General features: G+C 42.0%; 1 protein-coding gene across 1 annotated transcript; it reads right to left on the bottom strand.

The window, feature by feature from the left end:
• Positions 1 to 26,896: 26,896 nt before the first annotated feature.
• On the bottom strand, positions 26,897 to 92,774 carry CDYL2 (chromodomain Y like 2). The gene is made up of 7 exons (XM_072980421.2): positions 92,282 to 92,774; positions 54,536 to 55,130; positions 39,370 to 39,587; positions 36,894 to 37,066; positions 34,807 to 35,017; positions 33,922 to 34,065; positions 26,897 to 32,485 (listed from the first exon to the last, which is right to left on the bottom strand). The coding sequence occupies exons 1-7, from the start codon at positions 92,303 to 92,305 to the stop codon at positions 32,327 to 32,329; spliced, it is 1,524 nt and encodes a 507-aa protein (XP_072836522.2). The 5' UTR covers positions 92,306 to 92,774; the 3' UTR covers positions 26,897 to 32,326.
• Positions 92,775 to 113,774: the final 21,000 nt, after the last annotated feature.

The following is a 113,774-nucleotide window of genomic DNA, read 5'->3' as shown; positions in this document are numbered from 1 at the left end:
CATGAATTTGACAAAACTTCCGGAGGCAGTGGAAGACTGTAATTAACTATATTTCTCAATGCTTTCTTAATGTCTATTCTGCTTCAAAGATGATCCTTTTTTCTTCTGGCACATTGTTTACTCTCTCTCTCTCTCTCTCTCTCTCTCTCTCTCACACACACACACACACACACACACACACACACACACACACACACACACGTATAGAGAACATCATCATTGTTAAATTTAGACTGAAGGTAGAAAGTATTGCCCTCTGAGTTTTTTAAAAGATGTCATCCGGTAACTGAATGTTATAGAATATGTGGTGTCGTCTCTTGTTCTTGTGCAGGCTGGATAGCTCAATGGTTTAGGCATCTGCTTGGGAGTTCGATTCCCCTATGGTGCCTCCTGGGAGAAGAGCCAGCCTGGGTGGCCTTGGGCAAGCTGCAGAGTCCCAAGGCTCCCCCCAGAAGAAGGGGATGGGAAACCCCTTCTGAGTATTCACTACTTAGAAAACTCTGCAATGGGAGTTGCTATAACTTGGTATCGACTTGATGGCAAAGAAGAAGAAGAAGAAGAAAGATAAAGGAAGAAGCCTGTAATTTTACTTTATAATATAATTTGAACCAAGGCAACAAAGACGGGCTGGAAATCAATCCCAAATAGTCAGTGGACAGCCCTGGAAAAAGTAAACAAGACTGGGTAGTAGCTGCAATTCTTAACTCACTGCCCTTTTAAACTTTTATTTTATTTATTACTTTTATACCCTGAAGTTCTGTTGGAAAGGAGCACTCAAGGTGATATACCGTCTTCGTAAAAGCAAAAGCAAACAAGTAGAACCAAATCTATCTATAAAATCGTAGAATCAATTAAAAGCAACCTCATGGCAGGAACCGTTAAAATCAACGCAATGCATTAAAACCATTAAAATCAATCTAGTGCATCGATAGAAACCGCACCGTAAAGACAACACAGAAGGGGCAGATTGAAGCCTGCCTCCCAATCTAAAAAGATGTGTTTTTACATTCACTTAAAAAGTGGAGTGGGAACTGATAACAGCTTTGAAGGGAGCGCATTCCATAGTCCAGGACAAAACCTACTCCCACAGGCGTGTTTGGTGGGAGTTTGAATCGGCTGCTCTTCTGAAGTGGCCTTTCCTGAAGATCTTAATGTCCAGACAGGCTTATAAGAAAACCGGCAGCCTCTGCTTTTGCCCCCTAAGTGTAATGCATGACAATGCAGCACTTCCATAATAGCAGAATTATATTTTCACGGCGATTCTTTTCCTCATGTTGTGCTCTAATCGTCAAGCAAAAGTCGCTCTTTTAAGACAACAACGGGGTGAGAGAGACATGCCTGCCTACGCCGTAAAAGCTGTAGGTGGATCTTCCTTGCTCCCCTATGATCTAAGAATGTGTTACTCTGCAGGGCAGAAGGCTGAATTAGAGCAGTGTGCACCACTGGCACATCACAGCTGTGTTTTAAAATAGAAATGACTGTGGAGTGATTGCCTTATTGCACTTGCCAGAGAGGGAGAAGATCCTGGGATTATCCCACAGCTGAAGAGTAACCGTGGGAGTTGTCGTGCGGCAGAAGGAGAAGCAGATGAAATAGTGGGAGTAGGAGGTCCCTGTCTGATGGACCGTCTTTGGTAGCCGACCTGGAGCAATTCCCTGACAGATGGAAAGGTTGTTTTTCAAGGAGATTGCTCTCCTCAAAGAGGCTCTTTCTGGTGCGATCGGACATACGCTTTTCCTGCCAGTTGCACCTCTTGTTGAATAAGGCAGCTGTGAGCTACAGCAGCCACAGAACGTTGTAGCTCTGATGCCTAAACAGCCCCAAACCATCCATGTATATATTTTTTAAAAAATGGCCTCGGGAAAGAGGAAGGAAGTCTCGTTCCCAGAAACTCAGTCCAACGGACGAAGGACTTTTCAAGGAAATTAACAGAGTCTATTTTATTGTGTTGTGTTTTCTGCCCACTGGTTATCTGTACCTGGCAGAACTGAGTCAGCTTCTTGAATGTCTTTCAAATGAATACTGCCTGCTATTCATATGTTGCCAAATAAATAAGAGGTTTGTCTTGGATCGAATGTCTTCTCCTGGCTCCTTCTGCGTTGATTTTGGGATATAAAACCCATTCCAGGTTCAGCAGAAGACTCTTATGAAAGGAGGCTAGCTAAATAATCTGAAATGACCTTCCAACTAAAAGTGACTCAGTGTAATTTTTTTTAACAAAATCCAGAGGTCTTCTTCACCTCCACCATGCAGATATTAATGGGGGGAGGGGAGTTGTACAGCAAATTAGAAATTATTTATTCACCATTTATGATATTTTTGTCACCATCCCATAAAAGCGAACTGTCTTTGTTTTATATTTTTGAAATGTCATTTCTTTTTTCTCTCTTGCTTTCTTAGTACATCATGGTGAAATTTTTGGACAAGTGCAATAACCTGGATTGACAGATGTGCCAAAATAAAAAAAAGCGGTAATTCGTTATGTACCATCAATCAGAACCGACTTATATTGACCCTCATAGGGCTCTCAAGCTAAGTGAGACATTTAAGGAGTCATTTTACCAGTTCCACTCCACCAATGAGTTTCCATGACTGAGCATGGAATTCGAATCCTGGTCTCTAGACTCCTAGACTGCCACGCTGTCCACTGTACCCAGTATTTTGATTTTATTTTGGCTTCACATAAAATTAGATCCCAAAAAAGAGGCAAACCACTCATAATCAAGGGGAAAGGACTGAAAATTTCACAAATGCTAAGTATTTACCCCTCTAGATCATGGACAGTCTTCCTCAACGAAGCTCCTTTTGGATGCCCTGGACTACAACCCCCAGCATCCACTGAACAGTTCTGCTGGCCGGGGATGATGGGAGCCATCATCCCAGTTAGCAGAGCTGTTCAGTGGATGATGGGAGTTGTAATCCAACATCTCTGGAGGGATCCAGCTAGGTGAAGGGGTGGCGCGGGATTCTTCTGGAAATTTGCCCAAATGCTCCCCTTCTGATTCCGAGGCTGTGCAGAGGCTGAGAGCCAGGATGAAGACAGATGTGGTACAAAGAAATAGAAAGAGGTCACCTTCAGTTGATGTGGGTATAATCCTTTAGTTATGGTTCAGGGATCACCCTGTGGAGAGATGTCTGCTGACACTTATGGAGACCGGCTGCTGGTCTTAAAATTAGAATTTGCACTGTCTTCTGACAGCTGCGTAGCTAGGGACCCAATCCGGACTACTTGTGTGTTTCTGAGGTGACTGCTGGGCAGAGCAAAGAGCCTCAAAGCAATAGCTGGAGGAGGAGGAGTGACCCCATGAAAGATCCCTCACGCCCTCCAACATATATGAACCTGGAAACGCTGTTCCATTTAGTCTGACGGTTTCAAGTATAATTGGAAAGGCTGCCATGAAAAGCTCAGTTTGCATATTCACGTCTCTCCCTTGAAGAGAATGGGCTCGAGGAGCACAGTTTTGGTTAGACATTGATTATTTTCAATAAACAAACAAATACTGTGCTGCTTTTCTTTCCAGGAAATGGTCTGAAAAAGCTGAGTCTCAGACTTACCCTGCTGCTGTTGGTGAGGTGGCACCTGGTCCAAATGCGGCTAGCCACCTCTCTTGGAATAGTGGCTCTACGTGGCAGCCCGGAAGACTGCCGGGGCACTTTGTGTAGGCATCCTTCGGTCTCGAGAGATGATGGTGACATGCTCTGAATAGAGGTCTTGGAACAATGTCTAGTGTGGCTGAGAAGGACAATTCGAGAGTGACCATCCCTTCCACGCTGGGGCATGGTGTACAATTAATACAGTAAACTCATCTGTTCTCTCTCTCTCTCTCTCTCTCTCTCTCTCTCTCTCTCTCTGTGTGTGTGTGTGTGTGTGTGTAAGAGAGAGAGAGAGAGAGAGAGAGAGAGAGAGAGAGAGAGAGAGAGAGAGAGAATCAACTGTTTTTGCTTTGTAGTTACATTTTGGGGGGCATAAGAACTACAGGGGGGAGGGTCTGGCACCTCTAACTCCAGTGATGTTAAAGGGATACGTGTACATTAGATCCTTTTCCCCCCTCAGTTAGAAATCCTGGAGAGCTCACGTTTGGTCGAGACATGGAGCCAGTATTTTGATTTTATTTTGGCTTCACATAAAATAATAGACTCGGCAGCCCATTTAAAAGTTGAGAAACATCGAGATAGAAGCCTGGCTTACATATTTTGTTTGACCGTGGCTACGAAGGAACAAAACGGTCTAAGAAAGTCAACAAACACAGCTTGGACTTCCTTAGCTCAATCAAAGCATCCCAATTCCAAAGCAAAGCAGTATCCGTCAAACCACCTAAGATGGCCATTGAAGCAGCGAACATCTGGAAATAACATCTGGGGGTGAGAAATGTTAGCAGAGAGTTCTCCCCTTATCGCCTCTCACCAAGCACAACAAGATTCTAAATCCTGGGTTGGCGCGGGGTGTGAGTCAGTTAAGAGATGCCTCGTGGCTCAGTTTAAACAGCACCAGAGGATTGACACCAAAGCATAACACCAAAGCAAATATACAAAGTTCTAATCAAGAAGAAAAACAGAGAGGCAAATCAGGCTCAAGTAATTCAGGCTGCCAAAGCAAATAACCCTACAGTTTTCTGGTACGTTGTATCAGACAGGCTCCAAATGGAATCCACAAGAATAACATGCCGCCTTCCAGTTGACTCCTAAGAGTAATTATTTCCAATTACTGTATTATATGCAACAGATTTGAGCAGGAGACCCTCAAATCTGTTAACCTAGGAAAAAAAATACTCTGTCTTGGACACCTGTTACAATATAGGAAGTTAGAAAGCTGAAATCCCATCTTAATCTACAGTAGACTCCAGGGTCAGACATGATCCCACCAGAGTTAATTAAAACGGACATTGACTGGTGGGCTTCTATGTTAGCAGTGCTTTTCACACAGATTGACCAAACAGCTCAGATACCTGAGGATTGGGACATGATGATCATCATCCCAATGGGCAAAAAAGGAACTATGACTCAAATTAGCATCTAATTACTGTAGGACACCCCCCCCCCCATCTGCTGGATCAGGATCCGCGGATTCATTTATCCACTGCCTAGATTAAAATCTCAGAAATAAGACTTTATGTATATTTCCAGTGTGTGTGTGTTTACCAGAAATGGCCACTGCAATGCATAGCGTTTGATACTTCCATGCTTTTCGGCATCCGTGGATGGGGAGCATAGAACCAGTCTGCCACAGATACCACGGTTCTACTAAACAGCCTGCTAAAAGTAGCAAGCAAATTGTATGTCTGATATCTAAGCTGGAAGCTCTCAGTTTGGTTAGATGAGGAAAATATCTTAATGAAGGATCAAGCAGATTTGAGGACTAATTCTTCCATCATTGGTCAGTGCTCGATCTAACAACATCTGGCAGAGAAATATAGATCTAATCACCAGGGAACATCTATGCTGCTTTTGTTGACTTCAGATCATCATCTGATAGTATCCTTTGGGCCAGACTCTTAAGTCTCCTCCTCCCTAGATTGCATATTCCTGATTATTACCCATGCACTATATCGTCATAATTACAGTACTTGAAAATGAGGTTCAACCTCATTTGATCAATTATCCCACAGGATACCAATCAGAAAGGGTGTGAGACAAGGATGCATCTGGGCCACCCTGTTATTTAACTTTTGTGTCCGTTCTATGATCAAAAATTTATCCAATCCTGAGTCCTATGTGCTCATAAGCAAGGCAATTCCCTGCTCTGTTGTAGGCTGATGATGCAGTCATTTTTTCCACCTCACTCAGTATACCCCTGCGGGCTTTTTCGATACATGCTTAGAGAAGCAACTTAGAATCAATTGGCTGAAATCCTTTTGATTGATGTAGTAAGTCATACTCGAGTAGGTCCATTGAATCACTGGGGATTTGGTGAGTCTACCCTTCTGAGAGTTTCAAATGGGCCTAACTCTATGATTTACTGTACAGAAACACATTGCAACTAGAGTAGGCCAATTTGAATGGATGGAATTTAAGTTGACTCACCATATCCCTATTGGTAGGCCTATTCCAGTATCAAAGCAACAAATTTTTAGCCATTATAAAAAAACTAAAACATCTTAAAATTCTTGGGTTTGCCGATGGTGCATCAAGCCCAGGTGGCAGATCGAAGGTCATGTTATCAAACAAGGTAAAATCTATAAATATCTAAAATTTTCCACACATCTGGTTGGTGGAGAACTCAGATCAACCACTGGAAAATGCCCAAGGAACAGTTCCTGCCATTTTGAGATTTTACTCCTCACAAGGGGGTCTGTGTACCCCATCCACACAAAAAGTATTCCAGGGTGAGGAAATGATGTAATTTATGGATGGGACATAATTACATATCATATCTTTCCATGTATAAAACTATGCTTTAGTCTGAAATCTTTAGACTAAAATTGAGGGTCATATTATACACGGAAATAAGCTGAGGAGAGAACAAAAACAAGTGGAGGGGAAAGCAGGGATCAAAGCAATCCTGCAGGGCTTTGATCCCTTTCCCCCCACCCTTGCTAAGCCCCAGTTAGATTTCTTAATTTTGGGTTAGAAAAGTGGGGGGGGGCGTCTTATATACGGAAAAATACGGTACTCACCAATATTTAAATCACCATGAATCAGTACAATCTAAATGTTTTTGACATGGTCAGTTGCCCTTAGAGTAGGCCTATTTGAATGAATGGAATGTATGGAGAAGTTGACTCACTGCATCCTCATTGATTCAACTGGCCTACTCTAGTGCAATTTGCTACATTAAGATTTCAGCCAATGTTTCTTAAGATGTAATGTTTCATTTTTAGAGGATCGCAAGTTAGGAATAACACACTCTCTCATGGCCTGTTTATTTTTCCTAATTGTATGCCCTCTGCTTCGTCTCTGTATATTTATATATTAAGAGATTACAAAGCATTACAGGAGTCTCTACTGTTCTTTCTTTCTAAGGAAACAAACTCTTCCATTTGACTGGTTACTGGTTGCTCTGTGTTTCTCACTCTTTCGCCTAAATATAATGGTTTGTCTCTGCAAGGGTTGATCTTCTGAATCAATGACATTTAACAGAAGTCTTGACTCGAGAAGTTCCCATTGATTCAGCCCACCCAGCATAGCTGAGAATCACAATCAGATTTTAATCCTTCATGTCACCGGTCACTGCTTTTCACATTCCTTTCGGATTTTAAGCCTAAGTAATTTCTTTAGCACCTTTCCATTTCTAGCTTCTAATTCTAGCATCCCTGCTAGTAAAACCTCCATCATAAAGGTGTTTTATACATGAGCTGTGTGCTAAGTTACAGTGTTTGTAATATCACACTCCTTGGATAATTGCATTACGTCAAGGGGCTGACATTTATGGCACATTATGCTGTCATCAGGTGAGGTTACAATATGAAGTTACAGCAGCTTGTAACTGGCCTGAAATGGAAATCTACAACAATAAAATAAAACACCTTGTAACAGAGCACTGTAAGAGGCAAATAGTTATAAATGGCACCCAATAATAGATGGTATTACAGTAAATGGCCTTAACGCCCAGGTTTTGCTGAAGTGACCCCTACAAGAGTTATCCTGGGTCCAGTTAAAGATAATTTGCTTCCGGAGGGGGAAATATGAAATAGCCTCCCATCCTCATTCCATGTAAAACTGTTGAACGGACTGTCAATGGGATCTTAGTTTAATAGTGGTGACAGATTCATAGCTGCACCTGCAGGCCAAGGGGCTAATTTAGGTGGCACATGGCAGGGGAGAACACAACTCTGTTCCCCAACAGAGGGCAACATCTTGGGAGTTCGGACAACAGCCCGGAGACCTGCTGCTGCTGTTGTTGTCCCCCAGCGCATGCGGCCTGAAGCTAGGGCCCGTTTCAGTGCTTTAGAATCTGGTCACTCCCAATTTTTTTGGGAAAAAACAGACCATTTTAGTCCACTACCACCCCGCTAGTATGCTTGCGAGGTGCCTCTGGAGATATGTGGGGTTAAATTATCTGTTGGTCAGCTGATTTTATTTATTTATTTGATGGCGAGCTCCAGGAGGGTCAGGGACCTTGTTGGGTGCCATTCCACGAAGCATGCCAGCCACAGGCCACATATTTTCCACCCCAAGGTTGATTGGGAAAGCAACCCTCTTTGAGACCCACACACCTGCAGAAACATCTGATACCACAGAATGTTAGATAAGCAAGGAGGGACGTGGTGGCGCTGCGGGTTCAACTGCAGAGGCCTCTGTGCTGCAGGGTCAGAAGACCAGCCGTCATAAGATTGAATCCATGCGACGGAGTGAGCTCCCGTCACTTGTCCCAGCTCCTGCCAACCTAGCAATTCGAAAGCATGTACTGTAAATGTGAGTAGATAAATAGGTACCACCACGGTGGGAAGGTAACGGCATTCCATGTCTGGTCGCGCTGGCCACGTGACCACGGAAACAGTCTATGGGCAAACACTGGCTCTATGGCTTGGAGACGGGGATGAGTACTTATAGTACTTATAAAGTGTTATGTGATCACATGAGAAATAGCTCGTATTTTGGATGAGATATGGGATGGTCCTATGCAAGTGATTTCTTGGTGATCACATGCTGTATGGGCAACAGTACTCCAAGCTGGACCTTTTTGGTTGAGTGGCAGGGTTATTCCTTTTTTGGAGAGGAGCAGGAGCAATGCCCCAACGGACAGAAGGGTTGCTTTAAAGGAGATCACTCCCAGCTAAGTGACTTTTTCTGGTGCGCTCAGATGTGGTCCATTCTCAACATCCGATGGCACCGTTGGTCTCCAGAAAGAGGTCTGGATACCTACACTAGGATTCTGTACTCTCAAAGGTCTTATTCTGAGCTTTTTTGAGTTCTCAGAACCAAATGAGATGGGAGTAGAGATGGGGATGAACCAGCGCTTTGGCGGTTTCTGCCGATCCGTCCTTTGGACAAACAGGAGTTTGGTGGTTCCCGCCCCTGCCTCCTCTGGTGGGAACCCACTCAAGAGGCAGTGGCTGGAGGAGGCACAGCAGGGAAGCCGGGATGCTGCCTATTAAGTGGGCACCCACCGGAGGAGGTGAAGCTGGGAACCTCCAAACATCTGTTTGTCTTTTTTGAATTCTCTAGATGTGAGGTTAAATGTGTCTTGGCATTGAACTGTGCAGTTCTTTAAAAATTATAAGTAGCACAAACTACAACTGGGACGATAATTTAGGGGATCAAAACAGGTACGTGCGTGGATGGGCAACCGAAACTTTCCTCTCCTGCTGTGACCCCAGTGGATAATCTTTCTGTCTGAAGCTGCAGCATTCATCGGGACTATATCCCCCCACTGGGTTCAATTTCTTTTCTACTCTTGCTCTTGTTAATTATCACCTCCCCGCCCTCTGCTGTTTTTCAAGTTCTCCATATGAAATGCAAAAATGCAATTAATATCATGTCTACTCTGGGACTGAGTGTTGCAGTTTTAATTGCTAACCTTATCTAAAACCTGGAATGGATTCACTGCTCCCACTCTTGGGAGGTAAAGGAGAAGAGGGCACCCTTTTCCTCCTCGCTTCCACCCATGGAAGGAAACTGGACAGGCAGTTGGCTCTTCCTTCTACAATTATGATGGGACAACGGCTTCCACGGCCTCTTCAGGGGCATGCTAGTTTTTAGGGCATAGGGCAGGTAGTGGAGACCATAAAACTCTGTCCTCCATTAAAGGGGAAGTGACTGGGGAGCTCCGGAAAGAAGGGGGCTATTCCTACTATTCCCCACGTCCCTGGCAGCTGTCTGAGATTGCTGTCTCATTTCGGTAGAAAGACAGACCAGCTTGCAGAGTTTGGAGGCCAATCTTGTATACTTGGGACCCACCGGGAGCGTTGCTATGCAGATTCGTCATTAAACGGTGCGCTCGTTATGCGAGGCACCACTGTACAAATGTGTAAGTTCAAAGCCAGCATTCCTGAGACAACTTACTGCTTAAAAGCCTACCTAAAGTGTAAGGCCTTTGCTGATGGGAGGACAAGAGGAAGGGGACCAACCTGGGCAGTGCATTCGAACGCCTGGGAGCAGCCACTGAGAAGGCCCTGTCTTGTGTCATCACTAAACAAGCTTGAGAAGGTGGTGGAACCAAGAGAAGGGCCTCCCCAGAAGATCTTAGAAGCTGAGAAGGCTCATATGGAGTGATACGATCCTCCAAATAGACTGGATCCGACAAATAAGCAATGACTCTTGGCAGATCCTGAAGCTGAGGCTCCAATACTTTGGCCATCTCATGAAGAGAAGAGAAGACTCCCTGGAAAAGACCCTGATGTTGGGAAACAGTGAAGGCAAGAGGAGAAGGGGACAACAGCGGGCAAGAAGGTTGGACAGCGTCATCAAAGCGACCAACATGAATTTGACCCAACTCTGGGAGGCAGTGGAAGACAGGAGGGCCTGGTGTGCTCTGGTCAATGTGCTCACGAAGAGTCGGACATGACTAAACGACTAAACAACAACAACTTGCTTATTTGTGGTGAATGTATTGTCTTGGGTGTTGAAGGAAGCCACCCAACCAAACTGTATCTCCTTCGTATGGCTTTCTCTACAGAGAAAGGAAGGCTAGTGCTTGAAAAAAGTTATTCTTTTGGTCTAGTATCCCTGCGCACCTTGACCAGGAGCCATCCTGGCTACAAAATTTGGGGAGTTGTGTTCCACACATTAACTTTTTTGAATTCTGAGCTCCAACCCAGCAGTCTATGAGCACGAAGCTTGAGCTTTTGAGGGTGTTTGTAAAGAACGGGTCTGGTGAGATTGCACGTTGTGTCTGTTTACAAAGAAATGTTGGGCCTGGATCAGGTCACGCTGCATTGTTGTGAGGGAGCGTAGTGTTGAGTTTGTCATTCCTGGGCCAGCAGCCAGTCACCGGCAGAGTTATGAATTAAAAATAAAATGGGTATTTATAGGTCTGCTATATAATACTCACGCGAGGTCCTTGGGCAGGATTCAGTTTTCCAGCACCTAGTCCTAATCAGCAAAGTTGTGAGACTGAAAATAGCAGAACTTCTCATACGGACAACCTCTCGCCTCCCCATCATTGTCTGCATGTGGTCTTGTGGGAACGTCCCCACACTCACACCAGGCTCTGAATGAAAATTTGGCCAAAAGACTACTGTGAAATACTGCATGTGGAAGTGCAATTGCCCAGGCCTTTTGGGCATTTTGTCAGTTGTTGTGTGCATGTTCGTGCAACTCTGGCATGCCTAAGTGATAGACAGAAGGCAGGACTCTGTACACTATTCACACAATTGCCAATTCAAGCTCTATGACTTCAACGTGATTCCTTCCTTCCTTCCTTCCTTCCTTCCTTCCTTCCTTCCTTCCTTCCTTCCTTCCTTCCTTCCTTCCTTCCTTCCTTCCTTCCTTCCTTCCTTCCTTCCTTCCTTCCTTCCTTCCTTCCTTCCTTCAATCCATCATCAGCTTCCTTCCTTCCTTCCTTCCTTCCTTCCTTCCTTCCTTCCTTCCTTCCTTCCTTCCTTCCTTCCTTCCTTCCTTTTATCCATCATCAGCTTCCTTCCTTCCTTCCTTCCTTCCTTCCTTCCTTCCTTCCTTCCTTCCTTCCTTCCTTCCTTCCTTCCTTCCTTCCTTCCTTCCTTCCTTCCTTCCTTCTATTCATCATCAGCTCCTTCCTTTTCCTTCCTTCCTTCAATCCATCATCAGCTTCCTTCTTTCCTTCCTCTTCAGAACTGCTAGATGGCTCAGCGGCAGAGCCAGAGGCTGTGAGTTCGATTCTCGCGGTGCCTATTCGACAACGCTGAAGTTGATTATCCACAGGGTCCCTTTGAGCTCTTCAGTTCTGAGACGATGATGGTTAATCTCACTTTTCTCCCAGTACCAATACTCACAGTGTCCTGCAAAACAGGGAAGAAAACGCGACAGCTAAAAGCCACAGAATAAGCCGCAGTATCCAGGGATGTTGGCAAGTCTTTGAGTTTGAGTCTCAAGACTGAGCCTTGGGTCCCAAGTCCCAAGTCTGAGTCACTATTAAAAACAAGCTTTTTTAATGCAGAAAAAAGGGGTGGTGGTGGTTCTGAGTCATGAATTCAGTCTGAATCATTGGGGGGAAAAAAACACTTGAGTCAAGTCTGAGTCAATTCGTTCGTGTGACTTCAGTCCAACTTGCCAGCAAGTCCTGTGACTTGAGTCCCCATCTTTGGTACTATCTGGGGGGAAAATAGTGTATGGCATGTTGGGAAGCAAGACTTATATTCTGGCTGTTCAGTGCCTAGTAGAGGGTAAAACTTGCAGAATTAATACCTTTTTAAAAATGGAATTGAATACATTTCTCTTTAAACAGGAATTGGCTCTAATGTTGCTTAATGTTATCCACTATATCTTAGGGTTTTTCTGTAGTTGCTGCTGCTTTTTGTTTCTTAATGTATTTTAATTAGTTATTGGTTGCATGTTTGTAAATCTTTGCAAGCTGATCTCAACAACTGCTTTTATTTCCCCCCTTCCTTTCTGCTTTGGTGTTTCGGTGGAAAACCCAATAGCAAAAAAAAGACCTGGAGCAGGAGCCAATTCTCCATAAACAGGAGAGTGAGAGAGATAAAGGGGAAAAGTCAACACGCTTCCTTGCGGCGGGTTCTTGCGATTGGAGAAACATGTCAAGCAGTGCCCGGGCCTGAAATGGCACAGATAGAATCTCACCATTTGGAATGCCGAGGGAATTTGTAGCTGGTGGCCGAGACTGTGCTGGGAAGGGAAAGATGGTATCATCTTGTTTTTTTCCTGGAAGCAGGGCCTGATTGCCTTTTTGGTGGGCTTCTCCCAGTGCTGCCCTCTATCCCAGCATGCACAAAATTTGTGCTTGGCCTATAATATACAAGGCTTCCAGCTCCAAATTGCGAAGCATTCAGAGACGTCTGCTTTATGCTGTGCTTTCCTCGGCTCAGTAAGCCACTCTCTACCTGGCAGATACTTGTTGGTTAGTTATTAAGTCATATCTGACTCTTCGTGAGCCCATGGACTAGAGCACATCAGGCCCTCCTGTCTTCCACTGCCTCTCGGAGTTGTGTCAAATTCACGTTGGTCGCTTCGATGACACTGTCCATCCATCTCGTCCTCTGTTGTCCCCTTCTCCTCTTGCATTCACACTTTCCCAATATCAGGGTCTTTTCCAGGGAGTCTTCTCTTCTCATGAGATGGCCAAAGTACTGGAGCCTCAGCTTCAGGATCTGTCCTTCCAGTGAGCACTCAGGGTTGATTTCCTTCAGAATGGATAGGTTTGTACTCCTTGCAGTCCAGGGGACTCTTAAGAGTCTCCTCCAACATCACAATTCAAAAGCATCAATTCTTTGCCAGTCAGCCTTCTTTATGGCCCAGCTCTCACTTCCATACATCACTACTGGAAAAATCATAGCTATGACAATGTGGATCTTTGTCAGAAAGGTGATGTCTCTGCTTTTTAAGATGCTGTCGAGGTTTGTCATCGCTTTCCTCCCAAGAAGCAGGCGTCTTTTAATTTTGTGCCTGCTGTCACCATCTGCAGTGATCATGGAGCCCAAGAAAGTAAAATCTGTCACTGCCTCCATATCTTCCCCTTCTATTTGCCAGGAGGCAAAAGCTAGCAGTAACAATTGGTCATACGTATACACACGGACACATTTGTACACACACAAACACACATACCCGTTTATACTCACATACAGGTGAACCCCTCTCCCCAAACAGATTTAATGTAGTGTTTAGGATGTTACACTGGGACTTATGAGACCTGGATTCGAGTCTCCAGTGAACCACAAAACTCCCTGGATGACTTTGGGTCAGTCACATGTTCTCTGCTTGATCAACCTCACAGGCTAGGAGGAGAACCATGTCATGATGTCACTCAAGGAACTGTGGGATGTAAATGTAAATTGCAGTAAGAAGAAAAATATTAATGAAGACGATAAGCTGAAAAGCGTTTCAGAACAAAATTCTTCCTTTAGTGGCCTAAGAATATCTTTTTTAAAAAATAGTGTTATGATTGGCTTTTGTTGATGAAGTTTTAATAGGAACAAGGTGGACCCATGCTATTCAAACATCTGTTATAAAACGGTCATCCTAAATGTACTGTATGTTTCCAGTTCTTCAAATGATCATTGATTAGAACTTCTCCAGCTCTGTTAATACAGATGATATTCACAAACTATGTTGTTTTTTGTCTTATTTCAAATATCACAGCCCTGAAACATACACTGCTTTTGAAACTGGAGAGTCAATATTGCCATTATGAATAATAGTCATGGATAGAGATGGGCAGTTCAGTGGTTCATGCTGGTTTATCCTTTGAATGAACAGGGGTTCCGCAGTTCTCAGCCCCGCCTCTTCCATCAGGCGCCCAATCAGAGGCAGTGTCCTGCCTCCTCTGGGAACTGCCTCTGAGTGGGCGCCTGCTGGAGGAGTCAGGGCTGGGAAGCACCAAACACCTGTTTGTCCAAAGGATGAACGGGCACAAACTGTCAAAGCAACGGTTCATGCCCATCTCTAGATATGCGTAATCCCTAGCTTCTGTGAAATAGATTTACTAACTTTTAAAACTTGATAAGGATGGAGGAAGTGAGAACTTCTTGCATCCCGGATGATTTTGACTAAAATTCCCATCAGCATTCCAGAGCAATGATAAAGGTTTATGGGAACTGTATTCCAAAGTCCAAAGATTTCCAGTTCCTTTCGAAATTCATGTTTTTTTTAAAAAATTTCTATTACCAATGGCTGAAATCCAGTAGTAAATTGCAACTAGAGTAGGCCCATTGATTCAGTGGAATTTACACAGATGTTGATTCACTGCATCCCCATTGATTCAATGGATCGTCTCTCATTATGATTCGCTACTTGATTTCAGCCACTGTTTCTACGATGCCCATTAGCAAAGTTATCTGAATTGCTAATGATCAGTACCAATACAATTTTAAAACAAAACCACCAACCATAAAACAGCATATAATCCAAGCAGCAGAGATGAAAAGCAATTAAAAAAAAAAAAAACCACACAAAACTTTACGAGCTTTTGAGAAAAGCAGAAGTAGCTTTTGAGCTAAGAAAGGAAAATGAAAAATTTCCCATCCAGCTTCTAAAATTAATAGTCAGTTTTAAGATTTCTGAGTCATCACACTTTTTTTCCCACCGTGAGGCAAATGAACAGACTCCATAGGGGGTGAATTTGGCAGATCACCTTGGGATATTTTGCGGGGGTTCATACTCCACTTAATTGTAACCCTCTTGCCCTTGGCCGAAAATAGCAATCAGCAAGGCCATAACCTAATCAAGGAAGTGGTACGGAGGTGTTAGGATCTCTCTTATTAATGCATTTCGCAGCCTAATTATAGTTAAGGTTGGGGCGGAAATCAGACTGTAAAATAAAATGGTTAGAGTAATGACTGAAAGTTCGTCCACTGAAAGAGGATTTACTGTGTGGCCTCTGGAAAAAAAATATCCTAGATAGATAGATAGATAGATAGATAGATAGATAGATAGGTAGGTAGGTAGGTAGGTAGGTAGGTAGGTAGGTAGGTAGGTAGGTAGGTAGGTAGGTAGGTAGGTAGGTAGGTAGGTAGGTAGGTAGATAGATAGATAGATAGATAGATAGATAGATAGATAGATAGATAGATAGATAGATAGATAGATAGATAGATAGATAGATAGATAGATAGATAGATAGATAGATAGATAGATAGATAGATAGATAGATAGATAGATAGATAGATAGATAGATAGATAGATTTCTCTCCTATTGTGTTTACGGCCATGGCAAAAAAGAAGAAGAAGAAAAGTAGGAAAAAAATGAAAATAACACCACAAGAGCAGCAAAGCCTCAAATGCAAAAATTCTAAAAGCCCGTATAGTCTCCTTAACCAAGATACAATCCAGTTTAAAAATGGATTAAAAGTTTTCCCAGGAGAATACACACAGTGATCCCAAATCCCCATGATTACCATGTGACTTTAAACGAGAGATGGGATATTCGTATTCGTAAGTGAATACAAATATCCCAGGCCCAGGGGGCTGGGATCCCCACTCCTGCTTCCCCAGTCCAACTCATCATCCTGATCCCCCGACGGGAGTGGCCAGAAGAGCAGGAAGGTGGAGAAAGTGGCAGCTGGGCTTTGTTGGAGTTTGGCACAACGAGCAGGATGCCGGCTGTGTGTACTGTGCGGTAACCCATAAGTGGACAGGTTGGTTCAGGGAGGTGGGCCAGGAATATTCATATTCATTTAGGCATACAAATATCCCATCCTTAAACCAAAAAGTCCAATCCATCTCTCGATTCATTTTCACACTGTAACTGCGCCCTGTGTTGATGGCAATCCATGGAAGCTTATACCAAATAAAACCCAAAAGTTTTTAGGGTCACTAAAGCAAGGCTTCTCGTTTTTACTATGAAATAAATGTGCACAGCTAATCACCTGGAAAAGCATGCAGGTAAGGGAGGGGAGAAGGAGTTTTATTTGGAAGACGTCAATTAACGTTGTGATCAACGATCTTTCCTTCGTCATTACTTTTTCTACAGCTAATCTCACGTTGCCTCCCTCCCCTTCCCCCAATTTCCTGCAGTTTGCCTCTTATCTTTTCCACAGGATATTATGTTAGTCTGCAAAGCTGAGAATACAATTATTCATATGAAAACTGAAGCAAGGCTGGGAATGAAACCGCCACCTGCCCACGAGCCAAGAGACAAGGATCTCCTTTCGAGTTGAATTAAAGAAAGTAAAACTCAGAGCTAAATCCATCGATAGCATCTGACCCCAAGCCCCGCAGGCACACTTCCAAATCTGTCTTTTATCTCCTGTTTAAATGAATCTGGGGAAAAAATAAATAAATACCTTTGCTAAATGTTTTTCTATTAGAATAAGACCCCAAGATCCCAGTGATTTGTAAAGAGCTGAATAAATAAATCAGAAAGGGAGATGGCGAGAACACAGCAGGAAACTTGAGTTAATACCGCTTCAGTCTCGGCTTACGAAACAACGGTCTGTAACCAAAAAGTGTATGCTCAGGGCTGGTCCAAGACTTTTTGCTGCCTGAGGTAAAAAGAAAAAAACAAGATGGCCTCTCATTCCATGCAGAGTTGCCAACACTATTGGTCGCTGAATTTTACTTGGGTGCTGGTGATGTGATAATCAAGATCAATTTTCTCCCAGGTTTTACTGTACATTCACTGAAAGAATTGTCTTCAAAGTGCGAAATATAATCTAAGCATCAGGCGTGTCTTTCTGGAGTGAGATCTGGGATGTAATCGGTCCACCTCCCTCTTGGAATGGAGGCACAAGAACATTTCAAAATGGAGATTATAATGATCCTAGTTCTCTGGGTGAGGGGCGATCTGAAGCACAGCTGCGTCCAGCATTGTTGCAGATTTTTTCTCCGTTGGCTTGTCTGAATGGTATATGTTGAGGTTAGATAGCTGAGTGGATCCGACACTGAATGGATTGTGCTGAGTGTTTGGGACTGCATCACCTATATACTCTTAATGCACTGCTGAGTTATAGACTCACTAAAGCAAATTCGATCTGGATTGTAGCCTCTCTGCTCCCTGCCACTGTTAAATGAACTGGGTATACAATCATGCACAGACAAGCACATTCAATGGGATGCTGCCCATTTTATAATGGCTCTGCTATTTTCCTCACCATGTTCGTAGCCTCAGAGGTTGTGACAGCTGTTGAAATCTCCCAACTAGAAAGTGAGTGTTTTGGTTTTCCACAATATATGGCTTCTTAAAGCAGAATGGTACATTAGATGGTTTATAAACCAATGTCCCTACGTACAGTCAGTTCAGCCATCAAGATTTCTATGTTCTCCTTGTCAATAAAGCCCATTGAAGGGACGATAATACTCTATCTTACAAAAAATGGCAGTTCCGTATTAGTTGTGGGGCCTCTCAATGACTAGACACATCCCAGGAAGATGTGGTCAATGTTGATCATTTCCTCTTTGAGCGTCTTGGACATGAAGGACATCACATTTCAGTTCATGGCAAAGTGAAGCTAAGTGTTCTTCTTTAGAGGAAGAGATGCCCTCTACATTAAAATGAATTATTATCATTTGGGGTCCTTAAAAATGGCTGTTGGGCCATAGTACTCATCAGTACTTCTGGGAGTGAAGAATTGGATGGCTGCACACCATGACCCAGGCGATGCCCAAGTGTGCAAACAATACTCTTAGTTTCCCACTCTCGGGGAGGCTCCTTCTATGTCCCCCAACCTTTTCTGAGTTTTGGGGCTTAGTGCAGTGGCTCTAGATAAGTTAATTTTCAGCGTGATTAAACCTACCCTTCTTTACCTCACACTTCCTTATTCTGCTTTTCAAATTTCCTGTTGCAAGGTGGTTTCTGCAGCTTCCTGTTTTATGGTACGGCCTGTGGCTAAACTTAATCTCTTTCTTGAAAGCCGACATCTATAATATTTGAATTTTTGGGGAGAGGCGTCTTTGATCGGTTTCCTTAATCAGCCCCTCATGGCCTCCTCTTCTAATATTACGTGCCATAGCTGTGCCTTCGAACACAGAGAGGAAGCCACTGGGATTTCTGTGGCATAGACTGGATATGCTGAGGATTTCAATCCAACAAATACTTATATCATATGATTTAAATAAGGGTGTTTAATTCTGAGTAAGTATAACTGAATAAGCATGTCTGAGATACTCCTGTCCTCTGAAGATGCCGGCCACAGAGACTGGCGAGACGTCAGGAAGAACAACTTTGGGGCTGAACAGCCCCAAAAACCCACAACAACCAACATGTCTGAGATAGTTTTCTGTTCTGTTCTGTTGTTCATTGGGGATGCTGTCGTTTCACCATTTATTGGCTTTACTTGATTTATTTTTTTCAGTATCCTGTCTTTTACTGAAATTGCCCCCGAGTTGGTTTAAAATAGAAGACCCGAAGTTTTTATGCTGCCTGAGGTAGGAGGAGACGTGTCAATGCTGCCTGCCGTCTTGGCGAATAGTCAGGGCTCCCACTACATCTGCCCCCCCTTGACTCATTGGTCTTCAACAGGCCTCATCTTCCTAAAGGTAAAGGTAAAGGTTCCCCTTGACAATTTTTGTCCAGTCGTGTTCGACTCTAGGGGGCGGTGCTCATCCCCGTTTCCAAGCCGTAGAGCCAGCGTTTTTGTCCGAAGACAATCTTCCGTGGTCACATGGCCAGTGCGACTTAGACACGGAACGCTGTTACCTTCCCACCGAGGTGGTCCCTATTGATCTACTTGCATTTGCATGCTTTCGAACCGCTAGGTTGGTGGGAGCTGGGACAAGCGACGGGCGCTCACTCCGTTGCGTGGATTCGATCTTACGACTGCTTGGTCTTCTGACCCTGCAGCACAGGCTTCTGCAGTTTAGCCCGCAGCGCCACCACGTCCCTTGCTTCCTACTTCTCTTTAAAATGTTGCCTGTCCATCTCTGGATCAATAGGAGCCCCATCCACCTTGGCCACTTGACACTTCAAAGGGCAGGCAGGCAGGTGGCATCAAGATGTGGTAGGCATAAGAGGAAGGTGAGGATGCTGAGGGAAAGGTGGAAGTTCAGCTAAGCTGAGCAGCCTTGAGGAGCCTCCACTTCAATTCACCGTGCCTGGCATTCTGTCACCTGAGGCGGCAATTCCACTCTGCCTATTAGTAGAGCTGGCCTTAATAAAAACATAAGAGCCATGTTATAATAGAACTGGGCTTAAAAAAAATCACAAAAAAGGTATCAAAAAAGGCAACCCGTAGAGGGCAACTAAGGCTGCAGCCTTGTTTTTAAGCATGAACAGTGGAGTGGTTTTCGGAAATGGCAGGGGGGCCACTGAGATGGAATGTCTACCCTGCTACCCTCTTGCACTAGAATGTGGGAGCAAGCTTCTAGCAGCAATGTCCTGACGGTGAAGCATCTGACGACACAGTGTGGGGATACAAGAATAAAGAAGAGTGTGAGAGGACTGTGTGTTCTCCCCGCTTGAAAAACGAAGGTATGGATCAGGGATCGGGAACATGTGGCTTTCCAAATCTTGTTGGGCTACCGTTCCCATAATTCTTCAAGAATCAGCTATGGTGTGGGCCAACAAGATGGGGAAGACTGCCCGCTCCGATTTAAAGTCGCATTTATCTTCATTCCTTAAGACCGCCAGATTTATTTTCCATGTGGTTTGCCACCCTCGTGGTCTCATTGAAAGTCCCTTTATTTAGTTTTTGCTGGGAAAAGTTGGAGGCAGCAGGGAAAGAGGAAGACCGAATACAAGATGGATTGACTCTCGTTCATTGGGCCTCCATAACTCAGAGGCAACTTAATGGCACATAGCGTGAAAAAGGGACAGACAATGCACGTGACGTTATGTTCGTTTGCTACTGAGCCTTTTTTTCCCCTCTGCTTGTAAGAAAATGTTTGCCTCTAGAGTGGGGATTTTAATTTAAAGGCTTTAAGCACAGAGTTCACACTCGGTGCCTTCTCCCTTCCACCCACCTGCTCATCTCTCCCAAATGCTGACTGATCTTTTGACTGGCACACAGCCACCCTCTTCCAGCCCAGAGCCCTTCGTCATAAATATTTTAGGGAGGAATGGAACAATGCGCTTCAGTCCTCGTCTTTAAACACGCAAGAAAGAACAAAAAAAAGAAGCCCAGGAAGATTTTAAACCGACAACATTCCAGTTTGATGGGGAAAGGCCTCTAAAGAGGGTCCTCGGAGGTGGTTTCATCAAGCCGTTGTGTTACTGGGGAGGTCTGTTTCTCTAATTATTTTGTGTTAAATGCCCATTTGGTTCTGTCAACCAAAGCATACTGTAAACAGGCACTTTTAGGTGAGTAGTTGTCAAGTTACAAAGAACCTTGCAATGAGGGTGAAAAAGGAGAGTGCAAAAAATGGCCTGAAACTCAACATCAAAAAAACTAAGATAATGGCCACTGGTCCCATCACCTCCTGGCAAATAGAAGGGGAAGATATGGAGGCAGTGACAGATTTTACTTTCTTGGGCTCCATAATCACTGCAGATGGAGACAGCAGCTACGAAATTAAAAGACACCTGCTTCTTGGGAGGAAAGCGATGACAAACCTCGACAGCATCTTAAAAAGCAGAGACATCACCTTGCTGACAAAGATCCGCAAAGTCAAAGCTATGGTTTTTCCTGTAGTCATGTATGGAAGTGAGAGCTGGACCATAAAGAAGGCTGACCACTGAAGAATTGATGCCTTTGAATTGTGGTGCTGGAGGAGACTCTACGTGGAGTCCCCTGGACTGCAAGGAGAACAAACCTATCCATTCTAAAGGAAATCAATCCTGAGTGCTCACTGGAAGGACAGATCCTGAAGCTGAGGCTCCAGTACTTTAGCCATCTGATGAGAAGAGAAGACTCCTTGGAAAAGACTTTGATGTTAGGAAAGTGTGAGGGCAAGAGGAGAAGGGGACGACCGAGGACGAGATGGCTGGACAGTGTCTGCGAAGCAACCGACAGGAAATTGACAGAACTCCGGGAGGCAGTGGAAGATAGGAGGGCCTGGCGTGCTCTGGTCCATGGGGTCACGAAGAGTTGGACACGACTAAACGAAACGAAGTTGTCAAGTTGCCACTAAAGAGCCCAGCAAACGTACAGGTCATCTTGTGCAAGTAGTAGAAACGGGCTTAAGATTTTTACAGTTCTGGGAAGGGTTGATGATGGGCGAATTACCAAAGTGTTACCCTGCTCAGATTGTAAGGTAGCTAAGTACCTGTATTAGGGAGGGAAACCCTGCCTTTCAAGGGTCACCAGAGGACAACAATCCCTTTTAAGGACTGGCCAGTAAAGCCCTCATTGAAAGATAAAAGAATCTGGATGGCAGACTTAGACCGGTCACACCGGTCCCCTCGGGGCCCCTAACACATTTGATGGGGGCCACAGACTTGAAACAAATCTTCACACAGAACCTTATAAACTTTGTCATGCTACTTATACAAATCCTGGTTTGGCCTATATTTCTTTCCTATTGTGTTTATGGCCATGGGGCAGGGGTGGGTGGGTTGAAAATGGCTGGTCTAGCAGAAAGACGAAGAAAATTTCACTTCCCTTGTCCCTCCACAGAGGACAGTGTAGACGTGTCCTGACAGGGGTTGACTCACCAAATCCCCACTGCTTCAGTGACCTACTCTAGCTGTGAGTTACTACTGGATTTTGGCCAATAGTTGAGAAGAAATATAGAAAGTTTCATATAATTCAGTAATAAAGTAATCAGTATTTTTTTTTCTAGAAATGTAATGTTTTATGATTTCAAAGCCTTAAAAGTCCCAAGGAACAAGTGAGGGGAAATAAACCTATACTAGTCATTTCAAGCTTAGAGTGCGATGCAGTTGACTTGAACCAAGTGGGAGATGTGAGCGAGTGAGACGACATGCCATTTTTAGCATGTGATATGGTTTAATAAAACAATGTTTGTTCACCATTCAGGCCTTCAATAATTGTATTTGCAAGGTCTTTCTTTTTATAACAACTTTCTTCTCTCTCTCTGGAGTATAATTGCATTTTGAATCTCCATGGAGAGTGGCAGTTCGAAAGGGGAGAAAATTAATCCCCCTGCCCCAGTAGCTGACTAATAATGATGATGGTGGTGGGGGTGATGATAAGGGCGTTGGAAAAGCCTTTATATACCAATCTATTATTTTATTGTATCTTCTTGTGTCTTCTATTCATGTGTTCAATAAATAGCTGTTACATGAAGGATATTAAATGAACAATCGGCTATGATTATCAGGATTCTATCCTGTCCTCAAAGTGGCTTTCGACCAAATGGGCGGTATAAAATTGAAAGGAATGAATGAATCAACCAATGAATCAATGAATCAATGAATCAATGAATCAATGAATGAATGAATGAATGAATGAATGAATGAATCAATCAATCAATCAATCAATCAATCAATCAATCAATCAATCAATCAATCAATCAATCCTTTCCGTAAGGAGTCTACATCTTGCAGTAGTTGTAAGGATTCACCTTCCTTCCTTCCTTCCTTCCTTCCTTCCTTCCTTCCTTCCTTCCTTCCTTCCTTCCTTCCTTCCTTCCTTCCTTCCTTCCTTCCTTCCTTCCTTCCTTCCTTCCTTCCTTCCTTCCTTCCTTCCTTCCTTCCTTCCTTCCATAGATTGTCAAGAGAGTCAAGGGGAGTGCACAAAATAATTAACAGTACAAAATGAAGGGTCTCTTATTATTTTATAGGTCTGTGATTTCATCATGATTTTACTTGATCATATTTGTATTTTAAACAATTGCGATGGATTTTAGCTAATACAATAAACTTGAACTAAACTTGAACTTGAAATATATTCAGAATCAAGAACATGTCAGATAAACACTGACACACACACATGGAAAAGCCACGGTCTCACAGCAGTAAAATCCAAGAGACGGGTTACATCTTTAACAAAAAAACTAGGTGAAAAGAAGTATTTAATGATGTTCCTTTTTTTTTTTTTAACCTAAAATTAGCATTTGGATTTTTTTCCCCCTTTCATTTTTGGATCACAACTCCCTGAATCTTTCAGTCAGCATGGCCACGATGGAAAGATTGACGAATAAATAACATTGCATCATACCACGAGTACGACTAGACAGCCCAATTTTCTTGGCCTGGATCGGTCTGTTGTCATCATCATTACATGCCCTCAACTCACCTCCGACTTAAGGAGACCCAATGAATGAGTGATCATCCAAATGTCCTGTCCTCAGCAGTTCTTCTCAGCTCTTGTGGTTTGGTCATGACACTAGTCACACATCAGGACAATCAAGACCTGAGGCACAACATTTCTTTCAGGACTGTCTATAGCTTCTCATGATCAATGCAGTCAACAGTTTTGATGTAGCTTATAAAGCACATTCTGATCTTCTAAAATTTTTTGACATGCTCCAGTAGCCAGCAGATATCTGCACATTATGATCTTGAGGGCCTCTTCTGTTTCGGAATCGAGATTGAACATCAGGCATTTCTTGTTCCATACAAAATAAAAGCCTTAACAACACCTAGAGCTTTACTTTGTTTGTGTGGGAAATTTAAGCCATGGTTCCGTAGTTACTACTATATCCTTGTCTATTTGGTTGTCCAGCCTAGCTGTTCACAGCTCAATCACTTAGTGAGTCTTACACCTTGTTAAGTGAGCACAAAATTAAAGTCTAAGATGAGCTGTATGATACATCACAGTGTAGGTGGCCCTCTATGATGTATCACAGTGGAATAAAAGTAGGTAACTTCAGCCTGAGTCAGCAAGCTATAGCTAATATTACAAAGACTGATGTAATTACAGTAGAACTGGTTGGATCTGGTTATTTTTTTGTTTATTCTCCTCCTCCCAAATAATTTTCCAGGACATACTGTATTCATATCATTTCCTCTCCTTCCTTCCTTCCTTCCTTCCTTCCTTCCTTCCTTCCTTCCTTCCTTCCTTCCTTCCTTCCTTCCTTCCTTCCTTCCTTCCTTCCTTCCTTCCTTCCTTCCTTCCTTCCTTCCAGTCGACTGTATCATTCTAAAATGAAGCACTTCCTTATGGTAGAACGTACAGTAAATGTTTTACGGCACTTTTATTTTCAATTTAGCTTCTGCTTTATAATGGCAAATGAAACTCGAAAGAAGCATCAGTATAAAAATATTGTTTTGACACCCCTGTGCAGGCAAATAAGGTTGTTTATCTGCTCAGACACATCTGAACACCTTCCCACAGTCTTTCCATTAGAACAAAACTGTGGCAGCCAGCAAGTAAATAATGCACAGAGGTGAAGTATTGTTATACCAATATGGTGACATAAACACATGATGACTGCAGGAAATATGAGTCAAATCCTAATTTCCTTGCTCCCATACAAACTATTTGCAGTTTTATCAGTCATGGCTAAAGATTTGTAGGAACTGGAAGGATTCGGGGAAAACCTGGCAGGAATCTTTATCCAGCCTGTCATAGCTGGGCTTTTTTCTGCTCCCCCAGTTTCATAAGGAAAAAAAGTTGTTGCTGATTATCCTGTTTTACACCTTGATCTTCTGCAGGGTAATGAGCAGATCTATTGAGTTTCACAGATTGTTATGCCCTGTGCTGTTGCTTCTGACTTACAGGGACCCTAATGGGTTTTATTTATTTTATTTCATAAATTTATATACCACTGACTTAGTATGGGACACTACTTTAAGCGGTTTACAAAGATAAAATAAACAATAATGCCAAACACCCGACAAAGCCAATAAATACTACTTATGTGCTCCACTGGTGGTAGGTATGTATCACAGCTTTGAGAGCCACTGCTAGTCTAGGAGACTCAAATAGTAGTCTTAAAACAATTAATGTGAAGTAAGGCAACATCTCTCAATGCAAGTGACCAGGGCAAACCATGCTGATGAAACAATGCCTCCTCTCTATGATTCAGCCCAAGTTCTGTCTTCTTTTGGTTGGGCTTGTTTCAGACACCATCCACAGCCAGATTTTCCAATATATGTAAGATGTTCAAGAAGTGGTTGACCATTGCACCTCCCCAGTCAGTTTCTAATTCAACTCTGCCACATATACCATATTAGCTCTCACATCAAAGATCTACACTCAAATATATTTTGCTAGGAATGCAGCCTTACTGAGCAATTCCAGAAAGGTCTACCATGTTCCCCCGGAAATAAGACAGGGTCTTATATTAATTTTTGCTCCAAAAAATGCCGTAGGGCTTATTTTCAGGGGATGTTTTTTTTTCATTTACAACCATCTACATTTATTCAAATATAGACATGTCATCTTCTGGTTGCTGCACAAGGGTGGAGGGCGGGGTTTCGCCTAACTAGGGCTTATTTTTTGGGTTGGGCTTGTATTTTGAGCATCTTGAAAAATCATACTAGGGCTTATTTTCAGGTTAGGTCTTATTTTCGGGGAAACAGGGTACCCAGAAGGAAGTCCTAGGAAAACCCACAAAACCTTTGTTAAAACCAACCAAAATGGCACAAGCTATTGTTGATCCACCCAGGCCAAGGAACAGACACATCAGCTTTGTGTCTCTAGCAAGTAACATTGTTTTGGGACCCACCTCCCACCATCTTGTGTTAATAGCCTTCTGCCACACTGTTGAATAGCCTTCTGCCACACTGTTTGGCCATCTCATGAGAAGAGAAGACTCCCTGGAAAAGACCCTGATGTTAGGAAAGTGTGAGGGCAAGAGGAGAAGGGGACAACAGAGGACGAGATGGTTGGACAATGTCATCGAAGTGACCAACATGAATTTGACACAACTCCGGGAGGCAGTGGAAGACAGGAGGGCCTGGTGTGCTCTGGTCCATGGGGTCACGAAGAGTCGGACACGACTAAACAACAACAACAACACTGTTGAAATGTGGCAGAAGGCTATTAACACAAGCATTTTCTTGTTTCAGTAGCTTTTCCTGCTTTTCTGCATGTCTTGCCCAAAGATTCTTTGCATTAGGTTGCAGTGTAGCTCAAAGGGGTGGAGCGATGAAATTGGCTTTCAGACCCATCAAAATTGCCCACATCTTTAATCATAGTATTGCCCGACTGTGGATTTTGTTTTCTTTCTCTCAAATGGGCCAGCATAGCTACCATCATTTTTTTTGTTTTAACTCTGAGAAGCGCAAGACGGTGTTCTGCCCGTAATGCTCCAGGGGAGCGGCCATTTTGATTTCCAGCAGTGTTCTGTAACGCTCAAGGAAGGGGCACGATAGAAAGAAAATGGGGAAACTGGGATCTGTTGAGCCAGGTTGTGGAGGGAGAAAGCCTCAGGGAGGAGCAATCAGGATGCTAGGTGCTGGTGATGGGATTGCCCCTCTCCAGCATCTGTTGTGGAGCCAGGCTGCGAAGAACCTACTATGGCCAGCTTGTAGGATCTCATGGGAATCTTCACCCTCAATTTGGCTTTGACAGGACTGAAAACACATTTCAGCGTGCCTTGAGAGAATTTCACCACGGCTCCTTGTAAAACCCCAAAGTCGCGAAACAAGAGTTTCAGTGTTTTTATTCAAAGCAGCTTCTCACAATGTATAAATACTGCATATTAACACACATGAAAAATACAACTTCTAAGGCACCCAGAAAAATGTGTTCATACACTAGTTTACAGGACCATCGACAAATATATTGTGTACAATTCAATCTAGACAGTCAAATATCCGATATATCAGAAGATACATGTCCGTCAGTACTGAACGACTTTCTGAAATATTATTTACAACACTGTGGTTAACGGGTGCCTCATGCCATCATATACATTATACTGTGCACTCACCATCGTTACAGATATTGGAAATGGTTTCCTTTTTATTCTATGACAACCAGACAACAAAATAATTGATGGGCCTAATTGGAAAAAGTCTACATTTTCATTTCTTTGTGCAAGATATTCGTGAGAAATCAAATAGGTTTTGACGAACAAATTACGTTAAATTTTCGCCCTCATTTTTTTTCCTTTTTGGTTATCTGCTTTATCTCAGAGGTTTGGTAATAAGCCTTACCAATAGACACTCCATCATTCATAAGCTATTTTTCATTTTTCTAAACCTTTGTAGCAGATAGACCATTTCTGGTTATCCTGCTTTTCCCCCTAATCTCCCTGAAATGAATGAAAAATATTACAAAATGAGTGAAAAAGGTTAGAAAATGAAGGTTGAAAGGGAGTATTTTCTTTGCTATACAAATAAAACTGGTTCATTTTTAGAGTAATGCTTATTTAGGAAAACTGTACTCTTTGGTCCTTATTTTATTTTAATGGAAGATACATTATTTATATTTATATATATGTGTGTGTGTTTATATATATAAATATTTATAGATATTATTTCCCAGAAGCCGAAATCCTTTCATGAGTTAGTGAATGATTTACCATGTAGTATTTAAAGAGATTCAGTATGGCTTAAAAACTTACATTTTAATTGGGTAGACAGAGATAACACATCCAGGAAACGGAGTACTTAAATGTACTACGATTAAGATTGTCTATAGGTCTCTTATGTAAACTTCTTTAGTGTCTCCTAAAGAGCTGGCCTCAGCCAGATTTGACTTTTATAGATGCAGACACCCACAGCCTGAGATTGATTAACACAATGGGGTGGACAATATGCACAGTTTATAGGGAACAAAGCCCGCGTCTACAAGCCTAGCTATGTTGTTTGAAAGAAACAACCCGTATTATCCATTTCACAAGGAAACAAAATTAAGGCCTTGCATGTTAAGATTTCCCAGTTATCTGAATGCGGTTGAATTTCTTAGGGTTTAATTAGCAGTGATGGCCATTCCCCAACCTAGTTCTTTGAATATGGATTGTACTGAACAACCTTCCCCATCGGTAGCGTTCAGTCTCTAGAACAACGTCTTGGCTTCTGTCCTAGAGAAGCAACTTTCATGAAGAAGAGCATTCGGCGGGGGGGGGGGGGGAACATGTGCAACAAAATGTTCATTATGAAGTTGCCCCCGCCCCTTGGTTTGTATCTTAAGGATGATTATCCATCCTTGGATAATCCAAGGGTGGGGAATTAAAAGAAGGTGGGAGATAGAAGTCTTCCCCCATCAACCTTCTGTAGCCTGAGACATATCAGGATGTAGCCACACTTTTGACCGTACCAGGTGCCCAACAGAAGTGGTGGATGGAGTCTTTCCATCCCCTCTATCAAGAGTCAGCCCTCCCCAGTGCATCTCCAAAGAACTCAAGGGGGGGGGGGGCGGAGAGTAGTTGTGCTAAATTTGATCCGCCATTGGCAACAGCAGCAATTCTATTTTTTATCTGGGAGAGTGCTGGGTTTCAAAAGTGGGAAGGGCTTTGGGTAGGAGGGGCACCCCTCCCTCTGTGGGCCATATGAGGCCCATAAAAGCAAAGTGTGCTGCTTATATACCGCCCCATAGTGCTTCAAGCACTCTTTGGGTGGTTTACAAGTCAACCATGCAGGCTACACATTGCTCCCCCTCCGCAGTGGGTACTCATTTTACCGACCACGGAAGGATAGAAGGCTGAGTGAACCTTGAGCCGGCTACCTGGGATTGAACCCCGGGTTGTGAGCACAGTTTTGGCTGCAGTACAGCAGTTCAACAACGGCGCCATGAAGCTCTTCTAAGCTGTGATTCCCTGCCCTGATTCTAAACCATGGTTTGGTGCCATCACAACTAGTCGAACCCTCTCCACCTTCCTGACACAATTCACACTGTTTGATCCAAACTAGTGGTAAGGCTTATTCACAAATGCAGTAAATTTACAGATCGGTAGCTTAAAATCATTGATTTCAAGGCTGCAATGAAAACCAACCAGCAAAACCCTGCTGCATATATTTAGAAGAATAAACGATAAAATTATTCAAAGTGAAAAATAATTGGCACCAGCCCTGGAATGCGAGGAATTTAAAGAACGGTCAGCCAGAGTGGGGAAAAGATTGCCTACAACGCTTACCCTAATCTACCACGGAAATATAAAAGTTTATATTTTTGAAAATATATATACTGTATTAAAGTCTGAAAGCTTATTCGTTGAAACAGAAGGATAGCCAACTAAGCTGTTTTATGTACAGCAAAAATATACATGCAAGACAAACACACAGAAATGAAGTTGCTTACTTTTCCATATTTACAAATGCAAAAAACTGCAGATCTTTAAAGATTTGTACAAAACCATTTACATGAAATAATGTAACATACTTAACAACAAATCTGCATTTATTTATTTATTTTATTAAATACTGTGAATATTCAAGATATTTGATCTAGTATATACAGTACACCTACCGAACTGAATACCCAGTGATGACAGAAAGAGAGATCTGGATGAGTTGTTTTTTCTAAAAAAAGAGAGAATGCCCTTTAAAAAAAAGATTTCATGGAAATTGGATTAACCGTGTAGTTATGATTTTAAAAAATGTTTAAAAGCTTAAGAGTCTTTTTTAAAAAAGAGATTGTAGTTCAGTGTGTTTCAACACACTTTTACTAAAGAAATGTGGCAATATGGAAATTTTGAAAAGTCTCTAGAAGAAACTGATCAGCATATGTGAAAAAAATCGGGTGTATTATGAACATCTTTTGTCCAGAGAGCAAAATGTCGAGAACTCTGTCTGTCAGCAAATCTTAGTATGGGAACAATTCCTGCCAGTTCATCAGTCTGTGGGAGATAAATCCTCTTGAGGCTGTACCACTTGTTGAGAGAGGCAAATTTCGAATATTCTCCCTCGAGATCATACACTGCGAGGACATCTTCTGCCAGTGCGTATGTAACATTCTGATTTTAGTTCCATACATTAATCTAAGGAAGCTAAACTGGAGTCCAGTAGTATAATGGTAAAGGGGCGACTAGAAATAATTCCCAGTTCATTTCAGAGAAATCAACCTTTCCCTCTTTCCTTACAATGCAAACCACACTGAATATTTATTTCCAAAAAGATATATAGACAATTTTTAACTGGAAGATGTTCTCTACGTTAACTAGAAGCTCTGCACAATGATCTCCATGTATGCCTTTGAATAGGTTGGACTTCTACCTCATAGAGAGCAAAAGATTAAACCCTCCCTCCTACCCTACTGTCTTTTTTGGAAGCTCTCAAAGAGAAACAGGGAAGGAATTTAAAAAGAAACTGTTTTCTACGCTCATACTGGGCAGAGAGGGAAAAAACAAAGCAAAAACATGGCGATGAGGGGGAAAATAATGTTTCAGAAACTTCCGGAAGTCCTTCTTGTTTGCTACAGGGAACAAATGATACTACAAGCAAATGTTTATATTCAGTGTTCACATTTGCAGTGTGAAAAGTTGCCTTCAACTTTAGCAGTTTGAAAGTGAAAAGTATATACCTATTTTGACTAGCTTGGGCACAGAAACGTCCTGCCTTAACACACGTTGGCTGGCCATTGTCGTTGCTTCATTTGAAGGATGCGCCTCTTCTATTATTTTTCTCTGGGGACTTAAACCCACCCATCGTAAAGGCATTAAACTGATGCAATATGGGAAAAAATTCTTTTCTAGATATATCAGGGATCACACCCGGCAAAAGAAGAGTGATCGTTCTGAGGGAAACTGATGTCTTCACCCAATTTGGAGGTGGAGAAGCCAACCGCCACGTGCCAAAAAAAGAGACAGAAAAAGGGAGTTTTTGTTATCTAATAATTCACAGCGTAGTAGCTTCTCACCAGCATTTCTCTTACACTGAGAAGCTCATGAGACCTAGACCGCCAAGCTCCCCGGGCCAAAGAGGGGCTTAACTGTTTATTGGCACCTCCGTTTACACACCATTCACCCTGTTTTTTCATGTCCAGCCAACAAGAAAAATATAGTAAACATAGTAAACATATACGCATTTTTTAATTAAAAAAAACAACAACACCCCCTACACTATACCTCAAGTTGTCAGGAAGAAGAAGAGGATTCGTGTAACACACACAGCTTCAGGTTTAGGCTGGTTTTTCTTGATCAATATTATGCAATGATATCTACCCTCTGTACCTGTTTCGTACTATTTTCTGCATCTAGGGCCTCTTCTGCGTAACCCTCTTTTTCTTATCCACACGGATCAATCTGTTTAAAGTAAACCAAAGAGCCTTGTCGAACTGTGCAAAACATATCCAAGTTTGGGAAACAAGATAATTATAATGGCGTAAAACAATGCTAAAAATAGCATCTTAACAAGGTCAACAGTCAAGTGTGTGGACATGTGTGTATACGTACACCATCACATATACACACACACCAATGCATATGCGCATGTATATATCTATATAAATACATACCTATAAACATACTAAGGTACACAACCACACAAATAAATTAATTAAATAAATTTAACTGGGGGAGAAAAACACAGGAAGAATTTCTAATAGGTTCTTTGTAGTTGCAAAATAATTATTATTTTATACATCATAGATATAAATTATATCGCCTCCCCCCCCATTCACTCCATTGTTAACCTTCTGAAAAAAAGTAAAGAAAAGAAGTACTGAAATATATCTACGGTTGGGCCGCCAAAGCATGATCCTGGCCTGAAGCTGAGATCGAGTCGCTTGGATCAATGCAAAGACAAGTTGATTGTAAGAAGAAGAATCCATTCGTTTAAAAACAATGACGAAATGAATTGATATTCACATTTCGCTGTCTAGGAGCTAACAAGAGTGCCTTTGGAGCACATGGAATGTGTTGTTCTTTCCAGCTAGAAGATGCAGCTCTCAGCAAAGGCTCTGCATCCTGGGGCCGTCCTCTTTTCTATAAGGAAAAATCTTGCCAGGACAAGCGGCTGAATCGAACTCACAAGAAAACGGACACGACCACAGGTGTGTTACAGACACGGTCCACAATTTCCTCTGAAGGACATCTTGGATCTGGATTTGACCATGATGTTATTACTCTGTGACACTTGAAATCTCGTTTTCCTCCACCTTTGTTTTTCCTCGCTTCACGCTGCTTAGCCATGTCAGACGTCATAAATTTTGTCCTGTAGATAACTGAATAATGAATCCAGTCCTTTGGAAGAACTCCACAGCTGTTTTAACATCTGGCACTCTTTCTCATTTACATCTTCGAGACCAGATTTTAAGAAACTCCGCACAAGGCATTTTGATTCTTCTAACACCTAAAATGTAAAAACAAACAAATATTCCATCATTTGAACATACCTGCCCCAGTGGAGGAAAACAGCACAGCGATATATTTAAGTTGAATGTATATTTGAAAGTGAAGATGCTCACCATGATGCTCCTGAGTGTCGCTCATGCCCAAAGCAGGTTGTTTATAAATTTAATGGCTTTTAATTCTCCATTCAAGACCAAACCACCCTTACAAAATAGCCATTGGAGCAAAACCTTTTATATGTACATGTGACTTTATGTTATTTAGTGTGTGAGTTTCCTCACCTACATATTTTAAACCAGATCTATACAGGTTGTACAATTTACTCAAACGACACAAATTTTGCCCTAAAACGAGGGAATTTGGGCAAAACATCTTCCTGCTTTGGGAAGCCAGTTCTTTGCTTTGTTTTTCTGACAAGAGTGTGAGTTCAAGAACTTGTGAGGACCTGCATCACTACACTGGTTACAACAAGAACCAAAGAAAGAGAAACGTAGAACAAAAACTTAATTTCCCTTGCTTGCTTGCTTAAAACTAGGCTTTTCTAACCTACCGCTTTAGAACCATTCAAATAAAAATATTATAATAGGAGTGTGTGCATTAACAAATCAACTTGTTTCTTCCTTCTTTCTAAATCTGAAAACCCTCCAGGCAAAACTTTAAATAAATTTGACGTACTTTGGAGCTTTAAATCTTGAATTAAGTTGTGGTGGTCCATGACAACAAAAGGTATTTAAAGGGCGTTTGTGGTAAAGAAAAGGTAAAGAATCGATGCTATATGGCATCACTGTAGCATCATTTAGAAAGAAAAAAAAAAGGAGACAATGAAATGAGAACCTAGGAGAGAATGACAGGACATGAAGGCTACAGGATGAGGCCCCGGGCATGGCTAGATGCTTATCAGCAGCACAAGGGAATTACAATGACTTTTTAGTGTGTGTTTCTTTTGTGCGCCTCACCGCCTTGGAAGACAAGATATAATCTTCAATTCATTTAATTAAACTCCTTGGATCCAAAGCCCTTTACAGTGAAAGGGAAACTGCAATATCTCGGTCAGAGAGGTGTAGCAGAGCTTTCGTACAAAAACGGGAAACAGACTCTTGGAGATGTTTCTGCGGCTCTGCCTGAAGGAAATATTATTTTAGAACTGGAGCCCAACTGTCCAGACAATGAGATGACCAGAGTAGGTTCTAGTTGGTTCTCTCTTTTCTTCTTTTTTTAAAAGGAAAACAGTACTCTTTGGTCCTGATTTTTATTTTAATGGGAGATACATGATTTCACCATCATCTTAAAGCTGGAGGGCTGGAAGGGACCACAGTGGGCTGGAAGGAGGCCCAGTGGGGAATCGAACTCCCAACCTTTGGCTCCACGCCCGGAGACCTAAATCATTGAGCTATCCTGAAGATATTTATGATTTCCCAGAAGCCCAAATCTGCTTACCACAGCGCTGCAGGAGGCCATTTCTTTCACCCTCAGCATCACTTCTTGCCCAAACGTTGTGGGCCAGAAGACCTGAGAGACGAGTCCTCGGCTACACGCTTCTTGCGCTGTAAGTTTCCTTCCACAAAACAACATTTCATTGGCCTGCAACAACAAAGCACGACTGCAGAAGGCGAATGCTTGCACGAGAACAATAAAATATATATTTTTAACTTTTGTTTTTTGTTAGTGCTTCTTTTAATGAAAAAAAAGAGAGGTCTATCTGCTATTGGGCAAAGGCAAAAAGAACCCTCACGCAATCAGACAAAATCTGATAATGGTTGATAATTTTTTTCCAGTCAAGTGTCTTTTTTTTGTTGAGGATGAGAACATTTGCAAATATTCACTAAATTTGCAGCACAGATTATGTACAAGGAGGTGTATGCAAAGGGTGTCCTAATACCTCTTATAAATGTGCTGATCTATTTTATGTTCCCAAAGCCCAGTGCAAAGCAAGGCTTGGCTTCTATTGGTATGCCACACATGTATTTGAGGTCCTGCTCTGAGCTCAAAGTCAGGAAGTGTCTGTTTCAGGTGCTTTTCTATATAGAACAGGAAATACCTAGCTATGATGCTGGTTTTGTTCAAGAGAGTTTAATTCAGGAACACACAAAATCCAGTTGAACAAACCTGGGATGGTTCGGCAAGGGCTTCTGGATTTCTGTTGTTGCTAAGAGAGACTACCAGTCCCCTAAGCTCTTGCAGCTCCCAGAGAATTCAGCTGCTCCCAGGTCAAAATTGTTGCGTTTGCAAGAGAAGGAGCTTTCTTCATGCCGAAGGGCCGTCTAGAATCTAAACCATTTGCCTGGGCTGCGAACAAAGAAATTGCAAGGGAAGGAGGCTTACCAGTGCAACTCCCAGTATCTGTGGGAATGTGTAAGAAGAACAGCCAGCTGGAGTAAGCCGAATTGTTGCATAGGGGGTCTGGAACCAGGCCTTTTCACTTGCCCAAACGATGTCACAGAGTGGTAAAATGGAAGCACCCAAGCCTAGTGCAGGACCATTGATTGCCACCACAATAGGCTTCTTAAACTGAATAAAGGCTTTCACAAAATCCCTAGGAAAGAAAACAAGAATGATTCTTTGTTTATTGTTCATGAGAGTCTTATACCACCGCTCCATTAATCTATTACGATCAAAGTGACTTAACAAACATCACAGAAAACAAATAAAATTGTCCAAGCATTTTAAAAAGCCAGATAATAAAATAATTGAAACATCATCATTATGCAGACCGTTAAAATCATTACAAAGGGCAGTAAACATTTTAGTCAATTACTGGGGGCCATATGTAAAGGAATGCTACAGATGTAAAGGTGGGGATGAGGAACTGAAAAAGGTATTATTCTGACTCCACAAGAGAGTGAGGTATTTTGTAGTCTTCCTGCCCATTAGCCTTTGTACGGTGTACCTCTCAAAAACCTACCAGGCCCCGAATCCCTTGCAGCTCCCATGAGGCTTAGCCACTCCCAGCCACTTCCCTTTCTTCCTCACATGCAGGAAATGGCTGGTAGAGCCTTCGTGCTCCATCTGTGTTTAACTGAAAACTCCTGTGAGGACTTTAATTCCATTGGCTAAAGCCCACAGAATTCTGACTGTATCTATGTCTGCTTTGTTTTGTGGTTGGTCGGTGGAAGATAGACATGGACTTAATTTGGAAGTTGGATTGCTGAAGCATTTATCTCTGAGCAAATACTTTTCTGGGAGGGAAGAAAGGGTAAATCCAGGGAATGTAACTTCCTTCTAATGTCTACTGTGACCCAGTGGCATCTAAGAAATATTTATTCTGCTATTTGAAAAAGAAGGGGTTTGTTCCCAGGGAGGTCTAAGATTTCAGCTTAAATCAAAACCGCATGAAGCAGTTTATTAATCCACAGCCTTATGTGAAGTATCTTCATTCCATTTGCAAGTCCACATAATGGTGGCTGGTATATAATGAATTTTAATCCTTTATTTTAAAGCAATCAACAATGTTTAAGGCATTGGGTGGAACTGAGAGTGAAGGATAGGCTATGTAGTCAACCAACCAATTGCACTTACTTTTGCACTGACCTTTCTGCTTAGCCCAAACCAAATAAATAAAGGACAGTACAAATACAGTCGTGCCCCGCTTAACGATTGCCCCACATTATGATGAATCCGCTTTACGATAATCTTTTTGGTATAAATGGGGAAATTTCGCTTAGCGATCGGTTCCCTGCTTCGGGAACTGATTTTTGCTTTACGACGATCAAAAACAGCTGATTGTCAGGTTTTCAAAATGGCCAGTGGGTGCTTAAAATAGCTCCCCGCTATGCTTAGGGACGGATTCCTCGCTATTCAGGCACAGAAAATGGCCACTGTATGGAGGATCTTTGCTGGACGGTGAATTTTTAGCCCATTGGAACGCACTGAATGGTTTTCAATACATTTCAATGGTTTTTTAAATTTCGCTTTGAGAAAGTTTTCGCTTAACAGCAATTTTCCTGGAACGGATTGTCGTCGTTAAGCGAGGCACCACTGTAATAATACCCTAGGGGCTGGATTTTCTGCATTTTTGGAGTACAAGTCCCCAAAGTTTTCATTCTGGGAGTTCTACCTGACAGACAGAAACCTTACAATCACCAGGTATGGCTCGCCTGGGAAAAAGCCCTCAACCGAAAGGCCTAGCTCGGCCTAGTTCCTGTTCAAAAGGAAAGCTCCCTGCAAGGAAAGGGGCAGGAACAGGAAGCTCAGGTGGAGCAAGGCCTAGTTAAGCCTCAAAGCTTTCTAGCTGATGCTTTTTCTCCCAGGCAAGCCACATTTAGGTGTCTGTAAGGTGTCAGGTAGAACTCCCTTAATGGAGGATTTTGGGATTTGCAGCCCCCTTCCCCCCAAACCCCCCCCCCATCCCTTTAATTCTCTTTTGCACACTGTATTTCCTAACTGATGGTCTGCTGGAAGTCCCAAATCACCTTATAGCTTCTGCGATTCTAGTGCTCTCTTTTCTTCTGTCACTTGACAGCCTGCCAATTAAGTAGGAGTAATCAAGGCCACTGCAGAAGACGCTGCCCACTGCGCTCAGAAGCAGGAGTTTACTATCATCGGCCGAGGCATTGCACAGGGCTCTCCGTACCTCCTTCATAATCTGTTGAAAAGCGAAAGAATGCAGTTCTTTGACATTTAGAACTAAGACAATGGTGGGTCTTTAAAGTAATGGCTAGAGAGAGAGAGAGAGAGAGACACTCTGTGTGGCTTGGGTGACATCAGCAGGAGTGACATGATCTCTGAACCGTCATCCAGAAATTCTCAAAATGGCACATTTCCCCACGATGTTTTCTGTCCCCATTTTAATAAGACATTTTCCCCCACATCAAGGGGCAACGGCTCTTGCTACAGAACAAGGAAGAGGTCTGTTGCAAATCTCAGAGCTAATTTGGGCTTTGGGAAGACATGTCCAAACACAGCTTGGAACTAATCCCTAGGGAGAAAAAAGACCTTCGCTCCAGAAAGGTGTCCGTTTACCTGTGCCCATTCTACTCGCAGACTGCGATGGCTGTTCTCTTGAAGGAGGGGAAAGCTGTATAGAGGTGGAAGAAGGGAGGTGAACGAAAGAGGGGGAGTGGGGCATGGCACAGGATGGGACTCGTGAAGGTGGGTGGATTAGAGTAACAAGATGGAACCAGAAGTAAGTGTGTGTGTGTGTGTGTGTGTGTGTGTGAGAGAGAGAGAGAGAGAGAGAGAGAGAGAGAGAGAGAGAGAGAGAGGAGGGGAATCAAGGACAAGGATGGGATGGCTGCTGCACACCTCATACTCCTAGTCACTTGTCCTCATCGTCTTCTCTTTCTTATAGAAAGCCATTGCATGGCTTCTCCCTCGTCTAGATTTGCCAGATGCATTCACAACCTTGCAGGGGGGAAAGTCACACAAGTGGGTGGCGGTTGGGTGCCACCCCCATGAAAAGAAAGAGGAAGAGAAGATAGTAGCTACACACCAAACACCACTTCCCGGAGGCCAGCTCTCCAAGGCAGCTTATTCGTTTTACGGGACAGGTGCGTCCCCTCTCAACCTCACCTGCCTATGGCTGCCGCCTTCACGATGATGTGCCTCTTCCTCCTCCTGAGCAGCCCAGCACTGAGTGAAGAAAACAGCAGTGCCAGAGAGCTGGCTTTGGGCAGGGGATGCAAGGTGTGGAGCATCCACCTTGTCCTCATCCTCTTTCTTCTAGAGATGATTCCCCATGTCATGGTCTCCTGCCTGCTGGCTTCTCCCTCATCACCTCTTTCTTTTGCAACCTTGCCGGGGCTGCATTGACTTCTCTTCCTACCGCTCTCTTGTCTTCGAGGACGGGCAGAGATCCCACCCTCTCTGTCAGAACAAGGCAGCTGTGTGTGCCACCAAGATATGAAGTGCAGCACAATGTGGACGGGGAGTCAGAGAGCCTGGGCCACTGGTGGCTAGCATGGATCAGCCCCGGCTAGCAGACTGTTCTTGGAGGACTTCCTTGTTGCACACGCCTTTTGTTGGTGGTGCTGAAAGGGACAGAATCTGGAGGGTGGCATAGGGCAACGGCCATGCCTTCTGAATTTTAGCATCTGGGGCGAAGCCCTGCCTTGCCTTAGTTAGGGCTCTGTCTAGAATAGCACTCTCCTCTCTTTTTGAAACACTATTTTTATTTGTTTTGATTTAGCCTTCAGTTACCACATAATAGCAATACATTTTGGAGGAGGGTCAGCACAAGAGTGGGGTCTGTGAGAGAGCTTTACCCTGTACTTTCAAAAACTGTACAAACTTGGTGGGACTGCACCCATTTAGTCCGACTGCTCCCAACTTCTACAACTCTTGGATTTTTAACCCGTGGCCCATGCTTTCTAGGATTAATCCATAAGCAGAGCTCTCGTGCTTCTGTACAAGTGAATTTCAAATAGCTGAGTTCAATGTACTTAGGAGAAAGGGCTTCTCTTCCCAGCTTAAATAGATTGATGCAGGGCTGAGGTGTGGTTCTTTCAGATGGAGCGGATGGCGTGCTAATAATTACCCAAACAAACTAACAGCGGTTGAAATGAAGAACTTATTCTCATCTTACAGTCACAATCTTAAGAGTTTCCCAGTTGTGGTCTTTCTGGAAGCTGAGCCACATTTAGGTTGTCTGTCTGTCAGGTAGAACTCCCCAAAATGGAGGATTATGGGAGTTGTAGTCCAAGAAAGTTAAAAAAAACAAACCCCAACAACACCCATCCTTACTGTCAAATTGACTGAAAGACGATTGTCAATAATTAGGTCACTCAATAGATCTGCTCTAGTTTGAAGTAGGATATCAAGAGGGCTCCTTTACTGGGGGATTGTGTAGAAATGACAAACCCAGGTTAAGACTGTGGGTACCTTTCTGGCTACCATCTCTCCCCCACCTCTCAGGGCCTTTCCTCTATGCATGGACGTTCACCCACATACCTCTGGAGTCAGTGCATTGTTATCTGAGGTCTGACTGGACAGGAGGATGTGCGTGAATCCATCTTCTTTGCGTACGACAATGTCCCTGAACCGACAGTTGCTCTCGTTCTGCCGCACGCTGTACCTGAGTCTCTTATCAAAGACGTAATCCTTTTCCCCTTCCAGCTTCCTTTTCACAGTGCTATGAAGATTCAGGCCTCCATTGGCCAGCGAAGAACCTTTCAGAAGTCAAAAGAGAGACATGCATCAATACCAACGTCAATCGGAAAAGAGAAGAGCACGCGGGTGTCTTTGATAAATTAAGAGCTGTCGTTGGAGCAGATAATCAGACTGCTGGACTGGGCACTCTGTCAGGGATCCAGATTCCAGTCTCCACTAAACCACGAAATGAACTAGATGGCTGTATAGCAATGGGTCTCTTCCAGTTAGATCTACCTCACAGGAGCATTGTGAGATGTGAGGAGGAAAAGAGCCATTTCTATTGCCTTGAGTCCATCAGAGGAAGCAACAGATACACGTGTCACTAAATAACCAATAGGTACCACCTCGGTGGGAAGGTCATGACGTTCCGTGTCTAGTCACGCTGGCCACGTGACCACGGAAACTGTCTTTCGACAAACGCTGGCTCTACGGCTTGGAGACGGGGATGAGCATCGCCCCCTAGAGTTGGACACGACTGGACTAAATGTCAAGGGGAACCTTTACCTTTACCTAAATGATCACAGTTTCGTGGGCATAAGAGAGTGTTCCCAGTGGTTGCATGTGACTGCGGGTGCCCTTGTCTTATGAGGCCCCGTTGACTTCCCTCTTTTGCTCTACACTGCTGGATGATCATAAAATAGGATCTGTAGGCCTCTGTTTTGCTTGATCTCCTATCTAATGCTTCTGTTATCTCCCGAGTCTGCTGGGAGATATAGCCCAGACAAACAGGTGGATTCAAACACAGTATGCTTCTTCAGAATTCACGCTTTTCTGTGCAAAAAAAGATTGCACACTCGTCTAGATTTAGGAAGCAATTCTTGGCTCCGACCACATAGTTAAAAGACGCTTTTGGAACAAAATACTTTCAGATGTGCTTCCAGTGGAGATTAAAAACATTTCAGCCTCTCAAAGGCTGTTCCTACCATTTTGGGTAGCAGTTCCTGTCGTCTCTGAATAGGGTTCACGCTGGCTACTATCTCCAAAGACACCATTCTGTGACATTTGTAGAGCACCAGGCTAAAGTAAGTAAATAAACTTCACCTTTATTTTATGCTCCTTGGCTTGGTTGAGGTGTGCTTACTCTTCTCAACGGGATTAAATAGACTGGAGAGGTGCAGTGACAGAAATCTCTCTGTTATTTCCTATTAACGTCAGTGAAAACAATTCCCTTCTATGGGAGAAGATGAATTCTGCCTCTCATTCTGGCTGGCATCTTTTGCTAAAAATACTAATTTTAACTATACCCTAGGGAAAGTAAAGCATTATTACAGTCTTCTGATGTCAGCAAACTGGACATATGTTTATTTAAAAGACTAACTAATGGGACTTGAGGGTGTACTCCCAGATCCACTTACCTGGGAGTAATGGCCACTGCAATCAATAAGATTAACTCCTGAGAGTGTTGTTAAGTCATAGGAGCTGGGTTGTTTCCTTTAGTTCTGTTTTATTCTGTTTTCATTTATTTGGTGATCCAGTAACAATTTTTGTAATCTCCCCCAACCTGGAGCTCTCAAAGCTTTCCCACTGTTTCTAGTGCCCAGATGTTGTTTACACAGGCATAACAGCTGGATGGTTCAGGGGTTTAGGTCTCTGGTTGTTAAGCCAGAGGTTGGGAGTTCAGTTCCCCCACTGGGCCTCCTTGAGACTTGATGATCCATAGGGTCCCTTCCTAGCTTTCCAGTTCTAAGGTTATTACTGTTGTTGTTATTACCGTATTCTTCCATGTATAAGACACCCCCCACTTTTCTAATCCAAAATTAAGAAATCTAAGTGGGACTTAGCAAGTGTAGGGGGAAAGGGATCAAAGCGGTGCAGGATCGCTTTGATCCCTGCTCCCCACACTTGTTTTTGTTCTCTCCTCAGCTTACTTCCATGTATAAGATGACCCTCAATTTTAGTCTAAAGATTTTAGACAAAAGTATAGTCTTATACATGGAAAAATACGGTAATTTCCCACTGTCAAGTTCATTCTGACTTGTATATGCATCAAATTTTAAATGTCCTGTGCATTTCAATATCTGAATGTACACTTGTATACATTTGGCTTCCCGTGGGAAGGCATTCCAGAGTCTAGGAGCAGCAAGAGAGAAGGCCCTCTCTTGTGTCTCCACCAAACGTCCCTGTGAGGGTGATGGGTCTGAGTGAAAGGCCTTCCCGATGATCAATGACGACGACTTGTTCCCATCATAAGAAGTTACTTTCTGCTCAGTTGAGACAAATGACTGATTTCATTGGGTGGTGTTAGTAAATCCAGAATTTATTTGGAATTTTAGAGGGGCTAATCGAGGGGCTGGACCTCTTTGTGGGGTGTGTGTGTTTTCAGCACCTTGGATAGCTCCTGAAAAGTTCAGACTAGCATGGATCCCCCAATGCCCCAGTCACTATCAAACATAGAATCATGGAGTTGGAAGGGGCCTATAAGGCTATTGAGTCCAACCCCCATTCAATGCAGGAATCCAAATCAAAGCAGATCTAACAGAGGGTGACTTATTCTCTCTTGAATGCCTCCCAAGAAAATGTCTTCTTTGAAAAGTTACTGATTTTTCAGCATTTTTGTACAGGAGTGTTTGCAAACCCTTCCTAGTGGTGCTGCAGTTGAACCTGGGACCTTTTGTATCATCTCCAGGCTTCAAAAGATGGTACCTCCAAAGGCCAGATGCAGGGGAGGGGGATCAGGAGACAGGTCTCTGGTTGTCTCGTGTGCTCCCAGAGGCATCTGGTGGGGCCACTGTGAGATCCAGGATGCTGGACTAGAGGGACCCCTGGCCTGATCCAGCAGGGCTCTTCTTATGTTCTTATGCACAACACAGAGGCTCCACCATCAAGCCACCGGCTGTCCTCATCCTCTTTATTAACTGCAGCAAAGCTGTACAGTGAGGATTCTACCTTTAAAAGGGAGGATCTAAATATATTAAGCAAATGAATACATCTATCCTTATCTTTCTGTTGTATTGAGCAAAGTCGCTTATCTCTGGATGGTCCGGTGTAACTTCATTCAGAATCAACAGATCCACAGCTGGGACCTGGATTTGAATTTCGTAAATTGGAGTCCTATTTGCTTATATGAATCACTAGTGGATTGCTATGGGAATTTATGGTAAATTAGTCTCTGTGGGAGTAACCAAAGGCAATGGAAAGTCTTTCAGTTAACATCATAGGTGTCTGGATTATTTGCTTTTGAGGCTCTTGGAAGGAAAAAGTCAATATAATTTAGGATGAGCAAGCTAATCCTGCCACAGGTTAAGGCTTCTGTAAATACTATACAGTAGTTGCCATGGATTTACATTTAGTCATTTTTATAGAAGACCCACTAGCATCAATGGGATAAAAATCCATCTAAATCAACGATGTTTGTGTCAATCCCATTGGCTGTCATCCTGCCTCATCTGTTTGACTTGTGCAACAATCCCTTACACGAACTATTGGGTTTTAATGACTTTGTGCAAGGAGGCATCCATTAAATAAATGCAAGAATAATAAACAAAGAGAAAGCCCCCAATCATTTCAACAACACAACCTCCAGCTTGCCTACTGGCCACTGAGTTTAATAAATTCACCCTGCAAATATCAAGAAATCTAGACCCAACCGATTGACCTTATTTATTACATCTATAACCTTTTCCATGAAGTTGTTTTAAATATCGAATAATGTTGTTGCAGATCACTTTTATTTATTTGGGGTATTTTATGACCTCTTTTTTCCCCTCGGCAAGCAGCCTTTAATTAATTTTTTCTCACAAGTTAAATATGCAAGAAGTTTAATGAAGTCCTACGGGCGATCGTTTGTGAAATAATGATTATGGATGGTCATGATTAATGATAGTGAAAAACTCTAAAATTGCTTCTTCGGTTTATGAGAGTCCATCTGAAGTTCTTAATGAGCTTTCATTATTCTCTCCCTAACCCTGGTCTCCACCAAGTAAGAAAAGTAACCTTTAATTTACTTCGGGCGTGCACTGATGCCTTGTCTTGTTGTTAGTGCAGAGAATTTAAAGTCCAAAGGTTCATAGCAGATGGTTGTACCCCGCTTGCTTCTTAGATCCAAGTTAGAGAGGGCACAGGCTGTATTGGGGCTGTGCTTTTAAAAGTGTAGCTGATGATGCTGTTAATTGGATATCACACACACCCCATTGCTCAAAAAAAGAAGCAGAGGCAAAGCCTTTTTTTTTTTTGAAACTTCAAGTTTCTATTCAGCTGGGGAAAAGGGCAACATACAGAACCTATACATCCTTCAGCTAGGATCTGGGGTGAAAATTTAGTAAACCCACTAGATAGAGCCAATTGGTGCCAAATTAAGTCAAGTGGGTTAAACTGCAGAAGCCTCTGTGCCGCAAGGTCGGAAAGACCACCTGTCGCAAGATCGAATCCACGTGATGGAGTGAGCTCCCATCGCTTATCCCAGATCCTGCCAACCTAGCTGTTCAAAAGCATGTAAAATGCGAGTAGATAAATAGGTACCACCTCGGTGGGAAGGTAACGGCGTTCTGTGTCTAGTCGCAATGGTCACATGACCACGGAAGATTGTCTTCGGACAAACGCTGGCTCTACGGCTTTGAAACGGGGATGAGCACCACGCCCTAGAGTCAGACACGACTGGACGAAATGTCAAGGGGAACCTTTACCTTTACCTAAATTAAGCCTGCACACTCTCTAACTTACATCTAAGAAGCAAGAATGGCACAACCATCAATGATGAACTTTTTGGACTCTGCACTAATGACAAGACATCGGTGGATGTCTGATGAAGTGGGCTTTGATCCATGAAAGCTAGTGGACTGTATGATTTTTTTTTTTAAACAAAACTGGTCCAATAAAGGTATTGCCTATCCAGGATTATATGTAATTTGTTAGTGCACGTGGTAGCATTTTGGTAAGCTGACAAATTTTAATTTAGGTATTGTAAACTGTATCTGTGAGTGTAGAGACACAGCATCTGTTTTGCTCCAGAAGGTCCTTAGCTCCAATCTGCAGCATTTCAAAGTAAAGTTTGAAAGCTCTAGCACTCAGTGTGGACAGTATTAAACTCCTTGGGCTAAACTGTCTATTCTTTTTTAATATTTATTTCAAATATTTATACCTCGCCTTTTCCTCAACGGGACCCAAAGTGGTTTACACAATACTACAAATGAGAATATTAAAAAGAAAAAAAAATACACACCTTGTGTTATCATATTAAAAAGAATTAAATAAATGAAAAGGATTAAACTACAGATTTAATTTCCGAGCAGGAAATCAAAAACTATGGAGTCGGTTTGTAGCTTCACGCGAAGGAATCAAAGCTCAAGGACTGCTCTGCTGACGGAACGTGTGAGATTAGGTTCCTAGCATCTCCAGGTAAGACCAGGGATACAATTCCTGCCTGGAGACTTCCTATGAGATGGAGCACACCATCCTGAGCTCAATAAAGCCATGACTTTATCTTGCAAGCTTTCCTGTCCTCCATGCTGAATATGTATGAGCAGGGGAATCTCCATAGTCTACTGTACATTGTCTGGGGAAAGTCTATTACTATCTCTCTGTAGGCTTTCCGTTCTATTTGAGGTCTTGCCCGCAGTGCACTCTACACCATGTCCTACACACCTAGAGATACCTAAATGGTACAGTTTCATCCCATTGATTCCAGTCCAGAAGGAGTGAGGGATGTTGCATCAGGGATGCTACAAGTCTGTTCCTATTCACCTCCCCCACATGGTTGTGTAGGGCAGAGAGGGGAAACATCTGGCCCTCCAGATGCTGTTGGGTTGCAACTTCCAGCACCCTACTGGGCCAGTTATAGGACAGTTCAGAGCTGCGGTCCCTAGCTGCCCACTCGAGGTAGAGAAAAAGATTTTTGCAAGTGGACTTTCCATACTTGGGAGATCAAGTTATCCTGAATTCCTGGGATCCTCCTGTCTGCACACCTCTTGGGCATGTTGGCTGTGAGATTTGGAGAGGTGTCAGCCTAAAAAGAGCCACCCTGTAGTCCTGCTAGCCTTGATGAGAAAACCTTGCAGAGGAACCAGGCCCCAGTGATGAATCGTCTTGCAACAGCCAAACAATATATGTGTCACAGGTGGGAGAAGCATTGCCCCATCTTCTCTGCCTTGCAGCATTGATGAATAAGAATGGTTCAAAGGGACTAGGTGGGAGAATTCATGAGTGGTTCAACGTGCCTGCCATTATGTCTAAAGTAATACCTGTTTTTCATGAGAGTTCCAGAGTGCATACATGGCATAACCAAATACACACCTTCTCTTCCACATAAGGATCCCTTAATACCAAACAGAACTCTTATACAAGGAGCTCTCTGTGCTTTTAAACAATACCTGTGTGGAAAGGCAATCAGTCACAGTTTCTGAGATGCACACATCCTGACACCAAATTGATGCACGTGGAAGTTATGCCTGAAATTCTGTCCAAAAGTTGAAGACAACTTTTAATGCTCCATTTCCTACAATTTTTCCCCCTGTCCATTTAAAGCCCAATATGAGCCCAGTCGTTTCGGAAAGTTCATTTTTAAAAAAGCTTTGGTCACATCTGATTATTTAAACGACCTCGTGCGTGATCACCACAAGTGTGATGTAGCGACGACAGTGGACCCAGCATCTCTGCGCACCTGAAAACCTCTTGTAGAAGAGGTACAGGACAAGGAAGGGTTCAGGCGGAGGAAAAGGTATACCAAAAAGCCAAGAACACAGACAGTTCCCAGACCAGTGCTTGAAAACAGTAATTTATTACGGTTTGAAGGTTGTTCAAACATGTTTTGACAACATCCTCCTTGGGGTAAAGGGTCTTTATAGACTTTACTCAGCTGCACCAGTCAAAGGAAGCTTCTTTGGGAATATCCTTTACAGGCTCAAAATACAGCGGGCAAATGTTCAAGCTGTAATCACTGTCTCTTATATCAAAAACCAGGTGGTGAGCGCCCATGCGATTATATGCCACGGAGCCAAGAAAAACAACAGAAGCAAGGAGGTGGCAACCAAGATTGGCAGAAATACGAAAACACGGAGGGAAAGAAAACCCACAATTCGTCCTTATTCACGAAAGAACACGGAATGCTTTGTCAAAGACAATCCAGCTGCGACATAAAGGAAGGATCGTGTTTTTTTCCAAACCTGCAACTATTTCTCCCATAAATTTAGCTGATTCGTTAATTGACTAAAGTATGTGCATTTATTTGGCTAAGCTTTCTTCCATCAGGCGGCAGCTGTAATAAGTAACACTTAAGGGTTGCCACGGGCTGTCGCCTCAATCCTACATCTGCCACAAATGGGAAATAAGATCTAAGGAAGTGCAATCCACTCCAAACACAGCAAGTTGGAGGATTTTTAGAAGGAGAGGGGGAAAAAAATCATGTACCAAGGATTGGGTAATGGATGAAGGCAGACTTAGGTTTTTAAAGCTGGCAATATACATGCTATTGAGGAATCAGCAACAGCTGGTGAAGGTAGTGCCAGTAAGGGAAACGGGCAGAGGATTAATCCTTCAGGGAAATCAAATGCAACAGAACCACACTCATCAATCAAGTTATCGTCATTATTTGTTCTTTCCTCATTTGTTCAAAGAGTACACCTAGCGAGGAAGTTGAAGAGGTGACAAAAGGGGGTTGTTCACCTCACAGCATCCTCCGAGGCAAGGTAAAGCAAAACAAAGCAAGCCACGCAAGAGGGTGGGGGATTTAACCAATAGCTGGTCCAGAGGAGGTCTACTGCAGCATTTGTGACTAGCGAAAAGGAGAAAATATAGAGGAGAGGAGGTGCCAGCAGCTAATCGGATATTATGCAGTGGGTGTTTTGCTATTTCATGCATTAAAATCTAATCTGCCTAATCTCGCGATGGCCTGCAATGCGTGGAACATGTCAACCTCATGAAATGACCAACAGCATGGAGATAAAATGTATCAGGTTATTTATAGACAGAATGCCCGCGTTTATGTCTCAAATGCAGGGCAAGTAATTCAGAGCAACCTGAGAACATATTGTAACAGCTGTGCAGAAGATGGAAAACTCAACAGGGGCACAAACATCGCACAAATCTGCCAAAGGCATGCAATTGCTAAAGACACAAAACTGTGACCATGAGGGAGGAATGGGAAAATGGCCAACCAGTGGGACAGCCTTCTCCAAAGTTGGACATTGGCTCTTTCCAGCCACAGCCAGCATGGGCCATGGACCAGAGAGTTCTTGCAGTGAGTGTCCAAAGTATCAGGCGATTGGTGAAGCCTTCAATGCTAAGAGGTGCCTGACCTGCACAGAGGCTGGAGTAGTCTGGGTACAGTAGAGGGCAAATATTAGGCAACATGAAGAGGGCAGTGAGGACAGCTTGTGACAGTGCCCTTCTAACAGCCTATCCAGGAACAGAGTAATATGAAGGTATAGGCACTAGAGATGGGCACGAAATGCTGGTTTGACCGTTCGTGCTGGTTCGTTTTTCGTCCGAACAGTTGTTCAGCGCATAATAAACAAAATTGGTAGGTTGGGGGGTTTCTTTCTCTTTTTTTGCAAGGAAACTCCCTTGACTTCCCTAAAACTATCCTCAAAGACATAAGAAAACCAAATTTTATAAAAGCAAGATGAAATGCAATCATCCATGCTTGTTTCACCCCTTGCGGTCTGCAGCACCCTTACAAATTGCAACAATTTGCGTTCCCTTGCATAATTAACATACATGGCCGGATTTTTATTATTATCAGCATTACCCAAGGCCGCAGGAACAAACAGGGATGTTCCTGGGAGTGATATTAAGGCAGCAATTCAAGATTGTTTCTGAACTACAAAGGTTACATGAATGGAAACGAATATAATGAAATACGATTTTTTTTCCAGCTAATTGTGCGAGCATTAGATCAACGGGGAAAGACAAAGAGAGGACAAGTTAAGGTACTCCCCTCCCTTTTTATTCTGTTGAGGAACTTGACAAAATAATCGCTCTCAATTATGGTATCGACAAAGCAGCAGACAGCAATGTGATAACAGAAAGCAGCTGCAACAGAAACTTCAACAGAAATTTTGCCATTATCAGAGCCTTGGCCAACATGGGCTTGGAGACGCCCAAGAAAACATTGACATCTGCGGACTGATAACAAAATACTGGTTTGCAAGATGGATTAGAGTTCCCAGCTCAAGTTTAACTGGATTGGCTGACAGCCACTGTTTGCCAGAGGTTGGCAAGCTTTTCCAGCCCAAGAGTTGAGTTCTAATTGAAGAAAGATTTTAGGAGACTGCATTCCAACAGTGGGCAAGTTTAAGGGAGTCAAAAGTAAAATAGCTAGTGCTGGATGCAAATCTTACCAAATGGGCACACGATAACAACCTTGAGGCATACAACATGCAGTAGAGTTTCTAGGCATGCCAGCTTGCTGGGTTGCAGACCACAGCTCACTGTAATGCAACAGCTTCCTAGAGGGGGAAAAAAAACCCATCTCTGTGATCCATGCAGTTGGTTTCTGGGTTGCAAAGCAGAGGTCCTGCTCCATGTAAAATGTTCTCAGGCTGGAAACCAGAGTTCATTTCTTTGCAAATCTCCCCAGACTTCAAACACTGTTTTCATCTCTGATCGCGCCAGTCACCGACTGGAAATAAAGGTCAAAGAGGAATGTGTAGGCCAGATGGAGAGCACATGTGGGTCAGAGATTCCTCTCTTATGATCCAGTGTTTGGCTAAAGAAGATCAGGATTGCCCTTCATGGTCAATGTCTTGGTTTCTCTAGCACATAGCAGGTCTAGGTTTTAGACTCCAGTGAGGCAGGAATCTCACAGGGTGACTTCAAACCAGTAACTCCCCCTATCTCAGCCTGGCCTACCTCACAGGGTGGTTGCTGTGCAGATAAAGCAGGGAGAATCAGAGACATGTATGTCACCTTGAGCTCAATGGAAGTGTGTAAGTGAAATACTCAAATAATCAACAATAGGACGTTGCAACACAACACACACAGAGAGATTAAGAGAGCGAGAGCAAATTGCTGTCATTCTTGCTACAGTTTACATCCCCAAGGCCTTATATATATCACACACCAAACATATGGGAAGTTTTTCCCAAGTCCTCATGCTGCTGCTGTCAATATTTGTAGAACAAGAAGGCTCATGAGCTGCAGTGTTGGGGCTCCACTCCTTATCGCATTCCAAAGGAAAAGGTGAGCCCAAGTGCATGTACCCATGGCTGTCTCTGCAGTCTCCTCCTCTTGTTTCCGGCTTTTGTGTGTTAATGTGTGCATGCGTGTTTGTTTGTGTTTCTTGTGCAAACACAGGATCTGCGTGTAAACACAAGGTATATACACACATCTTCGTAGGAAAATAAAAATAAAAACCAAATGTTCTCCTCCTCCAGCATTGCTTGTCCTGAGATTTTTCTCCCTGCTTGGAGAACCAAGGAAGCAAAAAACAAAACAAAACAGTTCTCTGAGGTCATAGCTGTTCGTTCCCTAAGACTCAGCAACCCTGGTGAAGGGCTGCTGAAGGTCAGTGGGAAAACAAACATATTTTAGAGAGTGGGCAGCTCACTATATTCAAGAGGAGTCTCACAGAGTCCTCTACAGAAGGAGTAAGGAGTAAATCAGCCTTTCCAAAAATTGCTTAGAGTGGCCATATCATTTTTGTTTTGCATGATTGGTTGGTTTATTGCTCATTTGGTTGTTCGCTTTTAGCTTGTTCACCATCCACAATAGTGCATATACACTAATGGGGTGGCAAAGAAATGAATGAATGAATGAATGAATGAATGAATGAATGAATGAATGAATTAATTAATTAATTAATTAATTAATTAATGCCAAGAGAGGCCAGAAGACTATCAACTAGGAATTGGTGGCCCCGATCCCTGTGGAACGCCCTTCCACTGGATGTATCTCTGGTCCCATCCCTCCTTACTTTCAGAAAACTTGCTAAGGCAGAACTTTATACAGAAGGTTTTTAAATTATACTTTCTCTGAGATAGGAGTTTACAATTTTTATTCTGGAATTGAGTTTGATGCTTCTGTATGATTTAGTTGTTTTGTTATCTGTATTATTGCTAATTTACACTGTTGTTGGGGGTTAATGATGCTGATGTGGGCTTAATTTCCCTTGTATTCACCGCGTAGACTAGTGGGTTTCCACTAGGTTGGGTGGAATATAATATAATATAATATAATATAATATAATATAATATAATATAATATAATATAATATAATATAATATAATATAATATAATATAATATAATATAAAAGCATAGTGGAAGTTGAATCATGGCAACTGCACTTCTTTCTTATTAGATTGAAACACTTTCCATTGGACCACATACTTTATATTGCTCCTGTTGTGTTTTGGTGTCCAGTCTTTTGGGTGGACAAGTACACGGGTATGTGATGTTCACCAAAAGTCCTTTTGAGCTTTTCAGACACACCCGCCATGTATGACCAGGTTCTTCCATCGGCTCTGGGTCTCAGACTGTTCCATTGTCCTCCTGGGTCAGGACGTCGCCTTGTTAAAGGTTCGTTTTGGATATCCACCACGCCTTAAGGGCTGTCCTCCGATGTCCATCATCCTTCTTCTTGGCTTCTGTGGAGGTGGGGATGTTTCTTGCTCTGTGGCGTAGCGTCCTAAGGACCCCTGGTTTGTGTTGCAATGGGTGATGAGAGTCAATACATAGGTATTAATTTGTGAAATGTTTCAGCCTAACGAGAAAGAAGTCCAGTTGCCATGACTCAACTTCCAGATAACCACACCTGGATGACTGAGAATCTTCACAGATATAATGGCACAGTGTGCACACCTAACCTTTTTATAAAATCTGAATTTTTTTAAAGCAGTGTGCTGAGACTTCTCTCCTACTGTCTCTCTTCTAAAAAATGCCCAAGGAGAAATTATTGGAAAGGATGTTTAAAAAGTGTCCCATTCTGTTTATTGGGGAAGGGAAAGATGATCAGAGATTGTACGTACACCCACACAGCTGAAGAACAAGCTTCCTCTTCTTCTTCTTCTTCTTCTTCTTCTTCTTCTTCTTCTTCTTCTTCTTCTTAATCATCATCATCATCATCATCATCATCATCATCATCATCATCATCATCATCATCATCATCTTAGAACTACAGAGCTGGAAAGGACCCTATGGATCAATGAGTCCACCCCTTGTCAAGCAGGCCTAGCCGGGAATTGAACTCCTTGACCTCTGGTTCCACAGCCTAAACCACTGAGCTATAAAGTTTTAGTCCAATGAGTGTTTCTCCCTCATGTTAGCTTTCAAAAAAAAATTATTTGATGAAATCTGGGCCACACACACAGTATATGTCCTCTTTTAATCTTAGTTCATGACCTAGCATTTACCCTTTCTCCTGCGGCGTTCATCCCACTCTTGTTTCATTCTGGTTGCCTCATTTCTCTTCCTTTGGCTCAGCTGCAATGGTGTGTGTGTGTTTGTGTGTGTGTCTCTCTGTGTGTGTGTGTGTGTGTGTTCACAGCTGGTCCACACAGAGCAGCCCTGGCTGGCATCTTGACCCCATGAGCCAAGAGTCTGCTGAGGAAGTGAGCCCAGGTTTCTCTCACGCACATACACCAACACCCGCTCCACACACACAAAATACTAGCTGCAGGCAGGAGGGGAAAATACTTGAATGAAGGCAGTAAAGAAACAAAGACGGACATGGAAGAACAAAGGCAGGATGGAGGAAACGGAGGACATTCCATGGAAAGCACTGCTTGCTGTGGAGAATGTTGGCACTGAAACAACCCAGAAACATCTCGCTACCTGGATGCTTCAGACTTTGATATGCTATAATATCTCCCCTGACAGTGTACTCTCTGGATGTTTCAGAGTACAACTCTACAAAGCCCCAACCAGCACAGTCCATCCTGCCCCAGGGATTATGGTACTTGTGGTCCAAAACATCTGGAAAGCAACCAAATTATTCAACCTAGTCAAGCATTTATCAAATAATCAAATAACCTCAATACACAGTAGGACATATGTTGGCCCTTTTACTGGAGACATGATAGTGACATCCTTATACCCCGTTTTCCTAGTACTGCTGAGGACAATATCATTGTATCTATTAATCCACAAAACAGAAAGCTTAATGAGCATCGGTCCTCATGCTTGATTCTCTTCCCTAATAATTTCCGGTGTAAAGGATGCTATGATATATCTATGTCAAATGTTCCAATCAATATTTTTTACCCAGTTTATATTTCTTTCTTCCTCTATTGTATATACAGGTGACCAGGGATGTTCATAACTCTTCAATCTGATTTATCTTCTCCCTAGGCTAAGTGTTCCCATCATCTTCGTGGTCTCTTTATATGGAAGTCTGCTTCGGCTTCCAACCATTTTTTGATGATCCTTCTTCTATCTTTTATCTTTGCATTATACTCTTTTTAGAGATTATGGTGTCAGGATTGAGCACTTTGTTGCAGTGGAGGACGCTACAGCAATATGTTTGGTATGGTGTGTATAATCTCCTGCTTTCTATCTACGATGGCTTGGCTTCTTCAACTTTCAAAAGGTTCAGGGCACACCTTTCATTTTTTTTCCTGTTATAGTTTCAAACTACACAGTTGTCTCCTGCATGCCTCATGATTACTATTGGTAGGTACTTTTTAAGATTCAGAGACACTCAGTGGCTCAGTGTCCCTCTGATGCAGAGGTCTTTGTTGTTCCCTTAGTTGTAGGGTATATTTTTCCCATTCTGTTATGCTGTGGTTTCTAGAATACGATATACAGTAAGACTTTGAGCTGGATCATGGAATTCATGGAACCCAACCCACTAATAACAACAACAGCAACATAACGGACAGAATCCTAATAGTTTGTGCAACGTGGCAACCACTAATTACAGTTAACTGACAAGATGCCAGGGCACATCATTATTTGTCTAATCACGGGCTCAAGGTGTGCACTGGCATCTCATTTATTAGTCACAATTAGCTGCAGCAAGTTACACTAATTGTACACAAACACCAATAAGATCGTGGTCCATATGATGCTTTAGGAAGTGTGACAAATTGGGATTATCTTTCTGTATTCATTTGATAGAGAGCTTAAGCTGAAGGTTCTTGACTAGCTATGGAACACACAGAAAATATGAAATCTTAGAGAGAATTTCAAGGAGATTCACAGGGCATGAGACCCATCCTATACATTGGTGAGAGAATTGATTGTAAGATGTAACCCCCCTCTTGCTTTTCTGTTGCATTGCTCCTCAGTCACCTCTTCATCCACCCCTTACCACAGGACAGAAGGATGGATCACTTCAATTCAGGCAGCAAGAGAACCCCAGAATCAACACAAGATGATTGTGTGCTGCTTTTATTCCTTCTAGATCAGGTGGTTCCCAACCTTGGGTCTCTAGATATTCTTGGATTACAGCTCTCAGAAATCCTTTTAGAGAATTAAAATACCCAACTAGTTGTACTCAATTGGATTTTTCTCAAAGTAAAATGGACCTGAAAAGTAGTTCAGAGTGTGAGTGAAACTGAAGGTGCTACAGTAATACCTCAACAACAACAAAAGTTAAATAGTTGATCTGTCAGGTACAGTTGTGTGACCTAAACCCCCCCCCCCCCACAGTGTTCTTTCAGATGTAGTCACATTTTGTTAAATATAAGGGAAGTATATCTTTCTATTATTACAAACATTCCAATGCAATAATTTCCACATCAAAAGTTGAATATTTTTTGATACAGTATATAAGCCAAAGATGTTCTAATTTTTTTGAGAAAACTCACATCACTGTGAGAAAATCAAAATATGATATATTTTATACTTGGACCATAATCCTGTATAGGGAGTAAGTCAGTCCCACTGAAGTAGATATGCATAAACATGTGTATTTATTTAAAATATTTCTACCCCACTTTTCTCCATAAAAGGAATCAAGGCAGCTTGGGTTCCTTGGATAAGCAGATGAATATCATGGCCCACATTTAATATAGTAAATACATTTTGCCATAGTTGAAACACGGCCCCCTTTAAAAAAAATCATTCTAAAATAAAATGTTAAAAATCACATACCGATTCCATTCATGACGGGTGATTCGCTATTAACATCCAATAGTCCAGGCAAATCAGGTTCCCCTTCATGTTCATTTAAATCCATGTTTGCCTTTTGGGAGCCGTTCCCAAAAGGTCCAGTATCTTTCTCATAACTGGCATCTCCATTCTGCAGGCCGTTGTGCGGCTTTTTCAGCGGCATGATCTGTAAACCGCTGGGCGTAGTCCGGTAGGAGACTGTTTTAGCAGCTCTGTCTCCCGAAGAGGCCGGTTTGGCTGTGTAGCCCTTTTTTGGCTTCTGAAATGTTGAGGCCATGCGCTTCTTTTTATGGGACAAACCTTTGCTCTTCCCAGAGTCAGAGGGTCTTTGTGGCAGTTTGTCGAGAGACGATCCTCGGCTCTCTCGTAAAAATTTTGGTGCAGTGGTTTGTTTCCCATGTTTCGCCCGCTTGTCTCTCGTCACGTGCAGTCCGTTAAATTCATCGATAAATTCCTCACAGTGTAATAGGTGGTGTTCCGGTTCCCATGTGTCTTCATTACTGCCATAACCTTTCCATCGTATAAGATATTCCCATTTACCTTTTTTGTTCTTCCTTTTATCAACAATCCTTTCGACCTAAGTGGAGAAAAATGGAAACAAAAGCTGTAATCTGCTACGAGAAGAATCATTTCAAGTTGGACTCCCAGATACGAGAGTTGTGCAGGTATGAATTTCTGGATCACAATCCCCGGAATTCTGCACACCTCTTTTAGTCACATTTACCTAGAAGAAAGAGTAGTAGGGATGTGAGATTATCCCAATCACCAAACACAGTAGATTATCTGATCATCATTTTTTTTGAAAAATGCAATTTACCGTATTTTCCATGTATAAGACTATACTTTTGTCTAAAATCTTTAGACTAAAAATTGAGGGTCGTCTTATACACGGAAGTACGCTGCGGAGAGAACAAAAACAAGTGGAGGGGAAATCAGGGATCAAAGTGATTCTGCAGTGCTTTGATCCCTTTCCCCCTCCACTTGCTAAGCCCCACTTAGATTTCTTAATTTTGGGGGCATCTTATACATGGAAAAATACAGTACATTGTCTTCTACCTTCCCTCCAGTGAGCTCACCGGGTGTCAGTGGTACATGAGTGTCCTCACCATTATCCTGTGAACCCAGCCTTGTGAAGTAGACCAGGATTGGAGGCAGTGACCGACTTAGTTACCTATGAGTTTTATCATTCTGTAGGAAGCAGAAACTTGACTCTCCCAAGTCCCATTCCAGTTCGGTGCTCTAACTATTACACCACATCATCACCATCAATTTATATTATGCTCTCCACTACAGTACATACAGTGACACTCCTCAGAAGAACAGATAGTGATCAAGAAAAATCAGTAAAGAGTGCTTGTAGCGCTATGGGGCGGTATATAAGTCCAATAAATAAATAAATAAATAAATAAACTCTCTGAAACAAAAATGTGTTTCCCAGAGGCACTCCAAAGGGAGATCCATGTGGAACAGATGGATTGGGATTGGAGTATATCCCTTGGAAACCGGTCTTTTATGAGACTAAAATGAGATTACTTTGTCCACTGGCCTACCACTCAAAAAGCCCCACAAATGTATGGCTAACAGTTGTTACAGACCAATAATTTACTTACTAAAGTATTTATACCGTGTTTCCCCGAAAATAAGACAGGGTCTTACATTAAATTTTGCTCAACCCCCCCCTCCCCACACACACATTAGGGCTTATTTTCAGGGGATGTTTTATTTTATAGTCATGTCATCTTCTGATTGCTGCACAAGGGTGGAGGGTGGGGTTTCACTTAACTAGGGACAGAGTGACAGAGTATTTATTTATTTATTTATTTATTTATTTATTTATTTATTTATTTATTTATTTATTTATTTATTTATTTACTGAGTGATTTCTATCACGCCCATCTAGACCAAAGGTCAACTCTGGGCGGTCTAGACCATCTAGACCAAAGGTCTACTCTGGGCAGATTTGAACCCACGTCTCAAGAGACCTGGGTTCAAATCCCCACTTAGCCATGAAGCTCAAGGTGGGTTATGTATGTTATCACTGGTAAAACCACTCTTTAAATATCTCGTGTTGCCTCGGAAACCCTAGTAGTGTTGCAGTAAGTACGAATCGCTTTGACAGCACATAGCATAACGAATAGTTTTCATTTGGCATGGAAATGAGGTGTTAATGGTAAGTGGGTCTCCTGGGTGACCTTTGATTTTCTACAGTCTTGAACTTCTGTTAGGTCTCACATCTGAGTCATGGACTTCATAGGTCAAAAGTATTTGTCTTTCATTTGGTCATACAAAAAAATATATGTTCTTGTTGGGCCACTTTTGTATAGTGACTGTTAATCATTTTACAGATGCCCTTCTTTTTTTAAAAAAGTAGAATATAAAATTCCACTGTCACAGAATGACAGAATCTAATCTTAGAAATTCTACAGCGGGATCTCTCCAGGCAATAAACGGGGTGGAAAGGCAACCCAGAAATCTTACTGCTATTCAAAGAGGATTCTAAAATAAGATGATATTGCCATTCTACCTGGTGGCCATTTCTACTATGAAAAGCCAAATCAAGAACATTTAATGGACCACACTCTTTTACTGCTTCGAAGACAGTGTCATGTGCTTCTTGTGTCTGTTGTTACATAGAGAGAGAGAGAGAGAAGAAAGAAGCAAATGAAAGACAGCATTTGATATAAGATTGCAAAGAAGAGACATCTATTTTTGCATCAGTCCTCCTCCACAAATTTGCAAACATCTGTAATCTTCCATATAGCAGGAGTTGTTGTTATATTTGACTGTAGGGCTAATGGAGATATGTGATATTATGTTTGGGATTGGCAAGAGCATCTTCCCTCAATGCAAAAATTCTTTGCTAAACACCAATATGCTGTACAAGAGGAGGGTAAGAAAAGCAGTAGTTAGCAGAACTGGTGCTTAATACAACATGCTCATACTTGCTCTGGAATCTGGGCACCACACAACAGAATGGGTTGTCTCCTTCCCCTGGAATGAGAGCACAACACCTGAACTAGGAATGTAAACCTTTGCTTGTCTTGTTCTTGCCTACAAAAACAAGGCAGCAGATTTTTTTTCCTCTTAGCCTATGAGAGGGTGAGATATTTTTCTTTCATTATTGAAAATATTGAAGACGTTCCTGCATTCGTGGGTGTCTTTGTGCCAGATTTCATAAGCTTCACACGTTACACGAGTTGCATAAAAATTGGATACCTCCTGCCTAGTTGCAAAGGCCTTTAACAAATTTGAAGCACTGGATGGGTTGTTCAATCCTTTTTGATTCATCACCTAGTTCTTGGATGTGTATTTTACCTCAATCAAGAGAAGCACAGTAGTTTTTTACAGAGATGTTTTGTGTACACGGCAGAAACCTGGACGGGAAAAAAAGTGCTCCTTATCTTGTCCTCTTCTTGAAGCCATGAAATCTTGCAGGCTCAGTGATTTCACCACAAGCTGTCTTGACAGATCAAGATATCCTGTCTTGGTAAGGACAAGTAATTTTGCAAGACCTCTTCTTAATCTGAAGCTATGGGCATGACAGGAAGCTGTTACTTCCGCCTTCTTCAGCCTGCCACCCTCTAGAAATGTTGGGCTACATCTACCATCCTCCCTCACCCCTGCTGGCTGGAGAATGATTGGAGATGAAGTCCAAGAAGATGTGGTCCAACATAACTGAAGAAGCTGTTGTGTAATGAGTCTGAGCCTCAGTCCATCTAACTCCACACTGTCAACTCTGACCAAGTTTTCATGGAGAAATCCCTCCTACCATTACCTAGAGAAACATAATACAGTCGTGCCCCGCTTAATGATTACCCTGCACTACGATGAATCTGCTTCATGATGATGTTTTTGTGATCGCAATTGTGATCACAAAAGGATGTTTTAAATAGGGTTTTTTCACTTTGCGTAGATCGGTTCCCTGCTTCAGGAACTGATTCTTTGCATTACGACGATCAAAACAGCTGATTGTCGGTTTTTCAAAATGCCCACCAGGTGCTTAAAATTGCCACTGTATGGAGGATCTTCACTGGGTGGTGAATTTTTAGCCCACTGGAACGCATTGAACGGTTTTTAATGTGTTTCAATGGGTTTTTTGATTTCGCTTTACGATGTTTTCGCTCTACAGCGATTTTGCTGGAACAAATTAATGTCATTAAGCGAGGCACCACTGTATTCCTTTGAGCTCCCCCATCCAAGTCCTGGCCACATCCTACCTTGCTTCGCTTCCAGTATCAGAGGGTGCCAACTGTGTTGATATTACAGTTGTATGGTGAAGGGTTGTTTTGTTTTGAAAAACACGGAGAAAACTGAAATGAGTGTTCTCTTCTTATCTACTCTGGTGATGAAAGCCACCTTCTCTCCCAAAACCTCTATTTGACCAAAGAAAGGTTAGGAATCTCTGGGAAGGGGGAATGTCACCTAACGCATGGGAGCGGGAAGAAAATGAGTTACTTCCCCTCCTTGAGGTCCTGTGCCTATGTTTGCTTTAATTTTTTCCAACCTCTCAAAACTATTAAGTACATTCTTGCTTTCAACACCATGTCTAGTTTAACTTTCAGCATGCAGAGGGATTGTGTTGAGTGATTCTACGACTCCGTTGCAGGAAATACTTAATGACGTACAAAGGAGCCACAGTATAAAATCTGTTTATTTTTTGTAGCTGGACAATAGCTTCTGCCGCTCAATGACAGTTGGTTTATTATTTTTTTAATACACTGACAAGAGAGCCAGACTTACAGGAGAAAGGTCAAAGTTCCATAGCAAAATACAAAGGGTTGGATTTTGTAGGGGAAAAAAACCTCTAGCAGACTAAGTGTTACTGAACATCTATAATGTTGTAGTGTAGATGCATTTATAGTCTTGGATTCATTGTTAATAACGACATGGCTGCTCAGTAATTAAGCCCTGGCCACTGGAAAATCCAATCCATGGTCTTTCCTTATGCTGAAAAGCCATGTCACTGTCTTGAGTCTTCTGTATAAAGGACATTCACCCTCTTAATATATTATTCTTCAGTTTGGTATATGTTGCATCAAGTACATTCAAACATGTCTGGAGATTGGCACGGATCGGTGGTTTATCGGTTTGTTGGAGTTCATTTCCTGCTGCAACAGGTGTTCGGTGGTTGGACACCCTGCCCCTTCTGGTGGGTGCTACTCAGAAGCAGTGCCCAGAGGAGGCGGGGCAGGGAAGCCGGAATCCTGCATCTGAGTGGGCAGCTGCTGGAGGGGGCAGGATGGACGCTGAACCGCCAAACACCCGTCGTGGCAATCAACAAACTGAGCTGAACTGCCGAACTTAAAACACCAGTTATTATGAACACCCGAAAGGTTGCCCAAAATAGGTCAATCAATCAATTAATTCAGTATTGGAAATGTTCACATCCTTTCACAACCTGGAGACATCTCGGTGTTAATATTTTGCATAGCCTTGACAATGTGTTTTTCAACGCATCCATCAAGGATGGCAGCTCATCATACACTCTCCCTTCTGGGCTGTTTCACTGAATCGTAGAATAATGGAATCGGAAGAGGCCTATGAGGCCATTAAGTTCAAACATGCTGAATGCAGAAACCCAAGTTGAAGCATATCTGAGAAATAGCTGTCTAACTATCTTTTGAATGCTTCCAGCATTGGCGCGCTTATCACCTCCTGAGGTAATTGGTTCCATTGTTGTATTGCTCTAACAGTTCCGAATTTTTTCCTGATATTCAACTGAAATCTGGCTTCCTGTAACTCGAATCCATTATTATGTGTCCTGAACTCTGGAATAACTGAGTACAGATCCTTCCCCTCTTCTGTAAAATACAAGCTTTCAAGCATTGGAAGAATGCTATCTTATCTCCTCCTCTTCTTTTCTCAAAGCTAAACATGCCCAGTTCTTTCAGTCTTTCCTCACAGGGCAGTGGTTCTCGACCTTGGTAGCCCAGGTGCCCTCAAAGTCCAACTCCCAGAAGCTGTTGCTACTACCTGTGCTGGTTGGGGTTTCTGGGAGTTGCAGTCCAAGGATACCTATGCTATTCATGGTCGGAAACCACTGTCATAGGGTTCAGTTTTCAGTCACAGAATCATCCTTGTCACCCTCTCTGAAGTTGTTCCAATTTCTCTGCATCCTTTGTAAAGTGCAGTGTCTAGAATTGGGCGCAGTGTCCAGATGAGGCCTAACCAGTGCTGAATAAAAGGGAACTAGCACTTCAACATAAAAAAAACTAAAATCATGGCCACTGGTCCCATCACCTCCTGGCAAATAGAAGGGGAAGATATGGAGGCAGTGACCGATTTTACTTTCTTGGGCTCCATGATCATTGCAGATGGTGACAGCAGACACAAAATTAAAAGACGCCTGCTGAAAGCGATGACAAACTTAGACAGCATCTTAAAAAGCAGACACATCACCTTGCCAACAAAGGTCCGCATAGTCAAAGCTATGGTTTTTCCTGTAGTGTTGTATGGAAGCGAGAGCTGGACCATAAAGAAAGCTGACCGCCGAAGAATTGATGCCTTTGAATTGTGGTGCTGGAGGAGACTCTTGAGAGTTCCCTGGACTGCAAAGAGAACAAACCTATCAATTCTAAAGGAAATCAACCCCGAGTGCTCATTGGAAGGACAGATCCTGAAGCTGAGGCTCCAGTACTTTGGCCATCTCATGAGAAGAGAAGACTCCTTGGAAAAGTCTTTGATGTTGGGAAAGGGTGAAGGCAAGAGGAGAAGGGGACGACAGAGGACGAGATGGATGGACAGTGTCATTGAAGCAACCAACATGAATTTGACTCAGCTCCAGGAGGCAGTGGAAGACAGGAGGGCCTGGCGTGCTCTGGTCCATGGGGTCACGAAGTTGGCACGACTTAATGATTAAACAACAACAGCAGCACTTCATGTAATGTGTTGTCTTTCTTCCAACACATATTTAGCCTCACACTGCTGGTATGTTTTCTAACTGAACCTCAGGCTGGTTAGGAGACAGCAGGAAGAGGTACAATTTATCTCTCAGAGGACTTTGTTGTAGAACTTGGTGGTGATCTGGATTCTAGAGTAAATCACAAGAGCTGAGGCAGCTGCCTTATGGCCTCTGACCAGGGATGATGGTTGCTGTAGTCCAAGAGCATCTTTGGAAGATGGGATTCTGCCTTATAATGAGTCACACTTTTAGATAATCTTTCCTAGTATCATCTCTTGCAGTAGATTTACAGAAGTACAAGAACGATTCCTTCTTAGCTTTACTTGGAAATCCCTAGTATTTCCTGATGGTCTCTCTTCCAAGTACAAACCACGTCTGACCCTGCTTAGCTTCCAAAATCAGACATGGCCAAGGTAGTGTGCACAACTTGAGTCCAGCAAGTGTGGATCACATCAGGTGAATATTTTTATCTGGATCTACCAAGTGCCACATGCATCCTAGCACACATTTCTGCTCTCATGCCAGCATGTATTTAAAAGGAAAGAAAAATCTCACAAAGGGCATACTGAACTATTTGGGAATAATTAATATTCCAAAAAGTCTTCTTATTTACTTTTTGCTCACCTTTTGGGAATGTAGAGACTTAATTTATTAATGAAGCTTTAACTTGCAAAGCTCGTCTCGAGTCCTTGTTGAAAGGAAAGCCACAAAGGCTTATAAGGTTAGGATTTTATTTAACGTACCCACATGTGTAGTTCTAAGTGCTTGATTTATTTATTTCTGCCTCTGCCGGGGGATTCATTTGGATTGTGGGAATGTTTCTAAGCTGGTGGAGCCGATAGTAATTTGCACTCATCAAATCGTCTAAAACTATCCAAACACATTTGCCGATGGAGTCTAACATGGCTGAGCCATGAGAGGGAAAAACTGTACAGTTATCCACCTAGTCCAAAATGTTGGCAAAACGTTGAAACACAGAGCACTCAAATTGAGTCTGTCTGCCAGATATCCTTCAGCAGAAAAATCAATTCTACCCTCTCACATTCTTTTTTTGGCAGGGTGGTGGTGGCATTCCCTCAATCCTAGTGATGTCACATTCTATGGGCTTAGAACTGGTAAGCTTAGAACTCATAGATCTGCCTTGGTCTTCTCATCCTTGCTTCCCCCTCTTCCTTCAAATCCATTTCTTCTAGGCATTTTGACGACTTTGTGGCTCCAAGCAAAAGATACCTAGAAAATTTGTTGAAAAACAGGCATCACAATTGCTTTGTGTTTGGGTGAGAAGTGATTAACGGATGAATACAGGAGTTGGGTTCTGGGACTTTCCCATTTGGTGTCTACTTCTCCATGGTACTGAGCACAACAGGGTGTCCTGCAGAATGTAGGCCATTTTGACTGCTGCCATGGGTGTCGTCAACATTCACGTTGCCCCCTTGTTTGACATCCTTTTTCCTACTGGCAATGTGGGCACACTATTGTGCAGAAATATCAGACCATTTCCTGGTGTTCTGTATTGTGGATACAGAAACACAATATCCTACATTCATAAACCAGATCATATGAGGTTATTATCTCATATGGTCACCACACATCAGAAGCGAATTTATGGCACATAGGATATTTGACTTTTTTTCTTACGTGATGGAGTTGAAGCAGTGCGGGATATGTAGTCAGAGAAATGCAAGATGAAGTCAGATCGGTTTTGTGTGGAGATAATTTGAGGGACATTGGAATGTGTTTTTCTAAATGCTGTGAGAGTGTTTTTCTGAAGATCGGTACAGTGTGGTTCGAGATAAAGCTGAAGATTGGACAAAGAGGCCCGTGGAAGACTCAAAATTCCGAACTAATTGGAGAAAGATAAAACATCAGGATTTTCATGGGAATTGACAGCGGAGGAAGGTGTTACAGCCCCTTGAGGCTAATTCGTTAACAGACATGAAGTGTCAAGAAGAAGGGAGGAGTTAGAGAATGTTGAAAATGGATGATGGGTTATGTGGGAGAAGTTCGATTCCATGATGATGGGAGATAAACAGAACTTGATGGTTTGAGCATGTGGCTTGAAGGAGAAAGAATGTAAGTAAAGAGAAAGAAGGAGGTGGGGCTAGCCCACCTTAGCGGTGATTTTTATTATAATGAGGATTAATTATTTTATTTAACTGTAATAATCTTCGACTATGTTCTTTATGCTAAAGCCTGAGCAATATAAATTAATTCTATGAAACTTTATTTTTCGAATAAAAAGCAGTAATATAAATTCTTACAAAAGGACGAGTCTCTTGAACAGCAGGGTCTGGCTAAATCCAGGGAGTGGAGAGGGCCACAAACTAGCTGGCATTAAGAGTCCTACCTACCTGAGCTGTTGTGAGTTCTAAGGAATCACAAAGCCCATGCGTCTGTACTTGCAACTTATAGGGTAAATGTAAAGTGTTCTTTTAAGGTCAGACTTGTTCAAGGGGCTTACACTATGCACTGCTGAGGTCTTAGGACTTGCCTAAGTGCTAAGGTGGTAGGTAAGTGGCCTGTCGAACTCTCTGACTGAGTGCTAAGCGCTCTTTAGGGAGGCTTGGGCACCACATACCAGACAAGTGTATATTGACAAGTCAGGTGGAAAGCTTGGAACTATGACAGGATACAAGCAACAAAACTCTGCTAACATCAAGTAAAAGCATCCCCAGCCACAAAGCAAAAAACAGTAATTTCACAGCTTCTACAAGTACCGTATTTTTCCGTGTATCAAATGACACTTTTTACTTAAATAATTAGACAAAAATTGAGGGTCGTTTTATACACAGAAGGCAGCAGCTTTCCCTGCCTTTTGCAAAGCCACAGGGTAAAGCAGCCATGAAAGGTCAGCAGGATCAAAGGGGTGCGATTGTGCAAATTTTCTAATTTAAGGGTTAGAAAAGGGGGCATTGTCTTGTACTTTGGGTCGTCTTAGAAAAATACGATAATTGTTTGAGGATCTGTTTTCTGTTCTTTTAAAAAATACATTTTTAAAAAATATTTTCAATATCAATATTTTAAATTTTTAAAATATTCTTTTTATGTCTCCATTTTAATAATCAGACACAGGTTCGTCTTGCAAGTATGATTCTGATAAGCCTGTTTAGCCAGTAGGGAGTTAAAAAAAATAACTAGTTGTCTAGGAGTCAGCTAAATGAATCCTAATTAACAGGGTGAAAGATTCAGATTGCCCCAGAAAATAGAGCTCATTTCCCCTTTGAAAGCACATGACGAGACTGTTCTTAGAAATCATAAGAGAATGTTTACTGAAGAGATATGGCAAACTATCTCCCTTTCTGAAGGACTGTCATGTCATTACTTTCTTTAAAGCAAAACTGTTTTATTTTTACTCTTTAAAGAAAACATGTATTTTTAATCTATTTCTGTGACCTTCCTGTATAAATTCTCCCTCCCCTGCCTATGAATGTATACAATTTTCCATTTCACAAAGCTTCTGCTGGCTAGCCTGTACCACACATATTCAGTCATATAACAAATATAACAATATTTCAGCCCCTGCAGCCTGAATTCTTTCTATGCACAAAATAGCAGACGGGACCAAACATTGTCTTTTAAGATAAGCAAGACAGGTCTTTTCAATTCGTGTGATCTGTTCTAAATTTGGGTGTGTTTGGGGTCACCTACAATATAGCCTACCTGTAATGATATACAGATAATCTTCTTTGTTTCAAAATGCCCTGTTGAGAAAGTAGGCAGATGATGTCCAATATGTAACATGTTTACAATGTTGAAATATATCAGATGTGAACAGCAATCAAATTGCAAATGAGATATAAACTCTCTATAACAAATATGTTCCCATTTGGCATTAAATCTATGTATTTCCATCATACTCTAGTTAATTGACAGTGTTTTTTTAAAATGGAAAACACAATATTTATATGATCTGAAGAGGAATCAGAGTATTACAATATTAAAAATATTGCATGAAATATTTGATGGTGTCACCTGACCTAGTAAGTTTCTTCCAGAGAATAAGGTAATAGGGAGCTACAGAAACGGCACCTTATTTGTCCATCAACTTATTTGAATTAAAGAGTTTGAGCCCTTTTGCATCCTAGATAGCGGTTGTTAAGACAGAACAGGAAATTTCAGATTTCAATTACAGACCACGCAAATATGTGTGCAGCCCAGTTCCGTATGGCTGGTTTCCAAACTCAGCTTGGCAATTTCCAACTTAGCTTTGGATTGGGGTGGCAAGCGGGTGGCAAAATGAAGCGGCAAGCAGAAAAAAGTTCAGCACTTCATTTGGTTTCTGCTAAATGGCTTGCACGAACCGAACCATGAACCAGCCCAGTTTGGGACTCCTCCCTGCCCCAGTTCACAGTTTGATTCCTGCCCATCTCTAATGGGAAGCACTGCACTCACATACAGTATTTACACAGGAGTGCTCCTGATTTCAGTGGACCTTACCCTCAAGTCTGTTGGCTTGGCATCTTCCGAGCATTGTCGCTTAGCATCTATTGAGCCCAAACGAGGGGATATGGGAGTGAAACATCCAGGCAGGCTTATCTTTTTGATCTTCTGATTGTCTACTTCCTCCTGTAACTTTGTTAGACTGACACTCTTAGGGGTCCATCTTCATTCTCTGTTTCTCTAAGGAGCAGACAAGTCATTGATCCACTGTGTGTGTGCCTTCTTGGCCACACGTCCATCTAATTAGAATCAGGGTTTCTATCTGGAATGCAACTTTCTTAATAAAGGCTAGTTTATTTGAACAGCATCTCCTGCCTTACTGTGGGCATGTTCCCTATGCAGCACCTTCTCAGCTACAGAGAGAGAAACCATAATATGCCTTCTTCTCTCTCGCTTTGTGATGATTCAGAACATTAGCCTCAGCCTTGTTTGCCCAGATACATCACTCTTATATAACTTATCTACATTCCACCTTTCAAAAGACAGCTTTATAATTTTAGTGATAATAGTAAAGAAATGTAATAGCATGCAATGTATTTCTTCCTTCAGAATTGCTTTCTAGGCCTTTAGATTCCAGACAAAAGTCACCTTTTGTCTGGAATCTAAAGGCCTGGAAAGCAATTCACAAAGTGAATAATTCGTGAATAATATTCACAAAGTGAATAAGGGGATACCAGCCTTCGAGAATACAAAAGTCATTCTTATTTTTAACAGCCAGATTCCGTAGGGATTTCATGAAGTAAGAAAGTTCAGTTTATAGGCTGAAGCCGGTAGGGGTCAGGTCTATTATCTATTTTCCTATTTTAGTTTAGGTTAGTTTAGCAAAGTAATAAGCTTACAGTAAACTAGGTTTAAACTGAAATATGTTTTAAACATCCCTAGGTAAAGGTAAAGGTTCCCCTTGACAATTTTTGTCCAGTCATGTTCGACTCTAGGGGGCGGTGCTCATCCCCGTTTCCAAGCCATAGAGCCAGCGTTTTTGTCTGAAGACAATCTTCCGTGGTCACATGGCCGGTGCGACTTAGACACAGAACGCTGTTACCTTCCCACCGAGGTGGTACCTATTTATCTACTTGCATTTGCATGCTTTCGAACCGCTAGGTTGGCGGGAGCTGGGACAAGCAACGGGCGCTCACTCCGTCGCGTGGATTCGATCTTATGACTGCTTGGTCTTCTGACCCTGCAGCACAGGCTTCTGCAGTTTAGCCCGCAGCGCCACCACGTCCCTAAGCCACCTAATAATGGTAAATAATTAAATTATTCAAAATCTATCTCTAAAATTTAAACAGATTATTTAAATATATACTATCTGGAATGCTGAGGGGAAAGAGAGTAAAAATATATCAAGCTATTGATATTTAACGCCCCCCCCCCCATTTTTAAATGCATTAGTACATAAATGGGAGTGTTTCTACTGTATAATTTATTTTATCTCCAAGTTACTATTCTTTGCTGATTTTACTTAATGTGCACTACCTAAAAGATAACGCATCTTCTGTCACTCAGCAGTTGAACTTCTGTTGCATAGTATAGTAAGTTGCAGTAGAGTATGCCCATTTAATCAATGCGGATTTGGAAGTCAACTCCCCTGTAGGTTCCATTGATTCAGATGGGCCTATTCTACTTGCAGCTTGCTATGTTAAAGGAAAGACAGATCTTGAAGCTGAGGCTCCAGTGCTTTGGCCAACTCATGAGAAGAGAAGACTCCCTGGAAAAGATCCTAATGTTGGGAAAGTGTGAAGGCAAGAGGAGAAGGGGACGACAGAGGACGAGATGGTTGGACAGTGTCACCGAAGCGACCAACATGAATTGGACCCAACTCCAGGAGGCAGTGGAAGACAGGAGGGCCTGGCGTGCTCTGATCCATGGAGTCACGAAGAGTCGGACACAACAACAACAACATGCTAAAGGAAGTTGCAACTAGAGTGCATCCATTTGAATCGGTGGAACATATGGAGGAGTTGACTCACCAATTCCCTATTGATTCAATGGGTGTACTCTAGTGCAGTTGACTGCTAAGCCACAGGACTTAGCAGCAGTTCAACTCGAGGGCATTATTAAATTTTTGCATTTTTGTTTTCTGTTTCAAAAAGCTGAATGTATCACTCCAAGCAGCCTTCCAAGTGGTGCAGGCCACATTTCAATGTGGGGCATTCTGGAAGAGGAGGGGCATACTGCCAGCCAATCCCCCCTCCCTCCCTGGTGGTGATGACATAAAGGCCAGGCCGTGGGAGCGAAAATACTGTGACCTTTCCCTTCACTCCTGATCCATAAACAGGGTGTGTTACTTTACATAATGGTTGCGTAAAGGTCAACAGGAAATTTAGCGTGAACATTAAGAATTAAATGACTGACATACTCTCTTATTGCCCTAAGAAAAAATAATGTCAAGGACAAAGTGATTAAGGGGATACCAAAAAGTGTAAAGCAAAGTATTCCATCCTACCAAATGTTAAAATCTAGCACTTGTATTTCCAAATGCACCTTGCACCATAACACCAGTGCAACAAAACAGGTTTCGACACAGAGGAAGAGAATGTCACAGCACAACTATCTTCTTCATCATCATCTTAGAACTGCGGATCTGGAAAGCACCCTATGGATCATTGAGTCGAATCCTTGAGGAGGCAGAGCAGGGAATCAAACTCCCAACCTCTGGCTCTGTAGCCAGAGACCTCAACCACTGAGCTATCCAGCAGATCTTACAGTATTCACGAAGAGCAGTGCTGGGAACAATATGTACAACTTTCGTGGGGAAGTCAATGTGAACGAGTCCTTAACTTATAAAATATTTACTGCATAACAAGCCTCTTTTCTAACATGATGCTGTGTAAACATGTAAGAAACTTTTCTGAATGGCATGCATACAACGCACCTTTCCAGAGAGAAAAAAACTGCACAGCATGCAAAAATGTCCTTCAAAAGGAGTTGCAGCTTTTGGCTTTTCCTAAAATTAAAGTAATATAAATACTGATCAAAATTAAGATTTAGCTGCCTTTTCTTTTTCAAATGTGAGACAAACTGAAATGTGTTAAGCACTCGTAAGTCATTGAAACTTTCTGTGGCTGACCAATCTATGTGAAAACTGAAAACGGTAACTCACAAAAGGCAACGGGGTGCTCAGAGAGATTTTGCAGCAGTCAAAAGTGGAAATAGATCTGCAGTGGCCAGACTTTGCTGGTAAAACTCTTAGTTTGTGAGGTCTGTGACTCCTAAGACGCTAAAAGGATTTACATGCCCAAATCTGGAGTCATCAGTAGAAGCAGTGATAATGACATCGTTTTCAGAAAATATCCTGTTCTTTTCAATAAAAATTATATTGATTACTTCAAAATATAATTTTTTTCATTTGTTCTGTTTCTGTTTCAGTTTTTTTATCCATCTATTCTGCTAAAATATACTCTTTCTCTCTTTCGTTTTGGGCGGTGGTTGATTTTCTTCTCTGTTGAGCATCTACAATGCTTTAGCTTCTTGAAAGTAAGGTGGCATGGTTTTGAAGTTATTTAAACAGTTCTCGTTACTGTATTTATAATGGCTACAGTGTCCTTTAGTTCTGCTTTATAAGATTTTATCATCCGATTCTAGAAAAGAAATTTCACCGAGCACACTATAAAAGAAGAAACACAGAATTCTAGAATTCTCTTGAAGCCAAGCTTTACTTTGGGTGACATCATCTCCATCTCCATGGTCAGAAATGATTAAAATGATTTTTTTGTAACGATCACAATAGCGTTGATCATTTTCCAATGATCCGACCAAAAATGTTCCAGAAAGTAAAAGAGGCTTTGATCTTCATAAAACCTTCCACTTTTTCCATGATCAAAAAGCTTATCTGCTGAAGCACAGCAGATTGGTGAAAAATTGCTTGATGTTGTCCACAGTATATAAAGCCTCTGGGCTGCAAGGTCGAAAGATCATCAGTTTGAATCCACAAAGCAGAGTGAGCTCCCATTGCTTGTCCCAGCTCCTGCCAACCTAGCAGTTTGAAAGCATGTAAAGATGCAAGTTGATAAATAGGGACCACCACAGTGGGACGGTAAACAGCGTTCTGTGTATAGTTTTCACTGGCCACGTGACCATGGAAACTGTCTTTGGACAAACGCTGGATCTACAGCTTGGAAAAGGGGAGGAGTACTGCGCCTTAGAGTCAGACATGACTGGACGTTTGTCAAGGGAAACCTTTACCTTTACCTATAGCTAGAGTCCTCTTTCATCTGTGGTCCATTCCTTGGCTCTGATTCTTTATGACTTGATCCACTTTGTTAATGAAATCAAACTCCCAAGCCTGTCCTTGATGCTGGCCTGGACACCTCAGTTTTAGATTTAGCTTGAAATAATTAATGTTACTGGTTTAGGGAAAGGAAGAGAAAATAATAAAGTGTTTAGGGTGGATTTGTTAGTTCTTCCTTAAAATCTCCTCCTTCAAGTCTTGTTCCTGACCTTTCCCTTCCTCTTTGAGCGATCTAGCGAAACCTTTTAGCTGGTTGCTATATAAAGGGCTAATTATGCAATTGGAAAGTAATTATAGCAAGCAACTGGATTTTTTTTTAAAAAAACAACCAGTTGCTTCTGCCCACAAAACAAAACGCTTCATGCTGAGCCACACATCCTAGTGAAAACCTGCACAGTCAAAACTCAACACTAGGCGCAAGTTGCAACCCAGGTGATAGGACATGCAGCCAGCGTGTACCTCTAGTGTGAACAGCCGTGTTCCTATCCCTGTAGTGCTTTTGATCTTTTTTCCTTTCATTTGCACAAGAAAATTTGAACTAGCCACAGTGTCTGCGAGTAAAGGAGTAATGTAGGGTTGGGACTTTAAAAGATCTCCTTCTCTTTGAGCAATAAGTGCCTAATCCCGCTCTCCTCATCCTTTTAACAGGAGAATGAACAAACCAATGCTTCCTATTGTAGGTCAGCAAACATGCTTCTTTATTGCCAGCTAGGTAGAAAATGCAATGGAAACTGGTCATCTAAATCCACGTTTATTCGAAGGACCGGATCTCCAGTTGAAGTCTTCTCAGCTCTTAAGGTATTCATGGGAGATCCATCTCTATCCTACTTTCTTGAAGGCATGGATGGTTGAGAAGATGAGGGAGCATCTTCTCTGTGGCATCTCCCTGGTTGTAAAAGGCCTTCCTCTGGGAGACTAGATTGACCTCCTTCCTCGTCTCTTTCTAGTGATAGGTTAAAAAAACATACATTTTAGGCAGGTTTTTAACAGTCGGTTATTTTAATACGGGGCGTGGTGGCGCTGCGGGTTAAACTGCAGAAGCCTCTGTGCTGCAGGGTCAGAAGACCCACCATCATAAGATCCAATCCACGCAACGGAGTGAGCTCCCATCGCTTGTCCCAGCTCCTGCCAACCTAGCAGTTCGAAAGCATGTAAAAAGGCGAGTAGATAAATAGGTACCACCATGGTGGGAAGGTCACGGTGTTCCGTGTCTAGTCGCACTGGCCACGTGACCACGGAAACTGCCACGTGACCACGGAAACTGTCTATGGACAAACACTGGCTCTACGGCTTGGAAACAGGGATGAGCACCGCACCCGAGAGTCGGACACAACTGGACTAAATGTCAAGGGGAACCTTTATCTTCCCTTCCCTACACTCAAAGCAGTTGGCATACTTAGAACAAAGCAAAACTGAAATAAAGAAATAAAAATACGGAAATAAACTGAAACTGAAAAACAGCGTGAATGGTATTCGTGGCGTGGTAGTGAAAACCCAAGTTATTCTCCTTCATCGTTTCCCCTGTCGCTGTGTGCTTCCTCACCTGGAAGTAAGTCCCACTAAACAAAGTGGGGCTTACTTTTGTGTAAATCGCAGGGCCCTCTGCTTCCTTCATTTCCAAAGAAGTGCCTTGCAGCAGGTTAAAACATTTCAATTATGTGTTCTGAGTGGCTGCAGTTTGGTGGAGATTCCCCCCCCACACACACACATCCAGTCTTCCAGGGTACTAAGAAGGAGGCAGAAAGATCGTTCTTTTTTTTTTTTTCATGCCCTTGGAGGAGGAAACTGCTAGCAGGGAATTTCCCTTAAGACGTTTTGAAACCTCCTTCCTCCCCTGTTCTGACACAGCATGCTGACCTTCATTCTTTCAAGGGAGAGAAGCCTGAAGGCTTTAGGCAAAGCTCACACAGGCAGGATAGAGGGTCACCCAACGGCTACCTTGCATGGCCACCAGTGATGTCCGACTGTGAAACATCTAGCAGGTGGCTTCCTCTTTCATCTGTCATCATACAGTGCACAAGGCTTAATTTTTCAACATGCACAGGGGAGCATGGATTTTTGACATCTCCACATGCAAAGAGCAGCATGCATGCAGTTCACAACTGGTTGAACTTGGGACTAGGCTGGCCAGAAACATTTTACTACTTAAGGAAACAACAAATGGACAGATGAGATGGACAGTTAGTTAGTTTTTTTAATCTGTCTTATTTATAGGGCGTCTTTCTCCCAGTAAGAAGATTCAAGGCAGCTGACTCTGTTTATTGATCTGTTTTGTTTCAAGTATTTTTTACCCTGCCTTTGCATCATTAAAAGGACAATATTACAACATTAAAAGACAATGGTGAGTACACAAATACTAAAAAGGATCAAACGAATACCATACAAAAAACGTAAGCAACACCAAAACACATTCAAACCAGTAAGGTGAAACAATTCACTTAAAAACCCCACTGTGACAGCCCATCGCTCAGGGAAAGCTTGCTTGAAGAGAAAGGTCTTTGCCAGCTTGCGGAAGGAGAGTAAAGATGGGGCCAAGCCTGGCCTCCAGTGGGAGGGAGTTCCAAAGTCTGAGAGCAGCCACAGAGAAGGCCCTCTCCTGTGTCCCCACCAAACACACCTGTGAAGCTAGCAGGATTCCTGATGATCTTAAGCAGGTTCATTTTCTTTTGGGATGGTCAAGTTTAGTGCTACGAGACTGAGAATATTGCAAGATGTGGAATCTCTTATTCTATGAATCTACTAATCCTAAATCTGACTCCCAACTAGATTTAGTAAAGAATATGTAATGAGATGTAGCAAATGGAAATATAATTGGAGGTTTCAGAAAAGAACATGGAGAAAACTGTTAAGAATTAAAGCTCCTCCTTTAGGCACTGAGGTTACTCGCTACTGCAATGACCCTGGAAGTTTAAACCATCAAATGAGGTTTATTAAATTAGTCGGCTATCTGACATGCTCATGAATAGATCTGCTTCTGACCCAAGAAACATAAGCCAGCCTTTGCTCTTTGCTTCCACTTGAACCATTACCAGCTTGAATACACTCTGTATTGGTCACATTTCCTCTTTTGTACTATTTAGTGTCCTTGACATTTTAGGGAGGAAGAATTCCTACTAAGTATTCATTGTTTTGGAACTTCCCCACCCCCCATTTTTATTTTTGCAGAAGGCTGGAACTGACACAGTGGGTTGCTTGTACTTTCACACTATCATAAATGGATGCCCGTGAACTGTTTACATTGTTTTGTTTTGTTTTGTTTTGTTTAGGACATGATTCCACACAGAAACTCTTTAATGGATGACTTTTCGTCTTACACAGGGTGTGGGAAACTCCACAAAGGAAGGAATACATACATACATGCAGATGTACACACATACATGAACCAAACTCCTGGCTTGTTGTTTGATTAACAAGCCAGGGTCTGAAACCAGCGTTTAAATGTGACTTGCAGTTCTTTGGCTTGTTCAGAGCCAGGAGGTGTGTTTGGAAGCAATGATGAATTTTGTATCAGTGGCAAGGTTTGAGTTCTACAGAAACTGCTCCCCCTGAGGCCGTGCACATCAGCGTGCTTGCTCTTCTGTGAGTATGGTCATATATTTTAATTTTGCAGCACAAAATACAACAGTAGTGCAGAAGCCACAGCAACGGAAACACGTTATTATTAGCAACCCAAATACAGAAATATTAGATAATCAAGTGAATTAATGACCCCAGGATTGTGCTGTTCCCCGACTTCTGTTGCATGTTTTTTTGTCTGATGAAAAGATCTGGGAAATCTTAAAAAGTTTCACAGATTGTGACTTTGTGGGTGTATAATCGCAATAGGTAAAGGTTCCCCTTGACAATTTTTGTCCAGTCGTGTCCGACTCTAGGGGGCGGCGCTCATTCCGCTCTTCAAGCCATAGAGCCAGCGTTTTGTCCGAAGACAATCTTTCCATGGTCACATGGCCAGTGTGATTTAAACACGGAACGCTGTTTACCTTCCCACCGAGATGGTACCTATTTATCTACTCGCCTTTGCATGCTTTCGAACTGCTAGGTTGGCGGGAGCTGGGACAGGCGACGGGAGCTCACTCCGTCGCATGGATTCGATCTTACGACTGCTTGGTCTTCTGACCCTGCAGCACAGGCTTCTGCGGTTTAGCCCACAGCGCCACCACGTCCCAGGTATAATCGCAATACAGAGTTTGGAATTCATGGCTGACATGGGTATCCTTCTTCTCTGTTTCTTCCTGGGTACAAATGGTTCTTAAATCGCAGAGTTACTCTGCAAAATTAAAGCTGGGTTTTGTTCTAATCCAAGCAAAACAAAAGTGGATACAAACATCTCGGTATATGCCTATTGACCCATAAATGTTTTTTTGTGTTGACATGACTGGATATTAACGCCTGCTAAGTTCTGCGCTCTTCGATATGACGAACAATACATTCCTTTTTTTTCCAAAAGAAGAGAGAAAAGGTTGATACTACCAAGACACTGATGTCATAAAATAAGATATGAAATGTTTCTCCACCCCCTCACATAATATACTGGATAACGAGAGAAAGAATTATACACAGCCAAGAATATGCCACACTGTGCAAAAGCAAATGAATGGACAAAAGAACAGTTTTTCAACTGCAGTTCGTGATCACAATCCCTCCTTTGATTAAAAAACAAAACAAAACAAAACAACCAAACAAAAAAATGATTCCCCCCACATTTGGATTTTACAATTGTTTGGCGTATAGCTCGTCTCAGCATTAACTCATTACCTCTTCATGGCACATCACAAGTTGCGCTGATTATGACTTCACTTCTATTAGCATAACAACCCAAGAGTGTATGTGGTGGTTTCTAAACAGACATAGTGACACAACTACAGATTCTTATACACTGGTCAGAAAGTAAATACAGTGGTGCCTCGCTTAGCGAGTGCACCGTATAGCGATGTTTCCGTATAGCGATCCCTTTTTCGGGATCGCTATACGGAAACATACCCGGTCTTCGCAATGGGGAAAACCCACATTGCGAAGATCGGGTATTGCGGCGGCCATTTTGGAGCCGCCGAACAGCTGTTCGGTGGCTCCAAAATGGCCACTGGAAGCCCAGAAATGGCTGCCGGCAGCCGTTTTCACGCCCTGCCCTCGCTTAGCGAGGGCGCGAAAATGGCTGCCGGCAAGGGGAATCCTTGCTGAACGGGTAAGTAAGCAAGGTATTGGAACGCATTAAACTAAGTTTAATGTGTTTCAATACCTTTTCCCTACCCGTTTAGCGACGATTCCGCATAGCGAGGGTTAATCCAGAACGGATTAACCTCGCTATGCGGGGCACCACTGTATATCCAAAAAAATTGGGGGGGGGAAACTGCGGGTGAGGCTCATTTAGATTTTCCAAACTCTGCCTCAGATGAATAACTGCATTTGAGAAAAATCTGAGATGTGTTTTTAATAGATTGATGTTCTTCCTGAGCTAGCCCTGAATACCAAAGAACACCCAATGGCCAGTTCAGATGTCCTGATTCATCACTCGTTGACTCCAGAATCAAATAACATCACACACAGGCTATCACTGACAATTACAGTGGTGCCTCGCATGACGTTAATTCGTTCCGCAAAAATCGCTGTCGAATGAAAACATTATGCGATTTTAAAAAGCTCATAGAAACGCATTAAAAGCCAATTCATGCGTTCCTATGGGCTTAAAATTCACCATCCAGTGAAGATTCTCCATAGCGCGGCCATTTTCGCTGCCCGTGCAGTGAGGAATCCATGCTAGAAAACAGTGGGAGGCCATGTTTTTCATCCGGCGGCCATTTTGAAACCGCCGATCAGCTGGCCGAAAATTGTCACTTTGCGATTATCGGTTCCCGAAGTAGGGAACCAATCATCGCAAAGCGAAATTCCCCCATAGGGAACATCATTTTGCGATTGCTTTTGCGATCACAAAATCTTCAACTTAATGTGATTTCGTCGTCAAATGGAGCGCTCGTAAAGTGAGGCACCACTGTAAATAAAAGATAATTCTCACATCACCTTGTCTGACACAAATAATTCTTCTTAATCAAGATATTTCCCCTTTTGCCTTCTGCTCGTCAGTCGCAGAATGAACAACTAAGCAACGAAACATCTCTAATGGAGATTCTTGGTAATTCTTGGAATTACTGTATTTTTCCCATGTATAATGGACAGCCACGGTTTCCAAATTTGCATTGGGAATGACCGCATGCCAATTCTAGACTTGTCCTTTTCTTCTCTCCCTTCTGGTGACGCATTGTCCTTTCTGTAAATTTTACTAGCTTCACACATTACACTGGAGGTATGGAAACAGGAAACAGGGGAAGGTTTGATCTTCCCTCTCATCTGCACAACATACTCTGAAGATACCCAGATTGTATAATCTTGTGTTTTTGACAACCTAGGTGTCAGCATTCTACTTTAAAGGATCAGTTCCTTTGTTAGGGAAACATCTTGGAAAGGTACTATTTAAAAAATAATTAGTTACAACTATATTTCCAAACAGCTTGTTGCCATTATAATTACATTTTAGAACAACTCCATGCTATGTCATTTTTTTAAAAGAATAACTGAAATAATTTTTTTATTAGAAACAACGAAGTGCCACAAGCTGTGGGAGCATGCAAGAAGATACTCCCTGCCATCATCACCTACAACAAATCTTAAGGTAGCATTACAAGATAATGCAACCATGGAGTATACCTCCACCTTCAAGGAGGGAAGCCACATCCACATAAGTACAAGTTACAATTACACCACAAAAGGAGTGAAGTTATCTCTCCTTAAATTGCAACCTTAATGTGAACTGAGCTATACCTTAGTTATTGCAAGAATGAATTAGAAGTTCTGGTGACTGATCAGGTCTGAACAACGGAAATACAGTATATAACTGAGCTCAAATATTTAAAAATGTACAGTGGTGCCCCGCATAGCGAGGTTAATCCGTTCCGGATTAACCTTCGCTATGCGGAATCGTCGCTAAACGGGTAGGGAAAACGTATTGAAACGCATTAAACTTAGTTTAATGCGTTCCAATACCTTGCTTACTTACCCGTTCAGCGAGGATTCCCCTTGCCGGCAGCCATTTTCGCGCCCTCGCTAAGTGAGGGCAGGGCATGAAAACGGCTGCCGGCAGCCATTTCCGGTCTTCCGGTGGCCATTTTGGAGCCGCCGAACAGCTGTTCGGTGGCTCCAAAATGGCCGCCGCAATACCCGATCTTCGCAATGCGGGTTTTCCCCATTGCGAAGATCAGGTATGTTTCCGTATAGCGATCCCGAAAAAGGGATCGCTATACGGAAACATCGCTATACGGTGCACTCGTTAAGCGAGGCACCACTGTACTTCATGAGAAGGATATCCATGGACAATCATGTCTTTAAATGGCCTAGTCACAATTAATTTGGTAAATCCCGAATTCTACAAAATACGTGACAATTATATTGCCGTTAACACAGTTGTGTTCCTCAAACTGTATATTGTACCCAACCAATGTTTTTCAAAGTTCATTAACTGCTTGACTGATAACTATTTCAGCTAAATCTCAGCTTTTAAAAAAAAATCTGAATAGAGACAAAAGGTCAAAGCATATATTAGTATTTAAAAAAACCCAAAACCACAATGTATCATCCTTGAGTTCTGGTATGTTTGATTACTTTCTCATCACATTCCCAAAACACCCAATATTCCTTGTATTCCTAACTTTTTTATTCTCATCCCTCTGATAGCCTGTCTGATGAAACAGGCAACTTCTATCTAATTCAGTTTTCTTTGAAGATTTGTACTCCACTGTTCTGGAGTTTGGGAAAGTAACTTTTAAAAAAAATTACGGCTTTCAGAATCCACTGGACTAGCTGGCTGCTTAAAGTATGGTATCAGTATATAACTGATAAAAAATAACACTGATCAGATAATACTGATCAAAACTAAAAAGAAAAACAACAGGAGTCTTTAGATTGAAACTTCTTCTGCCCCTCCTGAATTGAAAAAAAAAATAGCCATTCTTAACATACTTCTGACAATGAGAAAGTATTATAGGTTGAGCAAAATATGTGTATGCAACAGTATCCAGGTTTGTTTTTTAAGAATGTAGCCTTTAAGGCTATCAAAAACTTTGGCAGCAGGGTGGATAAAACTCAATTTTTTAAAAAAATCAAATTGATTTAAATCAACATTTAAATTTAAAAATGTTTTTTTAATAAAAATTTAAATTGTCAAAACAATCCAAATTTTAAAAATTAAACTGTGATTTAAATCTATTGGATTTCAATCAAATCCATCCTGTTTGGCAGCAAACAAAATTTACGTATTCAAAAGACCCAGGCCTTTATAGTTCCATGGGGGAATTAAAAATATATGGAATCAGTTGGTGCCTGCCAAGCATGCATGTTTTTTCTCCCTACCAAAAGAACCAATTTTTTTTTAATGATCAGTAACCAGTAACCATAAACCAGCTCCTTGCACATAACTCGGTTTAAAGTGCACACGATCAATCAGAGTCTATTCACTTCATTTTTGATATTCCAACATTATGTATTCTTTGAGAACCTCATATCTGTTTTAAGCCTGGCAGTTACATCTTCAGACCCTTGCAGTCACAGAGGCCCTATTTAACTTTAATAGGGCTTTTGTTGATGAAGAGCTTTTAAGGCTGAGCTGTCCATTATCCTTAACCTTTTAGAGAGGAGTACAATACAGAGAATGCATGGGGACATCCCAAGTCATCAGCAACCCCTTTAATGAGTGTCAATAGACGGAAGAGCCTATTACTCATTCAGTTTGTCATTAGAATCATGACGGACTCTGTATCAACATACTTAATTGTCACCAGAATTGTAATGTGCAACTGCACTGACAAGGTACATGCCCTCTACGAACACTACGATAGTTCTTCAATCATCGACTTATTTATCTATTATACTCATAACTTGTTCTTTTTGCAAAGAAAGCCAAGAGTTGCTTACATGGGCTTAAAAGAAGCATGACACTCATCTAGGCACGGATCAGGTCTACAATTACAGTGGTAACTCACTAGACAACAACCTCGCAAAACGACGAATCCGTATGATGATGAGGTTTTGCGATCGCTATAGCGATTTGCAAAACAGTGATTCCAATGGGTGATTTTCGCTGGACGATGTTTGGGTCCCTGCTTTGCAAACCGATTTTTGCAAGACGACGATTTTGCCACTGATCGACGCTTCACAAAACGGGTGTTTTTGGGACCGATGCTTCGCAGGGTAGCCATTTTAACAGCTGATCAGTGCTCCACAAAATGGCTTCCCTATGGGCGATCTTCACAAAACAACAACGACTTTTTTCCCATTGGAACGCATTAAACGGGTTTCAATGGATTCCAATGGGGAAACGGTTTTTCGCAAGACAATGTTTTCACTAAACAGCGATTTCTATAGAATGGATTATCATCGTCATGCAGGGCACCACTGTAATGAGTTTCAACAGTCCTCCTAGAATAGAGCATCAGTGCCTACAAGCAAGTGATCTAAACGAGCAGGAGAAGTTTAATGGGGGGGGGGAAGCATAAGTGCATTTGTCTTCAACTCAAACTAAGCACAGATTGGCTTAAGGTTTTCTCTTCTTTTTTTTCTGAGATAACTTCCTGTCTCCTCCTGGGGGAGAAATTCGGTTTTCCCTTTAGCAGGAACTCACCCAAGTTTCTACTTGTAATGAATACCTGGAAATATAACTGAAAAAATGCATTTGACTTTTCAACGTGAAATAAAGGATGAAACAAGGCTCAAGAGTTGGGAGATAAGCCAAACTTAGAACTGCTACTTCAATACGTTGTTACAGCTGCCAATTTGGACAGCTTTGAAAGTTGATAAGGCTATCAGTGGCCACAAGACATGATGAATATACATTTTGGAATCAATCCCAATGGAACAATGCCCCTGCATATGTATTAATGGAGAGCATCAGCATGTGAATGCATAGGCCTGCTTCTGCACACATACCCTCCATTTCAAAAGATGGTCCAATATGGAAACAGGCCTTTCATCCAGCAAAGTTTTTCTTGCATTCTTAATTGGGGTAGAAACACATCATTTTTAGTTTTATTTAAAAACACTGCTACAGAATCTGGTTTTTGCTTGGTTTTCTTAATGTATGTTACTACAGTGGTGCCTCGCTTGACAATGTTAATTCGTTCCGGCAAAATCGCTGTAGAGTGAAAACATTGTCAAACAAAATAAAAAAACCAATTGAAACACATTGAAAAACCATTCAGTGTGTTCCAATGGGCTGAATACCTGCTTGTCCAGCGAAGATCCTCCATACGGCGACCATTTTCAGTGCCTGTAAAGCGAGGAATCTGTCCTAGAAAACAGCGGGGGTATTTGGAAACATGACAATCAGCTGTTTGCTGATAGTCGTAAAGCGAAAATCAGTTCTCAAAGCAGGGAACTGATCATCATTGAACGAAAAAAACCATTTAAACCATTGTTTTGCAATCGCAAAAGCGATCGCAAAAACCTAATCAGACAGCAATTTCCTTGTTAAGCGAGGCAATCGTTAAGCGAGGCACCACTTTACCTGAAATTTTGTGGGTAGTCATATAATTGTTGCATGAATCAAATATAAGTAGGAATTTAGGGTTGAATGGAGCAATATTTTGCTGGTAAAGGGACTCTTCTACTGACTGAATAGCCTCTGACTTAGAGGTTGCTTAAGTAAAAGTAACGTTGCAAATTCAAGTAAACCAGAGATAAGATAAATGGTGTGGTCATCTTAAGAACCAGTCACACCCAAATGGCTTTCCAGAACCAATTTCCTTCTAATCATAATTGTTTGGATTGAAGCACAGTTATGTCAAGATTTTGTAGGTCTAGTTATACTTCATTTTTTGTTTTCTTTTTGTTTTTGCTTGCTGAGAGCAATTCTTATTATAACACTAGACAAAAGTAGTCTATTGCAGTGGTTCTTAACCTTTTCGAAACTAACGCCCCCTTGAGCCACTGAGGAAGTTATCATTGCCCCCCTCCCCGCGGTGATTATTTATTTATTTATTTATTTATTTATTTATTTATTTATTTATTTATTTATTTATTTATTTATTTATTTAAGACACTTAAATCCAATGACCCCTGAAAACAAAATTCAATTCCAAGAAAATGAAATGCCCCCCAAAAAGTAACATTTAATGATTTAGTTGCAAGTGAATTTTAAGACGCAAAAAGAAATATAAAAAGGGCATAAAAACAAATGCAGGAACTAAAAATTTCAAGACAAAAAGTCTGAAACTAAATTAAAATTGGAGGAAAATATATATTAATGCACACTGTAAAAAGGCTGCAACCATCTTCACAGGTTTGGCTTGCTCCAGGGCCCCCCTACCGCCCCCTTCTGCTCCAGAGCCCCCACGCTGCCCCTTTTCATTCCACCGCCCCCCTGAAAAATGAAATCGCCCCCTGGGGGGCATTATCGCCCACGTTAAGAACCACTGGTCTATTGGATAGAATGTCGGGCCGTAATTAGGAGACCTGGATTCCTAACCCCATTTGGCCGGAGAAACACACTGGGGTTGACAATGGTTGAACATCTCATTTGCCCTAAAAAAAACTGGTAGGATTACTGTAGGTCAGAGTTGACCTGATGGCTCAGGTTACAACAACAACAACAACAACATTTCTGCAAATCAACAGAATCAATCATCTCTTGGATATGAACACTGCTTTGAATTTTTCTAGTAGCTACAATTACCGAAACTGTGACTGCCTACATTTATCACCAGACATTAGGTTTGTCCTTATGGCTGCATAAAAAGACCGTTAAGAGAGCTGATAGCAAGACATCCTTGCATCTTTTGAAGGAGATTTCGGTCGCTTGACAATACTTTGGATCCAACTAAGTAAGTTCGTTCTCATTAAAAAAAAATTTCAGAAAATTACTTTTTAACAAAGTAAATAAATGAAAACCAAATCTCGGAAACTAAAACTGGGTTTCAAACTTTACATGAAGCAAGAACCACAGCACTGGGTTAGATATGAGGGTTTATAAAATAATTTTTTAAAAAGGAGAGGGAAGACTACATGAGATGTTTACGCAAGAATTTCCACTGGTTTCTTTCATTCTTGGGTTCACTACACAGTTATTCCCCAACTAATCTTAGGTCAACTCATCTCATTCTTTATTTGCCATTTTTAATATAATATTTGCTTAATTCTTTTTAATATTGTATTTAATATTGTATTTAATATTTAATATTGTATACTTACTGTTTTTAGCTTTTAAATATTAAATATTTTAATGACGCAGGCTGCCTTGAGTCCTTTTAAGGAGAAAGGCAGGGTAAAATATTTTAAATAAATACATACCGTATTTTTCGCTCCATAAGACACACCTTTCCATAAGATGCACCAATTTTTTAGGAGAAGAAAATAGGAAAATATAATCTGTTTTCATCGCTCCATAAGACACACAGACTTTCCATCCCCCTGTTTTGTGGGGGGGAAAGTGCGTCTTATGGTGCGAAAAATACGGTAAATAAATCTTGTTACATGACATCACACAAATAGACAACTGCTGAAATACAGTGGGAAAAGGGGATATTTTTTCCAATCTGTCAAAAATGTTTCTGAAACACAGTCAACTGTTTGGAGTTAATACCACCCCAAACAAGGCTGTTCTGTTATTTAACCAGCTAAAAATGAAATTAAATACCAGTTTTTTCATGAAATATTTTAAAAGGTTAATGGCTGCACATTTCTGAAAAGAGATAAATGTACTCCTGCTACTTGCAGGTCTCCCTACAAAACTTCATCCCACAGTGTAGTCAACCTTCTAAAAATATAGTTGGCCAAATTACAAGGCTACATCATCAGAAGACATTTTTATATTGAAATAGTATCAGAGAAACAGAAAACACTATAAATAGTTTGATTTTCATTTTCTGCATTCAACATTTTGTATTGGCTTTCCATTAAATGTAGCATGCAGTGCATAAAAATAACATTATACACTCAGAAATGTTAAGAACAAGGGGAACAATATGCTGTGGTCGCAAGACCAGATAGGCGGGATATTAATAAAATAAATAAATAAATCCTGGCAGGTTTAGTGCTATTAAGTCCCACTGATTTTGGTATGGAAGATATGTTGTTAAGTCATGTTCGACTCTTCATGACCCCATGGACCAGAGCACGCCAGGCCTCCTGTCTTCCACTGCCTCCTGGAGTTTGGTCAAATTCATATAGGCAGCTTTGATGACACTGTCCAACCATCTCGTCCTCTGTCGTCCCCCTTCTCCTCTTGCCTTCACACTTTCCCAACATCAGGGTCTTTTCCAGGGAGTCTTCTCTTCTCATGAGATGGCCAAAGTATTGGAGCCTCAGCTTCAGGACCTGTCCTTCCAGTGAGCACTCAGGGTTGATTTCCTTCAGAATGGATAGGTTTGTTCTCCTTGCAGTCCACGGGACTCTCAAGAGTCTCCTCCAGCACCACAATCCAAAAGCATCAATTCTTCGGCGGTCAGCCTTCTTTATGGCCCAGCTCTCACTTCCATACATTGCTACTGGAAAAACCATAGCTTTGACTATGCGGATTTTTGTTGGCAAGGCGATGTCTCTGCTTTTTGAGATGCTGTCTAGGTTCGTCATCACTTTCCTCCCAAGAAGCAGGCGTCTTTTAATTTAGTGGCTGCTGTCACCATCTGCAGTGATAATGGAACCCAAGAAAGTAAAAATCTGCCACTGCCTCTGTATCTTCCCCTTCTATTTGCCAGGAGGTGATGGGACCAGTGGCCATGATCTTCGTTTTTTTTTATGTTGAGCTTCAGACCGTTTTTTGCAATCTCCTCTTTCACCCTCATTAAGAGGTTCTTTAATTCCTCCTCACCTTCTGCCATCAGAGTGGTATCATCTCTGTATCAGAGGTTGTTGATTTTTTACAATAAGTAAAATTGTAGACAAACAAAAAAAGTTAACATAATTAGACTTTTGTGACTCGTCCTTCATGGCTATCCTTACTGTAAAATATAGATAAAATTAAAAACAAATCAAAATGTTGAGATAATTAGATTATTTTTTACCTTATTTTTGACTTCATGGCTAACCTGACTCTGGATGTCGTTGCTATGACGTTGTGTTGCATTGGAACCCGCTTTTAAGATTCTTCAGAAAAGTCCCCCAATACTCTTTATGCTTATTTTACCTTGATTACGTGTAACAGACTCTACTTTTCGTTTATCACTATCTCCCAGAAGAATTCTATTGTTCAGTGTTTTACATGTGTTATGGTTTATTGGTTTTTATTCATCTGCTTTAGTACTTTTTCATTGCTTGGTCAAGAAACTCTTAGCATCAAGCGCTAAATCCACATATCAAATCTTTGGGCTTCTTTTTTTACAACACCCTGTGTTAAGGTCCATGATTTCATGTAACACAGTAGAATCAAGAGTATGAGCGCACCACACAATGTATATTCTCAAAAGCTAATTTCAACAGCATATTATGTCCATTATCTTAAAGAAAATGCCCTGGGCCATCTCTAATTCCATCTTTTATTTCATGACTATGACCCCACTGTTCCAGGCGCTTAAATTTGTCAGCACTTTCATTCTTTAACTGCATTTCTTGGGCTGATTGCTTTTTTTTACTGATCACCATAAACTCCTTTTTCTTAACATTCGTTTTAGACCTTTGTTCATTCCTTACTTCATTGACTTTATTGAGTAACCTCATCAGACTGCATAAATGGTTAACCAGAAATACTATATTGCCTGCATATCAGATGGTGTTGATAATCTCTCCATTGACAACAATGCCCCCATTTGACAACAATGCCCCATTGGCTTCTCCAATGATATCCACTGAAAATAAATTGACTGGCCAGAATAAGCATCTTTCTTTACTCTTCTTCATACCTCAATGTCTTCTGTCACTTGATCTTCAACTTTCACTGTAGCTTTTTAGTGCCCATAGAGGTTGCCAATTACAGAAATATGCTCAACTGGAGACTTGTGTTTATCAACAACTCCCTTAGTTTGCTATGTTGGACTATCAAATGCTTTCTCACACTTAGGAAACTAAAAGCCCTAAATGGCATGGCTCCAAGCTATCTCAAAGACCGTATCTCCCGTTATGAGCCAGCTTGGGTGTTAAGATCATCATGAAAGGCCTTTCTCTCGGTCTCACTACAATCACAGGTGCATCTGATGGGGACACAAGAGAGATCCTTCTCTGTTGCTGCTCCCAGATTTTGGACCTCCCTCCCACTGGAGGCCCAACTGGCCCCATCTTTGCTATCCTTCCACAAGGAGACAAAGACCTTTCTTTTCAGGCAAGCCTTCCCTCAGTAAATCAGCTCATTGTGCGTGACATTTAAATAGACTGTTATACCTTATTGCATGGACTGGATTTTTGTACGACTTTGGCGGTGGTCACATTTACTAATCCAAATCTAACTAGATCCGAGAGATGGTTGTCCACTTTTCTCTTGAAAATTGATTTAGTTTGAGGTGAACTCCAGGAATCAAAGGATTAAAGATGTGAATTTACTTTAGCTGCAGGATGCATTTTCAATACATTTTGTTTAACTTCCTGACTAACTAAAATGTAACTTCTTTGATTCCTTGCAATACCGTTGTCACTGCCATTCTTCCGGAACAGTCCCTTTGGCATATCTGGCCAAAACAAAAGAAAAATAAAATAAAAAATAAAGAAGACCAAAAAAAATCTACCGTTTCTAAAATTACAATTATGGAAAATTGTTTGACTATTATATGGACAATGCCAATTTTTAAATTTAGCCAACGTTTGAAAACCCATCTGTCCAACTTGGAACTATAAGTAGGGTCCGGTCCGTGACCTTTTCAGCTGGTTTTTAGCAGCTAGATACTTCTTTTTGATCATGGCTTATTTGGTGGTGTTCTATGCTAATGGACAGGTCCAATATATATGAAGTATTCATCACTATATACATATATAATATTTAGGTTGTGGTTAAATGTGTTGCATGGTTTTACATTATTGATTTCATTGGCATGTTCTCTGGTGTAGAACACCACCACCACCACATGTTATATAACACCAGATAATGTTTTGATAATTTTGATTGACTATGTCTGGTATTTTTGAATAATAACAATACTGCACTAATATTTAACAGATACATATGTTTTTTGGTTAAAACTTGTATCTGTCATAGAATACCGCTCAATGTTTTTATAATTTTGATTGACTGTGTCTGGTATTTTTAATAATAATAATAATAATAATAATAATAATAATAATAATAATAATAATAATAATAATAATAATAATAAGAAGAAGAAGAAGAAGAAGAAGAAGAAGAAGAAGAAGAAGTGCAGCACTTTTTTTATTCCTCAAAAAATTGTCCCATTAATCATTCTCATTTATTTTACTCTGTATTTTCCAACAAAGTTTCTGCCAGCTTTTTTCCCTCTATCTTAATATAAAAATCCCCCATTTAAAAAAATTAGGTTTTGCTTCCCCATATGTTTTATAAGGCCTTTAAGTTCTCCGTTGAAATTCCTCCTTGCGCTTTCTTCGTCTTTGATTGCAGTTGGGACATCTACCTACGCAGCGTTGATGTTGGTGGGATTTCCTTCTGTTAGGTAAGCATGATTCAACCTGAATATAGAATCAGGCTTGTTACAGTTGAACGACCATCCTTTCTGACTATGTTTGCAACTCCATAATGGTGCTGTGTCACTCCTGCCTAAGCAAAACACGATATGCTCAGTAACGACCTTTCCCTCCACTCTCCTCATCCCAGGGGAGGTCATGAACAGAGGCCTCCTGGAGAGTCAGATGAATCAGATATGGCAAATCTGAAGCCAAGAGTTGGAGCGGCCCAAGAATCTCAAGAAGAGACAAGCTGGTGTCATCCATTGTCAAGGAGTCAACAACAAGGATCAGAATACACACACGGCAAGATCAGGAGCCAGAAGAAAAGTCTCCAACAAAGAGTCCTAGCCCAGTCCTAAGGTTTACATAGCTGGTCTTTTAACTCTCCAGTGAAGACTCAGCTGCAGTATTTAGCCAGCTGGAAAAACAGCACAGCAACTGCAGAATTTGGCCCGCTTGCCTTCCTAGGAGGGAGAGGGTTTTCCTCAAGGGGACCTCTTCTCCTCAGAAGTCCTTTCCTGCAGCAGAGCACCTGTGGACTTCATGTCTCCATCATGTTGCCTTCCGCCTTTGGGTCAAGCCTTCTCCTCTGGTTCACGTACTGACTGAGCCAGCAGATCAACCACCTAGATCTCTGAAGTCCCAGGAACTGCAATTCTTCCTCATGTCAGGTTTGGAGGCTCTTGCTCATCTTCACCAGAGGATTCAATTGAGTCATATATATATAATTGCTGTGACCATAATCACAGGTAGTAAAAATACCACTTACTATGATGACAAAATGAATTGCTATCACCACCTGACATATCACACATAACGGCGTACTGCAAGATATTCTCCAGCGTGACATGTTCAACAGTTGATTAGTCAACATTTTCAGAGTATTTCCTATGTCCTAAAAAGAAAGTGAACAAAACATGGCATGGCCAACGAATATAAAACTATGTTCTGGTGGAAATATCTATGAAGATTTAGATGTAATAGTGGTAAGCAATTTATCTTGGGGTGTGTGTATGTGTGTTTGTTTGTCCAGATGGTTTAATCAACTGTTTAATCAAAGTCATATGTCTACATAATTTAATCATAAAGGAATCTTTTCTTCATATCCACACAACTTAATCACAACTTTTGACTAACTCAGACCTGTACATAAATCCCTTACCCAGTATGTGACACAAAGGTGATGACCAAATATTATGGAATTGCCCAGAAGTACACTTTAATCATGCTTACAAACATGTCAGGATAAGAGAGATTGAGAGATTTTTCCACCTACCTCAAACCAATGGATGCAAGTGTATGCAAATGTCCGTATCACTTAAAGTAAGGTAAGGTAAAGGTTCCCCTTGACATTTAGTCCAGTCATGTCCGACTCTAGGATGCGGTGCTCATTCCTGTTTCCAAGCCATAGAGCCACCGTTTGTCCATAGGCAGTTTCCGTGGTCCTGTGGCCAGCACAACTAGACGTGGAACACCATGACCTTCCCACCGAGGTGGTACCTATTTATCTACTCACATTTTTACATGTTTTGGAATGGCTAGGTTGGCAGCAGCTGGGACAAGCGACGGGAGTTCCCTCCGTCATGTGGATTTGATCTTACGACTGCTGGTCTTCTGACCTTGCAGCACAGAGGATTCTGCGGTTTAACCCACAGTGCCACCACGTCCTTCTCACTTAAAGTAAAAGCAGCATTTAAGGTAAAAGGCAATCTCAAGATGAAAATATGCTAATGCTCATCACCATCTATCCAAGTCATATTTTGCCAAATCTAAAAGTGTGCTGAGCTTTCTTTAGTATTTGGTAATACCGTAGTACAGCTACTCCTAGAAGTTATGCTTGATACTTAAAGTCATTCTACACTGATCCACCAGCAGGTCATTCAACTTCTAGAGCACAATCTTGAAGCACAAACAGGCACACATTTGTTACCATTTGCAAAGAAAAACTGAGATGCCCATTTTACCATTTCCATGAAGAATGCATGCACTATTTTAGAAACCATGTTACCTATCTATCTGAAGCTGGTTGTGCCTTCCACCCAAAAAATGGGAAACCAATTAAAGTTACCATTTGAAAACACACGAGTAAAGATGTGCTAGGCATCCACATTGCGATGTCCCCAGGATATGATATAATGTGGATTTATCCAATATTTAATTAATAAATGAGTGGACTGGTTAAAATATTTTAGGCAAACTTTCAGAGCATAAAACGCTCCCAAGCCAGCCCATAAGAGTGAAAACAAAGTAACAGTAAAGCATCATAATTTACACAATACCTTCTGTAAGTAGACCAACCAAGGAACTGAACAGTTATTGCCAGCCAAAAGAATATGGTACATTGACAAGATGTCATTGACCATGTTGTGTTGCAGGAAGGACAAACTTGATGCAATACATTCCATGAGTAACCACAAACATAAACCTACACCAGGCGGTTCAGCTTCCAGTTGTAAACGAAACTGAAAGTACCAAAGCCGATCACAACGACCTTTAGAGCATCTGGTGTCACCTTGAGAGAAATCAGTTTCGTTCCACAATAAATGAAACAGTATCCTACAAACATGCATTGGAACACCTTAACTACACACCAAGATTTTAATTACGATTGTAATGATCAAGATTGTATACACGGTGTTCTTTCCACATTTTTTGTCTTCCAACCACCCAAAGGTTAATCATCCATAAAGCGACTCCTAGCTATGTTTATTCCACTTGAGAATACAAATCTAGGAAAGTAGAAACAAAATTCCATTTATTAGATTCTTCTACATTTACAGGCCGTTTCCTCCTAGAAGCTCAGAGTGTTCCTCATAATAACCTTCAGAGGTTAAGTACAAAACTGTAGACCATGAAGAGGATTTCGTTCTCTCTGGCAAAATGTCAGCACTTAACACGACAAGCACCCAACACATCCATGTTTATTTGTGCAAATTATTTTGCCTCAGTAATCCCTGCTCAAAAACCTGGGTTACAAATCCATTTTCACCAACACCATTCCTTTTGGTCAACACTCATAATCGTCGTAAATTCACTATTCCAGCGAATGACTACTAGAACATTCATTAGAGATTTCGCTTTGTCAACTAGGAGGGCATGGTTCGTACAAATGATTCTTTGACCTCTTTGGCCAAGACCTGCTGCATACAAGGTTTGCTGGATGACCGCCATTTGTGTTTTATATATTGACCATCAACTTTGTCACAGATCATTTTCCAAGGAAAGTATTATTTGTTTATTTTTTTAGACTCAAAACAAAGGACTATCATTACAAAATTCAAAATATCCTTTGCACTGATACTCTGTTGATCTATAGTATCGTAAACACGTCAGTAATACCTTATCTTCCATTTAGGAAAACATACCTCAACCTTCCATCTGGGATTAATCACCATTAAGACATTAACAGTAACTCGAATCACTTAATTAATCATATAATTGGCTACAGACAAGGCTGTTAATTGACTGAAAAAAATCTTTACATGGATGGCAAGCACAGCTACAGAAAGAGGAACATTTCCAGGTGGCCACCGATTTTATGTTTACAAAGCCATTATCATGGAGCACTAGTTCCCCACTTTGCTAAGTCTAAAACAGGTTGCAGAACACAAGATTTAAGACACCCCATGCATGAAGCCAACATTGCAACCAACCTGTATCTCTGTGTCCCTACCACCAGCGGGTTATAAAATATGGGCTTTATGTTAAGACTTTTTATGTCCAGAAATGGACAGTACCACATGCAGAACAACAGTACAATATGAAATTAAAGCTGCTTCATTATGATTCCCCACTTTGAATGGCCCATGTTTTAGATGTGTATCAAGTAACTAAACGAACTAACTGCTGCTCAGTGGTTTAGACATCTAGAGCCAGAGGTTAGGAAGTTAATTCCCCACAGCATCTCCTTGACCGGGGCTGGACTGGATGATCTGTAAGGTCCCTTCCAGCTCTGCAGTTCTAAGATGATGATGATGATGATGATGATGATGATGATGATGATGATGATGATGATGATGATGATGATGATGATGATCATCATCATCATCATCATCATCATCATTATTATTATTATTATTATTATTATTATTATTATTATTATTATTATTATTATTATTATTATTATTATTATTATTATTATTATTGGTGGAGTTGGAGAAGGGATGGAAAGGTCTGCCAGGGGCTCAGATGTTTGAGACTTCCTTAGTCTTATTATATTAGGCCAAAAACAGAAGAAAAAAACAACAAAAATAAAGACAACAAATGTGTTGTGGTGCCTTAAAGATTAATTGCTATATTTGAATGTGAGCTTTTGCGGACAAGTCCACTTCTTCAGACACATGAATGGGGCTAGATGGCAAACATTTATACATTTATCCATGGCCCCAAAACAAAGAGATTGATTGTTTCCTGGGCACAAGTTGTTGACAGGGGGGCATTTCACAGCCGGCAGTGACCTTTAGGACCTTTGCTAGAAAGTGGGGCGGATCCAGTAAATGTCTTACGATGAGCAAGATGAGAACGTTGGTTGGGTGCCTGGCACAAAATACCCCTTCCATGTCACTCGTGAGGGCAGATCCACCCCTTCAGGGAATCTCACAACCAACGGCATCCTCACCCCATCCCAAGAAACGAGCCAAAAAGTCAAAAGCTGGCCAAGGGCAACCTCAAGCCCGTCCAGGTGCACCTCATGGAGGGTCTTCTCCAAAATGGCACCCTTTCCTCCCTTGGCTTTGGGAGCGCTCCTCTAGGAGCCACTGCCCCAGGCACACACTTGCCCCGGGTCAGAGTCCATCCGCCCCATCCCTGGGGCGAGGGTCCAACGTTCCTCTCCAGGGAACCCCAAAGGTAGCCACCAACCCAACATCCAAGAGGTTGCCCAACCTCATCCCTCCCATCCCATCCCTCCCAGCATGCACCTGGGGCCGACCCAGAGCTCCTCCCCCTCGTTAAGCCCCCCCTCCCGGTCTCCCAGGTGGCGAGTCCAGAGGTGGCCCTCCAGGAAAGGGAGGGGGGCGTCCCCAGACTTTGCGCAACCAGGGCGCAGCGCCTTCCTCGCCGTGTTTCTCCCTCGCTCTCTCCAAGGGCGAGCCTCTCGGGGCCCCTCTACCTGGACCTTCCTGCCCCCGGACCACCCCCCCTTCAGTCGGTCGGGGAGGGGGTCTCCCCCAGGGAAAAAGGGGGTCCCCCCCTCTCCACCTTCCCCAGGCCTGCGGGGAGAGCGCCGGAAAGAGAGAGCGAGGGAGAGCAAAGCGCTGCATCCTTCCTTCGCGCCCGCCCGCCCCGGCTGCTCCTCGCCTGCCTCCGCCTCCCCAGCCCCGCGCCTCGGCCGTCTTCCTCTCGGCGCCTCCGGGACCTCCCCGAGCCGGGGCGAGCGCCCGTCCGCCCGCGCTTGGCGCCGGAGAAGCGCCGGAGAAGCCAAGCCCGTGCGCGCCCCCCCCAATCCTCCTCCTTCCCTCCGCCGCTCTCGGCCGGGCGCCCCAGCCCGCCCGCCCTCCTCCCCTCCTTCCCCGCCGGCTGCCCTGGAGCCCAAGGCGGCCAAGATCCGGCGTCGTACCTCGTAAAGGTCCCCCGAAGCCATGCTGGGGCTGCGCGGCTGGGGCTCCCGGGCGGGCGCCGGTGGCGCGGTGGCTCGCCTCTCCCTCCGGCTCGGCTGGGCTGGGCTGGCTCTCGGGCGGGGAGGGTGCCTCGGCTGGCGCCGCTCGCTCGCTCGCTCGCTCGCCTTCCCCTGCTCCGATCGGAGCGAGGAGGCAACGGCGCTGCTGCTGCTGCTGCTGCTGGGTGCGGAATGACAGGCTGGCTGGCTGGCCGGGGCGGCCGGTGTGCGCAGAATCGGCGGCGAAGGCAGGGAGACGGCGAGAGGCTGCCTGGCTCTGGCTTGGCAGGCGGGCGGGCGGGCGGATGGCCGGGCAAGCAAGCCAGCCAGCGAGCGAGCGAGCAAGCGGGCGGGCTGGCGTAACCACCACCGCCACCACCACCAGCAGCACTTGGAGAGCCCCCCGCGCGGGCTGGGCGGGCGCGAGGGAGAGTAGGATGCGCGCCCCTGTGCCTCTCTCTCTCTCTCTCTCTCTCTCTCTCTCTCCCTCTCGTGTGTGTGTGTGTGTGTGTGCGCGCGTGTTGGCTCTGCCTTCGGGAGCCTCCTCTCCCTCTCTCAATCTCAATCCGTTCCCCCCCCCAAGCTAAACCGCGCAAGAGTGGGGGTGGTGGGGTGGAATGAAGAGGAGAAGGTCGATCCCTCCACGCATCTCAAGACCACCCACCCTCCCTGGCCGAGCCCAGGCCCTGCGCCTCTTGAACGCGCCACCCCTCCCCACCCCGACCTCCGAGGTCCCTTCTTGGCCAAGGAAGAAGTACTGTATAGGGGGAGCCCCCGTCGGTCTGTAGGAGCCACAAGGCGTAAAGCCTGGGGTGGGGATTCGTCCCTCCTTGGCCTTCCTTTCCCTTGAGACAACCCAACATGGCCAACCACATTTTACTCACCGGTAAGGAGGAGTAGGGTCCTGAGTGGGACACACGGAGACCCTCCCCCCCAATGTAGAGGTCATATGTTTGCCTTTTAACATCTGTCTCCCTAAATCCATGGCCCTCCCCAAGACCAGCTGTAGGTGTTCCCTTGAAACCCGCTAAGCTAAACTTGGCACCTTTCAAACTCTCCATTCTAGGTCTTTCAAGACTTTTTTAAAAAAAAACAAGATGGTGGTCAAGTTGAGACTATGGTTGGATTGCAGCTCCTGTGATTTCTTGCCTTTGGGTATGTTAGCTCGGGCTGGTGGGACATCAGCTTAGAGGGTAACATGTCCCTACTCTGTTCACTTTAAAGGCACTCAACTCCACCTGGCACAACATTGAGTCTAGAACCTATCAAAGATCGTCTTCAAAAAAACCTCTGATCTGGGAACGTAGGAAGCCTCCTTTGACCCAATCATACAACTACTGTAGACCATCGTGCTCAATATTGGCTATCTTGGCCCACCGGAATTTCAGAAGCAAGTCTTTCTCAGGCTTTACTGGAGATATGAAGGACTAAACCAAGAACTTGAAAGAGTCTCTTTTTCCAGGTTAATTTTTCCCTGGTTTGATCAGAGCTTAGGCTGAAGCCCCAGTTAGACTTCTGGTCCAAAAAAGGAACTTTTCCAAACTGTGATTGAACCTAGGATCTTTTGTAGGCAAAGCGTTGGCTTGGCCACTGGTGTAAGGCCATTTCCTCCATCTGAGCCTTGAACTCAGCCATCTCCCTAAACAATGCACATAATGCCTTGGGTTTCCACATCAACTGGAACAAGCCTGTCCATATTCATTCAGTCCCTGAGGGGTGTCAAGAGCCCAAAGCAAAAGCATGTTTTCCTTTGTACCACGATGGCTCTGTTTACCATTAATTATACCACCCAAGTCGTCAAAATGGTTGGAAACTAAAGTCACATCCAAGCAACAGAGAAACAGCAAATCAAAAGTGTTGATGGTCAAAGTATAAAGACACCCCCAAATGTCATCCCATCGGATTTCACCGTTAAGGAAGATTGTTTTTTTTCTCTACTTGAATTGCAATAAAAACACTTTGGAACCTATCATATTCCAATACAGAGAAGATAATTATTTTATATACTCCAACCTGCCTCAAAAAGAATTGAGTTCTGTCATACGCCATTGTTATTATGTGCCACCAAGTTGCATTTGACTTACAGTGACTCTAATATGGATTTCAAAGTACGTGAGATATTTAAGGAGTGGTTTTTAAAGTGTAGCCCCCACCCAGTTGAGGGCTCATGGCCAAACGGATTTGAACGTGACTCTTAATCCATCACGCTGTCCCCTACACACCACACTAGTTCTTCGTCATCCATTGTATTTTCTCCATTTCCATCATCAGAATGAGAACCATGCTCATTTACTAAGACCACAGCCTTCTTTTGTACTAGGGGCACCCAGTAGCTTCTTGTTAAAGAGAAACCTCTGTTGTTGTAACAGGTGCACTCCTATGTTCGTAGACAAGCAGTAGCATCAGCCCAAACGAGATGGACTGCAGCTACTGCTGTCAGAGCGATATTATTCATAATTATTGTCTGAGTTGTCATCAGGAGCTTTCTCTTTTGACAGTTGAGCCACCCATTCATTAGTTAGTAATGAATGTTAGTAACTAATGTTAGTATGTGACTCACCTAACCCAAGGCATTTCCTTGTAAATTTTGCAAAGTGACATGATTGTGTCACTCAGGTCAGTTCTTGACTGATCACAGACTTCCCCAAATCAGCGCCTTCCAGATGTGCTGGTCTGCCTCTCCCGGCATCCCAACTTCACATTGGCTCCCTGCGGTTTCCACATCTGGGAGCTGCAGTTTGGGGAAGTTTGGTTTACATTATCTAGAGCAGCGGTTCCCAACCTTGGGTCTCCAAATGTTCTTGGACTACAACTCCCAGAAATCCTGGCCAGCAAAGCTAGCAGTGGACGACGGGGAGTTTTAGTCCAAGAAACATCTGGGAACCCAAGGTTGAGAAATAGTGATCCAGTGCATCTTGCAAACACGGGCAAATGGAAACTATATTATTATAATAAACAAATAATCTCCCAAACATAAGTTATTGCATTGCATTACAAGACCCTATACAGAAAGATGTCATCATTCCCTCTGTTGTTTACGTCAACAGAAGCACTGTCCTTGAAGGGGAGAGTGGGGTGCATCGGTGCTTTTATAGGATCTTTGAAGTCTGCACCAATTTTTTTTTTAAAAGAAGACTCTTTAGACCCCCTTCCTTTAGTCTTATCCAGAAAAACAGCAGATATAAGGGCAATTGTACTGTGTTTTCCGCCCTTCCGCAGGCCCCTGTCATGCAGCTAATCTTGCAACTAGTACAAAATCAGGCGCCTCTCATTGCCCTCCCACTCTGTTTTCTCAGTAGGATTCTGGCCTTAGAGTAGGGAACACAGAACCAAACTTAGAGTGTGGTTACACTAGGGAAGAAACCAGTATTTGAACAGGATTTAGCATGTTTTAAATTGTTTTTTTTTTTAAAGGCGACTATGTGATGTGCATGGAAGCGCATGCTTTTTTGCCTGGGAAATGTGGGGGGGGGGTTGGTTGGAAAGTTAGGTATTTTATTCTCCCACAAGAGGCTTGTTTATTTTAATTTCGATATCAATTCAATTTATTTTGAATTGTTTTAGCATGTGTAAATGCCCCTGTCAGTATAAATTGCATCTGTGGGGTTTGCCATTCATTGGTGTGTCTTCTGTGTTCCCTTTCCTTCTCCACCCCATGTGTGTCTCCCTCCTTTGCAAGCCTAGAAGTGCAGATCTAGTCAAACTGGTCAGTTTCAGCCCCAGCTTGGTTTATCCCTCCTTCCCATGTCTAGTCAGTTTCAGCCCAGTTTGGTGTCGCTGTCCTTTGCGAGCCTAGTCAGTTTCACCTCTGGTCAGTTTCAGCCCTTTTTAATATTTTTTCTTCTCTCATTGTTCTAGTGCTGTTTCAGATTGCATTAATTAATTGATTGATTGATTGATTGATTGATTGATTGATTGATTGATTAATTAATTAATTAATTAATTAATTAATTAATTAATTAAAACAACACCACAGCAGCAGTGGCTAGTGACTTTGCAAGGCAACCAACATGAGCGCATATGGACACAGGACAAAGCCTCAAATACAATGAATCTAAAAGCTCATGTAGACTTCTCAACCGATCTACGACACCATTTAAAAATGGATTAAACGTTTTCCCAAGAGGACGCACACACCGACCAAAGAACCATGGTATTATCACATGACTTTAAGTTGAATTTTAAAAAACCCTGATTCCTCACCTGATTTATTTCAATAGTGTAACCACACTCTTAATTGACTGAGCATAAACTGCCAGGTTGAATTGCTGAGCATTTTAGGGGTGGGGAAGAAAGACATGACATCAGTGTTGCATGGGGAATAACTAGGTCTTCAATATTTTGTTGGTGGTTTGAAGAACTGATGCTAATTGTAAAGTAATTATGGTAGCAAGCTACAGCAGATAGGGAAAGGGAGAATTTTGTTTCAGTATGTTTTGTTTAAAATACGATTTTACCCAAATTTGCAAAAATTAAATGTGTGGGACTGACAGGTTGACCATACCCTTAAGAAGGGGTAAACTTGATGAAAAACAGTCCTGACAGTTGCTGTGGGTTCGGGTGAGAAGTGGTTAAGTGATTAAAAATTGAATCAGATTCTGGGATTTTCCCTTGCTTGGTGTCTCTTTGTGAATAGTACTGAGTACAGGAAGGTATCCTGTAGACCATCTTGACTGCTGCCATTGGTGTTATCAACATTCAGGCTGCCCTTTGCTACGTAAAGCTTGGCATCCTTTTTTTCTGCTGGCAGCATGGGCACCATATAGTGCAGCAATATTGGCCCATTTCCTGGTGTTTTGAACTATGGATAAAGGAAGCACAATATCCCACATTCATAAACTGGAGTTGTTGGGAGGTTTTTTTCCTGGCTTTCTAAAACAAAAATGTAAGTGTGCATACACTATACACAAATTCCAACAGCAACTTCCCTCACGTAGAATTACGCACTGGTAAAGAATCCCAGAAGTTGAGCACATGATCTGTACTATGGTTTCCGGGGGAGAGCAGAACAAAGAATAGCTGGGATGTGGCTGCAGTCCCTCTATAACAAACTATTTTGAAGGGCTGTTTAGGACTTAATGAAATAGTGAAGCAAAAGTGTGAATGAGTGCAGCACATACATTATAATGGAGAAAAGCTCACACCCTTTGAAACTCTCAGGTAAACTAATGTTGCGATGTCCAATCTGCAAAATATACAAACTAGAACCTATCTTCCAATTTCCAAAAAAGATTTTCTCCTTTTCCTTTTTTTTTAATCTCCTTTTATACAGGCTGTGAACTTTAGTTGACTTGCAGTTCTGTCCATTTTAGAAAGCTATATTGTATCTTTTGCCAAGCAATTGCTGACAAGCCTGTATTGTGCATGCTCAGTCTTATGGCAAATTGTTGTTTCTTCCATTCGAAAGGGCTTTTTTGGGAATCAATATTTCAGCCCATAAAGCCTGGATTCTTTCCAAATGAAGAAAAGCAGTCGGTGCCAACAATTCTCCTTCAAGATAAGCAAGACGGATCTTTTTAATTGATGTGAGCTAATTTTAATCTGGGGTAGTCTGGGGTCAACTACTTTTGAAGGGGGGGCAATTTTACTTGTAAAAACCATAGCTTGAACATTCTTTGTCTAAACACCCCCAAATTTGGCACAGAGGAAGAGAAGAGTGTCTGCTACACATCTGCTAATTTTGATGCTGGTGGTTTGTTCAGTTTTTGCATTTTCCAAAGAGTTAGCATGCCCTGCATTAAAAAAAAACAAAGATTTTCTACTTCACATTTTGTCAGTTTTTTTAATATTGGCTGAAATTGTCTTGCACTTGGCATAGCATAAATTTACATCTATGAAGGAAAGTTACATCCAAGCAGTCTGTGTCGAATTACACAAGTCGTTATGCAACGGACTATACAATTAACTGCATAACTGTGCATGCAAAACAGCTGACTTCTGCCTTGGTGTGAATCTCACAAGCTTCATGTCTACAGAAAACTCTTTTTTTAAACTTTATTCATTGTATCTATAATGCTTAATAATATTCTAATTTATATAGTATTAAAGAAACTGTAGTAATTCTTTTTGTTTAAATGCAATCATTCCCGCTCCTGAATTGTGCTGCCTATTAAAAAAACAGAATTTATTCAGCCACCAAGTTGCTTTCTTACAAAGAGCAAAGTAAACACCTTTAATTCATGCTGTTGTGCTTTCTACTGCAATATGCTTCGTATTAATTTAATCACAAAACTACAGCTCAATAACTATTTTTTTCTGATTACAGAACCAAAATCTAATAAGTTGATCCTACACGCATATGGGAAAGGATATATTTGGAAATGTGCTAGGATGTATTTGAGGATATGTATTTTCTAGGAGCCAGGAAATCAAACCCACAGGCTTAAATTCAACGTATACTTTCTGTTCTCCTTTATTTTTTCAAATTTAAATGGCACCCAAGAAAAGAAAAAGCAAACCAAAATAAAAAGATAAATGGTACGGTTGCATATTGCCAGCATGCATTAAGAAAACCCCTCATTCTAAGCACTGCTGTATAAAACAATTTTTTATTTCTCGGAAAACTCACCTACAGATCTTCATTTTTTAAAAACCTGAGGATAAGAAAAGCAGCTTCATCATGACAGTTCTTTGCAACACTTTAGCAAAAGCTTATTTAATTGTAAATAAGCACCTTAAACTCCCAACCAGGAAGAGAGAGCGAGCTTGAGACTTCAGAGAATAGATCTGGACGTGTCCTGGAGAGGGTCACTTGAGCAACTGAATACTTTTTAAGTATTAAAAATAAAGATTAAAAAGATTAAAAAGGGAGCAGAGCTTGATACAAATGCTGTTCCTCCCTCAGACCGGAACCGGAACTCAAAGTTCATATTTAATTAGAACTGTAGTAGTTTTTCTCAAGCATTTTGGTTCCACATCCTTGAACATTTACTTATATGGTGGATATAAGATTGCTCCCATCTTGTTCAAATGTTTTCTACTATGTAAAAACGTTTTTATATATATTTATTGTGTTATTTTATGTTGTTAGCCGCCTAGAGTGGTCTTAACCGACCAGATAGGCGGGATGTAAATTAATTAATTAATTAATTAATACCTTAAGTTTGAATTTCTGGTGCAAAATCAAGGGGCCCATTTGTCCAGATGACAGAGGTTAAAGATTCTGTGTAGGGCCTTGCTACTTACCTGACTCTTGAGAGTCCCCTGGACAGGAAATCAACCCTGAAGTTGAGGCTCCAATACTTTGGCCATCTCATGAAAAGAGAAGACTCCCTGGAAAAGACCCTGATGTTGGGAAAGTGTGAAGGCAGGAGGAGAAGGGGACGACAGAGGATGAGATGGTTGGACAGTGTCATCGAAGCAACCAACATGAATTAGACCCAACTCCGGGAGGCGGTGGAAGACAGGAGGGCCTGGCGTGCTCTGGTCCATGGAGTCAAAAAGAGTCGGACACGACTAAACAACAACAACCTTACCTGAGTTCCTCTCCCTCAGAACATCCATCCTCTTCATCTGCACCTCATACCTGAGGTGTTACAGATGGGCCACCCAGAGGGAGGCTTGGAAATCAACAACACAGAACCAGGCCTTCTCCTCATTGCATGATTCCCTCCTGATGGAGATGCAACGAAGCTTCAGAATATAGAATACAAGAGAAGCCATACCTGTTTGCACAGGCCTTCCACAGCCTTGCTTCGTTCACTCTTGCTGTCACCTTCCGTATCTTTTGTATTAGTTATTTTTGTACAGACCAATTTGGGTTTTGCTTGGATGTTTTAATTTGATTACGATTGTAGTTTTATTTTTATGTCTATGTTGTGATTATTGTAAGCTACGCAGAGTTAGTGGCCTGGCCACTCAATGGGTGGGGCAAAAATATTAAATAAAATAATTAATTTAATCCTGGTTATGTGGCATCCCCACGATGAAGAAGCAGCCAAACCACATTTCAGTTAACCTTATCAAACTGAAACTAACAAGCCATTTTCCTCTTTGGTCATTAGGTTGTTACAGGAAACATGCAAAAACAAAACAAAGTGATGTGCAGTATTGTGCTTTTATTTATTTTGTTTTAGAAAACGATCCTGACATCACATATCAGATTTCAGGGCAGTGTAACAGGAAGAAACACTTTTCTACAGTAACAAGCAAACAGAAGCTTCTAAACCGAAACAGATCCCATGTTAAAAGAGACTCAGAATGTTTTAGCTGCACAGAATAGACTTCGGTCTAGATGGGTGGGGTATAAATCTAATAAATAAATAAATTGTCCTAGGGCTTTGGAGAGGGAATGAGAACAGTCACAGAATGGGCCATCGAAGGATCTCTGAGTTGGAGGCCCACAGCTGTACAAGGACATCTGTCCTCACAAACCTCCCTTTTTCTATAGGGGAAATCTCAATTACCTTTGCCAGGATGTTATCAGAACAGACATCTTACAGATACAGTACTTGAGTGGCTCGCCTAGAGAAAGGCCTCCTCTGGAAGGCTTTGAGGCTGAGCTAGGACTAGATCCATATAACGTCTTGTTCAGAAATAAAGCTCCCATCCACCACTGGGGTAGAAACAGGAAGTTTTGGTTGAGCTAGGCCCAGCTAAACCTCAAAATCTCTCAGTTCAGGCCTTTCTCCCAGGTGAGCTACATTTAGGTATCTGTCTTGTCAGGCAGAATTTCCAGAATGGATTGTCATCATTTTCACCATCATCTTAGAACTGCAGAACTGGAAGGGACTCTCTGGATCATTGGGTCCCTGTCAAGGAGGCACAGCGGAGAATTGAATTCAAAGCAAAAGCAAAGCAAAGCATGCTGCTTATATACCGCCCCATAGCGCTTCAAGCACTCTCTGGGCGGTTTACAATTTTTAATTATGCAGGCTACACATTCCCAACCTCTGGTTCTTCAGCCAGAGACCTAAACCACTGAGCTGTGGTATTTGTAGTCTAAGAAATAAAAAATTCCATCCCTAGTGATTAAGCTAAATGAAGCAATGGCCTCAGGGAGCAGGTACTTGAGGGGAGTTGATGCTATCAATCTCCCAGCTGGTCCTCCTGAACTTCTTGGCTATTCCCCTTTATTTGAGGTTGAGCCGTGTATCCTGGGCCCTGAAATTAGGCTGCTGTATGGTGAAGACATTGCCCATGCAGAACGGCCACTTATACATCACCAGAAAAGAGGCAAAAAGAGATACCAATTTGCATGAAATTGTGTGTGCTGATTTATATCTACAGATACTTAATCAGAAATGACTTTTATAATTTAGTTAGAATTATAATGCACCTCAAAGCAACCAGGTGTGAGTGGTTTATTGTCCAGATGTTAACTGTGGATGGGTTAATTCAAAACCTTTGATCTTCCTCCTGATAGTTCTTTATCCTTAAATCAGATTTGGATCAAATAGCACTTCAAGTGGAGCACACGCCCCCTGGAGAGAAGACATGTGACCTCCCTAATCTCATTGTCAACAGTGAAACAAGAAACACCTACTGAGATGATTTTTTTTTTAAAAAAGTATTTTCCAGTGTTTGAAATTAGGTTAACACTTTTCAGGATAATTGTACTCTGCCAGAAATTCCATTGCCATGAAAAGCTTCTCCATATCTTAGATAGACAATGGAGAAAACCCCCAGAAAATTATCTTAAAAGAAAGTACAGGTATACATTTTTATCAGACTATGGGCACTGAGGATGAATATGGTAGTTGTTTTAATTCCAAGGCCATTCAATCATCATCCTATAGAACTTCAAGAAAACTGATCTGATCAACAAAGAACAAGCGACCTAGGATGGGGTCTTGGATGCAAGAACTTTTATGAACTATTGCCCATTAATTCACAATGTTTTATTGTATACAATATATTATCAGAGAGATTAAAGGTTTAAAATGAAAAAAAGTTGAATTTGTATCTAAATTAATGTACTTGAAAGTAAGTAATTGATTTTAGTTTATGGCTGATTGTTTTAAAATGTATTATTTTTTCACATTGAGCTCCAAAACAACTAAGTAAACATGCATTACATTAGTCCTATTCATTCTATTCAGTTCTGCATCTGGAATCCAAAATGCCTTTGAGCCTCAACACAAAAAGCTTTTGATCAATTTGAATGGGAATATGTACACCCTAATTGTAAAAAAGTTTTGGATCTGATCATTTTTAGAAGAATGTGGTTTTTTTTAAAAAAAATCACAGGAAAATTAGGGCACCATAATACTGGGAAAAAAAAGAAATGGAAATTTCTGTAGCCCTCTGTCCCATCTACTTGTTCACCAGCATTTCAACAGGCTTTTTGACAACTTGAAAAGTTGCATAGTGCTGTTTCTGTTGATTCTAATAAAGGTGTTGCCCAACAATGTGCTGTTATTATAATAATTACGGATAATGAGTAGGCATTGTCTATGTTACAGATGTGCTGTGCTCCCTGGCCCATTCTGTGCCAAATAAGGACTAGATACATTGGATCCACCTATTCCTGTGCTCTTTTAATGATGCTCCATCCTGATCTTTGTGCAGGTCTATGATTTATGTGTATTTCTCTATCTCCTTGAAGACCCCACTCCTATGAATGAACAAAGATAAGTGACAAGGCTATGTCACAGACTGAATAGCGCAGGCAGAGTAGCGAAGTAACAATGGCAGTCTACAGTGCTGAGCACTCTGTTATAGTTAAATTTCTCCTTTTCACCATCTTTTGTTCAGCCAAAAGGAGAAAACTCCCACTGACTTCTTAAGGGAGAATCATCCTAAGGGAAGGGAATGTGTGGGGAACTTGCAACAGGCAAAATCCCGGCTGTCTTTGATTCTTGCTTAAGAGGGCTACGTAGGAAGCATGTTCTCTCACTTCCTGTCCTTACTTTCTCAACTCCTGCTCTTCCTCTTCTTGAAATTGGTGGTGCTAGAGCCACAAGACTTTGTTACAGTGGGGTCTCTACTTAAGAACTTAATCCGTATTGGAAGGTGGTTCTCAAGTGGAAAAGTTCTTATGTAGAATCTGCATTTCCCATAGGAATGCATTGAAAACCATTTAATCCGTATCTGCTCTTTTCCGTCCATAGAAACTACAGTGGAACCTCTACTTAAGAACTTAATCCGTATTGGAAGGTGGTTCTCAAGTGGAAAAGTTCTTATGTAGAATCTGCATTTCCCATAGGAATGCATTGAAAACCATTTAATCGGTATCTGCTCTTTTCCGTCCATAGAAACTAATGGGAAGCTGCTATTCCGCCTTCTACCACTAGAAGGGCAATTTTTTTCTTTTTTTTCCCCTTAGGTCAGGGAACAGTGTTAAAAGCACTTCTGACGAAGCTAATTTTGAAGCAATGGACTGAAAACCAATTAAACCGTTCTGGCTGTTTTTTTGTTATGTAGAGGTGCGTTTGTACATTGAAGCATTAGTTCCCATAGGAACTAATGCAAAGCTGGTTAATACGTACTCTACCACTAGGGGGAGAATTTTTTTTAACCTAAGATGACCTAAGGTTAAAAAAAGAGCAAGAAAGGTTTTTTTCCTGTTCTTATCTTGGATTTTTGTTCTCAAGTAGAAGCAAAATTTAGCAAATGGAGCTGTTCTTAAGTGGAATTGTTCTTAAGTAGGGATGTTCTTAAGTAGAGACCCCACTGTAATTCCGTCAGCAGGAAAGACAAGGCAGGTCCATTTCTAAGCTAAAGAGCACACTCTCCTTCAACTTCCTTAATTTCTTTCTCTTTCTAATTTATAATTGCAAAATATGAATCTCTAATTGAACATGAGGATCTTTGAGGGTCTTGCTTTACTTGGTGGGTGACCCATGGCTCTTTGTTTTACCCCACAGTTCAGTGGTTCCCAACCTTGATCCCCAGATGTTCTTGGACTGCAACCCCCAGAAACCTTCACCACTAGCTGTGCTGGCTGGGGTTTCGAGGAGTTGTAGTCCAAGAACGCTTGGGCTATCCAAGCTTGGGAACCGCTGCCACAGTTGATCTGGAACCACATAAATATTCCTAGTATATGTTTTTCTATCCCTCCCATTTTACCTTGACAATATCCTGTGTGCTGAGCTGGAATGAGACACACTCGTACAGAAGGCTCTCTGGCTGAGTGTAGTCTTGAACTTGGGTCTTTCCACTCTGACATTCTATCCACCGATTCCACAGTATCAGTATATGTGGACAGCTGGGCCTTCTGAAACTTTTATGGTCCTCTTTGCATACCTGAATTAGTAGCTTGGGAGTATTTACGAACTTCAACTTCTATTACTTTTGTTTCTATTAAATCCTTCCATGTTTTTGGTCAAACAGATGAATTATAGATTCATAACATCATTGTCCTTCAACATCATATCAATATGGAGTAGTATTAACAATGAGACTGGACCCATGGAAGTGAAAGGAGAGCCAACATGCAGCTCTATATGTTTCAAAATCTTAGGTATCAGAAATATGAGGAAGTCGTTCAACCCAGAGTCTGCATTTCTTTTATCTTTGTGACATGCTTTTCAATTTGAAAAACATAGGTAAACCGACATGTTCTCTACTGAAATCTATGGTAGGTTAACATAGTTTTAGAAGAGGTGGTTGTGTTAGTTTGTGTGAGCATATCAGGCAAAATCCAAAGGAAAAAGAAAAAAAGATATAAAATAATAATATGGGACCTTAAAGAGTAACTATTATATTTTAATGTGAGCTTTCATGGTATTCTTTCAAGTATCACGTTTTTGTCTTTTTGTCTTTTCTTTCATCTTTTTTTCCTCAAAAATTTAGAAATTTGTTCCTTGTAATGAAATATATATAAAATGTATGTTTTGTGTGTGTGTGTGTAAAATCATTCAAAAATGTAAACATGCATTGAATTCAAGCTGTGATGCATTTTTTAAATATCAAATCAAATAAAACATACTTTAAAACAAACACATGCAAGATTGACATGCGCAGGAACCAGCTGCTCCTTATTTTCAGCTTTTCCTATCAAATCCTTAAATTACATCGTTATCTGAAACCAGAAACTATGTTTCTGGGACCAGAATTTTTGGCTTCCAGGAATGAGCTGGTTTAGGAAAGAAACCAACTAAAGTAGTTTCTCCAGAAGAGCGCCATAGTAGAGTAACACATATTTTGACCACACACATTTATTCTGGGGAGGAACATAGACTGTAGTAATGTCATTCTGGAATTTCCTCCCGGCATTCCTACAATGGGCTTTATCCGTACAGGGCTTGCAGAGTGCAAATAGAAAATATGTTAGGGAGGGAAATGTAATTTTAGAGTCAGTTCTTGATCTGAGTCACTGGAACAAACAATGCTAACTCACTGTTGTCACTTGATTATAGCCAGCCGATGAGTAAAGACAGCAGCAAAACAACTCTCCATAAGATGCTGACTTATGTAAGAATGAGCACTGCAGGATAAGTAAGGTTTTCCATTATTTGCATCAGTTTTCTGCATCTTACGTGCATTGAACTTCCTATTTCGTAACTTAAGAAGAGAAAGGCACAAAGTCTAAATCTCTTGTAAAGGGGCAATACAAGTTCTGAGATTACTAGGGGAGGGATGTGTTTCAGTAGCAGTAGCATGTGAAGGAGGAGGAATTAAAGAACCTTGTAATGAGAGTGAAAGAGGAGAGTGCAAAAAACGGTCTGAAACTCAACATCAAAAAAACTAAGATCATGGCCACTGGTCCCATCACCTCCTGGGAAATAGAAGGGGAAGACATGGAGGCAGTGACAGATTTTATTTTCCTGGGCTCCATGATCACAGCAGCCCCGAAATTAAAAGACACCTGTTTCTTGGGAGGAAAGCGATGACAAATCTTGACAGCATCTTGAAAAGCAGAGACATCACATTGCCAACAAAAGTCCGAATAGTCAAAGCTATGGTTTTCCCTGTAGTGATGTATGGAAGTGAGAGCTGGACCATAAAGAAAGCAGACCGCCGAAGAATTGATGCCTTTGAATTGTGGTGCTGGAGGAGGCTCTTGAGAGTCCCCTGGACTGCAAGGAGAACAAACTTATCTATTCTAAAGGAAACCAACCCTGAGTGCTCCCTGGAAGGACAGATCCTGAAGCTGAGGCTCCAAGACTTTGGCCGTCTCATGAGAAGAGAAGACTCCCTGGAAGACCCTGATGTTGGGGAAGTGTGAAGGCAAGAGGAGAAGGGGATGACAGAGGGCGAGATAGTTGGACAGGGTCATCGAAGCTGCTAACATGACTTTGACCCAACTCCGGGAGGCAGTGGAAGAGAGGAGGGCCTGGCGTGCTGTGGTCCATGGGGTCACGAAGAGTCGGACACGACTAAACGACTAAACACACACACAGAGCATGTGAATATGTGTTTCCGCTATTAAGAGTTCATTCTTTGGCTCTGTCAAGAGTCTCAGATAGCAGGACCAAAAGGGCTCTCTACCTGAGAGCCCAGAGAATCAGAGCTGACCGCATCAACATCAGTCACAGATTGATCGCTTTTCCGTGTAGGGCTGAGTTCTTTAATGGCCCGTCTGTTGGCGACAGCACAGTAGAGGTGGGGCTGAAGTTGAAGCCAGCAGTGAATGGGGCTGGGAAAGAGGCTGTAGGGTTGTTCAAAATGGTCCTTTTGCACATACAGTCCATTGAACTGCTGGCTAGCTCAGTGGCTTAGGCATCTGGCTGCGGAGTCAGAGGTTAGGGGTTCGATTCCCCCACTGTGCCTGCTTGACGGGGGCTGGACTCAATGATCCAAGGTCCCTTCCAGCTCTACAGTTTTAAGACGACGATGATAACGGCGATGGAAATACTTGGGCAGGGGAGGGGTCATTTGCAGTTCTGCTTGCCATACCACCTGATAGTAGCATAGTTGGTGTCCGAAGAATAGCTGTCTGTCGGTGTGACCGGAATCCCTGATTGCATCGCATGGGCAGCGGGGAATACCCATGTGCAAACTGTGGAGCAAAGGAATCTGGACAGGGTGAGGTCATCACATACAGTGGTGAGTTTTTCCCCAATAGGAACGCATTAAACGTGTTTCAATGCGTTCCTATGGGTTCCCCCCGCATAGCGACGAATCCGGATAGTGATGATTTATCGTCGCTATGCGGGGCACCACTGTAAATGCCAATGGGATATCACACAAATGGAACAGATTAACATCGTCTAGCGAGGCACCACTGTATACCGCAAGTCCTTCCTGCGGATGAATCTATCGCTCAACTGTTGTTGTTTCCATTAACCCAGATGGGTCCTTCTACCAACTCTCATAGTAGCGGTTTTGGTTCTACGCGAGTTGCTGCCTTAACTACCATCGAGCACTCGCAGCCCCGACTCCCTCTTAAAATGGAATCGCTTGTACTTAATGGCTTGATTGATACAGTGAGCTCTCTCTAAGACAATTAGCCTTCCTTTGTTCTGTGATCACCCACACAGCTTATTGTTTAATGATCGAAGAATCTATTATTCTGTAATGATCATATTGCTTACTTATTTAATTCCTACTTTTCTCCCAGTTTTCCAAACGTTGCTCACAACATTGTTAAAAAACAACAACACAGGCATAGTTGAAACCCATAAGTTACATTATTCAGATTTTATTAAAATCCAAATAAACAGATTTTTTATATATATATATATATTAAAAACAACTATATTTACAACCATTAAATGCAGGGGAGGGAGGAAAATTACAGCACCTGCCATTCAAAGCCCCTTCCTCAGCAGCCTGTCACAGCTGAAAAGCTTCCTTGAATAAAAAAATAGTTGCCTATAGCTCAGTGGTTCAGGTTTAGGTTGCAGAACCCGACGTTGAGAGTTCGATTCCCCCTTGTGCCTTCTATGAGTAGAGCCAGCCTGGGTGGCCTTGAGCAAGCTGCACAGTCCCAGGGTGCCCCCTAGAGGAAGGGGATGATAAACCATTTCTGATTATTCTCTACTCTGGAAACCCTGAAAAGTCAACCCATAAGTCAAAAGTGACTTGATGAGAATATTTTAACGGAATAATCTTCTTCTGGAATTCAGGAGTCATTTTGAGAATGCACAGTTGGTATACTTCAGGTAAGTTTTACACGAAGGGAAAACAGGTGCTCCACATTGTCAGAATACATGTGATAAGAAACCAAGCAATTGGGGGAAATGGGAATATTTGTTTATGGAGGGCAAATGAGTAGTTATGATTTGTATATAGAAGTTGGCAGCAGTGTTCTGTTGATTATTACTAGGAATGCTTTTGGGGATAAGAGAACAGGGAAAAATTGTTTCTGCTCCCCATGCCAAACACACATTAACCCAATGTGTGGCAGTGCAGAAGAAGCAGGCAATGGTAACTGCCCCTCACCATTATCTGTTTCTGATAGAGCTATGTGACCTAGCTCATTCTTGTGTCGTTGACAATGAAACGTGAAATATTTTAAGGCAACAGAGACATAATATCTCTTTTTTACACTCTCAGAGAGACTTTGTGGATTTATGAGACTGATTTTGCACCATTTTGCACATTCCTCTAGGCGTACAAGATTTACACCCACTATCACTGCCGCCTTGCACAGTCCGTTAAATGTCCAAGCTTTGGATGGGTTATTTGGGTCTTTGAGAACAAGCAACCCGCCCTTTTGTCCTTGCTCTGCGAGTCTTAGTTTCACAATGGCAGGGGAGAAAACTACAGTAGGCAAATTGTGCTATGCACAGCCAAACAAAACAAAACTCCCTGGTGTGTCGCTCTCTTGTGGAAGGTAAGATTCTTGTAGGGACATGAAAATCCTCAATGGCCTACGTCTCTGTGCTGAGACAAGGATTGCTCACAGCAGTGTATTGTTGCTGGGAAATCCATTTTTTTTCAGCCTTCGTGCCAACTGCAGCTGAGCTCAGGGACGCCTGGAGGGAGGGGCGGCTGATGTCATCATTTCTGCTCCTCACACTGTGCTGGCACATCAACCCTGTGAGCCCTGGCTCCGTTTCATCACGAATCACAGGATTTCCTCTATTCTCTTCCTTTATTATTTCACGAATTCACTCTGCCTGGCATTTGGCTCATCCTGAATACCGATTTAGTTATGAGAATTTATAAAATGAATACTGAGACTGTAAAATGAATAATTTGCTGCAGCTTTCAATTCTTTTGACTGTTCCCTTCCTCCTCCATATTACTGATGCACAGATGTGCAAAGATAAAAACACTGGGGAGAAAAAAAGCAACCCACCACTATTTCATGCACGCGATCAAATTAAGATTCTTTTTGTGCAGCACTTCTGTACATGTGCTGTCTTGCGCATTAGTAGAACATGGAGCATGGAAAAATTTCTTTGGAGTATAATAATAATAATAATAATAATAATAATAATAATAATAATAATAATAATAATAATAATAATAATAATAATGATGATGATGATGATGATGATGATGATGATGATGATGAAGAAGAAGAAGAAGAAGAAGAAGAAGAAGAAGAAGAATATCAAGAAATTTTACACAGTATTATAAGCAGTTGCAGATTTCCGAAATAACACTATCAGAATTACTAAAAACGGCTAGATCAGGAACAGCATGCATACTGCAGCAATATTTAACAAATACTTAGGTTTTTGGTTAAAACTTGTATCTGTTATACATCAGTCAATGTTTTTTATAAGTTTTATTGACTGTACCCGGTGTTTTTTGAATGATGTTGTGTTGTCAAGTGAATTCTGACTTATGGTGACCGTTTTCAAGGTAGAGAAAGACTCAGAAGTGGTTTTACCCTTCCCTTCCTCTAGGGGGTGCCCTGGGGCTGTGCAGCTGTCCCAAGGCCACCCAGGCTGGCTCATCTCCCTGGAGGTACAGCAATGGGGAATCGAACTCGTAACCTCAGGCTCCACAGCTAGAGATCTAAACCACTGAGTAATCTACCTCTCAGAATACCCCAGCACATGTGGAAATTGTAGGTTTTTTTTAAAAAAAGCAACCTGTCCCATTTCTGATAAAACAAACACAGAAAAAGAATCTTGATCAAACTGTATAGTTTCTCAACTTTTTTTTTCTCTCTCTCTCTCGATGTTTGTACACACACGCATGTGTAAAATGCACACAAGAACACAACATGCCGGGAAAAAGCACATACCTCAAGGTCATGTAAAGAAAACTGGTGCAATAATGCATATGTATGTACCTTTTGTGTGTTTGTATCTTTTCTTTACGTATATGCTTGATTCTATTGAGGACGGACAGGAGAAGGGCACAGGAGTATGAAAAATGGAAAGCTATGGCACACAACACATGGATATTATTGGGTGTGAAATACTGGAATAATAAATGGTGCATTGCAGAATTCCAAATATATTGATTCTTGTGCAGGAAGAAGGCCAGGTAGTAACGAATACAAACATCCACTTTAGGGATTATAACTCCAGAATATCCCAGCAAATTTCATTCCTGGCTTTGCTGGTTTAGGCGTTTTGGGAACTGCAGACCAAAACAAATATAATTTTTCCCCATCTCTAATATACACTGCACGAAAGGAGTCTTGATCCCACAGCACATGCAATGATCTTGCTTGCTGTTTTGTGCACAATGCACAAAGTGTTAAAATGAAAACAAAAGGAGAGATCTGGCTAATGTTAGAAGCGACCCTTAGAATTGGTGATTTCATTTGAAGGAACCAAGCTAAAGGCAGTTAACTGTCTGAAGCAGTATTCCGGACTAACCAGCCTATTCATCTCATCTGACAAACCTGAAGGAAAGATGTTTTTAATAACCTCTTCATTCCAGGTAACTGTTGGTAGCTTTGTGTTGCAATGACACGTCAGCACATGGAAAAACAAGGGGCGAATGGCATTGTGTGGGTGAAGAAAGCCAGAACTGCCACAAATGGCAAGCAGTAATTACAAGGAGTGGTGGCAGAATGAATTATGTCTGAGGACACTTGCCATCTATGCCTGTCCTTTGGATGTCATTCTGAGCTGCATTTTGCACAGTTCAAGAAAGCAGCTTGGGGAGTGAAAGAGGTGAGACGCAAAGAACGCCATGAGGTCTTCACAACACAGCTTGAGCTGATTCCTGTCATAAAGAGGACAATAAAATGTGCAACCGAAAAAAGTTGAGGGCACTTAACCAGGTCATCTGTAATGCATTTTCACGTAGGTACATCACTTTAACCTAGCACATTAACCTCACACACTTTTAACCTCAATTATATAAACAGTGAAGAGCCTTAAAAACTAAGAAGTTTTATTTGGTCTAGGCTTTCATGGATTTTAATTCACTTCTCCTTTAAAGAAGATGCTTAACTATGGATGGGCCAGAGATCAAGACCTTAGAATTTGATTTTAGAGTTTAGGATTATATCCATGCAAGCAATACTCAAGATAATCTGGTCCTAAGATCTTTAGATCTTTAAAAGTGAATGTCAGCCTTTTAAATGGAGCCCAGAAATGAATTAGCAAAGGGTCTTTGTTATCAGTTGGGTGGCTCAAAGTTTATTTCAAAATAAATAAACAGTTTCAAAACTTTTACATTAGTTTGGCAATAGATGGTGTGCCTATTTAATAAAAGTAATAAGAAGCGTGATTTAGTGGATAGAGTGTTGAGAGACTTGAGTTCAAATCCCCACTTGGCATGGAAAGCCAGTGGGGAGAGGCAATGGTAAACCACTCCTTGAAAATCTCACATACTTCAAAAATCCCATCAAGGGTTGTCATGAGTCAGAAGTGACTTGATAGGACACAGTGACAAAAGCATTATTAAACTCATGCGGGGGACATGGAAAGAGGCCCACCAAAGATTGTAAACATACCGTATTTGCCGGTGTATAAGGCGACTGGGTGTATAAGACGACCCCCCAACATTCCCACTCAGAATGTAGAGTTTGTTATATACCTGCTGTATAAGACAATGGTCTGCCAGTGATCACCAATAACAAAAAGCTCCTTGTTAGGGCCAACACTAACCATAATCTCTATTAACATAGAAGGCTTCTCAACACCCAAAGAAAAGCTATTGCATCAGTTCTGCCAGACACATGATCGTGATATACTTTTTATTCAAGAAATGGACAGAGAGAGCCACCAGCAATACTCCAAAATGTCCAGCTCAAGACTTGCAGCTGAGAGATCTCACAGACAGTATGGAAACACTATACCAATCAAGCCTGACCTCCACATATTATCTACTGCTGTCACAGAACAGGATGATGTAGAGATAATGGTGGAGCTAAGTCACTGAATGGTGTTCTCTATTGGTAAACCACCTAATGCAACCTTTTTGCTTTAAATCAGTGGATAATTTTCCTAAACAAAAATAAAATGTTACAATTGGAGACTTCAATTTGTTTGATTTTTTTTGTTGACTTAACCATTGGAGAACTCAAAAAAATGATCTATCTCAGGGCCATGTACTGCCTCCTATTTTCTTTAACATCTGTACCAGTGACCAACAACCTCTTCAAGGCACCAAAAGTTTTGTTCATATTGATGATCTTGCTCTTTATTCATTTAATTATTTATTTATTTTATTAAATTTATACCCTGCCCATCTAGACCAAAGGTCTACTCTGCGCGGCATAACAATTTTTTTTTAAAAAAAACCCCAGCAATAAACATGCAATAAATCCAAGATGTTAAAATGTGAATTTAAGCTCTTGCTGCTCAGCCAGAGAGCTTTCAGAGAGTAAGACATGCTGCCTGCAGTAGTTGGCTGCCTCATTTGGCTCCGTGAGAGGGCTGGCCCCGTACAGTTCGCACTCTCTGGTGGAACAAAATGGTTGTCTTTAATAGGCCAAATAGGCCTTAGAACTGGCATCCCCTTTTATGGCACTAATTAATGGTTGCCCTAAAAACAATACATTATCTGCTTTCATCATATTGGTCTCTACCTCTTTTCTTTTCTTCCATACCTAAGCAAGTATTCTCGTCCCACCAGAATTGGTAGTCTCCAAGAGGCTATGATGGAGCACCTCTTTCTTGTGGAGTGGGTGTGAAGTCAGACAGGAAGCAAAAGATGGCACATCTAAAGTTGCCAGATGTCAGGCAAAAGGAGGATATGTCCTCCTTTTTAGCCTAATGTCCTCCGTCAGGCAGGCAAAGATAAAAACCTTTAAAATGTCAGGCTTTTGTATATTTTATGTTATAATTTTGGATGCGAGGGGAGAGGTGGAAGGACCCCTTCCCCGTTTCTTTCCCCGCTCCCACCTGCCCGCCCACCCCCGGTATTTTGAAGAAAAAAAAAGCCTCCATTGAATTTATTTTTAATTTTTAACATGACTGTTTCTTTGTCAGTTCACTAAGAGACATTTATTGGCAGCTATTGTAATAAAATTGTATTGATTGTGGGTTTAATCTGGAATGATTCAAATGAAACATTCCATATGTCCTCCTTTTTGTCTTTCTATGTCCTCCTTTTAGTACCCGTGTATCTGGCAACCCTAGGCACATCCCTCATTCTGTCCATGTACAGAACGTAACTGGACCTGGCAGTTATCTCAACACTGTTGATGGAAGATGCGCCACAGTTCTGATGGCTACAGGATGGATTTCTGGGCAATGAGGAG

This window comes from Pogona vitticeps, chromosome 10, assembly GCF_051106095.1.
Source record: "Pogona vitticeps strain Pit_001003342236 chromosome 10, PviZW2.1, whole genome shotgun sequence".
Lineage (NCBI taxonomy): Eukaryota > Metazoa > Chordata > Lepidosauria > Squamata > Agamidae > Pogona > Pogona vitticeps.
The sequence above is the reverse complement of the archived record's forward strand: the minus strand, read 5'-3'. Positions and strand labels throughout refer to the sequence as shown.

What these genes read in the sequence shown, in the direction of transcription:
- CDYL2 (XM_072980421.2), bottom strand. Translation starts at nt 92,305, where the DNA reads ATGGCTTCGGGGGACCTTTACGAG. An exon ending in CTTCGGGGGACCTTTACGAG is followed by an intron (nt 55,131 to 92,281) that starts GTACGACGCCGG and finishes TTCTCCACTTAG; the next exon opens with GTCGAAAGGATTGTTGATAA. An exon ending in AGATACTGGGAGTTGCACTG is followed by an intron (nt 34,066 to 34,806) that starts GTAAGCCTCCTT and finishes TTGTTGTTGCAG; the next exon opens with GCCAATGAAATGTTGTTTTG.